The sequence below is a fragment of the Gossypium hirsutum genome, chromosome D03, assembly GCF_007990345.1.
Source record: "Gossypium hirsutum isolate 1008001.06 chromosome D03, Gossypium_hirsutum_v2.1, whole genome shotgun sequence".
In the NCBI taxonomy this organism is placed as follows: domain Eukaryota; kingdom Viridiplantae; phylum Streptophyta; class Magnoliopsida; order Malvales; family Malvaceae; genus Gossypium; species Gossypium hirsutum.
The window spans coordinates 53,227,847-53,372,025 of record NC_053439.1 but is presented as its reverse complement, the minus strand read 5'-3'; the positions used below and the strand labels follow the sequence as shown (position 1 = coordinate 53,372,025).

Genomic DNA, 144,179 nt, shown 5'->3' with positions numbered 1-144,179 from the left:
ATTGTGCAAATAGTGGATGAACTGTTAATACTCCAACCCCAAATTTTCATTTATGGTTCGTGTCTATATTTATAAATCTCAGTAATTGCTTGTGCTTCTCTAAGAAAAAGAGAAGGCAGACTGAAGCTGGCCAAGAAACCACGGCTTGACTAATTGCTACTTGTTATTGCGGTCAAGTAAGTCGAAATGTATTTGACGTTGGAATAGAATCTTTTAATGGTTTATTGGGATGCTTTTGTGTTTGAATCAGGAGTTTTTACAACTTGGAAGAATGGTTTGGCTTTGCTGACTTCAATTCAGAACGTGCATGGGGAAGCGAATCGGCTAGCTGATGCTTTGTCTTTCTTCGAACCAGAATGATGGCATGCAAATTTTTAGTGAGCCGCCAGCAGGACCTGCTCAAGTGCTACAAGAGGATATTCAAGGATTGGCTTTGCCAAGAATGGTTTACATGGACTTTGTGTGTATTTCATATACGAACAAACTCCAATTCAATTCTAAATTTATTATTGTAGAATTCGTTGGATAATTTAATCGGTCCCGTTAAAAGCATTCAGTAAGGGTATCGATTGCATTGTTCTAACGGTTGGTTTTATTAATATTTGAACCGAATTACTTGAAATATAAAAAGTTTTAACCATGATCTGAATTGAAGTTTTTTCAAATACATTAATTAAATTGAAATATTTTGGTTAATTTGGTCGGTTAATTGAAATTTATATATATATTTTTATCTTTTGATTAAAATAAGTATAAAACATAATAAGAATATTGCTAATGTTCCTTTCTTTTAATAGTTCAAAAACTTTTAAATGGAGTTGAAAGTAATAAATAAAACTATAGAAATATTACATAAATCTTAAAAGTTAATAATTGTATATAATATATATTATTTATTTCGATTAATTATTCGATTTTGAATCGAATTAATTGATAACTGAAGTTTTAAAAAATTATTAATCGACTTTCGATCGAATTAAATTCGACCACTAGCTGATTAATCGAATTAGACTATTTAAAATGATTAATTCAGTTTTAACTGAACTATGAACATCCCTAGCTACTACAACATTAACCTTGCATAAAAAAACCCGTAAAAGATAAATATACTTTAGTGAATATTTTATATTTAGAAAATAAATATTTTTTTTGAAAATTTAAATAATTTTTTGATAATTTGTTTAGAATTATCGTTAAAAAAGGTTGAGAAAGGATGAAATCGAATACTTTAACTAGAGTTCATGGTCAAATTAGATAATATCTTTTGGGTTAATGTACCAAGTCACTATAACTCAAAATTAGGAAGTTAGGAAACTCTCCTTTGCGAAACGTGTCACTCTTACCCAATTAGTTGTCATTCTTGCCCAATCAGTTCTCTTAGCCATTTCAAACTACTTTATGCAGTCCTTGTTAATCCCGAAAGGTGTGTGTGATGAGATAGAGAGGATAGCAAGACAGTTCATTTGGGGTGGTTTTGCTGGGCATCCAAAAACAACTTTAGTAGATTGGGAATCCATTTGTTAGCCTAGATCTTGAGGGGGCCTTGGGTTTCGGCACCTCGAAGACCAAAATAATTCCTTCCTTATGAAGATTGTGTTCAATCTAGTCTCTAGAAAGGGCATTTTATGAGTTTGTGTCTTTTGTTCGAAATATGGGTGAAAGAATCAGCTTCCAAATTCCATCAACAAAAATCAATGCTCTCATCTTTGGCGTTCCCTTTCTAATTTGTGACCCCTTTTTTTGTGAGAATCTTATGTGGTCTGTAGGTGATGGCTCTATAATTTGTTGTTGGAAAGATTCTTGGATACTGAAAGTTGGTCCTCTTTTTTCTTATGTCCCAACTCATGCAAGCCTAGGTTTGGAGAGCACTTTGAGGGATTGGGTTCTTCTTGATGGTTTTTGGAAAGTTGATTTGCTTTGTATTTGGCTACCTGATGACGTGATAAAGCATATAGTAAGTATCCCCCTTTCTCACTCTATTGGTGGAGAGGATGGGATCATTTGTCCTCAATCTGGTTGAGGATCTTTTTTTGTTCGTAATGCTTACTAGGCTTTAAAAGAAGATTCTTGAAGTCCTAAAGATATAGTTGAAAGTCTATTTGGAAATATCAAAACCCACAGAGAGTTCGTCTTTTTCTTTGGTTTGTGGTCAAGCAGAGGCTTCGTACTAATTCAGAGCGCGTTAAGAAAGGAATTGGACAAAACATTGCGTGCTCTTTATGTGGTCATGATATTGAGGACATTATGCATGTACTCTAAGACTGTTTGACGGCTAAGGAAGGATGGAAGCTTGTAGTCCTTCCTAAGATATCCAGGTTTTTTTCTAATTCCCTTCAAAATTGGTTTTCGACTAACCTTTGTTGCCATTTTAAGATGTAGGATAAGGAAATTACTTAGTCAAGCTTATTTGGATTAATTGCTTGGAGAATTTGGAAGAACATGAGTTTTTTCATTTTCCAAAACATTAACTGGATGACTTATGAAATTGTAAAAGTTTCTCTCAATTGGGCCCAACAATTTGAACCTTTTCTAATTGAGGCCAAGCCTAATTCACCAAATTCAGAAATTCATTCCCATTATAAAGGCAATTGGGTCTATTTATTTTTTGATGGGGCAGTGGCTAGAGCTTCCGAAAATGCATTTGTGGGTCGGGTGGTTCGTGATTAGGCTGACAATTGGATTTTGGGCTTTAATCATTATTTAGGCAGATGTTCGCCTTTGGAGGCAAAACTTTAGGGTCTTCTTGATAGAATTCTCATTTTATTAAATAAGGGCTACAGAAAGTCAGGATTTAGGCAGATAACCTTGAGGTGGTTAGTGCCTTGTCTATAGAGGAGTCAGTGGACTTTGGTATTACCTTGCTCAGAAGAGTTAAACGTATTTTGCGTTCTGAAGGTCAATGGAAAATTAAGTATGTTCCTAGGTAGTGTAATTTAATTGCAAATCAATTGGCAAAGATTAGTCTCTCTTGGCAGACCTCCCTTCAGATATTTGAAGTATCTCTTGATTTGGTGGTTACAGCTATCCAACGAGACAAAAACCTTTAGAGTCTTTCAATAGTTGATACTTGTATTTCTATTTATTATTTTTTCACTAAAAAAAATATTAGTGATTAAAATATAATTTTTTATAGTTTAGTGGAAATTTTTTTTCATTGAAAGTTGAGGCTATTGTGGACCAAACAGAGGAATTAATATCAGAGGCTAAGGCCTTTAGCATAGTGGAAAAAATAGTAAACAAAGTTTTGGCTTCTTTCTTAGTAATGCTACAAGATATTAAGAACCAAAAGCTAACAAATCCCGTTAGTAATCAAGATCTTGTGCAAATGAAAGATGAACAGTTAATGTTCCATTTTCCTCTAACCCCTGATTGTACCAGAGGTGCTAAGATTCACATCAATCTACAGGTAAACATTTTGAGTAGAAGCACCCAATTTGTCATTAGTATTTTAATCAATGGAGCTTTAGATTTTACTTTTATCATGAAAATTATTGTAGAAAACATGACTCTGTAACTTATAGTAGTGGCATGACTTTTCTTTCTTGGTAATTTGTTCTTGCATTATTAAATTTTTAGGCTTGATGTGGTAAGTTTATTTAGAAACAGTCTCTTATGCGCCTTGGCGTAGGATCTAGTCGCAGGTCTAGATGAGAAATAATTCTTGCCTCGACCAATGGTTACTCAAAAGGTAGATTCGTCCTTGACTGAACCCCCTCTAAAAAATAACGTTTTTTTATAGAATAATTGCTTATCTCTTTATTTCAATTGGCAACCTTTTATAGACTGTTAATAACAAAGGAAAGAGTCCTACTAGAATTCCTAAATTAGAGTGTATGAAGAAAATAAAAACTTAATATAATAGAGAAAATAAGTAAAACTAAAACTCTTAGTAAAACCTGATATAATAAATAAATAAAACTAAAACTCCTATTGTAATAAAAGCGTCCATATTATTACTCCCCTCCTTGGAGTTGAGCTTGTCCTCAAGCTCAAATTCAGAATAAACTTCAGAACTTATCCAAAATCTTCTACCTCATCATCATCTTGCTTGCCTTCAACGTTTGGTACTTCTATCCAAAATAACCTTTTACATTTGTGTCCCATGGAATAGTACTCCTCACAATTATGACACAACCCCTTAGTCATTCTTTCCTCCATTTCTGTCCGTGTCAGTCTCTTAATAAATGGTGCAGAAGAACCTATTTTGCCATTGTTCCCAGTTGGTTTTGTTGTTTATCCCCCTCCCTTTGCAATGCTCTTAGTTGTTGGAATGATTGAATTGCTGCTAGTGTTTTGGGAAGTTAGCCAGTTCAGGATAGGTCGAGATGATAGTTTAGAAAAAGACATTTTGTTTATGTTCCAATGTTCAAGCCATATTCATTACAATTCCAAGGTTTTCCGGTTGTTGCATCTCAATATCAATTCTAAGTTTCTCTACCAATCTGACAGTAAAAAGGTTTACTTGTTGTCGAGATTTAAGATCAGCAGTCCTAGCCAATGGTGATTGAAATTGGCGTTGATATTCCTCTATAGTCCCAGTTTGTCTCAAGCAGGCAAGTTCCCCCAAGGGGTTATTACTCATAGGTGACCGAAACCTTACATGACAACACTCTTTGAAGCGCCCTCAATCAAGATATGCCTTTTCTTCCATTTGATCAAACCACAATTGTGCCTCTCTTAAGAGATGGAATGAAGCTAAGCCTACTTTGTCTTCTTCGTTAGTTTGTTGATTGCCAAAAATAATTTCGCATCTTTTCAGCCACCCTAAAAGATTTCCAACACCATAATAAGTGGGAAATTCCATCTTAGAGTATCGTGGCACCATGCACCCACCGTGTTGCGAGTCTGAATTCCTTTTCCCGCCTCTGTTGCTGCCCTGTTCTTCATTATTTTTCTCTGAATCCCCTTTCGTTATCTTTTGGACCGAAAGAGATAATATTGCCAGCTGCTCCTCTAATGCTTGTTGCCTTGTAGCAATTTGTTCCATGAAAGCCTCCATCTTGGTTGTTAAAGTCTTTTCGTCACCCATGACAGCTGGCTCTGATACCAAGTTGCTATGCCCGACGAGAAAAAATTCTTACTTCGACCTATGATTACTCAAAAGACAAATTCATCCTTAACTGAACCCCCTCTCATAATATCGTTTCTTTTTGATAGAATAATTGCTTATCTCTTTATTTCATATTGGCAGCATTTTTTAGTCTGTTAATAACAAAGGAAAGAGTCTTAGTAGAATTCTTAACTTGGAAATAAAAACCTAATATAATAGAGAAAATAAGTAAAATTAGAACTCTTAATAAAACCTGATATAATAAATAAATAAAACTAAAACTCCTATTACAATGAAAGCGTCTATATCAGTCTAACCTGATATAATAAATAAATAAAACTAAAACTCCTATTACAATGAAAGCGTCTATATCAGTCTTCTGGAGGTGTACACAGAATAACTTGTCTTTTGGCTCTCAGGTTCTGTTTTGTTCTTTTTTTTTCTTTTTTTCACTTAGAGCCGAATTTTGATTTTTGTTGAGCAAATTATGACTTGAATAGGCAATCATATATTGTCGACTAGTTTTCTATTCAATCCTTTCAATAAATGATGCAAAAATCAAGTTTAATCCTCTGTTGTAATAATAGATTCTCTTTTAACCAATGAAAATTTTAACCTTTCTCAGCTATTCCTACTGTCATATAAGTACAACTTGTCATCCCTTTAATTTCTTTGACGGGCAGTTTATTTCATCTTTTGCAAAGTATAAAGTGATACAACCAAAAATATCAGTTCTTTTTATTAATTCTCTGGGTTACATATATATATATATTGGCCAGAAATGTTTGTTACTTTATTTGTAAGCAATTGTTGAACTCAGATTATTCTACCTGAATATTAGTAAGCAGACAGAAATATTTGTAGTTTAAATATTTGGATTTTTATGTCTTATGATCCTTTTATGTCCTTTTTCTTATGAGTCTTAGATTGTACGTTCATTCAAGGAATACATGGATGATTTCAATGAATTGGAATCAAATACAGATAAACGCGATCATAGAAATATTAGTCAAACACACACAAAAGTCCTGAGTAGGAAAAGGGGCTTAATGTTGTGTACTTCTCTCCTTATTTGCAGGGTTATCATGAAGTAGACTCACTAAAAAAGGGGCTTAATGTTGATCCAGTAAGTTTTGGCCTGTATATATTTTTTAAATTCAAATAGCTTATTTTTGGATCAGATCTGATTCTCTTTTTCTACAGGAGCTTCTGTCACTGCCATTGTTTGATATGGAAAATTTTCTTCTGTCAGGTAATTGCTGCAAGTCGATGTTGAAAAAAAAGGCTGCTGCTAAAAAAAACAGAACAAAGAACTGCAATGGAAGCAATGGGAATTTAGAGAAATTGATAACAGTGATGCCAAAACACTTTATTCCATGAAGAGTTTAAATACTGAAATAGCTAACAACTTAGAGATATATTAGGACTCTAATAGAATCTTGATACATCTCCTAAATAAAAGGAACACTACTGGAATTAAAAACAGGCTTACAACAGACTTTGACTGACTCAACGTATAAATTATTCAATCAGTAAATAATTTCTACATTACCCATTAACACTCCCCCTTAAGGTAGAAACTCTCCAACACCCAACAATTCTCTCAAATAAATGAACTTCTTCGGTGGAAGTGGCTTTGTGAACAAATCAGCAACTTGTTCTTCAGTGCAACAGTGCTCCAACTTGATATCTCCCTTTGCAACCAGCTCTCTTATGAAATGATGACGTGTTTCAATGTGTCTTGTTCTACTGTGATAAACAGGGTTTTTTGTCATTGCAATTGTTGACTGATTATCACAATAGATGGTAGTTGCCTCCACTTGTGTTTGCTTTAAATCACCAAGAATTCTTCGTATCCAGACAGCTTGACACGCAGCAGCAGTAACAGCCATATATTCAGCCTCCGACGATGATAACGCAGTTGCTGGTTGCTTCTTTGAGCTCCATGAAATAGCTCCGCTACCCATAGTAAAAACGTAACCAGTTGTACTCTTGCGATCTTCAATGCAACCACCCAAATCACTATCTGAAAAACCATACAGTCTTTGATTGTTAGAGAATTTATACCATATTCCAAATGAGCTTGTCCCCTTCAAATAGCGCAAGATTCGCTTGGCAGCTCCAAAGTGATGCTTGCTTGGACTCTGCATATATCTAGACAAGAGACTTGTTGCTTGCAAAATATCAGGTCTACTATTTGTTAGATACAACAGACTCCCAATCAAACTTCGAAACAATTGACAATCAATTTTCTCTCCCCCATCATCTAAGCAAAATTTTTGATTGGTGCACATTGGAGTACTCACGAGATTGCAGTCCTTCAAGTTGAACTTTTCAAGGAGATCATTCACATATTTTTCTTGAGACATAAAAATACCCTCTGCACATTGTTTAATTTCAAGCCCCAGAAAGAAACTCATCAACCCCAAATCAGTCATTTCAAATTCGTCTGGCATCAGCTTTTTAAACTCATTCAACAAAGCACTACTATTGCTAGTATAAATCAAATCATCAACATAAAGGCAAATAATGAGAATCTCAGAAGTACCTCTACTTTTCACATATAGATTTGGCTCACTGGGACTTATTTGAAAACCATTATTGCTAAAATGTCCATAAATTCTTCCATACCAGGCTCGCGGCGCTTGCTTTAAGCCATATAGAGCCTTTTTCAACCTATACACTTTCTCTTCTTGATTTGTAACCTCGTAACCTTTTAGTTGCTGCACATATACTTCTTCTTCTAAGATCCCATTTAAAAAGGCCGACTTGACATCGAACTGATAAATTTCCCAACTTAATTGAGTTGCAATTGACAAAATAACACGTATGGTGTCAAATCTTGCTACCGGAGAGAAAGTTTCTTGGAAATCTAACCCTTCACGCTGCATGTACCCTCGTGCTACCAGTCTTGCTTTATGCTTTTGAATGGAACCATCAGCCAGGAATTTAGTTTTGAAAATCCATTTTAACCCAACAGCTTCTTTTCCATTTGGAAGATCTACCAATTCCCACGTCTTGTTCCTTTCCAAGGCTTTCATTTCATCATCCATTGCATCTCGCCATTCCTTGGATTTGATTGCTTGTTCAAAGACAATTGGATCTTCAATTTGGGCGAATTGGCATTGTTCAGTGCTTGCATAAATTTCTGCCAATGATCTCCATTTTCTAGGTGGTGATTCTGATAAAGAAGAGCTTGATGAAGTGGTATTTGGAATTACTGAAGGACTGTTTGGTGCTGATGAGCAAGAACTTCCATCTTCATTTTCTTGACTCGGATGAGTGTCGAGACATTCACCAACTTCAAGTAATGCTTCTGAACCTGCTTGTAATTCCTTCCAATTCCAAGAGCTTTTCTCATCAAAAACAACATCACGACTAATTAATAGCTTCTTAGATAAAGGATTATACAATCGATATCCTTTAGTTTCAGAACTATACCCAACAAAGATACATTTAGTGCTATTATCATCTAACTTTCCTCTCTTTAGAGATGGAATATGCCCAAATGCAATGCAACCAAAAATTCTCATATGAGTTACCTCAGGTTTCCACCCATGCCAAGCTTCAAATGGTGTTTTTTGTTCTAGAGCTGCTGTTGGAGATCGGTTGAGGATGTACACTGCTGTGTGAATTGCTTCTGCCCAGAAACTTTTTGGAAGATTTTTAGCTTTAAGTAAGCATTTTCCCATCTCAACAAGACTTCGATTCTTCCTCTCAGCGACTTCATTTTGTTGAGGAGTGTAGCTTGCTGTTAGCTGGCGTTGAATGCCAGATTCTTCACAGAATTTGTTGAATTCAGTAGAGAGAAATTCTCCACCACGATCTGTCCGCAAGGTCTTTATAGGCTGGCAACTTTGTTTCTCAATACTTACTTTAAACTTCTTGAAAACTGAAAGAGCCTCTGATTTTTCTTTGACAAAGTACACCCATGTCATTCTACTATAGTCATCAACAAAGACTAAAAAGTACCTGTTGTTATTGAGAGAAAGTGTTCTCATCGGCCCTCAAAGATCAGCATGAATAAGTTCAGCAAGTTGGGAAGCTCTCCTTGCCTTACCCTTTGGAAATGAATCTCGATGTTGTTTCCCAAATATAAAGCTCTCACACACATCACCAACATTTTTTATTAGAGGTAAACCATCAACCTCCATTCTGATTGCTTGCCATCATAAGTTTAAACACAGGCCTCGAGTAGCTCGGATACCAATTTTTCAAGGCAGCAACTATGGAGTTTGGAGCACTAAGATGAAGACTTTGTTTTTGTCCCAAGACCTATGGGACTTGGTGGAAAATGGATACGATGAAGAGGAGGCAGTAGTTGAGACTCTCAAAGATATAAGAAAGAGGGATGCTAAAGCTTTGTTTTTTATCCAACAAGCTGTAGATGAATCAATTTTTCCTCGCATTGAAGCGGTGACGCGTTCGAAAGAAGCATGGGACATGCTGCGAACGGCATATCAAGGTACTGCAAAGGTGATGACTGTCAAACTTCAAACTCTGCGTAGGAAGTTTGATAATTTTATTATGGAAGATGATGATGTTCTGGATGATTATGTGTCAAAAATAATTGATGTTGTGAATCAAATTCGAAAATATGGTGAGGATTTAAGTGAGTAAAGGGTAGTTGAGAAGATTCTTAGGAGTTTACCGAGGAAATATGATCATGTAGTTGCAGCTATAGAAGAATCAAAAGATTTGAGTGTGTTAACAATTGATGAGTTGCAAGGCTCTCTTTATTCTCATGATGATAGGATGAAAAGGTATGATAATGTGTCTGTTGAGAATGCCTTTTATAGTAGGTCGTAATACTCTCGTGGTGGAAAGGGCACCAACGAAACAAACTTCAATGACTGGCGTGGAGGAAATTCATCTCGTGGGAGAAGAAGAGGTAGGGCTAGTGGACGATTCAATGGACAGAACCAACGGTATAGAGATGACGATAAAGGAGAAAATAGTAGTCCAAAACAATGCTACTATTGCAAAAGGTTCGGGCACATTGAGAGGTTTTGCAAGCTTAAAGAGAAGCAGGCTAACTTGGCTCATGAAGATAGTGAAGAAGATGAGACAGAGAGCCTGTTCGTTGCATGCTTTAGTGCTAAGAAGTGTTCTCCTGAGGTTTGGTACATAGATAGTGGTTGTAGCAATCATATGACGAGTGGATTAAGTCTCTTCAGCAACTTAGATAAGTCAGTAACTAGCTGAATAACGCTTGGTGATGGAACTGTTCGTGTAGCAAAGGGAAAAGGTACGGTACAGATGAATTCCCTAGGTCTTAATTGCGTTCATAATGTTTTGTATGTTCCAGACTTAGATTCTAATTTGCTAAGTGTTGGGCAATTTATGGTGGATGGGTATTCACTTGTCTTTGAGGAATTCAATTGCTGCATTTTTAAGGATAAATCGAAAAAGCACCTGTTAGCGAGTGTTCCAATGGCAAAAAATAAGATTTTTCCTTATAATCTCGCAATTGATGAAAAGCTTGCTTTGAAGGCAGAATCATTTGATGAAAATTGGTTGTGGCATCACAGATATGGGCACTTAAATTTTGGTAGTTTAAAACTCATGTCTGAAAAGAATTTAGTTGATGGTTTACCTCTAATAAAAAATGTTGGTGATATGTGTGAGATCTGTATATTTGGGAAACAACATCGAGATTCATTTCCAAAGGGCAAGGCAAGGAGAGCTTCTCAACTTGCTGAACTTATTCATGCTGATCTTTGCGGGCCGATGAGAACACTTTCTCTCAATAACAATAGGTACTTTTTAGTCTTTGTTGATGACTATAGTAGAATGACATGGGTGTACTTTGTCAAAGAAAAATCAGAGGCTCTTTCAGTTTTCAAGAAGTTTAAAGTAAGTATTGAGAAACAAAGTGGCCAGCCTATAAAGACCTTGCAGACAGATCGTGGTGGAGAATTTCTCTCTACTGAATTCAACAAATTCTGTGAAGAATTTGGCATTCAACGCCAGCTAACAGCAAGCTACACTCCTCAACAAAATGGAGTCGCTGAGAGGAAGAATCGAAGTCTTGTTGAGATGGGAAAATGCTTACTTAAAGTTAAAAATCTTCCAAAAAGTTTCTGGGCAGAAGCAATTCACACAGCAGTGTACATCCTCAACCGATCTCCAATAGCAGCTCTAGAACAAAAAACACCATTTGAAGCTTGGCATGGGTGGAAACCTGAGGTAACTCATATGAGAATTTTTGGTTGCATTGCATTTGGGCATATTCCATCTCAAAAGAGAGGAAAGTTAGATGATAATAGCACTAAATGTATTTTTGTTGGGTATAGTTCTGAAACTAAAGGATATCGATTGTATAATCCTTTATCTAAGAAGCTATTAATTAGTCGTGATGTTGTTTTTGATGAGAAAAGCTCTTGGAATTGAAAGGAATTACAAGCAGGTTCAGAAGCATTACTTGAAGTTGGTGAATGTCTCGACACTCATCCGAGTCAAGAAAATGAAGATGGAAGTTCTTGCTCATCAGCACCAAACAGTCCTTCAGTAATTCCAAATACCACTTCATCAAGCTCTTCTTTATCAGAACCACCACCTAGAAAATGGAGATCATTGGCAAAAATTTATGCAAGCACTGAACAATGCCAATTCGCCCAAATTGAAGATCCAATTGTCTTTGAACAAGCAATCAAATCCAAGGAATGGCGAGATGCAATGGATGATGAAATGAAAGCCTTGGAAAGGAACAAGACGTGGGAATTGGTAGATCTTCCAAATGGAAAAGAAGCTGTTGGGTTAAAATGGATTTTCAAAACTAAATTCCTGGCTGATGGTTCCATTCAAAAGCATAAAGCAAGACTGGTAGCACGAGGGTACATGCAGCGTGAAGGTTTAGATTTCCAAGAAACTTTCTCTCCGGTAGCAAGATTTGACACCATACGTGTTATTTTGTCAATTGCAGCTCAATTAAGTTGGGAAATTTATCAGTTCGATGTCAAGTCGGCCTTTTTAAATGGGATCTTAGAAGAAGAAGTATATGTGCAGCAACCAAAAGGTTACGAGGTTACAAATCAAGAAGAGAAAGTGTATAGGTTGAAAAAGGCTCTATATGGCTTAAAGCAAGCGCCGCGAGCCTGGTATGGAAGAATTGATGGACATTTCAGCAATAATGGTTTTCAAAGAAGTCCCAGTGAGCCAAATCTATATGTGAAAAGTAGAGGTACTTCTGAGATTCTCATTATTTTCCTTTATGTTGATGATTTGATTTATACTAGCAATAGTAGTGCTTTGTTGAATGAGTTTAAAAAGCTGATGACAGACGAATTTGAAATGACTGATTTGGGGTTGATGAGTTTCTTTCTGGGGCTTGAAATTAAACAATGTGCAGAGGGTATTTTTATGTCTCAAGAAAAATATGTGAATGATCTCCTTGAAAAGTTCAACTTGAAGGACTGCAATCTCGTGAGTACTCCAATGTGCACCAATCAAAAATTTTACTTAGATGATGGGGGAGAGAAAATTGATTGTCAATTGTTTCGAAGTTTGATTGGGAGTCTGTTGTATCTAACAAATAGTAGACCTGATATTTTGCAAGCAACAAGTCTCTTGTCTAGATATATGCAGAGTCCAAGCAAGCATCACTTTGGAGCTGCCAAGCGAATCTTGCGCTATTTGAAGGGGACAAGCTCATTTGGAATATGGTATAAATTCTCTAACAATCAAAGACTGTATGGTTTTTCAGATAGTGATTTGGGTGGTTGCATTGAAGATCGCAAGAGTACAACTGGTTACGTTTTTACTATGGGTAGCGGAGCTGTTTCGTGGAGCTCAAAGAAGCAACCAGCAACTGCGTTATCATCGTCGGAGGCTGAATATATGGCTGTTACTGCTGCTGCGTGTCAAGCTGTCTGGATACGAAGAATTCTTGGTGATTTAAAGCAAACACAAGTGGAGGCAACTACCATCTATTGTGATAATCAGTCAACAATTGCAATGACAAAAAACCCTGTTTATCACAGTAGAACAAGACACATTGAAACACGTCATCATTTCATAAGAGAGCTGGTTGCAAAGGGAGATATCAAGTTGGAGCACTGTTGCACTGAAGAACAAGTTGCTGATTTGTTCACAAAGCCACTTCCACCGAAGAAGTTCATTTATTTGAGAGAATTGTTGGGTGTTGGAGAGTTTCTACCTTAAGGGGGAGTGTTAATGGGTAATGTAGAAGTTATTTACTGATTGAAAAATTTAGACGTTGAGTCAGTCAAAGTCTGTTGTAAGTCTGTTTTTAATTCCAGTAGTGTTCCTTTTATTTAGGAGATGTATCAAGATTCTATTAGAGTCCTAATATATCTCTAAGTTGTTAGCTATTTCAGTATTTAAACTCTTCATGGAATAAAGTGTTTTGGCATCACTGTTATCAATTTCTCTAAATTCCCATTGCTTCCGTTGCAGTTCTTTGTTCTGTTTTTTTAGCAGCAGCCTTTTTTTTCAACAGAAAGCTAATATTAGAAAAGACAGACTGAAGCTGGAGAAGGATGAAGCTGACTTAAAAGAGAAGAAACTGAAGCTGGATCAGGACGAAGCTGATTTAAAAGAGAAGAAACTGAAGCTGGATCAGGACGAAGCTGAGTTAACAGAAAACCAACTTAAGCTAGCCAGATTGCCGAAAAAGCCACGGGTTGAGTAATTTGCTTCTTTGAAATACAATCTCAATGGTTTATTGGGATGTTTATGAACTGAAGAAACTGCCAGTATGCATCAATGGTTGTGTTTGAATGTCAATGGTTTATTGGGATGTTTATGAACTGAAGATACAGACAATATGTGTTTGTGTGATGGTTTTGTATTTAAATCCCAATGGTTTATTGGATGTTTATGAACTGAAGATACAGACTGTGTTTGTGTTTGAATTTTCTGGTTATTGTAAAGAGTCTAAAACTTCAAAGAATATTATGAACTGCATGTTCATGGTATGCATTTCTATATCGTTATTTTCAGTGGAACTTATTATTCTAATTATAAGGGTTCAATAGTTCCCATGATCTCTGACAAGGTGAGGGTTCCCACTTCTTGTCATCTATAGTTTCTACTCAATGTTTCACTAACAGAGCTTATGCTTGCTGACATTGCATGGTTTAGAGGATTTTTTTTTATTTTTTATGCTCTTGGTTTAGAGTAAGTTTGGTGAGACCGAGAAGGTTCCGATTTATTTTAATATCAGTTGTAACTTCAACAGCTTGAAATTCATATAATCAAGGTTGTCTGGACCATCGATTGTTCAAACTGGTTGAATTGGAAATTGATTAAAGAATCGATTTAGAGAGAGTATTAAACTTACAGAATATCTAAAAATTAATCATATTTCGCTAATATCGTTTGAAGTTTAATTATTTTCTCCTATGCATCGAGTTGAGTTTGGGTTAGAATTAAGCATGATGTTAACGCATATTCTGGTTGTCAAGAAACCAAATCTAGTCTGAAATATGTACCTAAAGTTTGTTTAAGCCCATCCATACTCGTAAATAGTTAGCCCAAATCCATTTTAAATCCACCCTTATTATTATTTTTTTAAATTATTTATATTATTTTTAATACTATTTAATAATTTAATAATTTTATTTATTAAACTTTTATTTATATATTCATCTTAATGTTTTTTTAATGTTTATGATATTATATATTACTACAGATTTAATTTTTGTATTATATATTACATAATATATAAAAATAATATAATATAAAAATTACAAATTTTAAAAATGGGCCGGACCTAGTTCATACTTGAATGTTCATATATGAGTTCAACTTATATTTTAAAAAAGCTTTATTTTTTTGTCCAGTCCTATTTTTAGAGTTTAATATTTTTACCAAAACTCCTTCAAAATTTTAACAATTTTTTAAATTTGGATCAATAATTCAACCCATTAATAAGTCTAAATATCATATATAAAATTGAAGTAAATAAAGGAGAAAGAAAACTTAAAGGATTGAATCTTGAAGGTTATTTATTCAATATTATTATTAATCAATATAGTAATTTGGACATGTACACTGCTTGATGAAGACTTGGTGTTGTACTTTGAATTTCATCTTATTTTCAGATGATTTTTACTATCATTTTTTTAATGAAGATACAAAAATATGATTACCAGCTCATTCATTCTACCCAACCAAATTATCATATTTATTCCATTCAATTACAATTCTATTTCACTCTAACAAACTAAACATACCATAATTATAAGTAAATTATGTATTACCATTTTATTGAACTTTATTTTTTACATATTACCTTTTAAAAAGCAGTCGCAATGAAAAGATTAGTCACTACTGTAAAATCAGATACCTTAATTCTTCTGTAAAATGTTTTTATAAAAACTATCTTTTATACTCTGCCCAAAGATTGTTGCTCATATATAGGAAAAGGCTAACAACCATCTTTTATATATTTTTTAGAGGCGGTTTGATAAAATTAAAAAAATGGGTTTAAAAAAAAGAATAATCTCATTTAAACTATCAATTAAGCTTTGACTTAAACATTTAAAATTTAGGCTTAATTTACTTCAATCTATTTTTTAAGAATATTTTAAATTATATAATATATGGTATAACTCCAAAAAGAACTTGTACCAAGAATAAATCACAAATGGACACCAGCAAACGGTTATAGCATAATTTGAAAATTTTGAGTTTATAAGATACCCAAAACTATTGTTAGACGACAATTTCATAACTCAAATTGATTAAATATTTTTATACTAACATATTATTGTAGAAATATGTATATATTTGACATAGTTATTTAAATCTGATTAAATATGATTAGTCGATCAATTAAATCAAGAGTTGACCAATATATTGATCCGTAGTGACCAATATATGCCACCATAACAATCGATTTAAAAGAAGCAATATTCTAACACGATAATCAATTTAAACATATAAATAATCTATTCGAAAAAAGCAGTACTCACAAGTTATTTTTGTGCAAGTATTGATAAGGGACAAATGTTGTGCAAGTATTGATAAAGTACCAAATGAATATCACCAGTAAATTTATGTTGGAGTTTGAATCGATTCAAACAATAATGAATCGATTCAAAGTGTTCAACACCATTACTTTACAACTGGATTCGTATGAAAATCATGCAGATAATGAGGTGGAAGACCCTTCCTAATGAATTGATTTTATCTTTTTACTTGTGATATGGTCGTTGATGTGGTTTGATTGTTGATATATTATATTATTGGGATTGATATTATTAACAACTTATATTTCTTAAAAGTGAAAAAATATCAATTATGCTTTCATGGTGTTTTGTTAAGTTCGGTTTCTTCCGAACAGATGAATATATAGGAATAGATGGAGAATGGCGACGAGGCCCTTTTTAGTTTCACTACGTAAGAATATATGATTCAAGTTTGGATCCTAAATCAACATATCAATGATTGTGTGGATGAGCAGTTTTTAGTATATCATTTAAATTAAAAAAAATGTTTTATTAATAAACATAACACATAGTATAGGAAAATACTATATAATGATTTCTCGATTTAATCTAAACATTTGGTATCAATGAGTTATCGATACTTATATACACCGGTGTAAATTAGTTCTTTTCCCTTAAACTTTCTATTGAACGTGTCAAAAGTAAAGGGAGATTCCCTTAATATTCGGGTGAGGGCAAATATGTAAATACACTGTATAAAGTATGAGGAATCATTTCTCTTCTAGAGTAAGAACAACCGTAAATATACCTTTGCTTGCTTCACACGTACAACAGGAGGTTTGAGGGAAAAATAACTTACATACACCTGTGTAAGTCAATATTGAAAGGGACCAAATGAATATCAGCAGTGAATTTATGTAGGAGTTTGAATCAATTCAAACAATAATGAATTAATTCAAAACAACAAACAATCAATTGAAATAAGCAAAGAATCGATTCAAACTCCAACATAAATTCATTTGGTCCCTTATCATTTTAGGAAAAGAAGCGATTTAAAACAACCAACAATCAAAGAAGTAGAGAATAAAAGGAAATGCTACGCAACAGTCAAAGAAGCAAAGAACAAATTAATTAGATGTGTTATGTAACAATCGATTTAAACATATAAATCATCGATTCAAAAGAAGTAGTATTCCAACATAACAATCGATTTAATCATATACACAATCAATTAAAAAGAAGCAGTATTCCAACATAACAATCAATTTAATCATATACACAATCGATTCAAAAGAAGTAGTGTTCCAACTTGACAATCGATTTAAACATATAAAGAATTGACTCAAAAGAAGCACTATTCCAACATGATAATCGATCCAAAAGAAGCAGTATTTTTGAAAAATTGCCAAAATCTTAAACCTTGGGGGGCTACTTATATGTTTGGGAGGGCCATAGTATATATACAAAGGGCTAAATTGCAAAAATTTTAATCCTTGGGGGTGCCATGGCCCCCTGGGCCTCTATTAGGTTTTGCCATTGTCGATTTGAATAGAGATGTTAAATTAATTGACCCACAAATTGTTTTTGTGCCTGATTGAATTGAAATTTTTCCCAAATTTCTTAACATTTTATATAGACATCTTAATATTTTTTAATGTTTACATTATAGTATCATATGTATTACTATAGATTTATTTTTTGAAATAAATTATATAATTTATAAAAATAACATAATATAATATATTAGAAAATTAGTAAATGGCTCGGGCCTTGAATTTTTATGCCCGAGCCCGAATCGTATTTTAATCGGACTAATTTTTTGTCCAAGTCCATTTTTCGAGCTTGATAATTTTGTCTAAATCCTCCCAAATCTCGAGTGGGGATTGGATGAGTAGCTCGACCCAGAAGTTAAAAGGTTAAAATATGCCATAAGTTCTTGTACTTTTAAAAATTTTGGAGTTTAGAACACGTACTTTCATTTCCAGAAATTTAGTCTCTTTACTTTCCGATGGTTAACATTTTAATTTTTTTTGGTAAATGTGTTAGGGTGGCATTTTAAAATAAAAAAATTATTTGGTAACCACGTAATTACAAAAATAATGTTGTAATTAACTCGAATTTAACAAAAAAAATTAATAGTGTTAACAATTGGATTTGAGTTTTGAAATCTCAAAAAATAGAGGGACTAAAATCTTTAAAAATAAAAATATGGCTACCAACTCACATCAGTTTAGATTTGACATAAATCTTCAAGAAGGCATAATGAGGTAAGAACATATTCTCTTAAAAACTAAATATTTAAATCAGAACACCTAACTGATATTTATTCGATATTTTAGGAGAATTTTCATGAATATGTCCGTGTAATAAAATGAATTAGTGTTCCACCATAAAAGAGACATGATCCTATTCGAATTACACTCTTGAATGAAGGGATCAGCTAAATTTTAGTTATGGAGTCACAACAACAAAATTGATAATTAGTAGCACTAGGTTGTAGAGTTCTATATAACAAACGTCGGAGAAAGAATTAATTTGTTTCACTATGTTTTGGATAATAGTGTTACTCCATCTAGACTTTAGACCATGAGCTTGTTAGTACTTACCAAACCATTTGGTGCTCAACCTTTTTGTTAACATTATTATTTGAATAATTAGTAAGTGTTAGACATAATGATAAGATATATTATACTTTTTAAAAAATATAAATCTAAATTTTAAAAATGATATTATTAAGAAAAATAATTAAAAAATATTATTTGAATCGAGTTCTTCCTAAAATATTGTGAACCAAAAAATTTGAAGGCTGTAACGAGGGATTCCACTTTGCATTACCAACAATGTAAACCTTAGCCTTATCCCATCCTCTTCACTACTTTTATTGCACTGGAATTGGTTAGTCCACGAATTTATTGTGTTAGGTGAAACAATTGGGGCCATAATTTTGTTGAGGCCCCTCTTTAATTGCTACTGGTCTAAAGTCTTGGAACGTAAGCACGACTCCAAAATGAAAAGTATATGAAGATCCTTAATGAGTATTGGAAAATAGATATGGTAAGAATATTCGTTGAATTTTCTTTTTCTTCACTTGGTGCTTCAATTAGGAAAGAAATCAATGCCATACCACAAAAAGGATATGAAGATCCTTAATGAGTATTGGAAAATATTTAAACAATTTTGTGCTAGTTGCCCTCAGCATGAAATTTTGGATCAATTACTCAACCTTACCCTTATCCCATCCTCTTTAATTGCTAATTTAAGGTCTGATAATATATTTCTTCCTTATTACTACCTCTGTTGAAAAACTCAATTCAAATAATATTTTTAATAAAAATGTTGAGCACCAAATGGACCGTAAGCATGACTCCGAAATGAAACGCGTTTTCTAGTGCCACTATTTTCCACACCAAATACTTCGGAATTATTCTCCTTCTCTTATGTCCCTCTCAATTCTCATTTTCAATTTACTTTAACGTGCAATATACGTGAATTTTTATTATTTTTTAATTTTTAAAAATTTATTTACTTTAGATAGCACGAACAAATCAAGTTAATCAATAGCTTGTATTTGTCAAGCAAAATTAATAATATAGAATACGTAACCCAAGTTGGTAGATTTGGAAAAAAACAACATGGACGACATGAATTTCTTCGGGCAGTTGTATGAACTGGTGGAAGGATTGGCCCACCATGGATTGGGAACTGCCACTTGACTGCTAATAATATCTGCTTTGCCATTCATATATATATATATGCTGGAACCTTGTTATTACATAAAAAAAAATACAGGACGACTTCATTTTCTTCTTCAATGGCAATGTCAGAAATCTCGCGATGTACTTATCATGTATTCTTGAGTTTTAGAGGTGAAGATACGCGCAAAAGTTTCACGGATCATCTTTACACAGCTTTGGTGCACTTAGGAATTCAAACATTTAGAGATGATGAGGAAATCGAGAGAGGGAATAACATAAAAGATGAAATTGAAAAAGCAATACTACACCACTCCAAAATTTCGATCGTTGTTTTCTCAAAGAATTATGCTGCATCCACATGGTGTCTTAACGAACTTGTAATGATATTGGAGCACAAGAAATCCGCTAAACATATAGTTTTGCCAGTTTTCTATGATGTGGATCCGAGTCAAGTCAAGAACCAGACGGGAAGTTATGCAGAAGCATTTACCCAACATGAACAAAACTTCGAGTCCATGGTACAAAGATGGAGGAATGCTTTAAAAGAAGTTGCGGATATAGGAGGCATGGTTCTACAAGACAGGTACGTTATACACATAATCAAGTTCCATATGGTTACTTCAATCCTTTTCATTAAGACTTGATAGATAGAGTAGAAAGAAAATTAATAGAAAATATTGTTAGGTAGCGTTTGGAAATTAAAATGGTTACTTCAATCCATTTTAAAGGGTTAATTATAACTCAGAAACATTAACATGTTTTAATTGAGTCATTAAAATATTAGTATTTGTTAAGAAATGGCTTAAAATTGGTAGTGGATTGTTGTTGTTGGTAGTGGGTTGTTGGTGGTAGTGGATTAGTGGATGGTTGTTGGTGTCCATTTTCAACCACAAATCTTTGCCAAAGTTTTGGACAATTATGTCCTTGAACTCTCTTATAAATAGAGAGGTTCATTAGCCATATTCATCATCCCAAACCAAGAGAGAGCAAAGCTTGTTCTTTGAAAGCTAGGATTTTAGCTTTCGGGTTTTCTATAGGGGTTGAGAGTTGTGAGGTTCTCGGGTTGTGTCTTGAGTGTAAAACACTTGTAATCTTCATCTTGTTATAGTGAAATTTCTTTTCGCCTCTGCCCGTGGACGTAGGCATTAAGCCGAACCACGTAAATCCTTGTGTTCACTTTATTTTTTCGTTCCGGTCAATTTACTTGTAGTCATATCGGAGTTCACGAATCGATCCTTTCCGCAACAAATTGGTACCAGAGCGTAGTTGAAGGAGTGATAATATTTTCTGAATTGCCCTGTGACTGCAGCTTTGTCTGATCTTTCACATCAGGAAGAAAATATTATCATTCATTCAAAGGTTCCAAATTATGGCTACAAGTGTTTCATCGACTAAGTATGATGTCGAGAAATTTACCGGGAAAAATAGTTTCAGTTTATGGCGCATCAAGATGCGGGCAGTGCTGGTTCAACAAGGATTGCTAAAAGCATTGTCTGGTAAAGATAAATTACCAAGCACGCTTTCGGAAGAGCAAAAGGATGACATGCTAGAAAGAGCACATAGTGCTATTCTGCTATGTCTAGGAGATGAAGTGCTACGAGAAGTAGCGGATGAGAAAACCGCGTCCGGTTTGTGGCTCCGGTTAGAGAGCAAGTACATGACGAAGTCATTGACGAACCGGCTCTACCTCAAGCAAAGACTCTATGCCCTGAAGATGGAGGAAGGTACACCTGTTTCCCAGCACCTGGATAAATTCAATTCCATTATCATGGATTTGAATAATATCGATAACAAAATCGATGATGAGGACCAAGCAATAATTGTTTTGTGTTCTTTGCCTCCCTCGTATGAGAATTTTGTTGATACAATGATGTACGGTCGTGATGACCTGACTCTAGAGGAGGTGAAAAATGCCTTAAGTTCCAGTGAGTTGAGGAAGAAAATCACTGGTAAGGTGGTCGAAAACAATGAAGGCGAAGGCTTGGTTGCTCGAGGAAGATCCAAGGCAAAGGGTGGAAGTTCAAGTAAAAGCCATCCTAGATCGCAGTCCAAGAAGAGAATACAGTGCTACTACTGTAAGAAGTACGGGCACATGAAGGTAGATTGTCCGAAAAGGAAGGAGAAATCAGAATCACAGGAGCAACAAAATGATCGTGCGAATGTAGCTGATGCAGATTCTTCAAGTGATGCCGAGATCGTTCTTGCAGTATCCGACTCTTACGCTGGTGGGAGATGGATTCTTGATACGGGAGCTACATTTCATATAAGTACTTCGAAAGATGCATTCTCAACATACGAGAAGCATTCTGGTTCAGTACTAATGGGAAATGACCACGCATGTCAAGTCATGGGGATTGGCACAGTTCGTATAAAGATGTTTGACGGTATTGTTAGAACTCTAACTGATGTTCGGCACATTCCAGAAATGAAGAAAAATTTGATCTCTTTGAGTACGTTGGACAAGAAAGGCTTTCGGTACTCTGCTGAAGGTGGAGTTCTCAAGGTATTCTCGGGTGCTTTGACTGTGATACGTGGTAATTTGGAGCGGGGCCTTTACTTCCTCGATGGTTCCTCGGTTACAGGTGTTGCGGGAGTGTCATCATCAGATGATCTAGATTCTGACACCACGAAGTTATGGCATATGCGGCTCGGGCATATGAGCGAGAGAGGCTTATCGGTGCTAAGCAAACGAGGATTATTGTCTGGGCAGTGTACAGGAAAGTTGAATTTCTGTGAGCACTGCGTCTTCGGTAAGCAGACTCGGGTAAAGTTCAGCACTGGGATTCACAAGACAAAAGGCACAGTGGATTACTTCCATTCTGACCTTTGGGGGCCTTCTCCGACAATTTCTAAAGGTGGTTACAGATATCTGCTTACCTTTATCGATGATTACTCGAGAAAGGTTTGGGTGTATTTTCTGAAGAGCAAGTATGAGGTTCTCATCAACTTCAAGCAATTTAAAGCTTTGATCGAAAATCAAACAGGAAAGAAGATCAAGCGATTCCGGACGGATAATGGCTTGGAGTTTTGCTCAGGTGAATTCAATGAGTTCTGCAAAAATGAAGGAATAGTGAGACACCGCACTGTTCGTCGAACACCACAACAAAATGGAGTTGCAGAACGCATGAATAGAACTCTCTTGGAGCGAGCTCGTTGCATGCGATCAAATGCTGGGCTCGGTGAAGAATTTTGGGCTGAAGCTGTTAATACTGCTTGTTATTTGGTTAACAGATCTCCGTCAACAGCTATTGAGCTGAAGACTCCTGAGGAAGTATGGTCTGGTTCTCCTGCTGATTACTCTGGTTTAAGAGTGTTTGGCTGCCCTGCGTATGCTCATGTAAATGAGGGAAAACTCAAACCGAGGGCGAAGAAATGCATATTTCTTGGATACGGCCAAGGGGTGAAAGGATACAGGTTGTGGTGTCCTGATCCGGTTTCGTCCAAGTTCATCATCAGCAGAGATGTACTTTTGATGAGTCATCCATGCTTCGATCCACCACAAATTCCCGGGAAAAGGAGGAGTCAGATAGAATGGGAGATCACGGTGTTGAGAAGCAGGTGGAGTGTCAGGTGGACGCTCCAATTCCTACGGAAGGTACTTCAGTCCAGGATGATCAAGTTGAGGTGCAAGATTCCGATGAAGATGAGTCACCTCAAGAAAAACCATATAGCATTGCCACTGGAAGAACGAAGAGACAAATCAAACCAAATCCGCGTTACGCTAATCTGGTGTCTTTCGCGCTCAGTGTGGCGGAGTCCATTGGTATAGAACCTTCCAGTTATAATGAGGCTGTCACGTGTGATGAGTCGGCACAGTGGGCAATTGCTATGAGTGAGGAGATAGAATCTCTTCACAAGAACCATACTTGGGAGTTGGTTAAGCCGCCAAGTAACCAGAAGATAGTTGGTTGCAAATGGGTCTTCAAGAAAAAGGAAGGCATCCTAGGGGTTGAAGCAACTAGATTCAAGGCACGATTGGTTGCTAAAGGCTTCACTCAGAAAGAGGGGATTGACTACAATGAAGTTTTCTCCCCAGTCGTAAAGCATTCTTCCATTCGTGTATTACTTGCCATGGTGGCCAAGTCTGATCTAGAACTTGAGCAGCTTGACGTAAAAACGGCGTTCTTGCATGGTGAGCTCGAGGAAACAATCTACATGCGTCAACCAGAGGGTTTTACAGTTCCTGGTAAAGAAGACCATGTCTGTCTATTAAAGAAGTCTTTATATGGATTGAAACAATCCCCAAGGCAGTGGTACAAGCGGTTTGATAGCTTCATGATTCAGCATGGTTACACAAGATGTGACTATGATGCTTGTGTCTATCATCGGAAGCTCTCAGATGGTTCGCACATTTATTTGTTGCTGTATGTTGATGACATGTTAATTGCTTCCAAAAACATGTCGGAAATCAACAAGTTAAAGTCGCAGTTGAGTGGTGAGTTCGAGATGAAGGATCTGGGTGCTGCCAAGAAAATTTTGGGCATGGATATTCACAGAGATCGCAAGGCGGGCAAGCTTCGTGTGTCGCAGAAGAACTACATTGAAAAGGTTCTTCAACGCTTCGGCATGGATAAAGCGAAAACTGTGAGTACTCCGTTGGCACCACATTTCAAACTCTCTGCAGAGTTGTCACCACAATCTGATGAAGAAAAGCAGCAAATGTCTCACATTCCATACTCGAGTGCAGTTGGAAGCGTGATGTATGCAATGGTTTGCACTCGTCCAGACATTTCACATGCAGTTAGTGTGGTCAGCAGATACATGAGTTGTCCTGGCAAGGAACACTGGCAGGCCGTGAAATGGATTCTCAGGTACTTGAGAGGTTCTGCAGATTTATGCTTGGTATATGATCAGAGTGACTGCACTAGCAGTGTCACGGGCTATGTGGACTCTGATTATGCTGGAGATCTGGACAAAAGAAGATCTCTGACGGGTTATGTTTTCACTTATTCTGGAGGAGCCATTAGTTGGAAAGCTGTGTTACAGTCTACCGTAGCCTTATCTACGACTGAGGCGGAATATATGGCGTTAGCAGAAGCAGTGAAAGAAGCATTGTGGATGAAAGGTCTAGTAAGCAGTTTGGGTTTACAACAGGATTTCACTGTTGTATTTTGCGATAGCCAGAGTGCCATACATCTGACTAAAAATCAGATGTTTCATGAACGGACCAAACACATTGATGTCAGATATCATTTTGTTCGGGAACATGTTACGCAAGGTGACATTGTTATCAGCAAGGTTGCTACCGAGAAGAATCCTGCAGATATGTTAACTAAGGTGATCCCTGCATATAAGTTCAAGCATTGCTTGGACTTGATAGGTATTCGGGATTGATTAGCGCCAGAGAGGCGTTTGGAAGAGGTGATCCAGTTCGAGGAATTCACTATGATGTTCAGCTTGGTAAATTTCAAGCCAAGGTGGAGATTTGTTAAGAAATGGCTTAAAATTGGTAGTGGATTGTTGTTGTTGGTAGTGGGTTGTTGGTGGTAGTGGATTAGTGGATGGTTGTTGGTGTCCATTTTCAACCACAAATCTTTGCCAAAGTTTTGGACAATTATGTCCTTGAACTCTCTTATAAATAGAGAGGTTCATTAGCCATATTCATCATCCCAAACCAAGAGAGAGCAAAGCTTGTTCTTTGAAAGCTAGGATTTTAGCTTTCGGGTTTTCTATAGGGGTTGAGAGTTGTGAGGTTCTCGGGTTGTGTCTTGAGTGTAAAACACTTGTAATCTTCATCTTGTTATAGTGAAATTTCTTTTCGCCTCTGCCCGTGGACGTAGGCATTAAAGCCGAACCACGTAAATCCTTGTGTTCACTTTATTTTTTCGTTCCGGTCAATTTACTTGTAGTCATATCGGAGTTCACGAATCGATCCTTTCCGCAACAGTATTGTATCAATAAGGTCTTTCTATCAAACAAGTCATCAGCTTAAGCATTAAATGTTAGCTCGAATCTGATGTGGGATGTTTTTAAAACACATAGATCAAATTTTAAATATGTTTGCACCTATCACATGAACAACTTGGATTTGACGAGTTGAAAACAAAAAGAAATAGCCTCTTGAATTTAATAACACTATTTGTGGTTTTCTAAGATGTCATTGTTGGTAATGCAAAAGAATATTTTGAATTGCGGAAACTCCTCTGACTATTGCAAAAAATATTTTTAGAATATTTTCAATTAGAAAAATTATTTGCTATTTTTGGAAACTAAAACTATTATTTTACCATTTTGTCCATCAAAAAATAGTATAAATAGGAGGTCATTCTCCCACCTAACACAACAAGAGAAAAAGAACTTCTCTATGTTCTCTAAATTCTAGTGATCTACAAAATTACACGAGAGGGAAATTCTGTCTAAGAGATTAGGTTTTAAGCGGGACTCTTTGTGACCCTTTTAATCTTTCTTGGGAGTTGAACCTTTTTTTTCCGGGAAGAGTAATGTCAATTGTGTTCCACCTTCTTTATTCGGGTGTACGAATATTGGAGTATTGTGTTGGGGGGTAACGTCCACTACACGATTATACTGATTAGGGCAAATTTGCCTCTAATGCACTGGTTCTTCCACGACACAGTAATTCTTATTTTATTTAAATTCAGTTTGGTCTCTTGTAACAATTCTATTTTGCAGTAGTATATTTGCAACAATTATATCCAAATTATTCGTGTAATAGGTCTACACATATTCAAAATACTACAATGAGTAAAAAATAAATATATAAATTCATGTAAATAACATGAATTTATTAAACTTTCACAAAGAGAAAGTTGAAATTTTGAGTATAGGTTGTTTCTTGAATGAATTTCATTAATTTTTTGTTGTTTTATTTGATTTGATTTGATTTTGAATGTAATAATTCTATCATATATGTTGAAATGTTGCATTAGTTTCTTTTTTTTACTTGAACATATAATCTCATAAAAACAATCAAAATATATTCAAGAAAAGAGAAAATACATTAGTAACCTTTACTTAATTTCCAAGATTTTACCATTGAGTTGTATTTTTTAAATTTGCAGGCATGAATCACAATTCATTCAAGATATTGTTAAAGAAGTTCAAAATAAACTTCATCTTATTTCTTTGTATGTCCCTCCTTATTTAGTTGGAATAGATTCTCTCGTGACACAAATTAATCAATGGTTAGAACAAGATGGAGTAAATAAAGTTGGCATTGCAACTATTTGTGGCATTGGAGGCATTGGGAAGACAACCATTGCCAAAGTTGTTTACAATCAAAACATCCCGAGGTTTGAAAGTTTTAGTTTCCTTGCTCATGTTAGAGAAACAAGTCAAGATTGCAATGGCTTAGTTCGTTTGCAAAGACAACTTATTTCAGATATCCTTAAAGGAAAATCACATAAAATATACAATATAGATAATGGAATTAACAAGATCAAAGAAATTGTATGTTGTAGAAGAGTTCTTCTTGTTCTTGATGATGTTGATGAATTGGAAAAAATAAGAAAATTAATGGGAACTCAAATTCCTTTTCATCCGGGAAGTAAAATCATCATAACTAGTAGAAACCGATGCCTATTGAATGCACATTTTATAAGCCAAATGTTTGAGTTGGAAGCATCAACTAATTGTGGAGGCTTAAGCAAGCTATTTGAAGTAAAAGAATTAGCTTCAAGTGAATCGCTGCAACTTTTTAATTGGTATGCTTTTGGTCATAACTCTGTGCCTGAAAGTTCAATGGCATATGCAAGAAGTTTAGTGAAACACTGTGGTGGGCTTCCGTTAGCTCTTCAAGTTTTGGGCTCTTCATTATCTAGCAAAAGTGTGAGTTCTTGGAAAAGTGCATTGGAGAAATTGGAAGAAATCCCTGACAGAAAAATTCAGGAGATTCTAAGAATAAGCTATGATTCTTTGGAAGACGATCATGACAAAAATTTATTCCTCGACATAGTTTGTTTATTCATTGAGAAGGATAGAGATTACACGACTACAATTCTAGATGGTTGTGATTACTATACAACAATTGGAATTGAAAATCTAGTAGGTAGGTCTCTCTTAATCATTAATGAAAAAAACAAGCTAATGATGCACCAAATGATTAGAGATATGGGACGAGAAATTATTCGTCAAGAATCTTCTGATATTGGGAAACGAAGCAGATTGTGGCATAAGAACGCGTTTGATGTAATAAGAGAAAAAATTGTAAGAAACATCATTTACTCAACTTTTTTCTTGTGTGCATGTAAACTACTTTTTTTTATCAAATTTCTTTTTATTTTTTAAAAAAGTTTTTCTGATGCAGGGTTCCAGAACAGTTAAGTGCCTCACACTTGACCTAAAAGGATTGCTAGAAGACATGGCTAAAAGGACAAATACAACTCTACATTTTCCAAAGCATTCCAAAAGTCAGTTTCTCATGTCAAATGATGTTGATATGGAAACTCAAGCATTTGCAAAGATGAAGAGACTTAAACTGCTTCAACTGGATTATGTAAGACTTAAAGGAGACTTCAAAGACTTTCCCAAAAGATTAAGATGGTTACGTTGGCATGGGTTTTGTATGCAATCTTTTCCGGTGGATTTTGATATCAATGAACTAGTTGTTCTCGACATGCGCAACAGTAAACTTAAACAAGTTCGGAAGGATACAGAGGTATGGTATACACTAATTTTCCTTCTTTTTGTGTGTGTGTGAAACAATAATATATAAACGAAGGGTTTTCTTTTTTTGCAGTGCCTCCCAAATTTAAAGATCCTTAATCTCAACCATTCACATAGCCTTCTTAAAACCCCAAGCTTTTCAGGACTCCCTAGCCTTGAGAAGTTGATGCTCAAAGATTGCATAAATTTGGTGGAAGTTGATCAATCCATTGGTGAGCTAAATATGCTTACTTTCTTGAACCTTAAAGATTGCATAAGTCTTAGGAAACTTCCAAGGACAATTGGTTCATTAATATCACTTGAAGAGCTTATCTTATCTGGTTGTTCAAGACTTGATGATGTTCCTAGGGAGTTGCATAATATGGAATCATTGAAGGTGCTTAATTTAGATGAAACTGCCATATATCAATCAAGATTGGGGTTGCAGTGGCTCTTACAGAAAAGAAGCAAAGGATTGGGTTTCTCTTGGGCATCTCTACCGGGCTTTTTGGTAAAGTTAAGCCTTGAAAGATGCAAATTATCTAATGATGTCATGCCCAATGATCTTTGTAACTTGGCTTCCTTGAAATCCTTAAATTTAAGTAGAAACCCAATTCATTACCTACCCGAAAGCTTAAAAAACCTTACAAAACTTGATGAACTTCTATTGACTTCTTGCACTGAACTCGAAATGATTCCAAAGCTTCCGGTCTTGCTCAATGGTTTCCAGTGCAAGTTTATTTTTGAAGACAATCCTCCATTTCAAGGACCTGGGATAATTCTTCCATTCTTCTTTTTTTGCACACGATGTGATATTTTTGGATGTGAAAAATTGACTGAGGTTGAAGATCTATTCAAGTTGGAACCAATTGAAAACTTTGAAGCAGAAGAGATTAGAAGATTATTCAACGTAGATTCCATTAACAGAAATCGACTGCAACTTTATAGCTACCTAACAGACAGCATAATGCTAGCTACCCCACAGGTCCAATAGTTCTCCAACTTAAATTTTAAATCTATTTTTTCTCTTATACTACTTAATCATCTAACTTGTTTTTTTTTGGATCAGGTCTTGCAAGAATGTGGTCTAACAAGCACATTTGTTGTAGGAAGTGAAGTTCCGATTGGGTTTAAGCATCGCACTCACGAGCATCGAATCTCTTTTTTTTTGCCAACACCATCTCATCCAGATGAAAAGATCCATCGGTTCAGCTTATGCGTTGTTTTCTCTTTAGCTAGTGACCAAATGTTGGACCTTCTACCGAGTGCCCACATTTTCAATGAGACCAAAATGATCATGCAGAGATATCGCTCAAGTTTCATTGGAATTCCTGAGACTAACGATAACACAATGTTGTGGTTGATTCATTGGCCAGTAACGGACTGTCAGTTTGAAGGTGGTGACCTTGTGAGTTGCATGGTAGTGCCTATTCGTCTCAGCATAAGAAAATTTGGCGTTACTTATGAAACAGAACACAACATTAGATATGAATATGGCCTTTCGCACTTTTCTACAGGTATGAGTAGACTTCAAATAATTATATTTTAGTAAATACATCCTATTATATTTATTTTATTGTTTCATTTTATATGTGAATAACAAATGTTCAAGAAATGATGAATGTTTCTCTAAAAGACTTTCTAATACAATAAAACTATTATCAAGAAATGTGACAATTTAGCTTAATAATAAAATGATAATTATAAAGTTATGCTGCAATTGGGGTCTAATGAAAATAAGTTAATTGTTTGATAAATGATTAATCCAATAGTACTAATAGAAGTGGAAACTAAAATAATGGATAAAATTATAACAGTGGTGTTTTGATTAACATATTTAATAGTTTTAAAGTTTATATTTTATATAAAAATAAAAAATAAAGATATAATGTGTATAATTGATTATTTCTTGCAAGTCTTATAATATATTTTACTGTAGTTTGATATCTTTGATATTTTTTTTGATACAATATTGAATATAAGGATGGGGCACGATTTGAATTCGTATTAAATGGGTGTCTGATAAAAGTTTTAATTATCACTCCATTTAAGTCAATATTATTACTTTCTAATAAGTATATTATGTTAATAATCACTAAAATTGATAAATAACACATTATTGTACATATTTTAGGAGATGAAGTTTCCACAAGAAATATCAAGATGGACCTAACTAAACGCTTGCGCAGTTTGGAATCTTTTGGAAATGCTAAAGTGCAACTTTGCAGTTATATAGAAGAAGCAAAAGTGGTTGCTTCCCCACAGGTTCCCTTTACAAGTTCCAAGTTTTTAAAATTATTTATATGCTATATACTTTTTAATAACTCATTCTCTAACCCAATGCTACAGGTATTATATGATTACGGTATAATTACAACATTTGATCCATTGCCATTTGATTACGATGGTCATTACTTTGGCCATCAAGCTGGCAAGACTGAGGTTTCAATATCAGTGCCCCCAAACTCTAGTCGAAAGATAAGTTACTTCTTAAATTCGATTATCATTTTTTCTGCCAAGAATGATAAAACATATGGATTTTTACCATGCCTTGAAATTGTGAACGAGACCAAAGGTACAAAGTGGACCTACTCCAAACATTTCATGGGAATTCCTGAAACTAAGAATACCTTATACTGGACGACTTGTTGGAACTTTAGGGGTGATGAATTAGAAGCTGGTGATCATATTACTCTTCGGGTTCTTTCAGATTTATCTGTGCTAGAATTTGGTATTGACCTTGTATATGATTATGAGCTAGACGACAATCCAGATTTTTTCAGCCAGTTGCCATGGATGAGTAAATGTTTTAAGTGTCTTCTTGGGGTTTTTGTTTATATTTTGTCGAAATCCCACAAAAACTTGTATAGGTTGCAAAGTTTAGTCAAATGTTGATCATTGTATATGATTATCAATTGCATAGTCACTTTATATATTTAATAGACAAAAGTTTCTAGCTGTATCTTATCAGGGTTGTTGCTATATAATTAAAGATACTCAATTCATGTGAAGAAAAAAAATTGAACACGATTAGTATTGGAAAAACAGTGTTACAGATATTACGAGAGAAATAATTATTTGTGAAGATCAATAAATATTATTATTTCTAGAAATAAGTTTTCTAAACCTTTTATTAACAGCAGAAGATATTTGAGTTATTTCAAATGAACTCCTGATAAATGTGAATTAGGGAATCTTTGGGAAATAATATAGAAGTGTGTTGTTTTCTAGGATTTATTGTATATATACTACAGATGATTTGTTCAGGCTTGTCGATGATAGCTCTACCATGACGAAGTTGCTACAGAAAATGTTAGTTATGTGCAATTGAATAATGCCATCAGAGTTTCAAACAGTTGAAAGCTATGATAACAGAAGTTCCAAAATTGAATTTGGAATAGTATTGAAGAACATTATTCTTGGTAATTCACTTAACTTGTGCTTTTAATCAGATCCGTGGAGTTACTGTTAACTATTACTAGGCTAAATCCTTGGAGAAAATGGTGATTTCAGTTTATGTTTCTAATCATCCTTCTTGTTTTCATTGGAAGGGACCATGGAAAATCTCTGAGTTCCATGGCAAAGTGGTTGACGCGTTTATTCCTAAGAAGAGGCGTCGAAAAGGTCTACGTTTTGGTTTAGTAAGATTTGCATGCATTGTGGATGATAAGAGGGCAATTAGTAAACTTAATGGGTTCTGTATATATGGAAGTAAAGTAAATGTGAACTTAGCTCGCTTTAAGGGAAGAAAGTTGAAAACGGTAAGCTAGGAGGTGATGATCGTAGAGATGAATTAGGAGGAGAAAACGAGAAAAAACATTCTTGGGGGAACACCAATGGGTGAAGAGATCAAATAGTCAATGAGGATTCTAGAGAAGCTAGGGATGTAACGTATCAATTAGAGGGAAGCGAATCCATACAGATGTAGTTATTTTTTTAATAATTTTATTATACAAATATTTAGAAAATAGAAATCATATATAGTCAAATTGAAATTAGAATTCCTTTTCCATCAAGGAAAAGGATTGAGTCACTGCCGACTCTAATAATATTATATAAACCCAACAAGTCTCCTCACTATAAATTCATATCATTAGCTATTTTAATTTATTTATTTGTTTGGATTACAAGAAATCATGTCACACTATCAAAGAAGATATCATAATCGCCCAGAAAGGTACTACAGTCCGAAATCTTTTCGTCCCAAACTAAATGATAACGGTAATTCATGGGAACCATTACCTGCATGGGAAAAAAAATCTGCATAAAAGTGGGTGCAATACCATGGAAATGATTTGTTGAATCAAAGAATAATTTGTTCAAAACAGATAAAGTATTCGAATGGTATGATTCAGCTGGTTTAAAAGCTTTCCAAGAAGCCAAACAGAGATTCTGGGAATATTATCACCGTTTTCCTTGCACAAATAAAGTTGCCAAGTAATGCAACAGATATCTATATCGATGATATTGATTGGAACTCCAAAATCAACCCAAAACTTTTTTTTGGAAATAAAGTCGATTTTCGATGATGAAGAGGAAGAAGAAGAAGTTAAAAGGATTGATTCATTTTCGATTCTCTTAGAGCAAATTAAAGCCACTAGTGTCATGGGTTGCGCATGGGATCTCGCAACCATGATGGATTCGTGCGATCCATCGCATTCGAGGGAGGTCATTTGGCCCAACTAGACTGGTCCATTGCCTGGAGGAATTAAAAGCCCATCTCCGGAGCTTGGCAAATAAGGAAAGTGATCTTTTGAAGATATGCTTGGCAAATATGGAAGGTGATCTTTTGAGATATGTGATCCTAGATATTAAATGAAATCTTTAGAAGATACGATTATGTAATCTTAGAGATTTGATATTGTAATAGCTTTTAATTGTAGCCATTGATGTATTTTGATTTAGACCGTTGATTTTGGAGAGCCTCAACTATAAATAGAGGACTCTCTGCTCATTGTAAAGCATTCAGTTGTTAATAAGAATTTTGAGAGTATTCACTCAAACTTTTCTCTCAAGTGTTCTTGTTTTTGTTCATATTTCAAGGCTCGTTCTTACTTCGTTCTTCTGCTGTTCTTCGTGGAAACCTTAAGGGAATTCTGTTGAATCCTTTATTGTTGCGAGTTAAGCTGACTTAGGCGTTTTTACTATTGAATCCTTTATTACTGCAAGTTAGGGTGACTTAGGCATTTTTTAGCAAAGAAACTGCCTAAGGCCGCACGGATCCGTGAGAAAACTCTAAGTCCGTAACAGTTGGTATCAGAGCCAGGTTTATAAGTACCACTGAAAGATGTCCAAAGAAGCTGCTGAGAATGTTGAGGGAATGGAGACCCGTGGGAGGGCTAGGAAAGCTAGTCGATCGAGAGACATACTGTCAGCTTTGGAGGATCGAGTCATCGCTTTCGAGGATTCCATGGGAGACATCAAGGAGAGGATGAATGATGTCGATGATAGGCTCCATGGTGGGTTGCAGTCCATGCAGGAGCAACTCAAAGAGTATGTGTTGGATAATGTTGAAAAACTGAATGGCAGAGATGATGCCATTGAGGCTATGGTAACAGCCTTGAAAGAGGAGATTGCGGAGCTCAAGGGTGAACTCACAATCTACAAGGTTGCTTTGGGCAATGGAGGGTTAGCTGCTGTAGCACCCAAGCCCAGTGTTGATGTTCCCAAGCCAAAGGAGTTCAAGGGAACAAGGTCTGCTAGAGATGTGGACAACTTCCTTTGGGGAATCGAGCAATACTTTCGTGCCAAAGGCATTACGGAGGATGCCACTAAGGTAACTACTGCTGCTATGTATCTCACTGACGTTGCTTTGTTGTGGTGGCGTCGTAGGTCCACCGATGTGAGTCATGGTGGGACTGAAATTGGAACTTGGGAGGAGTTTCGACGTGAGTTTAAAGCACAGTTTTACCCAGAGTATGCCGAGGATGAGGCTCGGGCAAAGTTGCACCGGCTTACGCAACAAGGCACTGTGAGAGAGTATGTGCAGGAATTTAGCGAACTTATGCTTCAAATCTCAGATATGGGTGAGAAAGAAGCCTTCTTTTCCTTCATGGATGGGTTGAAACCGTGGGCAAAGCAAGAGTTGCAACGCCAAGGAGCCCAAGAGCTTACCAAGGCGATGTCTTTGGCAGAATCGCTTGCTGAATTTGGTGGGAAGAAAGACAATGCGAATTCTTCTAAGCCCAGATTCAATCAAAAGAGTAATAGTGGGGGAGATAAAGAAAGGCTCGCTAGGAATGGCAATGGTAAGAAACCTTGGGACAAGAGAAAGAGTGGGCCTATAAGTTGCTTTCACTGTGATGGTCTACATATGATCAGGGACTGCCCAAAGAAGGCCGCTCTCACGGCTATGGAAACAAAGGGGGAGTCAGATGTGGAGGACAACAATCTCGGTTCGAACTAGGGGGTGTCGAAGATAGAATGAGTCATGGATTGATGTTTGTGGACATTATTGTGGCCGGCAGAAAATTGAGTGCGCTGGTCGACACTGGGGCGTCTGATTTGTTCATGTCCGAAGAGGTAGTTCAGAAACTTGGGCTCAAGATAGAGAATGAGCTGGGTCGGGTCAAAATAGTGAACTCAGAAAGTGTCCCAATCAAGGGTGTTGCCAAGGGAGTGGACCTTCAACTGGGTGATTGGGCCGGCAAGGTATCCATTAAGGTAATACCACTCGATGACTATGATTGTGTGGTTGGACTAAGTTTTCTTGATCAGGTTAAGGCAATTATTGCCCCTTCGAGTGATTACATGGTGATTGCGGGTTCGAACCATCCATGCATGGTAAGAATGACAAGGAAGAGAAGCTTAGAGGGAAAGACACTGTCAGCAATTCAATTTGCTAAAGGAGTACGTAGGGATGAAGTCTCTTATATGGCTACCTTGAAGATCGAGGATACCGTTAAGTCCATTAGTGAAATCCCGAAAGAAGTGAGCCAATTATTGCAGTGCTTTCAGGATGTAATGTCTGCTCAGTTGCCAAAAAGTTTGCCACCAAAGAGGGAGGTGGACCACAAAATTGAGTTAGTGTCCAACGTGGTGCCGCCAGCAAGGGCCCCCTATCGTATGGCTCCGCCAGAGTTAGAAGAATTGCGAAAACAGTTGAAGGAGCTATTGGATGCAGGATTTATTAGACCATCTAAATCCCCATACGGTGCGCCAGTGCTGTTTCAAAAGAAACATGATGGATCCTTGAGAATGTGCATTGATTATCGGGCTCTAAACAAGGTCACGGTAAAGAACAAGTACCCTATTCCTCTTATTGCAGATTTGTTTGACCAACTTGGTAGTGCAAGATGGTTTACCAAGTTGGATTTGAGATTGAGGTACCATCAAGTTCGGATAGCCGAGGGGGATGAACCAAAGACAGCTTGTGTGACACGATATGGTTCGTACGAGTTCCTTGTGATGCCTTTCGGACTCACGAATGCCCCAGCTACCTTCTGCACCCTAATAAATAAGGTACTTCAACCTTTCCTTGATCGTTTTGTGGTTGTTTATCTCGATGATATTGTGGTGTATAGCAAGTCTCTCGAGGAGCACGTGGAACACTTGAGGGAGGTGTTCCAAACTTTGAAGGAAAATGAGTTGTTTGTTAAGGAGGAGAAGTGCTCATTCGCCCAACAAGAGGTGTCATTCTTAGGCCACATTGTGGGAGGGGGTAAGATCCGAATGGATAAGAGCAAGGTTCAAGCCATTTCCGAGTGGGAGCTCACAACCAAGGTGACAGAGTTGAGATCTTTTCTTGGGTTGGCAAATTACTATCGACGCTTTATTAAAGGCTACTCGAGAATTACCACACCCTTGACGGACATGTTAAAAAAAGGGAAGGTATGGGATTGGAATCTGAAATGTGAGAGGGCCTTTAATCAATTGAAGCAAAAGATGACGAAGGAACCTGTGCTTGCCTTGCCAGATTTTTCGAGGCCATATGAGGTACACACAGATGCATCAGATTATGCTATCGAGGAAGTCCTAACGCAAAATGGACATCCTATTGCTTTCGAGAGTCGAAAGCTTAATGAGACGGAGCGAAGATATACGGTCCAATAGAAGGAGATGACTGCGGTGGTGCATTGTTTGGGCACTTGGAGGCATTATTTATTGGGTTCTAGGTTCGTTGTCCTTACTGACAATGTTGCCAACAGTTATTTTCTAACCCAGAAAAAGTTATCTCCCAAACAGGCTCGTTGGCAGGTCTTTTTAGCTGAATTTGACTTTACCATGGAGTATAAGCCAGGGAGTGCCAACATTGTGGCCGATGCACTGAGTCGAAAGATGGAATTTGCGGCAATTAGCCAACCTGATGGTTCCTTGTTGGAACGTATTCGAGAAGGATTGTCCCATGATCCCACAACCAAAAATCTGACGGAGTTGGCCAAGGAGGGAAAAACGAGAAGATTTTGGCTTGATGGAGAGCTGCTATACACCCAAGGGTGTCGCCTCTATGTGCCTCATTATGGGAAGCTACGTAAGGAAGTCATGAAAGAGTGCCATGACTCGAGATGGGCGGGCCACCCAGGGATGCACCGTACTTTGGCCCTTTTAGAGGAACGTTATTATTGGCCTCACATGGGTGATGATGTGGAAACTTATGTGAAGACGTGTCTGGTTTGCCAACAAGACAAGGTTGAGTTAAAGACCCCAGCCGGTTTGCTTCAACCCTTGCCCATTCCGGAAAGACCATGGGAGAGTTTATCCATGGATTTTATTGTTGGTTTACCTAAGTCTGACGGGTTTGCGAGTATTCTTGTTGTGGTGGACAGGTTCTCGAAATATGCGACGTTCATTCCGGCCACCAAGGAATGTCCTGCTGAGGAGGCAGCTCGTTTATTCCTTAGAGATGTGGTAAAATATTGGGGCGTGCCACAGTCGATTGTCAGTGATCGAGATGGGCGATTCACTGGTCGGTTCTGGACCAAGTTGTTCAAGTCAATGGGCTCAGACTTGAACTTTTCCACGAGTATGCATCCACAAACCGATGGGCAAACTGAGAGAGTAAACGCATTGTTAGAAACATATCTGTGACACTATGTGAGTGCCACACAAAGGGATTGGCCAAAGTTATTAGATGTGGCTCAATTCTCATATAACTTACAGCGAAGTGGGGCAACGAACCAAAGTCCATTTGAGATAATGACGGGCCAACAGCCACTCACACCCAATGCTGTGGTAACTCGTTATACAGGACCAAATCCGGCAGCTTATCGTTTTGCGAAGGATTGGCAAGAGAAGAATGACTTGGCTAGGGCTTGTTTACACAAGGCAAGCAAGCGCAATAAGAAGTGGGCCGATCAAAACCGAAGAGACGTGCAATTTCAAGTTGGTGACTCAGTCCTTGCCAAACTACACTTGATGTTGCGATATACGGGCTTGCACAAAGGGCTCGTGCAAAGGTATGAGGGGCCGTTTAAAGTTGTTAAGAGAGTGGGCAAAGTGGCATACAAGCTTGAGTTGCCTCCAAAACTAAAAATCCACCCAGTGTTCCATGTAAGTAGGCTTAAGCCATTTCATTAGGATCAAGAAGATCTGAATCAGGGCAAGTTTGAACGAGCACCAATGGGGGTAAAGGTCTCTTACGACCGCGACGTGGAAACCATTGAGGCAGACCGTGTGATTAGACAAAAGTATCATTGACCGCGTCATGAATACTTAGTTCGATGGAAGGGACTTCCTGATAGCGAAGCAAGTTGGGAACCTGCCGAGGCATTGTGGCAGTTCCAAGGAAAAATAGACCAGTTCCATGAGGAGGACGCGACGAGGGCGTCGCTAGAACAAGTGGGTGAGAATGTCATGGGTTGCGCATGGGATCTCGCAACCATGATGGATTCGTGCGATCCATCGCATTCGAGGGAGGTCATTTGGCCCAACTAGACTGGTCCATTGCCTGGAGGAATTAAAAGCCCATCTCCGGAGCTTGGCAAATAAGGAAAGTGATCTTTTGAAGATATGCTTGGCAAATATGGAAGGTGATCTTTTGAGATATGTGATCCTAGATATTAAATGAAATCTTTAGAAGATACGATTATGTAATCTTAGAGATTTGATATTGTAATAGCTTTTAATTGTAGCCATTGATGTATTTTGATTTAGACCGTTGATTTTGGAGAGCCTCAACTATAAATAGAGGACTCTCTGCTCATTGTAAAGCATTCAGTTGTTAATAAGAATTTTGAGAGTATTCACTCAAACTTTTCTCTCAAGTGTTCTTGTTTTTGTTCATATTTCAAGGCTCGTTCTTACTTCGTTCTTCTGCTGTTCTTCGTGGAAACCTTAAGGGAATTCTGTTGAATCCTTTATTGTTGCGAGTTAAGCTGACTTAGGCGTTTTTACTGTTGAATCCTTTATTACTGTAAGTTAGGCTGACTTAGGCGTTTTTTAGCAAAGAAACCGCCTAAGGCCGCACGGATCCGTGAGAAAACTCTAAGTCCGTGACACTAGATGGGAGTAAGATGAGCCTACATCATGCTTACCTACCATAGTTGGATCATAGAACAAGCAAATACAATGAAATTGTCTTAAACACTTTCTTTTTTTCATTATTATTAATAAGATTATGTATGGTAGTCATTTAATTCAATATATATTAATTTTTACAATTTTGAATTTCGATAGTTATGACTAATTATAATGTCTAATTCAATTAATATATACTTATTATTAATATTGAATATCCAATCTAATATTTATTTGACACGTATTAAATGACATTAAAATGCCGGTTTATTACCATTTTACCTATATTCATTGTTGAAAATATAACAAAATTTAATATTTATTTAATCACGTCAAATTTCATCATTCATATATGTAAATTGTGTTTCATTGATTGTTTTAAAATTTTAAAACCAAATATTTTTGTTAATTATCATGAGAAAGTAAACATAAAGATAATAGTTTAAGATTTAAGTTTTGTATTTTGAAAAAAAAAAGAAAAAAGAGCAAACTAATCCATGTCAATCCGACTCCCACTACAACGTAACATGTCAATCCTGCAATTTCTGACTTTTTACTACAAGTACCAGATTATCGTGCTTTTGTTTTTACTCAAGAATATTGGGCTAAAAAATTGAGGGTGCAAGTTCATTTATGTTTCTAAATGCTTTTAGTAACTTTTTTGAATGTAGAGGAAATGGGAAGAAAAGAAAGAGATAGTAGTGGAAGGGATGAATCGGCTTCGTGACCCTCAACTCTTACTGTAATGATTGAAAAATTTGATGCAGCCCAGGACTGTCGATAATGCCAGTTCCAGTCTTAGCATCGAAAATGCATTTCAAGAGCTTGATTCATTTTTGAACCAATCAACAAATCCAGTCCGGAACATAGAGTGTGCTGATGAGATTTGCAAAGACCTTCCTCACTTAATCTCACTCATAGGTACGATTTTTATGTTTATTAATGCCATTCGTTGTTGATGTTCTAGAGACTGCTTAAGGAATACCAGAGACAGACATCCTAGGCATGTTTTAGTAACTCTTTTTACATATATAAATATATTAATCTTGATTTGTCTTAATCATTTAAATTAAAATTTGTTATCTGCTTTCTTTATATTTCAGTAAAAGCATTGCAGGGAGAGGCTATTGTGGACCAAACAGAGGAATTAATCTCAGAGGCTAAGGTCTTTAGTATAGTGGAAAAAATAGTAAACAAAGTTTTGGCTTCTTTTTTAGTAATGCTACAAGATATTAAGAACCAAAAGCTTAGAAATCGTGTTAGTATTCAAGATCTTGTGCAAATGGAAGATGAACAGTTAATATTCCATTTTCCTCTAACCCCTGATTGTACCAGAGGTGCTAAGATTCACATCAATCTACAGGTAAACATTTTGAGTAGAAGCACCCAATTTGTCATTAGTATTTTAATCAATGGAGCTTTAGATTTTAGTTTTATCATGAAAATTATTGTAGAAAACATGACTCTGTAACTTAGTAGTAGCGGCATGACTTTTCGTTCTTGGTAATTTGTTCTTGCATTATTAAATTTTTAGATTTGATGTGGTAAGTTTCTTTAGAAACAGTCTGTTTAGCATAGGATCTAGTCATACGTCTAGATGAGAAAGAATTCTTGCCTCGACCTATGGTTACTCAAAAGGCAGATTCGTCCTTGATTGAACCCCCTCTTAGAATACTGTTTCTTTTTTATAGAATAATTGCTTATCTCTTTATTTCAATTGACAGCCTTTTATAGACTGTTAATAACAAATGAAAGAGTCCTAATAGAATTCCTAACTTAGAGTGTATGAAGAAAATAAAAAACTAATATAATAGAGAAAATAAGTAAAACTAAAACTCTTAGTAAAACTTGATATGATAAATAAATAAAACTAAAACTCCTATTGTAATAAAAGCGTCCATATCATTGCTCCCCTCCTTGGAGTTGAGCTTGTCCTCAAGCTCAAATTCAGAATAAACTTTAGAACTTATCCAAAATCATCTACCTTCAACATCTGTTACTTCTATCCAAAATAACCTTTTACATTTGTGTCCCATGGAATAGGACTCGTCACAATTATAACACAACCCCTTAGCCATTCTTTCTGCCATTTCTGTCTGTGTCAATCTCTTAATAAATGGTGCAGAAGAACCTATTTTGCCGTTGTTCCCTGTTGGTTTTGTTGTTTGTCCCCCTCCCTTTGCAATGCTCTTAGTTGTTGGAATGATTGAATTGCTGCCAGTGTTTTGGGAAGTTAGCCAATTCAGGATAGCTCGAGATGACAGTTTAGAAAAAGACATTTTGTTTACGTTCCAATGTTCGAGCCATATTCATTGCAACTCTAAGGTATTTTGGTTGTTGCATCTTAATATCAATTCTTAGTTCGTCTACCAACCCGACAGTAAAAAGGTTTACTTGTTGTCGAGGTTTAAGATCAATAGTCCTAGCCAATGGTGATTGAAATTGGCATTGATATTCCTCTACAGTCCCAGTTTGTCTCAAGTTGGCAAGTTCCCCCAAGCGGTTATTACCCATAGGTGACCCAAACCTTACATGACAACACTCTTTGAAGCGCCCCCAATCAAGATTTGCCTTTTCATCCATTTGATTGTGCCTCTCCTAAGAGATGGAATGAAGCTAAGTCTACTTTGTATTCTTCGTTAGTTTGTTGATTGCCAAAAATAATTTTGTATCTTTTCAACCACCCTAAAAGATCTCCAACACCATCATAAGTGGGAGATTCTATCTTAGAGTATCGTGGCACCATACGCCCACCGTGTTGCGAGTCTGAATTCCTTTTCCCGCCTCTGCTGCTGCCCTGTTCTTCATTATTTTTCTCTGAATCCCCTTTCGTTATCTTTTGGACCAAAAGAGATAATATCGTCACCTGCTCCTCTAATGCTTGTTGCCTTGTAGCAATTTGTTCCATGAAAGCCTCCATCTTGGTTGTCAAAGTCTTTTCGTCACCCATGACAGCTGGCTCTCATACCAAGTTGTTATACGCCTTGGCGTAGAATCTAGTCACAGGTCTAGACGAGAAAGAATTCTTACTTCGACCTAGGATTACTCAAAAGACAGATTCATCCTTAACTGAACCCCTCTCGTAATATCATTTCTTTTTGTTAGAATAATTGCTTATCTCTTTATTTTATAAAGAAAATAAGTAAAATTAAAACTCTTAATAAAACCTGATATAATAAATAAATAAAACTAAAACTCCTATTGCAATAAAAGCTTCCATATCACAGTCTTCTGGAGGTGTACACATAATAACTTGTCTTTTGGCTCTCATGTTCTGTTCAGTTCTTCTTTTTCACTTAGAACCGAATTTTGATTTTTGTTGAGCAAATTATGACTTGAATAGGCAATCATGTATTGTCGACTAGTTTTCTATTCAATCCTTTCAATAAATGATGCAAAAATCAAGTTTAATCCTCTGTTGCAATAATAGATTCTCTTTTAACCAATGAAAATTTTAACCTTTCTCAGCTATTCCTGCTGTCATATAAGTACAACTTGTCATCCCTTTAATTTCTTTGACGGGCAGTTTATTTCATCTTTTGCAAACTATAAAGTGATACAACCAAAAATATCAGTTCTTTTTATTAATTCTCTGGGTTACATATATATATTGGCCAGAAATGTTTGTTACTTTCTTTGTAAGCAATTGTTGAACTCAGATTATTCTACCTGAACATTAGTAAGCTGACAAAAATATTTGTAGTTTAAATATTCAGATTTTTATATCTTATGATCCTTTTATGTCCTTTTTCTTATGGTTCTTAGATTGTACGTTCATTCAAGGAATACATGGATGATTTCAATGAATTGGAATCAAATACAGATAAACGCAATCTGTTGGATGAATGGCAGCAGCAAAACTCAACAAATGAAAATTTGCTGAACATAAACACACAAAACAGCAAGCAAAACAAAGAAAACAAAATTGAAAGTCTAAGAGCAGCAAGTAACCGATGAAGCCAAAATCAAATTTTTCATTAAATCTTTGAAATATATGTTGTTACAAAAGTAGTATGACAGTTACCTAACATTTGTAACTGCTCCCATCAGTTTTAGTAACTTGCAATACAAAAAAATAATACAAATTCAAAAGTTGATTGATTCAGCTATACATCTATCAAATTCAAATCTTACCAACTATGAAATCAAGTTACATATCAATTTGTTCCATTTAAAAATAGATTACAAAATGAACTAAACAAAAAAAATGCATCTGGTCCTGCTCGAATGCTGATCTGCTATGTTGGTCAGCATCATGGTCGACTGTTGCATTGCAGTCCTTGCTCAACACTCCTCCTTGGACTGTAGGCAACAAAAACCAATCGATTCCCTCAAAAGTTCAAACCTCATAGTACCAAGAGGCTTTGTCAAAATGTCAGCCAATTGGTCTTGTGAGTTACAATGTACAAGACTTACATCCTTTGCTTGCACTGCCTCTCGAATAAAATAGAATTTAAGTTTAAAATGTTTTGTTTTGCCATGAAAAACAGCATTCTTGGAGATATCTATTGCTGATTGATTATCAACCATAATCTCAGTGGGCTCAAATTGCTCCTCATTCAAATCAGACAACAATTTTCTAAGCCAAATAGCCTGGCTTACTGCTCTAGCTGCTATGTACTCTGCTTCAGCAGTTGATTGAGCAACTGTTTGTTGCTTTTTAGAACTCCAACAGAAAACTCCCGAACCAAGTGAGAAAAGATAGCCTGAGGTACTCCTCATATCATCAATCGAACCTCCCCAGTCACTGTCCGAGTAACCTGTTAACTTTAGCTTACTCCCCGACTTGAACATCACTCCAAACTTCAATATCCCTTTCACATACTTGAGGATTCTTTTTGCTGCCTTTAAATGTGATGTGTTGCAGCTATGCATGAAACAAGATAGCAAACTGACCGAATGCATAAGATCAGGTCTAGTTGTTGTCAAGTATAGCAAACATCCTATTAAACTTCTATACTCCCTTTCATCCACCTTTTCTTCATTTCCATAGCTGCTCAACTTTTGTCCCATGACCAGAGGTGTACTCACTGACTTACAATTTTCCATATGGAATTTAGTGAGTATCTTCAGGCTAAATGCATGTTGACTGATAAAAATTCCTCGATCAATCTGACTCACTTCCATACAAGGAAATAACCCATAATTCCCAAGTCTGACATATCAAACATGACTTGTATTTTCTCCTTGAACTCTTGAATCAATTCAATTTTGCTTCCAGTTACCAGCAAATCGTCCACATATATTGACACAATCAACAATGTTTCATCATTGGACTTCTTCACAAACAAGGTTGGTTCACTCAAGCTTTTCTCAAAGTTGAGTTTAGATAGATACTTATCAATTCTGTCATACCAGGCTCGAGGAGCCTGTTTCAAGCCATAAAGTGCCTTCTTCAGCCTATAAACCTTGTCCTCCATTCCTTGGACTTTAAAACCATCAGGCTGTTTCACATAAATTTCCTCTTTAAGAAAGCCATTTAAGAAGGCAAACTTAACATCAAGCTGGTGAACCTTCTAATGTTTTTGTGCAGCCAAGGCAAACAGCAATTTGATAGTATCCAGCCTAGCTACTGGAGCAAAAGTTTCCTCAAAATCAATGCGAAAATGTTGGTTGTATCCTTTCACCACAAGCCTTGCCTTGTGCTTGTTTAGGAAGCCATCTGCATTGAACTTTGCCTTGTAAACCCACTTGACACCAATGACCTTCTTCTGTTCAAGTCTGTCCGCAAGATCCCAAGTATTATTCTTGTGGATCATATCGATTTCAGCCTCCATAGCTTTCCTCCAACTCTTGCTTCTAGCAGCCTCTTCATAGTTTGAGGGTTCAATAATAGCCATATTGCATCTCTGATAGATGTCAGTAATGGACCTGGTCCCTCTCACAGGATCATCATCAACATTGGCATTACTGAATTCATTTTCTGCCAATTCCAGGTTGCTATCATCTTTTTCTTCTTCAAATTGACTTGTGTCTGATCCATCAAAGTTCCAAAACCTTGTTTCATCAAATTTAACATCCCTACTTACCAAAATCTTCTTGGTTGAGGGATCAAATATCCTGTAACCCTTCTTACAGCTACTGTAACCAACAAATATGCCAGCAATTGACCTTTTCTCAAGTTTGGTCCTTCTTTCTGCTGGTACAAGCACATAACATATGTAGCCAAACAATTTTAAATGTGAAACAACAGGTTTGAGACCATACCATGCTTCAAAAGAGGTTTTATCCTTCACAGCATGTGTTGCCAGCCTATTGAGCAAATGTACTGAAGTGTTGACACCTTCAGCCCAAAAACTGCCTGGAAGCCTGCTTTGGAACAGCAAACACCTGGTCATGTTCATCACTGTCCTGTTCTTTCTCTCACTCACTCCATTTTGTTGAGGAGTGTACACTGTGGTCAGCTGATGATGGATTCCAGCTTGCTCACATAGCTTCTGGAATCTTTTAGACAAGTACTCTGTACCATTGTCTATCCTCAAGGCCTTGATCTTGTAGCCTGCTTGATTTTCTGCCCAAGCCTTGAACTTTACAAACATTTCAAACACCTCTGACTTCTGCTTTATAAAATACACCTAGCAAAATCTGGTCAGATCATCAATAAACAAAACAAAGTACTTACTGCCATTCAGTGAATGTGTCTTTATTGGTCCACAGACATCTGAGTGTACCAACTCAAGTCTGTCTCGAGCCCTTCATGCCTGGTTAGCTGAAAAGGGCAACCTGGCCTGTTTACCAAGTTGACACACCTCACAAACTGATTCATTTGCATTAACCTTCACCATGTCCTCTGTCATGTTCATTTTGTGCAACAAATCGAGTGACTTAAGGTTAACATGGCCAAACCTCTTGTGCCAAAGATCAGTATCATCCACTGAGCTTGTGTAGGCTCTTTTCTCAAGCTGACTCACATCCAACATGAAGCATTTGTCTGCCATAGGTGCTGAGACTATCTCCCTACCATAGGCATCACTTATAACACAAGAATCATTCTTGAAAACTAGAGAATAGCCTTTCTTGACTAACTGGCCCACACTAAGCAGGTTCTAATCAATTTCAGGCACATAAAGCACATCATAGATAATTTTCTTACCTGATTCAGTGTTGATCACAACATTACCTCTGCCCTTTGCTTCAATCAAGTTGCCATTGCCAATCCTGACCCTCGAGACATAGCTCCTATCAATATCCTTCAATCAAGTTCCCTTTCTAAGGTGTGACCCCTTTTTTTGTGAAAATCTTATGTGGTCTGTAGGTGATGGCTCTATAATTCGGTGTTGGAAAGATTCTTGAATACTGGAAGTTGGTCCTTTTTTTTCTTATGTCCCAACTCATGCAAGCCTAGGTTTGGAGAGCACTTTGAGGGATTAGCTTCTTCTTGATGGTTCTTGGAAAGTTGATTTACTTCGTATTTGGCTACCTGATGACGTGATAAAGCGTATAGTAAGTATCCCCCTTCTCACTCTATTGATGGAGAGGATGGGATCATTTGGGCTCGATCTGGTTGAGAGTCTTTTTCTATTCGTAATGCTTACTGGGCTTTAAAAGAAGATTCTTGGAGTCTTAAAGATGATAGTTGAAAGTCTATTTGGAAATATCAAAGCCCACAGAGAGTTCATCTTTTTCTTTGGTTTGTGGTCAAACAAAGGCTTCTTGCTAATTCAGAACGCGTTAAGAGAGGAATTGGGAAAAACACTGTGTGCTCTTTATGTGGTCATAATACTGAGGACATTATGCATGTACTCCGAAACTGTTTGACGGCTAAGGAAGCATGGAAGCTTGTAGTCCTTCCTAAGATGCAATCCAGGTTTTTTTTCTGATTCCCTTCAAAATTGGTTTTCTACTAACCTTTGTTGCCATTTTAAGATGCAGGATAAGGAAATTACTTGGTCAAGCTTATTTGGATTAATTGCTTGGAGAATTTGGAAGAATATGAATCTTTTCATCTTCCAAAACATTAACTGGACGACTTATGAAATTGTAAAAGTCTCTCCCAATTGGGCCCAACAATTTGAACATTTTCTAAATGAGGCCAAGCCTAATTCACCAAATTCAGAAATTCATTCCCATTATAAAGGCAATTGGGTTTTTATTTATTTTTTTATGGAGCAGTGGCTAGAGCTTTCGAAAATGCATCTGTGGGTGGGTGGTTCGTGATTAGGCTGACAATTGAATTTTGGGCTTTAATAATTATTTGGGTAGATGTTCGCCTTGAAGGCAGAACTTTGAGGTATTCTTGATAGAATTCTCATTTTATTAAATAAAGGCTACAAGAAAGTCAGGATTTAGATAGATAACCTTGAGGTGGTTAGTGCCTTGTCCATGGAGGAGTCAGTGGACTCCGGTATTACCTTGCTCAGAAGAGTTAAACGCATTTTGCGTTTTGAAAGTCAATGGAAAATTAAGTATGTTCTTAGGGAGTGTAATTTAATTGCAAATCAATTGGCAAAGATTAGTCCCTCTTGGCAGACCTCCCTTCAGATATTTGAAGTACCTTTTGGTGGTTACGGCTATCCAACGAGACAAAAACCTTTAGAGTCTTTCAATAGTTGATACTTATATTTCTATTTATTATTTTTCACTAAAAATATGTTAGTGATTAAAATATAATTTTTTATAGTTTAGTGGAAGTTTTTTTTATAGAAAGTTGAGTAATTTAATTTTTTTCTTTGAACTGACATTTGCTAACGCACCCTTGGCAATACCGCTGCAAACTAATCAACTTAATTTTTCTCAAACAGGATAAACGAGAATTATTGATAACTTCAATAGTAAATGTAGGCTGTGTTTGATAGGGGAAAACCAATTCCAGAATTGGTTTTACACGTTTTCCAGTGTTTGATAGCAGGAAAATATTTTCCTTTTGTAAAACCAATTCCGCAACACGGGAAAACCTATTACAAATTTGGGGAAAATGTTTTACGCTTTTGAACTCAGTAAGACATTTTCCGGAATGACGCATTCTTCTCCCATTTCCCCTTTCCCTTCCCCTTCCCTTTTCCCTTCCCCTTGGGTTGCAAATCAGTTTGGTCAAGGACCTCTTCCGGTTCCTCCTTAATCCAGGTAAGGCTCCTTCTTCTTCTTCCGTTCTTCATTCCTTTTTCTTCTTCTGTTCTTCATCTTCTCTTCTCAGCATATTCTGTTTTGTTTCCTCTCTTCCTCTCTCATTCTTTGATTTCTAACATTTTTATTTTAATGAATTATGCTGATTGTCATCAAATTGAGAGAAAGTATAGTAGCCGATGAAGATTACAGATTATCTATTGGGCTATTTGCCTCCTATTTGGGCGACTTTTCTTGCTGGATGATATTTTGGTTATATACAGATGGTTGATTATGTCATTTAAGCATATATTCTTCATAAATCTCCCCTTGAAAAAAAAAAGAAAAAAGAACTTTCTTCAGTTCAATGGTGTTATTCAATAACTACCTTTTTTACTATGCAGGGTGCTGTATATGCCATAGATATGATTATGGAGCCATCATCCTACTAGGTAATCATTTTGGATTTGGTTTTAGCTATTACACAAGCTTCTGAATATAAAATGCTAACATCACACAACTTACTTTTTTTTTGATAAATCACACAACTTACTATCAAATGAATATACAAGGGAACATCTTTGTGGCCAATGTCTAATCCCTTGCTCAAATTACCAGTGATGCCATGGACTTGTGATGGTTCACTATTTGTCTGCTAGGTGAGCAGATATAGAAGAGAGCAAAGCTCTTCCCCAAAACGTAGATGGATAGGATAAGAAGTGGACTAGGGTAATCTTTTATATGAAACAGAGTATTCATTGATGGTTTATTGCATTGCCTCTAGTGAGATTCATAGGCATCTTCACTAAATGTATATCATATGATAACTAGTTGGGTTTGGGTTAAGTCTAGAACTGTTTTTTACTTTTGCTTTGTGCATTTTTTGGCTAGGATGAGTTGTACAGGGCAAGTAAAACAAATCTTTAACTTCTGAGAATTCCCTATTTCTTTTTCTAAAGAATTTTGTCAGCTCTACTTGATTGTACCAAAGCATCAAACTTGTATAAATATGTGAAGCAATGCCCTTAGAAATGTGCAGATGTTACTATTAGCTAGTAGCTGGACTTCCTTAGAGTCTTCTATTAATGTTTTCGTACCAAAGTTCAGCAGTATAACAGTCTGACGCCATATATTTATTTAACTAAAATATGGCTTATGATATTTTGCTGCATTTGATGTAATGTTCTTAATAACATTAAGAAAATGATAGTAATTATCCCCTTTCGTTTTAATGCATATTTAAATGGAAATGGTTTTTTGTGATCAAGATGAAAAGAATAGAGCACATATTTCGAAGTGGCTAAGGTTATCCATTAGAATGTATGGAAGTTTTGAGAAGTCATTGGACGAGCTGAGATCCTTTTTCAGAGAAGTCAAGGTCCGTTTTGAGTTCCTTTATTAATTTTTCCTTTCTTTTTAGACTGTTTGGTTTTCTTGTGCATGGACTATGGTCTAATGGTGTTACATAAGGTCTTTTCTCTGGCTTCACTTGTTTGCAGGACTTGGTTTTCAAGAACAAGGTTTGTAATATGAACCCTATATTCTTTTAGGGAAATATAGTCATTTTTCTCATGTTGTACTAGCTGAACTGTATTGTTCTTTTATATATGTGCTGCTATAATTTTACCGGGTTGTTAGACATTATCTTAACTCACACGACTTGTACCTGACGCAAATGTCTATATATACATGACAAACACATTCTAAACATGAAAATATGAGTTGCATTTTACTAATATCTCTTGCGACTGGTGCCTGATGTGATGTCCATATATCCAAACATGAAAATGTTGCGGTTCCAATTTACATATCATGAAGATGGTAGTTATATAATTTTACATTCATGTGTTTTGGTGTGATTGCAGATCAAGGATGGTTTTGCTGAGGGGAAAGACCTGGTTGTGTCTGTTATGTCTGCAATGGGGGAAGAGCAGATCTGTGCTCTCAAAGACAATGGTCCTAAGTAGTTTCAAATTCATTTATTGCAAATCTTAGATGGAACCATAAAAAACTTTGGCAGTACTAAATGCGGTTTTGATGTTTTGTTTTGGGTTTGGATAGAAAAAAGAGAACAACAATATAACTAGTTTCTTGTTGTGCTATGGATTACTGTTTTGCTTTTCTTTTTCAATAATTTTTATTATCTCGTCTTTATTTTTTGTGTTGGTAACATTTAAATTCTAGCTTTTAATTGCATATTACATTTGCATTAGTTACCCAATATATATTAATGTAGCAATTTAAGTTTGACATATCATTTAGTACGAGTTAATACAATATACTAGTTTTTTTTAAAAAATGAAATTTTCTAATAATTACAGTATTTTTTATTTTAATTTAAATCCCATGTTAAATATATGTATCACAAGAATCAGATTGGATAAAAGTAGAATCAAATTAATATAAAATTTAAATACAAATAAATGTTTTAATAATGAAGAAGTAAAATCAAATCGGTATAATCTACAAATAGATGAACCTTTCGAATTTAATTAGATAAAACTTTTATTAATAAAAAAATAATTTATAAATAAATCATTGCAATATGTGTAAAAATAATTTAAAATATAAAAATTTATTAATATGTATATAAATTTATTAATATATGTAAAAACAACTTTTTCGGAAAATATTTTTAGGAAATCTGTCAAACAGCAGAAAATATTTTACACAGATTCAATCAAACACCAAAAAATATTTTCCAGTAAATTATTTTACAAAAAAATAAAACATTTTTCAGAAATCATTTTACGGAAAACATTTTACTGCCAATTAAACATACGGTAGATTATTGTGAACACACAAATGTAAAATAGACTACTTTTTCAAAATTTGGGATTGAATCAATTCAGAAAAGCCAAATTCGCACGATCGTGCGAATGCATCAGAAATAAAAGTTTTGAGAAAAAAATGATAAAAGATTTCCGCGACCGCATAACAAGTCTCTCCTCTGCTATCGTAAGCAATATTAAGCTCCATTTCTCTTCTCTCTTTGCTGGAATATAATCCGGTTTCGTTTATATTTTTCTCTGGTCTACTGGATAGAATCGAGTTTGACTTTGCTTTTTTTAGAAATATATTTTGCTTTTAAAGCAAAATTTGAACTTATAGAATATTCTAAGATATTTTTATATCATTTTGCTTGATTCTCAGATTGTACTTCGTTCAAGGAATATATGGGGAATTTCATTGAATTGGAATCAGGTAAAGATAAGCGCAGTCGTAAAAGAATCAAGGTACCTATTCATTTTCGTTCCTTTCTTGCAATTAAGTTATTTTCTTTATCGTTTAGGGTTTGTTTAATAATAGTTACTCTCCATATATATGCAGGACTGTAACGAGCTGGTGGGAGAATTGATGCGTATGCTATTGGATGATGATGACAGATATCGAGCTGCTGTGAGACTTTTCCTCTCTTTTTATAATTTGTATTTTGAAAAAAAAAAAGAAAAAAGAGCAAACAAATCCATGTCAATCCGACTCCCACTACAACGTAACATGTCAATCCTGTAATTTCTGACTCTTTTTTTTTTCCAAATACCAGAAGTGTGTCCAACTTTTTACTACAAGTATCAGATTATTGTGGTTTTGTTTTTACTCAAGAATATTGAGCTAAAAAACTGAGGGTGCAAGTTCATTTATGTTTCTAATTGCTTTTAGTAACTTTTTTGAATGTAGAGGAAATGGGAAGACAAGAAAGAGATAGTAGTGGAAGGGATGAATCGGCTTCATGACCCTCAACTCTTACTGCAACGATTGAGAAATTTGATGCAGCCCAGGATTGTCTATAATGCCAGTTCCAGTCTTAGCATCGAAAATGCATTTCAAGAGCTTGATTCATTTTTGAACCAGTCAACAAATCCAGTCCGGAACATAGAGTGTGCTGATGAGATTTGCAAGGACCTTCCTCACTTAATCTCACTCGTAGGTACGATTTTTATGTTGATTAATGCCATTTGTTGTTGATGTTCTGGAGACTGCTTAAGGAATGCCAGAGATAGACATCCTAGGCATGTTTTAATAACTCTTTTTACATATATAAATATATTAATCTTGATTTGATTTAATCATTTAAATTAAAATTTGTTATCTGCTTTCTTTATATTTCAGTAAAAGCATTGCAGGGAGAGGCTATTGTGGACCAAACAGAGGAATTAATCTCAGAGGCTAAGGTCTTTAGCATAGTGGCAAAAATAGTAAACAAAGTTTTGGCTTCTTTTTTAGTAATGCTACAAGATATTAAGAACCAAAAGCTTAAAAATCCTGTTAGTATTCAGGATCTTGTGCAAATGGAAGATGAACACTTAATATTCCATTTTCCTCTAACCCCTGATTGTACCAGAGGTGCTAAGATTCACATCAATCTACAGGTAAACATTTTGAGTAGAAGCACCCAATTTGTCATTAGTATTTTAATCAATGGAGCTTTAGATTTTAGTTTTATCATGAAAATTATTGTAGAAAACATGACTCTGTAACTTAGTAGTAGCGGCATGACTTTTCTTTCTTGGTAATTTGCTCTTGCATTATTAAATTTTTAGAGTTGATGTGGTAAGTTTATTTAGAAACAGTCTGTTATGCGCCTTAGCATAGGATCTAGTCATAGGTCTAGATGAAAAAGAATTCTTGCCTCGACCTATGGTTACTCAAAAGGCAGATTCGTCCTTGATTGAACCCCCTCTCAGAATAAGGTTTCTTTTTTGATAGAATAATTGCTTATCTCTTTATTTCAATTGACAACCTTTTATAGGCCGTTAATAACAAAGGAAAGAGTCCTAATAGAATTCTTAACTTAGAGTGTATGAAGAAAATAAAAACCTAATATAATAGAGAAAATAAGTAAAGCTGAAACTCTTAGTAAAACTTAATATAATAAATAAATAAATAAAACTAAACTCCTATTGTAATAAAAACGTCCATATCATTACTCCCCTCCTTGGAGTTGAGCTTGTCCTCAAGCTCATCATCTACCTCATCATCATCTTGCTTGCCTTCAACATCTAGTATTTCTATCCAAAATAACCATTTACATTTGTATCCCATGGAATAGGCCTCGTCACAATTATAACACAACCCCTTAGCCATTCTTTCCACCATTTCTGTCTGTGTCAATCTCTTAATAAATGCTGCAGAAGAACCTATTTTGCCGTTGTTCCCTGTTGGTTTTGTTGTTTGTCCCTTTCTCTTTGCAATGCTCTTAGTTGTTGGAATGATTGAATTGCTGCCAATGTTTTGGGAAGTTAGCCAGTTCAGGATAGCTCGAGATGACAGTTTAGAAAAAGACATTTTGTTTACGTTCCAATGTTCGAGCTATATTCATTGCAAGTCCAAGTTTTTTCGGTTGTTGCATCTCAATATCAATTCTAAGTTCCTCTACCAACCCGACAGTAAAGAGGTTTACTTGTTCTCGAGGTTTAAGATCAGCAGTCCTAGCCAATGGTGATTGAAATTGGCGTTGATATTCCTCTACAGTCCCAGTTTGTCTCAAGTTGACCCCAAGGGGTTATTACCCATAGGTGACCCAAACCTTACATGACAACACTCTTTGAAGTGTCCCCAATCAATATTTGCCTTTTCTTCCATTTGATCAAACCACAATTGTGCCTCTCCTAAGAGATGGAATGAAGCTAAGCCTACTTTGTCTTCTTCGTTAGTTTGTTGATTGTCAAAAATAATTTTGCATCTTTTCAGCCACCCTAAAAGATCTCCAACACTATCATAAGTGGGAAATTCCATCTTAGAGTATCGTGGCACCATGCACCCACCGCGTTGCGAGTCTGAATTCCTTTTCCCACCTTTGCTGCTGTCCTGTTCTTCATTATTTTTTTCTGAATCCCCTTTCGTTATCTTTTGGATCGAAAGTGCTAATATCGCCGCCTACTCCTCTAATGCTTGTTGCCTTGTAACAATTTGTTCCATCAAAGCCTCCACCTTGGTTGTCAAAGTCTTTTCATCACCCATGACAGCTGGCTCTGATACTAAGTTATGCGCCTTGGCGTAGAATCTAGTCACAGGTCTAGACGAGAAAGAATTCTTACATCGACCTATGGTTATTCAAAAGACAGATTCATCCTTAACTGAACCCCTTCTCATAATATCGTTTCTTTTTGATAGAATAATTGCTTATCTCTTTATTTCATATTGGCAACATTTTATAGTCTGTTAATAACGAAGGAAAGAATCCTAGTAGAATTCTTAACTTAGAAATAAAAACCTAATATAATAGAAAAAATAAGTAAAATTAAAACTCTTAATAAAACCTGATATAATAAATAAATAAAACTAAAACTCCTATTTCAATAAAAGCGTCCATATCACAGTCCATATCACATTCTCTTTTAACCAATGAAAATTTTAACCCTTCTCAGCTATTCCTACTGTCATATAAGTGCAACTTGTCATCCCTTTAATTTCTTTGACGGGCAGTTTATTTCATCTTTTGCAAACTATAAAGTGATACAACCAAAAATATCACTTCTTTTTATTAATTCTCTGGGTTACATATATATATATATATTGGCCAGAAATGTTTGTTACTTTCTTTGTAAGCAATTGTTGAACTCAGATTATTCTACCTGAACATTAGTAAGCTGACAGAAATATTTGTAGTTTAAATATTTCATCTTTTATTTATTTTTTAGAGGCGGTTTGATAAAATTAAAAAAATGAGTTTAAAAAAAAGAATAATCTCATTTAAACTATCAATTAAGCTTTGACTTAAACATTTAAATTTTAGGCTTAATTTACTTCAATCTATTTTTTAAGAATATTTTAAATTATATAATATATGGTATAACTCCAAAAAGAACTTGTACCAAAAATAAAGCACAAATGGACACCAGCATAATTTGAAATTTTTGAGTTTATAAGATACCCAAAACTATTGTTAGACCACAATTTCATAACTCAAATTGATTAAATATTTTTATACTAACATATTATTTTAGAAATATGTATATATTTGACATAGTTATTTAAACCGGATTAAATAAGATTAGTCGATCAATTGAATCAAGAATTGACCAATATATTGATCTGTATTAGCGGAGTCAGGATGTTAATTTTGGGGGCCAAGCTAAAATTAGATGTGCTACTTAACAATTGATCTAAACATATAAACAATCGATTCAAAAGAAGTAATATTCCAACATAACAACCAATTTGAACATATAAACAATTGATTCAAAAGCAACAATTAATATTCCAACACAACAATCGATTTAAACATATAAATAATTGATTCAAAAGAAGAAGAAGTAGTATTCCACCATAACAATCGATTTAAAAGAAGCAATATTCCAATATGACAATCAATTTAAACATATAAACAATCTATTCGAAAAAAGCAGTATTCACAAGTTATTTTTGTGCAAGTATTGATGAAGGACCAAATGAATATCAACAGTAAATTTATGTTGGAGTTTGAATCGATTCAAACAATAATGAATCGATTCAAAGTGTTCAACACCATTACTTTACAACTGGATTCGTATGAAAATCATGCAGATAATGAGGTGGAAGACCCTTCCTAATGAATTGATTTTATCTTTTTGCTTGTGGTATGGTTGTTGATTTGATTTGATTGTTGATATATTGTACTATTGGGTTTGATATTATTAACAACTTATATTTCTTAAAAGTGAAAAAATATCGATTATGCTTTCATGGTGTTTTGTTATGTTCAGTTTCTTCCGAACAGATGAATATATAGGAATAGATGGAGAATGGCGACGAGGCCCTTTTTAGTTTCACTAAGTAAGAATATATGATTCAAGTTTGGATCCTAAATCAACATATCAATGATTGTGTGGATGAGCAGTTTTTAGTATATCATTTAAATTAAAAACATGTTTTATTAATAAACATAACACACAGTATAGGAAAATACTATATAATGATTTCTCGATTTAATCTAAACATTTGGTATCAATGAGTTATCAATACTTCTATAGTACACCGGTGTAAATTAGTTCTTTTCCTTAAACTTTCTATTGAACGTGTCAAAAGTAAAGGGAGATTCCCTCAATATTCGGTTGAGGGCAAATATGTAAATACACTGTATAAAGTATGAAGAATCATTTCTCTTCTAGAGTAAGAACAACCGTAAATATACCTTTGCTTGCTTCACACGTACAACAGGAGGTTTGAGGGAAAAAGAACTTCCATACACCTGTGTAAGTCAATATTAATAAGGGACCAAATGAATATCAACAGTGAATTTATGTAGGAGTTTGAATAAATTCAAACAATAATGAATTAATTCAAAACAACAAACAATCAATTGAAATAAGCAAAGAATCGATTCAAACTCCAACATAATTTTTTTGCGCTGATATTCATTTGGTCCCTTATCATTTTAGGAAAAGAAGCGATTTAAAACAACCAACAATCAAAGAAGCAAAGAACAAATTAATTAGATGTGTTATGTAACAATCGATTCAAAAGAAGTAGTATTCCAACATAACAATCGATTTAATCATATACACAATCGATTAAAAAGAAGCAGTATTCCAACATAACAATCAATTTAATCATATACATAATCGATTCAAAAGAAGTAGTATTCCAACTTGACAATCGATTTAAACATATAAAGAATCGACTCAAAAGAAGCACTATTCCAACATGATAATCGATCCAAAAGAAGCAATATTTTTGGAAAATTACAAAAATCTTAAACCTTGGGGGGCTACTTATATGTTTGGGAGGGCCATAGTATATCTACAAAAGGCTAAATTGTAAAAATTTTAATCCTTGGGGGTGCCATGGCCCCCTGGGCCTCTATTAGGTTTCGCCATTATCGATTTGATAGAGATGTTAAATTAATTGACCCACAAATTGTTTTGAGCCTGATTGAATTGAAATTTTTCCCAAATTTCTTAACATTTTATATAGACATCTTAACATTTTTTAATGTTTACATTATAGTATCATTTGTATTACTATAGATTTATTTTTTAAAATAAAATATATAATTTATAAAAATAACATAATATAATATATTAGAAAATTAGTAAATGGCTCGGGCCTTGAATTTTTATGCCCGAGCCCAACTCGTATTTTAAACCGGACTAACTTTTTGTCCAAGTCCATTTTTCGAGCTTGATAATTTTGTCTAAATCCTCCCAAATCTCAAGCGGGGATTGGATGAGTAGCTCGACCCAGAAGTTAAAAGGTTAAAATATGCCATAAGTTCTTGTACTTTTAAAAATTTTGGAGTTTAGAACACGTACTTTTATTTCCAGAAATTTAGTCTCTTTACTTTCCGATGGTTAACATTTTAAATTTTTTTGTTAAATGTGTTAGGGTGACATTTTGAAATAAAAAAAAACTTATTTGGTAACCACGTAATTACAAAAATGATGTTGTAATTAACTTGAATTTAACAAAAAAATTAATAGTGTTAACAATTGAATTTGAGTTTTAAAATCTCAAAAAATAGAGGGACTAAAATCCTTAAAAATAAAAATATATGGCTACCAACTCACATCAGTTTGGATTTGACATAAATCTTCGAGAAGGCATAATGAGGTAAGAATATACTCTTAAAAACTAAATATTTAAATCAGAACACCCAACTGATATTTGTTTGATATTTTAAGAGAATTTTTATGAACAAATCCATGTAATAAAATGAATTAGTGTTCCAGCATAAAGAGATATGATCCTATTCGAATAATTACACTCTTGAATGAAGGGGTCAGCTAAATTTTAGTTATGGAGTCACAACAATAAAATTGATAATTAGTAGCACTAGGTTGTAGAGTTCTCTATAACAAACGTCGGAGAAAGAATTAATTTGTTTCACTATGTTTTGGATAATAGTGCTACTCGATCTAGACTTTAGACCATGAGCTTGTTAGTACTTATCAACCATTTGGTGCTCAACCTTTTTGTTAATATTATTATTTGAATAATTAGTAAGTGTTAAATATAATGGTAAAACATATTATACTTTTAAGAAAAATATAGATCTAAATTTTAAAGATAATATTATTGAGAAAAATAATTACGAAAAATATTATTTGAATCGAGTTCTTCCTAAAATATTGTGAACCAAAAAATTTGAAGGCTGTAACGAGGGATTCCACTTTGCATTACCAACAATTTAAACCTTAACCTTATCCCATCCTCTTCACTGCTTTTATTGCACTGAAATTGGTTAGCCCACGAATTTATTATGTTAGGTGAAACAGTTGGGGCCAGAATTTTGTTGAAGCCCCTCTTTAATTGCTAATGGTCTCAAGTCTTGGAAACTCCAAAATGAAAAGTAATTGAAACGCGTTTTCTAGTACCACTATTTTCCACACCAAGTACTTGGGAATTATTCTCCTCCTCTCATGTCCTCTATATTAAATGTGACAAAATTTAATATTTATTTAAGCACGTTAAATTTTTTTTGAATTACAATAATAAGTAAAGCTCGAATAACAAATGCAAGTAGCGCGATTCAAATCTAGGCCACATTTAGGGTGATGAACAACCTTAATCATCAAGTTATCACATGAGATTCTCTAAGCACGTCAAATTTAATGATTCATATATGTGAATTATTTTTCATTAATTATATTAAAATTTTAAAATAGATATAGTAAGAATATTCGTTGAATTTTCTTTTTCTTCACTTGGTGCTTCAATTAGGAAAGAAATCTATGGCATACCACAAAAAGGATATGAAGATCCTTAATGAGTATTGGAAAATATTTAAACAATTTTGTGCTAGTTGCCCTCAGCATGAAATTTTGGATCAATTACTCAACCTTACCCTTATCCCATCCTCTTTAATTGCTAATTTAAGGCCGACAAATCATTGTTTAAGGTCTGATAATATATATTTTTTATAGTGTACAACTTTTACCTCTGTTGAAAAACTCTATTCAAATAATATTTTTAATAAAAATGTTGAGCACCAAATGGACCGTAAGCATGACTCCGAAATGAAAAGCGATTGGAACATGGTCGACATGAATTTCTTCGGTGGAAGGATTGACCCACCATGAACTGCCACTTGACAGCTACTAATATCTGCTTTTCCATCCGTATATGTATATATATATATATATGCTGGAACCTTGTTATTACATAAAAATACAGGACAACTTCATCATCTTCTTCAATGACAGTGTCAGAAATCTCGCGATGTAGTTATCATGTATTCTTGAGTTTTAGAGGTGAAGATACGCGCAAAAGTTTCACGGATCATCTTTACACAGCTTTGGTGCACTTAGGAATTCAAATATTTAGAGATGATGAGGAAATCGAGAGAGGGAATAACATAAAAGATGAAATTGAAAAAGCAATACTACACCACTCCAAAATTTCTATCGTTGTTTTCTCAAAGAATTATGCTGCATCCACATGGTGTCTTAACGAACTTGTAATGATATTGGAGCACAAGAAATCCTCTAAACATAGTGTGTTGCCAGTTTTCTATGATGTGGATCCCAGTCAAGTCAAGAACCAGACGGGAAGTTATGCAGAAGCATTTACCCAACATGAACAAAACTTCAAGTCCGAAACCAACATGGTACAAAGATGGAGGAATGCTTTAAAAGAAGTTGCGGATATAGGAGGCATGGTTCTACACGACAGGTACGTTATACACATAATCAAGTTCCATATGGTTACTTCAATCTTTTTCATTAAGACTTGATAGATAGAGTAGAAAGAAAATTAATAGAAAATATTGTTAGGTAGCGTTTGGAAATTAAAATGGTTACTTTAATCCATTTTAAAGGGTTAATTATAATTCAGATTTTAAATTATTTCTCAAACATTAACATGTTTTAATTGAGTCATTAAAATATTAGTTTTGTATCAATAAGGTCTTTCTATCAAACAAGTCATCAGCTTAAGCATGCTCGAATCTGATGTGGAATGTTTTTAAAACACATAGATCAAATTTTAAATACGTTTGCTCCTATCACATGAACAACTTGGATTTGACGAGTTAAAAATAAAAAGAAATAGCCTCTTTAATTTAATGACACTATTTGTGGTTTTCTAAGATGTCATTGTTGGTAATGCAAAAGAATATTTTGAATTGCAGAAAATCCTCTGACTGTTGCAGAAAATATTTTTAGAATATTTTCAGTTAGAAAAATCCTTTGGTATTTTTGGAAACTAAATCTGTTATTTTACCATTTTGCTCATAAAAAAATAGTATAAATAGGAGGTCATTCTCCCACCTAACACAACAAGAGAAAAACAACTTCTCTATGTTCTCTAAATTCTAGTGTTCTACAAAATTACACGAGAGAGAAATTCTGTCTAAGAGATTAGGTTTTAAGCAGGACTGTTTGGAGTATTGTCAATCGTGTTCCATCTTCTTTATTGGGTTTACGAATATTGGAGTATTGTGTTGGGGGTAACATCCACTATACGATTACACTGATCAGGGCGAATTTGCCTCTAATATTGCAGTGGTTCTTCCACGACACAATGATTCTTATTTTATTTACATTCAGTTTGGTCTCCTTAACAATTCTATTTTGCGGTAGTATATTTGCAACAATTATATCCAAGTTATTCGTGTAATAGGTCTACACATATTCAAAATATTACAATAAATAAAAATAAATATATAAATTCATGTAAATAACATTAATTTATTAAACTTTCACAAAGAGAAAGTTGAAATTTTGAGTATAGGTTGTTTCTTGAATGAATTTCATTAATTTTTATGTTGCTTTATTTGATTTGATTTGATTTTGAATGTAATAATTCTATCATATATGTTGAAATGTTGCATTAGTTTCTTATTTTTACTTGAACATATAATCTCATAAAAACAATCAAAATATATGCAAGAAAAGAGAAAATACATTAGTAACTTTTACTTAATTTCCAAGATTTTACTATTGAGTTGTATTTTTTAAATTTGCAGGCATGAATCACAATTCATCCAAGATATTGTTAAAGAAGTTCAAAATAAACTTCATCTTATTTCTTTGTATGTCCCTCCTTATTTAGTTGGAATAGATTCTCTCGTGACACAAATTAATCAATGGTTAGAACAAGATGGGGCAAATAAAGTTGGCAGTGTAACTATTTGTGGCATTGGAGGCATTGGGAAGACAACCATTGCCAAAGTTGTTTACAATCAAAACATCCTGAGGTTTGAAGGTTATAGTTTCCTTGCTGATGTTAGAGAAACAAGTCAAGATTGCAATGGTTTAGTCCGTTTGCAAAGGCAACTTATTTCAGATATTCTTAAAGGAAAATCACATAAAATATACAATATAGATAATGGAATTAACAAGATCAAAGAAGTTGTATGTTGTAGAAGAGTTCTTCTCGTTCTTGATGATGTTGATGAATTGGAAAAAATAAGAAAATTAATGGGAACTCAAATTCCTTTTCATCCGGGAAGTAAAATCATTATAACTAGTAGAAACCGATGCCTATTGAATGCATATTTTATAAGCCAAATGTTTGATTCGGAAGCATCAACTAGTTGTGGAGGCTTAAGCAAACTATTTGAAGTAAAAGAATTAGCTTCAAGTGAATCGCTACAACTTTTTAATTGGTATGCTTTTGGTCATAACTCTGTGCCTGAAAGTTCAGTGGCATATGAAAGAAGTTTAGTGAAACACTGTGGTGGGCTTCCGTTAGCTCTTCAAGTTTTGGGCTCTTCATTATCTAGCAAAAGTGTGAGTTCTTGGAAAAGTGCATTGGAGAAATTGGAAGAAATCCCTGACAGCAAAATTCAAAAGATTCTAAGAATAAGCTATGATTCTTTGGAAGACGATCATGACAAAAATTTATTCCTTGACATAGTTTGTTTATTCATTGGAAAGGATAGAGATTACACGACTACAATTCTAGATGGTTGTGATTACTATACAATAATTGGAATTGAAAATCTAGTAGGCAAGTCTCTCTTAATCATTAATGAAAGAAACAAGCTAATGATGCACCAAATGATTAGAGATATGGGACGAGAAATTATTCGTCAAGAATCTTCTGATATTGGGAAACGAAGCAGATTGTGGCATAAGAACGCGTTTGATGTAATAAGAGAAAAAATTGTAAGAAACATCATTTTACTCAACTTTTTTCTTGTGTGCATGTAAACTACTTTTTTTTATTATCAAATTTCTTTTTATTTTTTAAAAAAGTTTTTCTGATGCAGGGTTCCAGAACAGTTAAGTGCCTCACAATTAACCTAAAAGGATTGCTAGAAGACAAGGCTAAAAGGACAAATACAACTCTACATTTTCCAAAGCATTCCAAAAGTCAGTTTCTCATGGCAAATGATGTTGATATGGAAACTCAAGCATTTGCAAAGATGAAGAGACTTAAACTGCTTCAACTGGATTATGTAAGACTTAAAGGAGACTTCAAAGACTTTCCCAAAAGATTAAGATGGTTACGTTGGCATGGGTTTTGGATGCAATCTTTTCCGGTGGATTTTGATATCAATGAACTAGTTGTTCTCGACATGCGCAACAGTAAACTTAAACAAGTTTGGAAGGATACAGAGGTATGATATATACTAATTTTCCTTCTTTTTGTGTGTGTGAAACAATAAAATATAAATGAAGGGTTTTCTTTCTTTCTTTCTTTCTTTTTTGCAGTGCCTCCCAAATTTAAAGATCCTTAATCTCAACCATTCACATAGCCTTCTTAAAACCCCAAGCTTTTCAGGACTCCCTAGCCTTGAGAAGTTGATGCTCAAAGATTGCATAAATTTGGTGGAAGTTGATCAATCCATTGGTGAGCTAAAGATGCTTACTTTCTTGAACCTTAAAGATTGCACAAGTCTTAGGAAACTTCCAAGGACAATTGGTTCATTAATATCACTTGAAGAGCTTATCTTATCTGGTTGTTCAAGACTTGATGATGTTCCTAGGGAGTTGCATAATATGGAATCATTGAAGGTGCTTAATTTAGATGAAACTGCCATATATCAATCAAGATTGGGGTTGCAGTGGCTCTTACTGAAAAGAAGCAAAGGATTGGGTTTCTCTTGGGCATCTCTACCGGGCTCTTTGGTAAAGTTAAGCCTTGAAAGTTGCAAACTATCTGATGATGTCATTCCCAATGATCTTTGTAACTTGGCTTCCTTGAAATCCTTAAATTTAAGTAGAAACCCAATTCATTACTTAGCCGAAAGCTTAAAAGAACTTACAAAACTTGATGAACTTGTACTGACTTCTTGCACTGAACTCCAAATGATTCCAAAGCTTCCATTCTTGCCCAATGTTTCTGGGTTCTCGACAGTATCTGCAGTAAAAAGCTTTAGGTCAATTCTTCCATGCTTCTTTTCTTCCAAACGATGTGTTATTTTTGGATGTGAAAAATTGACCGAGGTTCAAGATATATTCAAGTTGGAGCCAATTGAAAACTTTGATGCGGAAGAGATTAGAAGATTATTCAACGTGAATTCCGTCAACAAAAATCGAGTGCAACTTTATAATTGCCTAACGGACAACATAATGCTTGCTACCCCACAGGTCCAATAGTTCTCCAACTTAAATTTTAAATCTTTTTCTTTTTGTCTTATATTACTTAATCAACACATTCGTAATCATCTAACAGTTTTCTTTTCTATCAGGTCTTGCAGGAATGTGGTATAACAAGCACATTTATTTTAGGAAGTGAAGTTCCGATTGGGTATAAGCATCGCACTAACGAGCATCGAATCTCTTTTCTTTTGCCAACACCATCTCATCCAGATGAAAAGATTCGTTGGTTCAGCTTATGCATTGTTTTTTCTTTAGATAGTGATCAAATATTGGACCTTCCACCAAGTGTCTACATTTTCAATGAGACCAAAAGGACCACGGGGAGATATTGCTCCAGTTTCATTGGAATTCCTAAGACTAACGATAACACAATGTTGTGGTTGATCCATTGGCCAGTAACGGATTGTCAGTTTGAAGGTGGTGACCTTGTGAGTTGCATGATAGTGCCTATTCATCTCCGCATAAGAAAATTTGGCGTTACTTATGAATCCGAACACAACATTAGATATGAATATGGTTTTTCATATTTATCTCCAGGTATGAGTAGATTTCAAATAATTATGTTTATGGCATATTACCCAATGCACTATTAACATTAATGAGTAAAACACATGGCTAAAAAGATAAATCCTTATTGAAACAATGAATTATATGAATATCTAATTGTGTTTTCAATGGTAAGATTGTATTTTAGTTAATACATCCTATTATATTTATTTTAATGCCCCCTTTAGATTGTTTGAACATATGTTTCCTTTTAGATGTCAATAAAAAAATTCAAAAATTGATATATGTTTCTCTAAAAGACTTTCCAATACAATAAAAATATTACTTAAGAAATCTGATCATTTAATAGATTCTGAGAAAAATTTAGCTTAATAATAAAATAATAATTATAAAATTATGTTGCAATTGAGGTCTAATCAAAATAATTAATTGTTTGATAGATGATTAATCTATCACCTAAGTGGAAACTAAAATAATGGATGAAGTTAAAAGTGGTATTTTTAATGTTGATATTTTATATAAAAATAAAAGATACAGATATAATTGATTTTTTTTCAAAAAAGTGTATAATTGGTTATTTCTAACAAGTCTTATAACATATTTTAGTCATAATGCATAAAATTAGTTGTTTGATATTTTTTTTCATGTCAAAACTAATACTTTGGTATTATAATAGGCATATTATGTTGATGATCATTAAAATTGATAAATAACACATTATTGTACACATTTTAGGAGATGAGGTTGCCCCAAGAAATATCAAGATGGACCTAACTAAAAACTTACTCAGTTTGGAATCTTATGGAAATGTTAAAGTGCAACTTTGCAGTTATATAGAAGAATCAAAAGTGGTTTCTTCCCCAAAGGTTCCTTACGAGTTCCAAGTTTCAAAATTTATTTATATACTATATATTTTTAATAACTAATTCCTTAATCCAATGCTACAGGTACTATACGATTATGGCATAATTACAGCATTTGATCCAATGCCATTTGATTACTATGGCCACTACTTTGGCAATCAAGCTGGCAAGACTGAGGTTTCATTATCAGTGCCCCCAAACTTTAGTCGAAAGATTAGTTGCTTCTTAAATTCGATTATCATTTTTTCTGCCAAGAATGATAATACAAATGAATTTTTACCATTCCTTGAAATTGTGAACGAGACCAAAGGTACAAAGTGGACCTACTCCAAACATTTCACAGGAATTCTTGGAACCAAGAATACCTTATACTGGTTTACTTGTTGGGACTTTAGGGGTGGTGAACTAGAAGCAGGTGATCGTATTACTCTTCGGGTTCTTTCAGATTTATCTGTGCTAGAATTCGGTATTGACCTTGTATTTGATTATGACCTAGATGACAACCCCAATTCTTTCAGTCAGTTGCCATGGATGAGTGAATGTTTTAAGTATCTTCTTGGGGCTTTTATTTATATTTTGTCAAAATCCCAAAAAAGACTTGTATAGGTTGCAAAGTTTAGTCAAATCTTGACTATTGTAGGATTGAAATGAGGTAAATGAATATTTTGGCTTAGACATTGCCAGCTTGGCTTGGTTGATTTCATCTTATATTTAATCTCTATTCTTTTATGTAAGTTATTGATATTGATTATTGGTAATCCAATTAACTTGTGCTTTCAATCAGATGTTGTGGAGTTATTGTGTTTTTAATCAGATGATGTAGGTTAGTTGATTTCCTTCCTGAGCGGAGGGCAACTTGGCTTGAAGTTCATGGGTTACCTCTGCACTTATGGAATAGCATGACTTAGAAAAGGTATTGGATTTTAAAGTTTTAATAGGCTATAATTTTGTAAGAATAACGAGTTTTAATGGGAATTTGGATTTAATGTTGTACTTTGGGTTTGGGTTTGTAAATAGCTTATGGTCTAATCGGTTTAATAATTAAAATCTTAATTGATTTATTCGTTTTAAAAATTTTGCATGAAAGTGGGTGCAATGTCATGGAAAATATTTATTGATGCGAAGAATACTTTGTATAAAGCTTATAAAGTATTCGAATGAGATGATTCGACTAATTTAAAAGCTTTTTAGGAACCTAAACAGAGGTTCTGGGAAAATTATCATGATTTTCCTTACAAGGATAAGTTGCCAAGTTATGTAGTTGATATGTATATTGATGATATCGATTGGAATCCAAAAATTGATCCAAAACTTTTCTGAAAAATTAAATTGATTTCATGATGGAGAAGAGGAGGAAAAAGAAGTAGACGTACTGAAGTGCTAATCGAGCATAAATGCATCGACCTCACCAACCACACCAGAATATGCTTGTACCTTAGGGTATCTAAGCTGGTGATACGATCTTGACCCTTAAGGTATTAAAGAATTATCAAATATAATACATACATAGTGTAACACCTCTTACCCAAGACCGTTACCGGAGTCGAGCACGAGGCATTACCTAACTTAACTTACTAGTTCAGAGCATAAAAATTTGCTTTTAAAAATTAATTCACTCACGTTCATTCAATATGTCCCTAAAAAAGAATCTCGAGACCCTAAATCATGCAATAGAAACAGTTCAAGTCCAAACCGGGAACATTAATAACTTTTCAAATACTAAAACAAATTCACAATAAAACTATCCACCTGCGCAACAGTCACTAATTAATTATAACTCAAGTTACGAAACTCAAAATTTAGATCCGTAAATTTTCCCTGAAACTAGACTCATATATCTTCTTACCATAAAATTTTCAGAATTTTTGGTTTAGCCAATTAGTACAGTTTATTCTTTAAACTCTCCTCTGTTTCACTATTCGACAGCTCTGACCCCTATTCACTAAAAATTAATTATCTCATTGTACAGAATTCGGATAACATTCTCGTTTGTTTCTATTGAAAATAGACTCAATTTCTTTTATAATTTCTTTATAATTTTTACTCTTTTATAATTTCTTTGCTTTAACTATCATTTAAGCATACACAATACCAAAACACATTCTTATATAGTCAATTCAATAGTTAATCATTATCGAATATTTACTTGCTACTTCTTAGCCATATCATAAAAATACACACAAACTGACCAACTCCCAATACATGCCATATAAATCAAAAAGTTGTTTAACAAAATCTACCGGAGTAAATCGGGATAGTGTGATCGTTGATGTAGATCCGATCCTTCGAACATATATATATATATCAATCTACAAGAAACAATAAACACACACAAGTAAGCTTACATAAAGCTTAGTAAGTTCATAGGCTCATAATAAAATCTTACCAAAATTTCACTAACAACATTAATAAACAAATAAAAATTCAACATTTCCTGCCAACCACAATCTCAAACAATGAATCTATCCAATCGAGCTCAATATCAGATGTCAACTTCTATTTCGACATGTAGCTTCAATTGCACTTACAAATACCTGTCAAATTAAGGATCGTCTTACAGAATTGAGTACATCGTTTGCCCTGATGGGTGTCAAATCCACCAATATAAACCTACACCTAATTTTGCAAATTTAAGCAGTACAGGGAGTAGGGTCAATCCCTCAGAGACTGGGTTTACTGCAAATTGTTGCTCTCTTGACCAGATTTATGTCGGGGCAGTTGTCGTGCCCAAGAAGTTAGGGGGAGGATAAAATCGAAAACCTGGAACCTGAAATAAATAAACAAAATGCGTAAAAAGTAAAAGCTGAAAATAAAATAAATTAAATTAAATAAATCTGAAGAAAAAATAATTAAAATAAGCTCAGCTTTAGGCACGAATTTTTCCTCGTTTTTGAACCGATCCTCGAAATTAGATGAACTCCTTTTTCCAATAAGCTAGTTATAGCTACCAGGGACGCCTCAGACACTAACTCTTCCTTTTGTAAATTAGTTATGGAACGTCCAATAACTAACCCTTATCGATCGAATAACCAACGAAACGTTAGTGATTTAGAACTCCGGCAGCTTTGCGTTCTAGAAGAGCCTAGCTCGAACCAATACCCTCAACCCATGGGATATTTAAATCCAGTTACCACTTCCTTTGACGGAACCAAACAACAATCTCTACTTGGCACGCCAATATGTTCACGGAAAACCGATTAGACAATCGATCATTTCGAAATTCCAACTATACGTCTAACCACACAAAATCAAACGACGTCTTTTTTGACTTAATGTTGATCTGACTTTGTGAGTTGACAAAATCATACTCTTAATCCGGAGAAATAATAAGTACTGAAATTTAGGAGTTAAATAGCTCGGGTTCGTAACTCATGAGTTTTGACGAGGCTAATTCCAACCTAAAGCTGAAAATGAATTTAGTTAACTAAGGTTTGGGGCATGTTGGTATTGGATAAATTATATAAGGTAAAATTGGGTGAAAAGGATGGGTGGCGTGATTAAGTATGGGGGCTGGAAATTTAGTAATTTATTAAAGTGGGGTGGTTGACTACTGGAAATGAAAAGGGAATTTGAAAAAGGAATTGCAAATGGCTTAAGTTGGTGGTTACTAGGAATTAATAAATTGAAGGAAAAGAAACTAAAGGCAGCAAATAAATTCGTGAATAGGAAGGAGAGAAAGTATTGAAAGATGAAAGCTTGATATTTCAATTGATGATTAAAATGAACAAAATAGACCACTATTCATACTAGTCGCTTTGCTAAATTAAGAGCAAACTAGTATAGAAAATCAAGGAAAAATATTCCATGATATAATAAAAATCTCAAAATAATCTCCACCTAAGTCAATAAAAATTTCAGCTAATTATTCTTGGAAAAATTCTGCTTTGGCCCCTCATTCTTTGCTTCTTTCTTCAATCTAGCCCAATTGTTTTCTTTTTCTTCTATTTAGCCCTAAATTGCACCCCTGCACAAAATTCAATAAAAACATGGAAAAATTAGTGGTGCACTCTCATAAATTAACCAATTTAATTACATAAAATATGTAACTTTAGCATTTAATCAAATCCCCTCTACTTAGCTTATGCTACTCCTCGAGCATTATGCATGTATCTGCAAAAGGGAAAAAAATTCCTCCAAAATAGGACTTGGCCCTCATGGTTTGTACAATTCAACAATTTAATCCTAGCACATTAACATCTCAAATAACCTAGCCTAAGAAGTATGTAAATATATATTGGAATTTATTAGAGCTTGATAGACTTACCCTTTATTTTATTATTTTGTACTTAGGACATTTTTGAATTTTTTGACACGAGACATGATGACAACCCAAGCACCATGTTCCGGTTACTCAATTCAGACGTCTCTAAGCGGGTTATTTCACCCTACTCGTGATACCTCGTTAGCGGAGTGAGTGCAAAGAAATTAGACAGCCACACGAACCTTTTTACGCGACATATGATGACAACCCAAGCACCATGTTCCGGTTACTCAGCCCGATGTAAAACCCCAATTTTTCACTCTTAACATTCATATCAGAGGAGTATTATTATTTTTTTGTTTTTTTATTTGAAAGACGATATAAGGTAGGCAGTCAAGCAAACTCATAATTCCTAAAAATTTCTTACCCACTAAGTCTAAGTTATTAAAAAGTTTATGTGTAAAGAACTAAAATAGCTAAATAGGTCAAACCATAAGTGTACCATCCCAACTTATCAAAAGAAAAATTTACCTTTTACCGAAAACATGCAAAAATAGTGATGATAGATAAGTAAATTTAGAACCAATTTATGTTGGAGTTTGAATCGATTCAAACAATAATGAATCGATTCAAAGTGTTAAACACCATTACTTTACAACTGGATTCGTATGAAAATCGTGCAGATAATGAGGTGGAAGACCCTTCCTAATGAATTGATTTTATCTTTTTGCTTGTGGTATGGTTGTTGATTTGATTTGATTGTTGATATATTGTATTATTGGGTTTGATATTATTAACAACTTATATTTCTTAAAAGTGAAAAAAATATCGATTATGCTTTCATGGTGTTTTGTTAAGTTCAGTTCCTTTCGAACAGATGAATATATAGGAATAGATGGAGAATGGCGATGAGGCCCTTTTTAGTTTCACTACGTAAGAATATATGATTCAAGTTTGGATCCTAAATCAACATATCAATGATTGTGTGGATGAGCAGTTTTTAGTATATCATTTAAATTAAAAAATGTTTTATTAATAAACATAACACATAGTATAGGAAAATACTATATAATGATTTCTCGATTTAATCTAAACATTTGGTATCAATGAGTTATCAATACTTATATACACCGGTGTAAATTAGTTCTTTTCCCTTAAACTTTCTATTGACCGTGTCAAAAGTAAAGGGAGATTCCCTCAATATTCGGTTGAGGGCAAATATGTAAATACAATGTATAAAGTATGAGGAATCATTTCTCTTTTAGAGTAAGAACAACCGTAAATATACCTTTGCTTGCATCACAAGTACAGCAGGAGGTTTGAGGGAAAAAGAACTTACATACACCTGTGTAAGTCAATATTGATAAGGGACCAAATGAATATCAGCAGTGAATTTATGTAGGAGTTTGAATGAATTCAAACAACAATGAATTAATTCAAAACAACAAACAATCAATTGAAATAAGCGAAGAATCGATTCAAACTCCAACATAAATTCTTTGTTGATATTCATTTGGCCCCTTATCATTTTAGGAAAAGAAGCGATTTAAAACAACCAACAATCAAAGAAGTAGAGAATAAAAGGAAATGCTACGCAACAATCAAAGAAGCAAAGAACAAATTAATTAGATGTGTTATGTAACAATCGATTTAAACATATAAGCAATCGATTCAAAAGAAGTAATATTCCAACATAATAATCGATTTAATCATATACACAATCAATTAAAAAGAAGCAGTATTCCAACATAACAATCAATTTAATCATATACACAATTGATTCAAAAGAAGTAGTGTTCCAACTTGACAATCGATTTAAACATATAAAGAATTGACTCAAAAGAAGCACTATTCCAACGTGATAATCGATCCAAAAGAAGCAATATTTTTGGAAAATTACAAAAATCTTAAACCTTGGGGTGCTACTTATATGTTTGGGAGGGCCATAGTATATCTACAAAGGGCTAAATTGCAAAAATTTTAATCCTTGGGGGTGCCATGGCCCCCTGAGCCTCTATTAGGTTTCGCCATTGTCGATTTGAATAGAGATGTTAAATTAATTGACCCACAAATTGTTTTGAGCCTAATTGAATTGAATTTTTTCCCAAATTTCTTAACATTTTATATAGACATCTTAACATTTTTTAATGTTTACATTATAGTATCATATTTATTACTATAGATTTATTTTTTGAAATAAATTATATAATTTTAAAAATAACATAATATAATATATTAGAAAATTAGTAAATGACTCGGGCCTTGAATTTTTATGCCCGAGCCCAACTCGTATTTTAAATCGGACTAACTTTTTGTCCAAGTCCATTTTTTGAGCTTGATAATTTTGTCTAAATCCTCCCAAATCTCGAGCGGGGATTGGATGGGTAGCTCGACCCAGAAGTTAAAAGGTTAAAATATGTCATAAGTTCTTGTACTTTTACAAATTTTGGAGTTTGGAACACGTACTTTCATTTCCAAAAAATTAGTCTCTTTACTTTCTTATGGTTAACATTTTCAATTTTTTTGTTAAATGTGTTAGGGTGGCATTTTAAAATTAAAAAAAAACTTATTTAGTAACCACGTAATTACAAAAATGATGTTGTAATTAACTTGAATTTAACAAAAAAAAATTAGCAGTGTTAACAATTGAATTTGAGTTTTGAAATCTCAAAAAAATAGAGGGACTAAAATCCTTAAAAATAAAAATATATGGCTACCAACTCACATCAGTTTGGATTTGACATAAATCTTCGAGAAGTCATAATGAGGTAAGAATATATTCTCTTAAAAACTAAATATTTAAATCAAAATACCTAACTGATATTTGTTCGATATTTTAAGAGAATTTTTATGAACAAATCCATGTAATAAAATGAATTAGTGTTCCACCATAAAAGAGACATAATCCTATTCGAATAATTATACTCTTGAATGAAGGGATCGGGTAAATTTTAGTTGTGGAGTCACAACAATAAAATTGATAATTAGTAGACTAGGTTGTAGAGTTCCCTATAACAAACGTCGGAGAAAGAATTGATTTGTTGCACTATGTTTTGGATAATAGTGCTACTCGATCTAGACTTTAGACCATGAGCTTGTTGGTACTTATCAAACCATTTGGTGCTCAACCTTTTTGTTAACATTATTATTTGAATAATTAGTAAGTGTTAGACATAATGGTAAGACATATTATACTTTTTAAAAAATATAGATCTAAATTTTAAAGATAATATTATTGAAAAAAACAATCACCAAAAAATATTATTTGAATCGAGTTCTTCCTAAAATATTGTGAACCAAAAAATTTGAAGGCTGCAACGAGGGATTCTACTTTGCATTACCAACAATGTAAACCTTAACCTTAACCCATCCTCTTCACTACTTTTATTGCACTGAAATTGGTTAGCCAACGAATTTTTTATGTTAGGTGAAACAGTTGGGGCCATAATTTTGTTGAGGCCCCTCTTTAATTGCTAATGGCTAAAGTCTTGGAACGTAAGCATGACTCCAAAATGAAAAGTAATTGAAACGCATTTTCTAGTACCACTAATTTCCACACCAAGTACTTGGGAATTATTCTCCTCTTATGTCCTCTATATTAAATGTGACAAAATTCAATATTTATTTAAGTGTGTTAATTTTTTTGAATTACAATAACAAGTAAAGTTTGAATAACCAACGCAAGTAGCGCGATTCAAATTTAGGCCACATTTAGGGTGATGAACAATCTTAATCATCAGGCTATCACATGATGTTTTCTAAGCACGTCAAATTTGATGATTCATATATGTGAATTGTTTTTCATTAATTATATTAAAATTTTAAAATAGATTTGGTAAGAATATTCGTTGAATTTGCTTTTTCTTCACTTGGTGCTTCAATTAGGAAAGAAATCTATGCCATACCACAAAAAGGATATAAAGATCTTTAATAGAGGTGATCATGGGCCCAGAAAAAATTTTCAGCTCGCTTCCTAGGCCCAGGCCTAGCCCGGCCCGAAATATGTGCCTTAAATTTTGTCCAGGCTCGGCCCGGGGAAAAATACTAAGCCCGAGCCCGACCCGTTTTTAAAATATTAAATTAACATTTTTTATCATTTGAGGGGCAAAGTGTAATTTTACCATTACTATTTTAAAATTTTATAAATTATAAAGAGTTAAAAAAAAGAATTTTTATTTTTATTTTAGAGTAGAACCCTTGCCCATGAAATATCATAACAACAAATTTAACAATACTAATAATTAAATTTAAAATTTAAAATTTGAAATATAAAAATTAAAAATTTTAAAATAAAAATAAAAAATAAATTTCAAAATATATGGGCTTAAGAAAATGGGAAATGGGAAATGGGGAGGGGAAATGAGAATTTTTTTTTAAAAATTTATTTATTATATTCGGGCTGGGCTAAGTCGGGCCCGGACCAAAATTTTTTTGCCCAAGGCCCGAAAACGGGCCTCATTTTTTTCCCAAATATATATTTTGGGCCTATATTTTTACCCAAACTCTCTCATATTTTGGGCGGGCCGTCGGGCCGGGCCGGACTGCCCGACCCATTATCACCTCTAATCCTTAATGAGTATTGGAAAATATTTAAACAATTTTGTGCTAGTTGCCCTCAGCATGAAATTTTGGATCAATTACTCAACCTTACCCTTATCCCATCCTCTTTAATTGCTAATTTAAGGCCGATAATTCATTGTTTAAGGTCTGATAATATTTATTTTTTTTATAGTGAACAACTTTAACGTTTTCCTTCCTTTCTACTAGCTCCGTTGAAAAACTCTATTCAAATAATATTTTTAATAAAAATGTTGAGCACCAAATGGACCGTAAGCATGACTCCAAAATGGAAAGCGATTGAAACGCGTTTCTAGTACCGCTATTTTCCACACCAAATGGACCGTAAGCATGACTCCGAAATGAAAAGCGATTGAAACGCGTTTTCTACTACCACTATTTTCCACACCAGATACTTACGGAATTATTCTCCTTCTCTTATGTCCCTCTCAATTCTCATTTTCAATTTACTTTAACGTGCAATATACGTGAATTTTATTTTTTTATTTTTAAAAATTTATTTACTTTAGATAACACAAACAAATTAAAAAAAATTGACGATCTGATCAATTTAATGACCAATTCTTTTTCAAAAACAATTAATTCTTCATTAATGCATAGATACTAAAATTGTTTCTTTACTATACCGAACTTGAATATTTAATGTGATGTCTATGTGATATATTGTGGTTGTGGTTTAATTATTGAGTGTATCTACCAAGGTATTAGGTGGTAAAAGTTATCATAGAGATCATTCTATTGAGAGTTAAATTGTATTTAAAAACAAGTAAATTAGTCCATATACATTAAATAAAAGAATAAATTTATTATTTTTATTAAAAATTTCCTTCTTTTTTGTTGTTAAAAACTAAAGTGAATGACGAAATAACTAGATAATCGCATGTGGCTTGTCACATGTACCTTATGTTGATTACATGGACCAATTTTTAATAATAACAATAGATAATTTTTTTAACAAAAGAACTAATTTACTTTCTAATATAATATACAATGACTAAATTACTATTTTTTAAATAGAAGAAACAAAATATAATATAACTTAAAATACAAAGAACCTTCATAATATTTTTACTAATATTGGCCTGAAGATGATGTCTATATTACGTGTTGTGTTAGCTATAACCATCAAGTTAATCAATACATTGTATTTGTCAAGCAAAATTAATAATATAGAATACGTAACCCAAGCTGGTAGATTTGGAAAAAACAACATGGCCGGCATGAATTTCTTCGGACAGTTGTATGAACTGGTGGAAGGATTGACCCACCATGGATTGGGAACTGCCACTTGACTGCTAATAATATCTGCTTTGCCATTCACACACACATATATATATATATATCTGGAACCTTGTTATTACATAAAAAAATACAGGACGACTTCATTTTCTTCTTCAATGGCAATGTCAGAAATCTCGCGATGTAGTTATCATGTATTCTTGAGTTTTAGAGGTGAAGATACGCGCAAAAGTTTTACGGATCATCTTTACACAGCTTTGGTGCACTTAGGAATTCAAACATTTAGAGATGATAAGGAAATCGAGAGAGGGAATAACATAAAAGATGAAATTGAAAAAGCAATACTACACCACTCCAAAATTTCTATCGTTGTTTTCTCAAAGAATTATGCTGCATCCACATGGTGTCTTAACGAACTTATAATGATATTGGAGCACAAGAAATCCTCTAAACACATTGTGTTGCCAGTTTTCTATGATGTGGATCCGAGTCAAGTCAAGAACCAGACGGGTTGTTATGCAGAAGCATTTACCCAACACGAACAAAACTTGGAGTCCGAAACCAACATGGTACAAAGATGGAGGAATGCTTTAAAAGAAGTTGCGGATATAGGAGGCATGGTTCTACAAGACAGGTACGTTATACACATAATCAAGTTCCATATGGTTACTTCAATCCTTTTCATTAAGACTTGATAGAGTAGAAAGAAAATTAATAGAAAATATTGTTAGGTAGCGTTTGGAAATTAAAATGGTTACTTCAATCCATTTTAAAGGGTTAATTGTAACTCAGAAACATTAATATGTTTTAATTGAGTCATTAAAATATTAGTATTGTATCAATAAGGTCTTTCAATCAAACAAGTCATCAGCTTAAGCATTAAATGTTAGCTCGAATCTAATGTGGGATGTTTTTAAAACACAGATCAAATTTCAAATACGTTTGCACTTATCACATGAACAATTTGGACTTGACGAGTTGAAAACAAAAAGAAATAGCCTCTTGAATTTAATGACACTATTAGTGGTTTTCAAAGATGTCATTGTTGGTAATGCAAAAGAATATTTTGAATTCTGGAAAATCCTTTGACTGTTATAAAAAATATTTTTAGACTATTTTTAGTTAGGAAAATTCTTTGCTTTTTTGGAAGCTAAAATTGTTTTTTTACCATTTTGCCTATAAAAAATAGTATAAATAGGAGGTGATTCTCCCACCTAACACAACAAGAGAAAAATAACTTCTCTCTGTTATCTAAATTCTAGTGTTCTGCAAAATTACACGAGAGGAAAATTCTGTCTAAGAGATTAGGTTTTAAGCGAGACTATTTTTGACCCCTTTAATCTTTATTGGGAATTGAACTTTTTTTCGAGAAGAGTAATGTCAATCGTGTTCCACCTTCTTTATTCAGGTGTACGAATATTAAAGTATTGTGTTGGGGGATAACGTCCACTACACGATTACACTGATCATGGCGAATTTGCCTCTAATGCAGTGGTTCTTCCACGACACAGAGATTCTTATTTTATTTACATTCAATTTGATCTCCTGTAACAATTCTATTTTGCAGTGGTATATTTCCAACAATCATATCCAAGTTATTCATGTAATAGGTCTACACATATTCAAAATATTACAATAAATAAAAATTAATATATATATATTCATGTAAATAACATGAATTTATTAAACTTTCACAAAGAGAAGGTTGAAATTTTGAGTATAGGTTGTTCCACGAATGAATTTCATTAATTTTTATGTTGCTTTTTTTGATTTGATTTAATTTGATTTTGAAAGTAATAATTCTATAATTTGATTTTGAATGTAATAATTCTATCATATATGTTGAAATGTTGCATTAGTTTCTTACTTTTACTTGAACATATAATCTGTTGAAAAGTCAAAAATGGTGGGAGGTGCAATTGGCACCGAAAGAAGAAAGTAAAAAGTGGTTGGCAAGTTGAGTTTAAAGTTGAATGGTATAATTGCAATTTTGGTCCCTAATTTTTTAGGCCATTTGCAAGTTAGTCCCTGAACCTCAACTATAAATAGGCCTAACCATTTCTCATTTCAACCATCCCAACCAATCTTTCTCTCTTAGTTTTCTCTCTTCTCCCATTTGAGAATTCTTAAGGAATTCTATTTGTTTGTAATATTTTGGAGATAGTAAAGTTATCATCTGGTGTTAGTGCCCGAGGACGTAGGTATAATTTACCGAACCTCGTTAAATCTCTTGTGTTCTTTCTTGTCCTATTTTTCTTTCAATATTTGAGGGTATAATAGTAGTATTTAATTGTGCTATTAAATTACTATAGAAAGGATATTCTGTCTAAGGAAAGACTTGGTATTTAAGAGATCCATGTGATCCACCTCTCTTCCCTGGGAATTGAACTTTGTGTGATTTTTAGTACAATAATTTACACGCTTCCGACCCTATTGGACAACAAGTGGTATCAGAGCCGAAGGTTAATCGTAGTATGCTCTGTGGTTGCAGTTTAAACTGATCTTCCACGTCAGAAAAGATTTCCTTAGGTATATTGAAAGATTATGGAGAAAACGGTCGGTGTAGGAGCTTCAACATCGTCCATGTGGACAAGACCGACAATTGCAAATGCAAGATTGGCCGTGGAGATCTTTGATGGCACGGGCCATTTTGGTATGTGGCAAAGTGAGGTTCTAGATGCCCTTTTTCAGCAGGGTCTAGACATTGCCATTGATGAAGAGAAACCAGATGATGTACAGGAGAAAGATTGGAAGGCGATCAATCGGTTGGCATGTGGCACAATTCGATCATGCCTTTCTCGAGAGCAGAGGTATGCTTTTTCAAAGGAGACTTCTGCAAATAAGTTGTGGGTGACACTTGAAGAAAATTTTTTGAAGAAAAACAGTCAAAATAAGCTCCACTTGAAGAAAAGACTGTTTCGCTTCACATACGTCCCAAGTACCACAATGAATGATCACATCACCAAATTTAATCAGTTAGTCACTGATTTGCTGAATATGGATGAGACATTCAAAGATGAAGATTTGGCTTTGATGCTGTTGGGGTCACTTCCTGAGGAGTTTGAGTTCCTAGAAACTACTCTACTTCATGGCAGGAGTGATATATCTCTGAGCGAAGTCTGTGCGGCCTTATACAGTTATGAACAGAGAAAGAAGGACAAACAGAAAAACTCAATCAGAGATACAGAAGCTTTAGTAGTCCGAGGTCGTTCATACACTCGGAAGAAAACTCAAAAGGGGAGATCAAAGTCAAAGTCCAGACTCGGGAAAGATGAATGTGCTTTTTGTCATGAGAAAGGCCACTGGAAGAAAAATTGTCCAAAGCTGAAGAATAAGGGAAAAGCTGCTGTAGATGCTTGTGTTGCTAAGCATGATACTAGTGACTCTGAACTATCACTGGTTGCATCATCATCGTCGTTCCATTCAGATGAGTGGATATTGGATTCGGGTTGTACCTATCATATGTCCTCTAACCGGGAGTGGTTCTCTGATTTAGTAGAACTAAATGGAGGAGTTGTTTATATGGGCAATGACAATGCCTGTAAAACTGTTGGGATAGGTTCAATCCAATTAAAGAATCAAGATGGATCAACCAGAGTTCTGACTGATGTTCGGTACGTGCCCAGTTTGAAGAAAAATCTCATCTCATTGGGAGCCTTGGAATCCAATGGTTCAGTTGTTACTATGAGAGATGGGATTTTGAAAGTGACATCTGGCGCACTTGTGATATTGAAGGGCATCAGGAAAAATAACTTGTATTACTACCAAGGTAGTACAGTTATTGGAGCAGTCGCTGCAGCTTCCGGTAACAAAGACTTGGACTCAATGCAGTTGTGGCATATGAAGTTGGGACATGCCAGCGAAAAATCCTTGCAAATTCTGGCAAAGCAAGGATTGTTGAAAGGTGCAAAGGCTTGCAAATTAAAATTTTGTGAGCACAGTGTTCTGGGAAAGCAAAAGAGAGTGAAATCGGCACTGCTATCCATAATACAAAAGGTATTTTGGAATATATTCACTCAGATGTGTGGGGGCCTTCCAAAACACCTTCGTTGGGAGGAAAACACTACTTTGTTACTTTTGTTGATGACTTTTCCAGAAGAGTTTGGGTGTATACCATGAAAACTAAAGATGAAGTGCTTGGAGTTTTTCTTAAATGGAAAACTATGATCGAAAACCAGACTGGCAAGAAAATCAAGCGGCTTAGGACGGACAATGGAAGGGAATATAAAAGTGATCCGTTCTTCGATGTGTGCCAAGAGTATGGTATTGTTCGACACTTCACAGTTAGGGATACACCACAGCAGAATGGATTGGCAGAGCGTATGAATCGAACATTGTTGGAGAAAGTTCGATGTATGTTGTCCAATGCTGGGTTGGGCAAGCAATTTTGGGCTGAGGCTGTGACATACGCTGGCCATCTTGTTAATCGTTTGCCATCATCTGCATTAGAAGAAAAACTCCTATGGAGGTATGGTCTGGAAAACCGGCTACAGATTATGATTCCTTACATGTGTTTGGATCCACTGCATATTACCATGTGAAGGAGTCAAAGTTAGATCCGAGGGCAAAGAAAGCTCTCTTTATGGGAATCACTTCTGGAGTGAAGGGATTTCGTCTTTGGTGCTTAAGCACAAAGAAAATGATCTGTAGCAGAGATGTTATCTTTGATGAATCTGCCACATTGAAAAAGGTAGCAGATAAAGATATTCAGACGAGCAATACTCCACAGCAGGTGGAGTGTACTCCAAAACAGGTGGAGTTTGAGCAGATGGGGATTTGCCCAGTTAATAAGTCTAATTCTCCAGCCACAATGGAGGAATTAGAGGTTGAAGAGGTTCTGACCCAAGAACCACTAAGTACACCAGAACCAGTTGCAGTTGCAAGGCCACGGAGAGAAATTCGTAAACCTGCTCGATTTACTGATATGGTGGCCTACGCCCTTCCTGTTGTTGATGATATTCCTATCACTTATCAAGAAGCAATGCAAAGCTTAGAAAGTGATAAATGGAAAAGTGCCTTGGATGAAGAAATGCAGTCTTTCCGAAAAAACAATACTTGGGAGTTGGCGTAATTACCAAAAGATAAAAGGGCAATCGGATGCAAGTGGGTATTCGCAAAGAAAGATGGATCTCCTAGCAAGAAGGATATTCGCTACAAGGCAAGATCGGTAGCTAAAGGCTACGCTCAGAAGGAGGGAGTTGACTACAATGATGTATTTTCCCCTGTTGTGAAGCATTCCTCCATTAGAATTTTGTTGGCCTTGGTAGCATAGTTGAATTTGGAGCTAGCTTAACTTGATGTTAAGACGGCTTTCTTGCATGGTGAGTTAGAAGAGGAGATCTATATGACTCAGCCCGAAGGATACACAGATGCTGGTGGTAGAAATTGGGTTTGTAAGCTGAACAAATCGCTATATGGATTGAAGCAATCCCCGAGGCAGTGGTACAAGCGATTTGATAGCTTTATGAGAAGGCAGAAGTACACAAGAAGCAAATATGACAATTGTGTATATTTGCAGAAGCTGCATGACGGATCTTTCATTTATCTACTCTTGTATGTTGATGATATGTTAATCGCTTCGAAGAGCCAAAATGAGATAGATAAGCTGAAGGCTCAGTTGAATCAAGAGTTCGAGATGAAAGATCTAGGTGAGGCCAAGAAGATTCTCGGCATGGAGATAAGTAGAGATAGACCGAGAGGCAAGCTCTGTTTAAATCAGAAGCAATATCTGAAAAAGGTATTACAATGTTTTAGTGTAAATGAAAACACAAAACATGTAAGTACCCCACTTGCTTCTCATTTGAAACTTAGTGCTCAATTCTCTCCGAAGACTGAAGATGAAAGAGAATATATGGCGAAAGTCCCATATGCTAATGCAGTTGGGAGTTTGATGTATGCGATGGTGTGTACGAGGCCTGACATTTCACAAGCTGTTGGAGTTGTGAGCAGGTATATGCATGATCCTGGAAAAGGACATTGGCAAGCTGTGAAATGGATTCTACGGTATCTTCGAAAAACCGTAGATGTTGGTTTAATTTTTGAATAGGATGAAGCACTTGGTCAGTTTGTAGTTGGATATGTTGATTCCGACTTTGCTGGTGATTTAGATAAACGTCGTTCAACTACGGGGTATCTGTTTACTCTTGCGAAAGCCTCAGTGAGTTGGAAGTCTACCTTACAGTCTACAGTAGCTGTGTCTACTACAGAGGCAGAATATATGGCAGTTACAGAAGCTGTTAAGGAGGCTATTTGGCTTAATGGATTATTGAAAGACTTGGGAGTTGTTCAAAGTCACATTAGTCTATATTGTGACAGTCAGAGTGCTATTCATTTAGCGAAAAATCAAGTCTATCATTCAAGAACCAAGCATATCGACGTAAGATATCAATTTGTGCGGGAAGTCTTTGAAAAAGGAAAAATTCTACTTCAGAAGATTCCGACAGCAGATAATCCCACAGATATGATGACCAAGGTGATAACAACAATCAAGTTTAATCATTGTTTGAACTTGATTAACATCCTGAGAATTTGAGCACCTTTAGGTGTATGGCGCTCGAGAGCGCATTTGGAGGCACTACAAAAGATAGCTTTATCAAATTTGGGGAGTTGAAGGAAGTGTGTGAAGATGTGATTATCCTAATCAAATCTTCAAGGTGGAGATTGTTGAAAAGTCAAAAATGGTGGGAGGTGCAATTGGCACCGAAAGAAGAAAGTAAAAAGTGGTTGGCAAGTTGAGTTTAAAGTTGAATGGTATAATTGCAATTTTGGTCCCTAATTTTTTAGGCCATTTGCAAGTTAGTCCCTGAACCTCAACTATAAATAGGCCTAACCATTTCTCATTTCAACCATCCCAACCAATCTTTCTCTCTTAGTTTTCTCTCTTCTCCCATTTGAGAATTCTTAAGGAATTCTATTTGTTTGTAATATTTTGGAGGTAGTAAAGTTATCATCTGGTGTTAGTGCCCGAGGACGTAGGTATAATTTACCGAACCTCGTTAAATCTCTTGTGTTCTTTCTTGTCCTATTTTTCTTTCAATATTTGAGGGTATAATAGTAGTATTTAATTGTGCTATTAAATTACTATAGAAGGGATATTCTGTCTAAGGAAAGACTTGGTATTTAAGAGATCCATGTGATCCACCTCTCTTCCCTGGGAATTGAACTTTGTGTGATTTTTTAGTACAATAATTTACACGCTTCCGACCCTATTGGAACAACATAATCTCTTAAAAGCAATCAAAATATATGCAAGAAAAGAGAAAATACATTAGTAACTTTTACTTAATTTCCAAGATTTTACCATTGAGTTGTATTTTTTTAATTTGCAGGCATGAATCACAATTCATCCAAGATATTGTTAAAGAAGTTCAAAATAAACTTCATCTTCTTTGTATGTCCCTCCTTATTTAGTTGGAATAGATTCTCTCGTGACACAAATTAATCAATGGTTAGAACAAGATGGAGCAAATAAAGTTGGCATTGCAACTATTTGTGGCATTGGAGGCATTGGGAAGACAACCATTGCCAAAGTTATTTACAATCAAAACATCCCGAGGTTTGAAGGTTATAGTTTCCTTGCTGATGTTAGAGAAACAAATCAAGATTGCAATGGTTTAGTCCATTTGCAAAGGCAACTTATTTCAGATATCCTTAAAGGAAAATCACATAAAATATACAATATAGACAATGGAATTAACAAGATCAAAGAAATTGTATGTTGTAGAAGAGTTCTTCTTGTTCTTGATGATGTTGATGAATTGGAAAAAATAAAAAAATTAATGGGAACTCAAATTCCTTTTCATCCCGGAAGTAAAATCATCATAACAAGTAGAAATCGATGCCTATTGAATGCACATTTTATAAGCCAAATGTTTGATTTGGAAGCATCAACCAGTTGTGGAGGCTTAAGCAAGCTATTTGAAGTAAAAGAATTAGCTTCAAGTGAATCGCTACAACTTTTTAATTGGTATGCTTTTGGTCATAACTCAGTGCCTGAAAGTTCAATGGCATATGCAAGAAGTTTAGTGAAACACTGTGGTGGGCTTCCATTAGCTCTTCAAATTTTGGGCTCTTCATTATCTACCAAAAGTGTGAGTTCTTGGAAAAGTGCATTGGAGAAATTGGAAGAAATCCCTGACAGCAAAATTCAAGAGATTCTAAGAATAAGCTATGATTCTTTGGAAGACGATCATGACAAAAATTTATTCCTTGACATAGTTTGTTTATTCATTGGGAAGGATAGAGATTACACGACTACAATTCTAGATGGTTGTGATTTCTATACAACAATTGGAATTGAAAATCTAGTAGGTAGGTCTCTCTTAATCATTAATGAAAAAAACAAGCTAATGATTCACCAAATGATTAGAGACATGGGACAAGAAATTATTCGTCAAGAATCTTCTGATATTGGGAAACGAAGCAGATTGTGGCATAAGAACGCGTTTGATGTAATAAGAGAAAAAATTGTAAGAAACATCATTTTACTCAACTTTTTTTTTATCAAATTTCTTTTTATTTTTTAAGAAAGTTTTTCTCATGCAGGGTTCCAGAACAGTTAAGTGCCTCACAATTGACCTAAAAGGATTGCTAGAAGACAAGGCTGAAAGGACAAATACAACTCTACATTTTCCAAAGCATTCCAAAAGTCAGTTTCTCATGGCAAATGATGTTGATATGGAAACTCAAGCATTTGCAAAGATGAAGAGACTTAAACTGCTTCAACTGGATTATGTAAGACTTAAAGGAGACTTCAAAGACTTTCCCAAAATATTAAGATGGTTACGTTGGCATGGGTTTTGTATGCAATCTTTTCCGGTGGATTTTGATATCAATGAACTAGTTGTTCTCGACATGCGCAACAGTAAACTTAAACAAGTTTGGAAGGATACAGAGGTATATGATATATACTAATTTTCCTTCTTTTTGTGTGTGTGTGAAACAATAATATAAATGAAGGGTTTTCTTTCTTTCTTTCTTTCTTTTTTTGCAGTGCCTCCCAAATTTAAAGATCCTTAATCTCAACCATTCACATAGCCTTCTTAAAACCCCAAGCTTTTCAGGACTCCCTAGCCTTGAGAAGTTGATGCTCAAAGATTGCATAAATTTGGTGGAAGTTGATCAATCCATTGGTGAGCTAAAGATACTTACTTTCTTGAACCTTAAAGATTGCACAAGTCTTAGGAAACTTCCAAGGACAATAGGTTCATTAATATCACTTGAAGAGCTTATCTTATCTGGTTGTTCAAGACTTGATGATGTTCCTAGGGAGTTGCATAATATGGAATCCTTGAAGGTGCTTAATTTAGATGAAACTGCCATATATCAATCAAGATTGCGGTTGCATTGGCTCTTACTGAAAAGAAGCAAAGGATTGGGTTTCTCTTGGGCATCTCTACCGGGCTCTTTGGTAAAGTTAAGCCTTGAAAGTTGCAAATTATCTAATGATGTCATGCTCAATGATCTTTGTAACTTGGCTTCCTTGAAATCCTTAAATTTAAGTAGAAACCCAATTCATTACCTACCCGAAAGCTTAAGAAACCTTACAAAACTTGATGAACTTCTATTGTTGCGGAAAGGATCGATTCGAGAACTCCGATATGACTACAAGTAAATTGACCGGAACGAAAAATAAAGTGAACACAAGGATTTACGTGGTTCGGCTTTAATGCCTACGTCCACGGGCAGAGGCGAAAAGAAATTTCACTATAACAAGATGAAGATTAGTGGTGTTTTACACTCAAGACACAACCCGAGAACCTCACAACTCTCAACTCCTATAGAAAACCCGAAAGCTAAAATCCTAGCTTTCAAAGAACAAGCTTTGCTCTCTCTTGGTTTGGGATGATGAATATGGCTAATGAACCTCTCTATTTATAAGAGAGTTCAAGGACATAATTGTCCAAAACTTTGGCAAAGATTTGTGGTTGAAAATGGACACCAACAACCATCCACTAATCCACTACCACCAACAACCCACTACCAACAACAACAATCCACTACCAATTTTAAGCCATTTCTTAACAAATCTCCACCTTGGCTTGAAATTTACCAAGCTGAACATCATAGTGAATTCCTCGAACTGGATCACCTCTTCCAAACGCCTCTCTGGCGCTAATCAATCCCGAATACCTATCAAGTCCAAGCAATGCTTGAACTTATATGCAGGGATCACCTTAGTTAACATATCTGCAGGATTCTTCTCGGTAGCAACCTTGCTGATAACAATGTCACCTTGCGTAACATGTTCCCGAACAAAATGATATCTGACATCAATGTGTTTGGTCCGTTCATGAAACATCTGATTTTTAGTCAGATGTATGGCACTCTGGCTATCGCAAAATACAACAGTGAAATCCTGTTGTAAACCCAAACTGCTTACTAGACCTTTCATCCACAATGCTTCTTTCACTGCTTCTGCTAACGCCATATATTCCGCCTCAGTCGTAGATAAGGCTACGGTAGACTGTAACACAGCTTTCCAACTAATGGCTCCTCCAGAATAAGTGAAAACATAACCCGTCAGAGATCTTCTTTTGTCCAGATCTCCAGCATAATCAGAGTCCACATAGCCCGTGACACTGCTAGTGCAGTCACTCTGATCATATACCAAGCATAAATCTGCAGAACCTCTCAAGTACCTGAGAATCCATTTCACGGCCTGCCAGTGTTCCTTGCCAGGACAACTCATGTATCTGCTGACCACACTAACTGCATGTGAAATGTCTGGACGAGTGCAAACCATTGCATACATCACGCTTCCAACTGCACTCGAGTATGGAATGTGAGACATTTGCTGCTTTTCTTCATCAGATTGTGGTGACAACTCTGCAGAGAGTTTGAAATGTGGTGCCAACGGAGTACTCACAGTTTTCGCTTTATCCATGCCGAAGCGTTGAAGAACCTTTTCAATGTAGTTCTTCTGCGACACACGAAGCTTGCCCGCCTTGCGATCTCTGTGAATATCCATGCCCAAAATTTTCTTGGCAGCACCCAGATCCTTCATCTCGAACTCACCACTCAACTGCGACTTTAACTTGTTGATTTCCGACATGTTTTTGGAAGCAATTAACATGTCATCAACATACAGCAACAAATAAATGTGCGAACCATCTGAGAGCTTCCGATGATAGACACAAGCATCATAGTCACATCTTGTGTAACCATGCTGAATCATGAAGCTATCAAACCGCTTGTACCACTGCCTTGGGGATTGTTTCAATCCATATAAAGACTTCTTTAATAGACAGACATGGTCTTCTTTACCAGGAACTGTAAAACCCTCTGGTTGACGCATGTAGATTGTTTCCTCGAGCTCACCATGCAAGAACGCCGTTTTTACGTCAAGCTGCTCAAGTTCTAGATCAGACTTGGCCACCATGGCAAGTAATACACGAATGGAAGAATGCTTTACGACTGGGGAGAAAACTTCATTGTAGTCAATCCCCTCTTTCTGAGTGAAGCCTTTAGCAACCAATCGTGCCTTGAATCTAGTTGCTTCAACCCCTAGGATGCCTTCCTTTTTCTTGAAGACCCATTTGCAACCAACTATCTTCTGGTTACTTGGCGGCTTAACCAACTCCCAAGTATGGTTCTTGTGAAGAGATTCTATCTCCTCACTCATAGCAATTGCCCACTGTGCCGACTCATCACACGTGACAGCCTCATTATAACTGGAAGGTTCTATACCAATGGACTCCGCCACACTGAGCGCGAAAGACACCAGATTAGCGTAACGCGGATTTGGTTTGATTTGTCTCTTCGTTCTTCCAGTGGCAATGCTATATGGTTTTTCTTGAGGTGACTCATCTTCATCGGAATCTTGCACCTCAACTTGATCATCCTGGACTGAAGTACCTTCCGTAGGAATTGGAGCGTCCACCTGACACTCCACCTGCTTCTCAACACCGTGATCTCCCATTCTATCTGACTCCTCCTTTTCCCGGGAATTTGTGGTGGATCGAAGCATGGATGACTCATCAAAAGTCACATCTCTGCTGATGATGAACTTGGACGAAACCGGATCAGGACACCACAACCTGTATCCTTTCACCCCTTGGCCGTATCCAAGAAATATGCATTTCTTCGCCCTCGGTTTGAGTTTTCCCTCATTTACATGAGCATACGCAGGGCAGCCAAACACTCTTAAACCAGAGTAATCAGCAGGAGAACCAGACCATACTTCCTCAGGAGTCTTCAGCTCAATAGCTGTTGACGGAGATCTGTTAACCAAATAACAAGCAGTATTAACAGCTTCAGCCCAAAATTCTTCACCGAGCCCAGCATTTGATCGCATGCAACGAGCTCGCTCCAAGAGAGTTCTATTCATGCGTTCTGCAACTCCATTTTGTTGTGGTGTTCGACGAACAGTGCGGTGTCTCACTATTCCTTCATTTTTGCAGAACTCATTGAATTCACCTGAGCAAAACTCCAAGCCATTATCCGTCCGGAATCGCTTGATCTTCTTTCCTGTTTGATTTTCGATCAAAGCTTTAAATTGCTTGAAGTTGATGAGAACCTCATACTTGCTCTTCAGAAAATACACCCAAACCTTTCTCGAGTAATCATCGATAAAGGTAAGCAGATATCTGTAACCACCTTTAGAAATTGTCGGAGAAGGCCCCCAAAGGTCAGAATGGAAGTAATCCACTGTGCCTTTTGTCTTGTGAATCCCAGTGCTGAACTTTACCCGAGTCTGCTTACCGAAGACGCAGTGCTCACAGAAATTCAACTTTCCTGTACACTGCCCAGACAATAATCCTCGTTTGCTTAGCACCGATAAGCCTCTCTCGCTCATATGCCCGAGCCGCATATGCCATAACTTCGTGGTGTCAGAATCTAGATCATCTGATGATGACACTCCCGCAACACCTGTAACCGAGGAACCATCGAGGAAGTAAAGGCCCCGCTCCAAATTACCACGTATCACAGTCAAAGCACCCGAGAATACCTTGAGAACTCCACCTTCAGCAGAGTACCGAAAGCCTTTCTTGTCCAACGTACTCAAAGAGATCAAATTTTTCTTCATTTCTGGAATGTGCCGAACATCAGTTAGAGTTCTAACAATACCGTCAAACATCTTTATACGAACTGTGCCAATCCCCATGACTTGACATGCGTGGTCATTTCCCATTAGTACTGAACCAGAATGCTTCTCGTATGTTGAGAATGCATCTTTCGAAGTACTTATATGAAATGTAGCTCCCGTATCAAGAATCCATCTCCCACCAGCGTAAGAGTCGGATACTGCAAGAACGATCTCGGCATCACTTGAAGAATCTGCATCAGCTACATTCGCACGATCATTTTGTTGCTCCTGTGATTCTGATTTCTCCTTCCTTTTCGGACAATCTACCTTCATGTGCCCGTACTTCTTACAGTAGTAGCACTGTATTCTCTTCTTGGACTGCGATCTAGGATGGCTTTTACTTGAACTTCCACCCTTTGCCTTGGATCTTCCTCGAGCAACCAAGCCTTCGCCTTCATTGTTTTCGACCACCTTACCAGTGATTTTCTTCCTCAACTCACTGGAACTTAAGGCATTTTTCACCTCCTCTAGAGTCAGGTCATCACGACCGTACATCATTGTATCAACAAAATTCTCATACGAGGGAGGCAAAGAACACAAAACAATTATTGCTTGGTCCTCATCATCGATTTTGTTATCGATATTATTCAAATCCATGATAATGGAATTGAATTTATCCAGGTGCTGGGAAACAGGTGTACCTTCCTCCATCTTCAGGGCATAGAGTCTTTGCTTGAGGTAGAGCCGGTTCGTCAATGACTTCGTCATGTACTTGCTCTCTAACCGGAGCCACAAACCGGACGCGGTTTTCTCATCCGCTACTTCTCGTAGCACTTCATCTCCTAGACATAGCAGAATAGCACTATGTGCTCTTTCTAGCATGTCATCCTTTTGCTCTTCCGAAAGCGTGCTTGGTAATTTATCTTTACCAGACAATGCTTTTAGCAATCCTTGTTGAACCAGCACTGCCCGCATCTTGATGCGCCATAAACTGAAACTATTTTTCCCGGTAAATTTCTCGACATCATACTTAGTCGATGAAACACTTGTAGCCATAATTTGGAACCTTTGAATGAATGATAATATTTTCTTCCTGATGTGAAAGATCAGACAAAGCTGCAGTCACAGGGCAATTCAGAAAATATTATCACTCCTTCAACTACGCTCTGGTACCAATTTGTTGCGGAAAGGATCGATTCGAGAACTCCGATATGACTACAAGTAAATTGACCGGAACGAAAAATAAAGTGAACACAAGGATTTACGTGGTTCGGCTTTAATGCCTACGTCCACGGGCAGAGGCGAAAAGAAATTTCACTATAACAAGATGAAGATTAGTGGTGTTTTACACTCAAGACACAACCCGAGAACCTCACAACTCTCAACTCCTATAGAAAACCCGAAAGCTAAAATCCTAGCTTTCAAAGAACAAGCTTTGCTCTCTCTTGGTTTGGGATGATGAATATGGCTAATGAACCTCTCTATTTATAAGAGAGTTCAAGGACATAATTGTCCAAAACTTTGGCAAAGATTTGTGGTTGAAAATGGACACCAACAACCATCCACTAATCCACTACCACCAACAACCCACTACCAACAACAACAATCCACTACCAATTTTAAGCCATTTCTTAACATCTATTGACTTCTTGCACTGAACTCCAAATGATTCCAAAGCTTCCGGTCTTGCTCAATGTTTTTAAGTGCAACTTTATTTTTGGAGACAAGTCTTCATTCCGAATAATTCTTCCATGCTTCTTTTCTTCCACACGATGTGTTATTTTTGGATGTGAAAAATTGACTGAGGTTGAAGATCTATTCAAGTTGGAACCAATTGAAAACTTTGAAGCAGAAGAGATTAGAAGATTATTCAACGTGGATTCCATTAACAGAAATCGACTGCAACTTTATAGCTACCTAACAGACAGCATAATGCTAGCTACCCCACAGGTCCAATAGTTCTCCAAGTTAAATTTTAAATCTATTTTTTCTCTTATGCTACTAAATCATCTAACTTGTTCTTTTTGGATCAGGTCTTGCAGGAATGTGGTGTAACAAGCACATTTGTTATAGGAAGTGAAGTTCCGATTGTGTTTAAGCATCGCACTAACGAGCACCGAATCTCTTTTTCTTTTCCAACACCATCTCATCCTGATGAAAAGATCCATCGGTTCAGCTTATGCATTGTTTTCTCTTTAGCTAGTGATCAAATGTTGGAGATTCTTCCAAGTGTCCACATTTTCAATGAGACCAAAATGATCATGCAGAGATATCGCTCAACTTTCATTGGAATTCCTCAGACTAACGATAACACAATGTTGTGGTTGATTCATTGGCCAGTAACGGACTGTCAGTTTGAAGGTGGTGACGTTGTGAGTTGCATGGTAGTGCCTATTCATCTCAGCATAAGAAAATTTGGCGTTACTTATGAATCAGAACACAACATTAGATATGAATATGGCTTTTCGCACTTATCTACAGGTATGAGTAGACTTCAAATAATTTTATTTTAGTAAAGGGTAAACTACAAAAATAGTTACTTTTGTTTACCTCAGGTTACATTTTAGTCACTTATGTTATTATTTTGTTACGAAGTGATCACTCTTCTGTTAAGTTCCGTTATCTCCCTAACGGTAATCCTACGTGGCAGTCCAACTAGATTTTAAGTGCCAACTTGAATTTCCTAATGGAATGAGAATAGATTTATAATTAATTAAATTTAATTAATTAAAAATTTTAAACCCTAAATCTTAGTTTAAAAACCGTTCATCTTCCCCTTTTTCTAGTTTTCTTTTTCAGTTGACTAAGAAAGCTATTATCATCAGAATTTTTATCGGTAAAGAAGACATACCTGGACCCTCCATTGAATCCTCTTTTGTTGATAATAGCTTTCTTAGTCAACTAAAAAAGAAAACTAAAAAAAGGGGGAGATAGAACGGTTTTTTAACTAAGATTTAGGGTTTAAAATTTTTAATTAATTATATTTTAGTAAATACATCCTATTATATTTATTTTATTGTTTCATTTTATATGTGAATATAAAGTTTTCAAGAAATGATGAATGTTTCTCTAAAAGACTTTCTAATACAATAAAAATATTATCAAGAAATATGACAATTTAATAGATTATGAGAGAAATTTAGCTTAATAATAAAGTGATAATTATAAAGTTATGCTGCGATTGGCGTCTAATGAAAATAAGTTAATTGTTTGATAAATGATTAATCCAATAGTACTAATAGAAGTGGAAACTAAAATAATGGATAAAATTATAACAATGGTGTTTTGACTAACATATTTAATAGTTTTAAAGTTTATACTTTATATAAAAATAAAAAATAAAGATATAATGTGTATAATTGATTATTTTTTACAAGTCTTATAATACATTTTAGTGATAATAACATTACTACTTTCATATCTTTTTTTTATATAATATTGAGTATAGGGGATGGGTCACGATTTGAATTCGTGTCAAATGGGTGTCTGATAAAAGCTTTAATTATCACTTCATTCAAGTCAATACTATTACTTTCTAATAAGCATATTATGTTGATGATCACTAAAATTGATAAATAACACATTATTTTACATATTTTAGGAGATGAAGTTTCCGCAAGAAATATCAAGATGGACCTAACTAAACACTTGCCCAGTTTGGAATCTTATGGAGATGTTAAAGTGCAACTTTGCAGTTATATAGAAGGATCAAAAGTGGTTGCTTCCCCACAGGTTCCCTTTACAAGTTCCAAGTTTTTAAAACTATTTATATACTATATACTTTTTAATAACTCATTCTCTAACCCAATGCTACAGGTATTATATGATTACGGTATAATTACAACACTTGATCCAATGCCATTTGATTACAGTGGTCATTACTATGGCCATCAAGCTGGCAAGACTGAGGTTTCAATATCAGTGCCCCCAAACTCTAGTCGAAAGATAAGTTGCTTCTTAAATTCAATTATCATTTTTTCTGCCAAGAATGATAAAACATATGGATTTTTACCATGCCTTGAAATTGTGAATGAGACCAAAGGTACAAAGTGGACCTACTCCAAACATTTCATGGGAATTCCTGAAACTAAGAATACCTTATACTGGACGACTTGTTGGAACTTTAGGGGTGATGAATTAGAAGCTGGTGATCATATTACTCTTCGGGTTCTTTCAGATTTATCTGTGCTAGAATTTGGTATTGACCTTGTATATGATTATGAGCTAGACGACAACCCAAATTTTTTCAGTCAGTTGCCATTGATGAGTACTAAATGTTCTAAGTTTCTTCTCGAGGTTTTTGTTTATATTTTTTCGAAATCCCACAAAAACTTGTATAGGTTGCAAAGTTTAGTCAAATGTTGATTATTGTATATGGTTATCAATTGCATAGTCACTTTATATCTTATCAGAGTTGTTGCTATATAATTAAAGATACTCAATTCATGTGAAGAAAAAAAATTGAACACGATTAGTATTGGAAAAACAGTGTTACAGGTATTACAAGAGAAATAATTATTTGTGAACATCAACAAATGTGAATTTTAATTTCAAGAAATAAGTTTTCTAAACATTTTATTAACAGCAAAAGATATTTGAGTTATTTCAAATGATCTCCTGATAAATGTGAATTAGGGAATCTCTGGGAAATAATATAGAAATAGGTAGTTCTCTAGGATTTATTGTATACTACAGACAATTTGTTCAGGCTTGTCGATGATAGCTCTACCATGACGAAGTTGCTACAGAAAATGTTAGTTATGTACGATTGAATAATGCCATCAGAGTTTCAAACAGTTGAAAGCTATGATAACAGAAGTTCCAAAATTGAATTTGGAATAGTATTGAAGAACATTGTTCTTGGTAATTCACTTAACTTGTGCTTTTAATCAGATCCGTGGAGTTACTGTTAACGATTACTAGGCTAAATCCTTAGAGAAAATGGTGATTTCAGTTTATGTTTCTAACCTTCCTTCTTGTTTTCATTGGAAGGGACCATGGAAAATCTCTGAGTTCCATGGCAAAGTGTTGGACGCGTTTATTCCTAACAAAAGGCATCGAAAAGGTCTACATACGTTTTGTTTTAGTAAGATTTGCAAGCATTGTGGATGATAAGTGGCCAATTAGTAAACTTAATGGATTCTGTATATATGGAAGTAAAGTAAATGTGAACTTAGCTCGCTTTAAGGGAAAAGTGGTGTACTGGAAGAAAGTTGAAAACGGTAAGCTAGGAGGTGATGATCGTGGAGATGAATTAGGAGGAGAAAACGAGAAAAAAACATTCTTGGGGGAACACCAATAGGTGAAGAGATCAGATAGTCAATGAGAATTCTAGAGAAGCTAGGGATGTAACGTATCAATCAGAGGGAAACGAATCAATACAGATATAGTTAATTTTTAATAACTTTATCATACAAATATTTAGAAAATAGAAATCATAGTCAAACTAAAATTAGAATTCATTTTCCAACAAGGAAAAGGATTGAGTCACCACCGACTCTAATAATATTATATAAACCCAACAAGTCTCCTCACTATGAATTCATATCATTAGTGATTTCAATTCATTTATTTGTTTGGATTACAAGAAATCTTGTCATACTATCGAAGAAGATATCATAATCGCCCAGAAAGGTACTATAGTCCGAAATTTACTCGTTCCAAACTGAATGATAGCGATAAGTCTTGGGAACCATTACCTGCATGGGAGAAAAAATTCTGCATAAAAGTGGGTGCAATGCCATAAAAAAGATTTGTTGAATCAAAGAATAATTTGTTCAAAACAGATAAAGTATTCGAATGGGATGATTCAGCTGATTTAAAAGCTTTCCAAGAAGCCAAACAGAGATTCTGAGAATATTATCATCGTTTTCCTTGCACAAATAAGTTACCAAGTAATGCAGCAGATATGTATATCGATGATATTGATTGGAACTCCAAAATCAACGCAAAACTTTTTTTGGAAAGAAATTCGATTTCCGATGATGAAGAGGAAGAAGAAGAAGTTAAAATGATTGATTCATTTTCGATTCTATTAGAGCAAATTAAAGCCACTGGATGGGAGTACGATGAGCCTACATCACGCTTACCTACCAGAGTTGAATCATAGAATAAACAAATACAACGAAATTGTCTTAAACACTCTTTTTTTTTTCATTATTATTATTTGAATAAAATTATGTATGGTAGTTATTTAATTCAATATATATTAATTTTTACAATTTTGAATTTCGACAGTCACGACTAATTATAATGTCTAATTCAATTAATATATATTGATTATTAATATTGAATATCTAATCTAATAATTATTTGACACGTTTTAAATGACATTAAAATGCCGGTTTATTACTATTTTACCTATATTCATTATTAAAAATATAACAAATTTTAATATTTATTTAATCAAGTCAAATTTCATCATTCATATATGTGAATTGAGTTTCATTGATTGTATTAAAATTTTAAAACTAAATATATATTTTTGTTAATTATCATCAGAAAGTAAACATAAAAATAATAGTTTAAGATTTAAGTTTACAAGTTAAAATACGATTATTTTTTTAAATAATTAACAATAAGAAAACAATAACTTAAAAATCAAAGTTAAAGTCAAAATGGAATTCCTTTTCCAACAAGGAAAAGGAAATTGAATTACCGCCTATATAATATTATATAAACCCAAGTCCTTTAAAATCATGGTTCAATTTCAAGTCATTGATTATCTTTCTTGAATCAAAAGATAAGCATGTAATATCATCAAAATAGATATCATGTTCATCAAGAAAGTTATTACTGGTTGAAATTTACTCATCTTACACTAAAAGATGACAGTAATTCATGGAGACAATTCCTTGTATGGTAAAAATAATTCTGCATGAAAGTGGGTGCAATGTCCTGAATAATATTTGTTGATGCGAAGAATAATTTGTATAAAATTAATAAAGTATTCGAGTGAAATGATTCAGTTGATTTAAAATATTTCCAAGATTTCAAATAGGGAAAATTATTATGGTTTTCCTTGCAAGAACTAGTTGCCAAGTACATTTTGAATAGATCAAGTAAGAATATTCCTCGGAAAAGATATGCAGGGTAGCTGGGCTGTAGTGGTCAAAATGTGTTGAAGGTTGGTCAGCATGCAGCAACAAAACCAACCAAACATATGTCATGCAGGAGCTGCTGGTTAGTCGAGCAAACAAGGATGTTTTGTTTCTTTTTTGTAATCCTTAGTTGATGTAATGTAATTTAATTAGTTCATTTTGAACTATGTGAGGTTGATATTTGATGTAATATTGACAGTGATTGAGCTGATTAATTCAGCTTTGCTTATGTGTACAAGTTAATTACTTCAAGTTTCAATGTATTAGTGGTAGTAGGTATTGGTTAGGTTGGCATACTGCTTTTTGACAAGCTGTAAGTTTGATTTATGTATTGGCATTATGCCATTGATTATGATGAATAAAAAATTATCAGTTTTTGTTCCAATACTCTTCACTTCTCTTTGCTTTTCTTTTCATTTTCTTTCTCGAGCTCCATTGTTTCTTCAGCAAGCATCGAGCCTTGCTGCTCAAGCCGCAAGCTAAATTTGTCTATTCTTTGTTTCTAACACCAACAAAATGTAACGAATTATATTGGGCGATGAAAGTATTTCAACTACTGTTAAGATTAAAGAGTCTGCTCTTCAATGACAATTCTTTGTCTCGATCATTTATGCTAGTCCTCAAAGCAATAAAAGGCATAGTTTGTGGGAATGTTTAAGTTTGATTGTAGATAATATGACAAAACCATGGATTCTTAGTGGTGCTTTTAACTCTATTCTAAGTATGGATGAATGGAAAGGCGGTAGGGGGTGTTCTCATTTCCAATCGTTTTGCTCTAATAATCATCTATGTGACCTGGGATTCCAAGGACCAAAATTCACCTAGTGTCACGGCAATTTGTACGAGAGACTAGTCAAAACCTTGGCTGCTATTACTTTAAAGGAATAACGAGAAGCAGCAATTACTCTAGCTGTTGTTTCTTCTCTAACCTGGCCAACTTCAGATTGGCTTCTCGGATAGTTTCTTACAATCTCTTTATCTCTGCTTGATCCTCCAATGTTTGATGAGTCTTTGCCAACTTATCCTTTAGCCATGAAAGCTCCAAACCGGGGACCTCCGTGTCTTTCACCCTTACTAACATGATGGGTGTCGAATCCACCAATATAAACCTACGCTTTAGTTTGCAAATTATGCAGTATAGGGAGTAGGGTCGATCCCTCAGAGACTGGTTTACTGTAAATTGTCGCTCTCTTGACCAGATTTATGTCGGGGCAGCTGTCGTGCCCAATACGTTCGGGGGGATAAAATTTGATAACCTGAAATTAACAGAAAAATAACGTCAAAAGTAAAGGTTGAAAACAGAATAATAAAAATCGTGAAATAAATATTAAGAAAAATTAATTAGAATGAGCTCAGCTTTAGACACGAATTTTCCTCGTCTTTAAACCGATCCTCGAAATTGGATGAACTCCTCTTTTCCAATAAGCTAGTTATAGCTACCAAGGACGCCTCGGACACCAACTCTTCCTTGTGTAAATTAGTTATGGAACGTCCAATAACTAACTCTTACCGATCGAACAACCACGAAACGTTCGTGATTTAGAACTCCGGCAGCTTTGCGTTCTAGAAGAGCCTAGCTCGAACCAATGCCCTCAACCGCGTGGGACATTTAAATCCGGTTACTACTTCCCTTGACGGAACCAAACAGCAGCCTCCATTTGGCACGCCAATGTGTTCACAGAAAACCGATTAGAAACGTTCTTTTCGGAATTCCAACTGTACGTCTAATCACACCAAATCAAACGACATCTTTTTTGACTTAGTGTTGATCTGACTTTATGAGCTGACAAAATTATACTCTTAATCCGGAGAAGTAATAAGTACTGGAATTTTAGGAGTTAAATGGCTCGGGTTCGTAACTCACGGGTTTTGACGAGGTTAATTTCGGCCTAAAGCTGAAAATGGGTTTAGTTGGCTAAGGTTTGAGACATGTTGGTATTTGAAAAATTAATTAAGGTAAATGGGTGAAAAGGTGGGTGATATGATTGAGTATGGGAGTTGGAATATATTAAAGTGGGGTGGTTGAAAAGGGAATTTGAAAAAGGAAAAAAAAAAGAATTGTAAATGGCTAAAGTTGGTTGCTGCTAGGAATAAATTGAAGGCAAAGAAACTAAAGAAACAATGCTACGTGAGAAAGGAGAGAATTGAAAGATAAAAGCTAAATATTTTTTGATTGATTCATTGATGAAATGATGAACAATACAAGCACTATTTATACTAGAGGATTTACTAAATTAGGAACCAATTAGTCAATAGGAAATTAAGGAAAAATATCCCATAATAAATTAAATCCCAAAATAATCTCCCACTAACTCAAAAATTTCAGCTAATTAATCTTGGAAAAATTCTTCTTTGGCCCTCCTTTTTCGCTTCTTTCTTCAATTCAGCCCAATTGTTTTATTTTTCTTCTATTTAGCCCCAAATTACATTCCTGCACAAAATTCAATAAATATGGCAAAATTAGTGGTGCATTCTCATAAATATACCAAATTAATTACATAAAATATGTAACTTTAGTATTTAATCAATATCATTGATATCAGTTAGCTCAAGCTTATTCAGATTGCTTTCTAATTTCTGATAAATTTCAGCGACTGCATTCATAATGTTGCTCTGAAACACTCGATTATTCAATTGAATTTGGTCAGCAAAGTGAGCATGGTTTTGAAATATTTTGTTGAGCGCGTCAGCATTGTGTTGATGAATCTCATATCTGTTGACGATGGCTGTTGTGACATCTGACATCAGAGGTAATTAAAGATCCTGTCATTATTTATATACCTATTATTTGCAAGCATGAACATTTACAGGTATGAATTATGAGTCTATTGTACGATTTGAAGTTTACATGCAGGGATTATATATAAGTTTTTTATATAGCAGAAGGAGTGTTAGGATGTCCTGTTTTAATCAATGGAGTATAAGGTTTTACATTTATCATGAAAACCCTTTTGTAGAAAAAAAATGTAATTGTAGCAAACATGATTCTTGCAAAATAGCTTATCATCAAGTTAATTAAGGAGTAGACTTTTTAACATTGTCATAGTATTTCTGTCTTAGTAATTTGTTTGAACAATCTTAAAGAGGTGAGCATTTAGTAACTTGTCTGCCTCTATTGTTCTGTTCTCTGTTTTACTTTGCTACTCATCTTTATATATTTCGAATGAAGATGATTGATCAAGAGAAACTAGCTGAGAAAGTGAATTTTACCCTAATACATGTGGGAGGAAGAGTAGAAAAATTAACATTGAAAATGGAAACAAGCGACCAAAAGATGTAAGGACTGAATTTTGAGTTTCACAGAGCAAATAATGACCTGAAAATGCAAGCATGTATCGTCCACTAACTTCTTTTCTATTATTTTAATGAATGATGCAAAAATGAAGTTCAATATTCAGTTATCACCAATTAAGTTTTTAACTCATCTCACTTACTCCTACTGGCATGTATGTAGAACTTGTCATTCCTTCAATTTCTTTAACGAGCTGTCTATTTTATCTTTTGCAAACTATAAACTGATCGGATCATCACTATTCATTTTTTCTTTAATTTCTTCATTCATTCTCTTGTTTACATGTAGTTGTAGAGAGAATGCTGTCCTGCTATTGTCCATTCAAGTTTATGTACCAGGTTGAAGTTTGAATCCAAAACTTTAATATTATACTGTAAGAGATACGACATGAACACTTAAACTTCAAATAGTTATTTCAGGACTGTCTGATTGATCCCACATTTATGGTAATATACCAAATCAAACAAGAAATATCAACTAGAAACACACAAAAAAAAAAGAGAAATCCTGAGTAGGAAGGCTGTCAGTTTCTAATTCTATGCGTAATGCTGTTTACCCTTCTCCTTATTTATTGTGTTATCATGTTGCAAAGTTTTTAATTTTATCTGCTTATTTTTGGACCAATATCTGATTCTGTTTTGCTTATAGGTTCCTCCAGCACATTTGAATCCTGAATCTTCTAATCATATGGGTGCTTTGGGAGACGTGGAGATTTTGTGGCCCAGAAAAGTTGGTTAGATTATTTGCTCCAAAGTAATGGCTGCAAGCTACTATTTCATGAATTTATTGTTTCTTTGAGTTATATTGAAGATAATTTTTAGCATTTCATTTATTCTCAACCTTTGATGTCACAGCTGTCATCATCAACAGATAGGAGGTTTCTCAACACAATGCTAACGCGCTCAATAAAATATTTCAAAATCATGCTAACTTTGCTGACCAATTTCGATTCAACAATCAAGAGTTTCAAAGCAACATTATGAATGCAGTTGCTGAAATTTACTGAAGATTAGAAACCGATCTGAATAAGCTTGAGCTAACTGATATCGATGATATGTTGGTAAGGGTGAAAGACATGGAGATCCCCTGATTGGAACTTTCATGGCTAAAGGATAACTTGGCAAAGACTCGTCAAACATTGGAGGATCAAGCAGAGATAAAGAAATTGCGAGAAACTATCCGAGAAGCCAATTTGAAGTTGGCTAGGTTAAAGAAGAAACAACGGCTAGAGTAATTGCTGCTTCACGTTATTTTGTTCAAGTGATGCATACATGGTACTTTTTGTGAACATTGATTACCCTAGTAAATTCAGATTAGAGAAAGTGTTTTGATGAGATGAGATTTTTCAGGTAAGAATTATTCAAATAAGAAATTTCCAAATCCAAATTGGATGAGAGTTTTTAAATTTGAAGAGGAACTTTTATGTTGGATGAGGGTTTTTAAGTTGATTCTTCCATTAATAGTAGTTTGGTTATGAATGATACTATACGTGCACTTAGATGACATATAAAAGGCAAAAGTTAAAATCATATGAATAAGAAAAAAGATTAAAAAATTAGGTTTTTTATCCGAGTTGGTTATGTGTATTAATTTAATTTAATTACATTTATTTACTTGAAAAATTAATTTGAATATATTGAAAAAAATAAAATATAAAAAATAATTGTATAAAATAAAAATTCATAATTTTCTTGATATATATTAAGTTATATATTAATTTTATGCAATAAACCATTTTAATTAAATTTTTACTTTTAATATTATTTTAAACATAAAAAGTAAATATTAACTGTAATAGGCCCAATTTGCCCGGCCCATAATAAAAAAAATATAAACCAAGCATAATTAAAGTCCATGTCCAGACTACAGCAAAATTAACAGAGCCTATTAAAAATTAAACCCAAATGGCCCAAATACCCCGGCCCAATTACATTTAAACCCAAAACGAAAATTTTCTGAAACCCCTAGGGTTTCCAGAATTCTCAGCGCCGCAGCCCGCAGGCTCCCCTCCACGCAGCGCCATTCTCCCTAGCAACGTGCGCCTCCGCACGGCCACCTCCGTGCCGCCACGTCAGCCCCCGTACGATCGTACCTGCGCGCAAACAAACAAAGCACAGCAGAGAACAGAAACGAATTGTATTTTTTTATTTTCATTTTTATCTATTATTCTGTTTTTTCGAAGGAGGCTATAAGAACAGAAAACCTTTGTATTTCCTTTTTTTACGGAGATTGAATACAAAAAAAAATATTCAAAGAAAAAGCAAAAAAATTTCGTAAGGTGATTTTTAGATCTTTCTTCGTTTTCCCTTATTTTTCTTTGGTTCTTTTGTTCGTTTTTTAGCGAAAAAATAAAGGAGAAAGTAAGTTTAGAGTGAGGAGCGTACCTGGTGGCCGGCCTCGTGCTCGCTCCGTCGCAATCGGAGTCGTGCATGGGATTCGGAAAGCCTCTGTTATATGATATAGCAGAACGGCGCATAGAGAGAATAGGTAAGTTTTTTTTTAGGTTTGATTTTGAATTGAAACGACTGCAAATTGATTAGCGTTTTTAGTCTATAGACTGACAAGGAACAACGTGGTTTGATGCCGTTTCAATGGCTACAAAAACGACACTGTATTGATTATAACCGCCGACCCGACCCAATACCTTAGGGATCCGCGTGTTTTTACGGTGAAAGGTATATTTATGCACTTGGTCCCTCGCGTTTTATAGCGCATAAAAATTGAGTTTTTTTTATTCTTTTAGATTCTGCTGGATATTTTGATATTGTCTCAATCCGGCCCGCGTCACTGCGCTGCGTTTTGGGGGATGGATTAATTTCCCTTATGACCCCTCTTGGTTATCCGCGTGTTGAGTGGGGTCCGCGCCCTTGTTTTATTTTCGAATTGGCTCTTAAATTTCAGTCTTGATTGCGAATCAGTCCTTCTATTATTTTATCCTTAAAATTAGTTATTTCTTTTATCTTTATTATCATTTTTAAGGTTTTTTATCATTATTATTATTGCTATTATTATTATTCCTATTATTTCATGTTGTTTATACCATTATTTTTTATCATTACCTCTCACGATTTTAAGTCTTATATTATTATTGTATGTTAATGTTTTATTTATGTTTTAGTTATTATTTATAAATTCATGGTATTATCATTTTTGACTCATTATTATACATATGTTTTAAAATTTTCGTATTTTTGCTAAAGTTTTATTTTATTATGATATGTGAATATTTAATTGAATTATGCATTCTTAGGATACAATATTATTTTATTATAACTTATTGCGTATAATCTATCAATAATTTTTAAATATATTTTTGTAGCAATTTATATGTATGGATGTTTTATTAAAATATTTTGATATATGGTATTTATTTCAATGTATATTATGGATTTTTAATTCATTAGGTTTTAAGTGTTAATATTTACATGCAACCATTGCTCTTAAGCATACGGTATTGTTTGTTTGTATCAATTGATTATTTGTGTTCATTAGTGTATACTTTGGCCTGCGAATTATCACTTCACATTGTCATTCCATCGCGCTTTATTCGCCTTAAAAGAATTACGTTTAATATCATTTAAGTATCAAAACCAATCTATCCAAAAACTTTCAAAATAACGTGATACTCGAAATTTGGAATCCTCGAGAGAATGGAGCCCTAACGTATTGGGTTCCAATTTTCCTCGTTGAATCTAAATAATCGAAAATTGTCTTTAATTAAAACACATGGATAAAAACTCATTCTCGGGAACTCGATACGTTGTGTCCTAACGTATTGGATGTGACATGTCGTTTTCTCGAAATGAAGATTTTAGAAAAATAATAAGGGCTATATCCAATGCTAGGAATTTTAAGAAATTGTGCCCTAACGTATTGGGTTTCGACTTTTCATCTGACTTAAATCTATTGGATATCCTTTTTAAACTTCACGGCACGAGTTTTGAAAGTCAAAAGACAAGTTATTCTCGAGGACTAAAATGTCGTGTCCTAACGTATTGGGTGCGACATTTTATTACTCTAAGACAAGAAGGTCTTTAGCATTCGCCTAGATTTATACAAGCATCTTTTATAAAATTAACATTAATAAAAAAGGAAGGATCGCATTTTAAAATCTTTTCAAATTCTCGACACTAAGACATTAAACAATTAATTCGGTACCAATTTTGGGCGTTACGAGGGTGCTAACCCTTCCTCGTGCGTAACGACTCCCAAACCTATTTTCTCAAATTTCACAGACCAAAATCATTTTCAATGTGAGCCGATCACACCTTAACAAAGGGTCGGTGGCGACTCCCATTTTCGTTTCGTTTTCAAGTCGACAACTAAATTTTTTAAAAAAAAAAGTGGTTTCGACATTAAGTATGAATAAGAAAGATGGTAAATAAGAAAGATGGTAAAGTAGAATAAAACAAATTTTGAGTTTATAAGACACCCAAAAATATTGTAGTAACACGTGTTCTGTTACGTGTTTTATGTTAAATTATTCAATATAGAGAAAATATAAGGAAAGGCACTTACAACATTTAGTAAAACTAATGTTCAAAATGGCGTGGGTTGTACGTGAATATATGTATTTATATTCTTATTATTTTTAGAAGACATAAAGAGGTATGTATGTACAATATTTATTTTTACACAATCATAAAAAATATATATATGTCCAATGTTTAAAAGATGGAAATGTTGTATATCTATACTTATCTTTTAAGAGATATTTTTTTGGGAAGATTCTCAAAATATAAAATAAAAAATAGGATATTATCTAAAAAATTAGATATTTTAGATAAATATTCTAATTATTAGATATTTATAGAATAAATGGTAAGGATGTTTACATGTGTTAATAATCTAACAACCCCTAAACTTTATAAATAAGGATGGGAGTTTTAATTCTTGCTATGATGTAAAAAGAGAGTCATAAGCAAGAGGTGTGAGAGGTAATTGTAAAGAAGAAAAATGTAGTAAGGTAAATGTGTGTCATATTGTAAATGTATTGTGTATTACTAAAATGGTTCTCTTCTCTTGTACTTGTAATTGTAATATTTATACCGTAAGACATGAACACTTTAAACTTTAAATAGTTATAATCGTATATAAACCCAAGTCGTTCAATTTCTAGTCATCAATTGTCTTTCTTGAGTCAAAAGAAATCATATCATGTCATCAAAATAGATATCGTGTTCATCAAGAAAGTTATTACTGATCGAAATTTATTCATCTTAAACTAAAAGATGACAGTAATTCATGGAGACTATTCCTTGCATGGGAGAAATAATTTTGCATGAAAGTGGGTGCAATATCATGAACAATATTTATTGATGTGAAGAATAATTTGTATAAATCTGATAAAGTATTCGAGTGAGATGATTCGATTAATTTAAAAGATTTCCAAGATTTCAAACAGGGAAAATTATTATGGTTTTCCTTACAAGAACAAGTTGCCAAGTACATTTTGAATAGATCAAGGGAAAACATCCTGCTTCTCGTGGTTCCTCTATTAGGAAAAAAAATCTATTCCATTCAATAAAAATACATAAAAATTCTTCATATATATTGGCAATCTACAATCTTTGACTTTTCAAAGATATTTGTGTCAGAGATTTGGCACCGAAAATCTAAGCATTTAAGGCATAGATTTTTGGGTTGAAATTTGGCTTGGGATAATTGCAAATTTGGTCCCTAATTGTATAGAGACTTTGCAAGTTAATCCTTGAGCTTCAACTATAAATAGGCCTTGCTATTTCTCATTTTCACCATCCCACAAATGCCATTCTCTACTTAAGGCATTATTCTCTCTCCTTATTTGTAAAATTTCACTTGTATTTTGGAGTGAAATATATTTGGTAGTGCCCGAGGACGTAGGCAAAATTTGCTGAACCTCGTTAAAATTCTAGTGTTCTTTATTGTTTATTTTGCATATTTTGCGAGTGTGATTGTAGTGATTTATTGTTCTATTAAATTACGATAGAGGGATATTCTAGCTAGGAAAGATCTGGTACTTAAGCGATCCTCGTGATCCACCTCTCTTTCCTGGGAATTGAACTTAGTGTGATTTTTTAGTACAATAATTTTACTCTTTTACACGCTTCCGCGCAACAATTGGTATCAGAGCTAGATTCGTACTTGGGGAATACAACCGTTTGCGATACTATTTATGTATACGGTATTGCTCATCCACGGCACTATTCACGTAGACGGTACTGTTCACATTTACAATAGTTAGGATCGAGGAGAAGAATGGCAGAGGCATCGTCATCAACAAAGACTACCGTGACCAATGCAAAATTTGAAGTAGAGAAATTTGATGGTACCAATAATTTTGGCATGTGGCAATGTAAGATCCTGGATGTCTTATGTCAGCAAGAGTTGGATATAGCTATTGAAGAAAAACCTGACAAGATGGATGACAAGGAGTGGGCCAAGATCAATAGACAGGCGTGTGGTACAATCCGCCTATGTTTGGCCAAAGAGCAGAAGTACTCTGTCATAAGGGAGACATCAGCGAAGAAGTTGTGGGATACACTAGAAGAAAAGTTTCTAACGAAAAGTCTTGAAAATAGGCTTTATATGAAAAAGAAACTTTTTCGATTCACATATGCACCCGGTATGTCGATGAATGACCATGTGAACTCATTCAATAAAATTTTAGCAGACTTGCTAAATTTGGATGAGAAGTTTGAAGATGAAGACAATGCATTATTATTGTTGAATTCTCTTCCCGATGAATATGATCATCTTACCACCATATTGCTTCATGGGAAGGATACGATCACATTTGATGCAGTCTGCAGTGCGTTGTATAGATCTGAGACTCGAAAAAAAGATAAAAGAGATCACAGAGATGCAACTGAAGAAGCCTTAGCAGTAAGAGGTCGTTCACACAGCAACAAACCTGGTAGAAGGGGCAAGTCCAAAGGGAGACCCACCAAAGATGAATGTGCTTTTTGTCGTGAGAAAAGGCATTGGAAAAAGAATTGTCCTAAGTTACAAAAGGGCAAGGCTATTTCTAATGCATGTGTAGCGAAGCATGATGAGGAGTCAGACTTTAGCTTGGTTGGCATGGCAATGACATATCATACAGATGAGTGGATATTGGATTCGGGATGTACTTACCATATGTGTCCTAATAAGGACTGGTTTTCTAGTCTTGAAGAACTAGAAGGTGGAGTTGTTTTTATGGGCAATGACAGTGCCTGTAAGACAATGGGAGTAGGTACAATCAAATTAAAGAATCACGACGACTCAATCCAAGTCTTGACAGATGTTCGCTATGTACCTAGCTTGAAGAAAAATCTCATCTCATTAGGGGTCCTAGAATCTAAAGGGCTTACAGTCACTTTGAGAGATGGATTACTAAAGGTAGTAGCTGGGGTATTGACGGTGATGAAAGGCACTAGAAGAAATAACTTGTACTATTTAAATGGAAGTACAGTTATTGGATCAACATCAACAGCTTCTAGGAAAGATGCAGATTCAGAGGCTACCAGTTTATGGCATAGGCGATTGGGACATGCTGGTGAAAAAGCTTTGTAGACTTTGGCGAAGCAAGGCTTGTTGAAAGGTGAAAATTCTTGCAAATTGGAATTCTGTGAACATTGTGTTCTGGGCAAGCAGACGAGGGTAAAATTTGGTTCAGCAATTCACAGTACGGAAGGAATTCTGGACTACGTTCACAGTGACGTGTGGGGACCTACCAAAGTGGCTTCTTTGGGAGGTATGCACTATTTTGTTACTTTTGTTGATGATTATTCAAGAAAAGTATGGGTGTATCTAATGAAAAGAAAAAGTGAAGTTTTGGATGCATTTCTGAAGTGGAAGAAGATGGTGGAGACTCAGACTGGTCGAAAGGCCAAACGACTTCGATCAGATAATGGTACTGAGTACAAAAATGATCCATTTCTACAAGTATGTCAAGATGAGGGCATTGTGCGACACTTCACTGTTCGGGATACACCACAGCAGAATGGGGTGGCAGAACGTATGAATCGGACTATACTGGAGAAAGTTCGATGTATGTTGTCCAATGCTGGATTGGGCAAGGAATTTTGGGCTGAGGCAGTTACATATGCGTGCCATCTAATCAACCGGTTGCCATCAGCTGCAATAAATGGAAAAACTCCTATAGAGGTGTGGACTGGTAAACCTGCTACTGATTATGATTCTTTACATGTTTTTGGTTCCACTGCATATTATCATGTAAAAGAATCTAAGTTAGACCCAAGATCAAAGAAAGCATTATTCATGGGTATAACGGGTGGAGTAAAAGGATACCGTCTCTGGTGTCCTGATACAAGGAAGATTGTTTTCAGTAGAGATGTGACTTTTGATGAATCAACCATGATGAAGAACAAAGATTCACAAAAGGATGACAAAATCAGTGGCACTTTGTAGCAGGTGGAGCTTGAAAAGGTTAATGATGATCCAGCTAATACTGAAGGAACAAATGATGAAGAAGTTTTGACCCAAGAACTTCCACAGCAACAAGATTCAATTGCATATAGGAGGCCAAGAAGAGAGATTCGTAAGCCTGCTCGCTTTGATGATATAGTGGCCTATGCACTTCCAATTGCAGATGATGATGTTCCTTCTACTTACACAGAAGCAATAAGTAACCCTGATGGTGTAAAGTGGAAGTAAGCTATGAATGAAGAAATGCAGTCTCTTCATAAAAATAGGACTTGGGAGTTGGTGACACTACCCAAGGGAAAGAAGGCAATTGGATGCAAATGGGTATATGCAAAAAAGGAATGATTTCCTGGTAAAAATGAAATTCGATACAAGGCTAGATTGGTAGCAAAGGGTTACGCTCAGAAAGAAGGAATAGACTACAATGAAGTGTTTTCTCCAGTTGTGAAGCATTCGTCTATTCGGATTTTGCTAGCCTTGGTTGCGCAATATGACCTTGAACTAGTTCAGCTTGATGTGAAGACGGCTTTTTTACACGGTGATTTGGAAGAGGAAATCTATATGACTCAGCCTGATGGATTCAAGGTTGCTGATAAAGAAAATTGGGTTTGCAAACTGACGAAGTCGCTTTATGGATTGAAACAATCTCCGAGGCAATGGTACAAGCGATTTGATCAGTTCATGAAAGGGCAAAAGTACACAAGAAGTAAATTTGATCATTGCATGTATTTTCAGAAGCTACAAGTAGGAACTTTCATATACTTGCTCTTATATGTTGATGATATGCTGATAGTATCTAAGAGTAAAGTTGAGATTGAGAAATTGAAGACTCAACTCAATCTTGAATTTGAGATGAAAGATCTAGGTGAAGCTAAGAAGATTCTTGGCATGGAAATATGTAGAGATAGAGCTCAAGGCAGAGTTAGTTTGTCTCAGAAGCAGTATTTGAAGAAAGTACTACAGCAGTTTGGCATGAACGAGCAGACAAAACCTGTAAGTACTCCGTTGGCTTCTCATTTCAAGCTTTCTGCACAACTATCTCCTTCGACGAATACGGAACAAGAATGCATGTTACAAGTTCCGTATTCTAATGCAGTGGGTAGCTTGATGTATGCAATGGTGTGTACAAGACCCGACATTTCACAAGCAGTTAGTATAGTGAGCAGGTATATGCATAATCCTGGAAAAGGACATTGGCAAGCTGTGAAATGGATTCTACGGTATATTTTGAAGACCGTGGATGTTGGATTACTGTTCAAGCAGGATACTACACTTGGTAAAGGTGTTATTGGGTACGTTGATTCTGACTATGCCGGTGATTTGGACAAACGAAGATCAACCACCGGTTATGTGTTTACACTTGCTGGAGGACCAATAAGTTGGAAGTCTACACTACAGTCTACAGTTGCATTGTCAACCACAGAAGCCGAATACATGGCTGTAACAGAGGTTGTAAAGGAAGCTATTTGGTTACAAGGTATGGTTAAAACCTTGGGATTGGTTCAGGAGCATATTGACGTGTATTGTGATAGTCAAAGAGCTATTCATTTAGCAAAGAATCAAGTCTATCATGCACGTACAAAGCATATCGACGTACGATTCCATTTTGCGCGGGAAATTATTGATGAGGGGAAAATTCGTCTTCAGAAGATCAAGACTACAGATAATCCCGCAGATATGATGACCAAGGTGGTAACAACAATCAAGTTCGAACATTGTTTGAACTTGATCAATATCCTGCAAGTTTAACAGTTGAAGAAGGCACTATCAAGTATTGTTGTCAAAGGTAGAAAGAATTGTGTGAAGATAAGATTATCCTAATCAAATCTTCAAGGTGGAGATTATTGGCAATTTACAATCTTTGACTTTTCAAAGATATTTGTGTCAGAGATTTGGCACCGAAAATCTAAGCATTTAAGGCATGGATTTTTGGGTTGAAATTTGGCTTGGGATAATTGCAAATTTGGTCCCTAATTGTATAGAGACTTTGCAAGTTAATCCTTGAGCTTCAACTATAAATAGGCCTTGCTATTTCTCATTTTCACCATCCCACAAATGCCATTCTCTACTTAAGGCATTATTCTCTCTCCTTATTTGTAAAATTTCACTTGTATTTTGGAGTGAAATATATTTGGTAGTGCCCGAGGACGTAGGCAAAATTTGCTGAACCTCATTAAAATTCTAGTGTTATTTATTGTTTATTTTGGATAATTTGCGAGTGTGATTGTAGTGATTTATTGTGCTATTAAATTACAATAGAGGGATATTCTGGCTAGGAAAGATCTGGTACTTAAGCGATCCTCGTGATCCACCTCTCTTTCCTGGGAATTGAACTTAGTGTGATTTTTTAGTACAATAATTTTACTCTTTTACACGCTTCCGCGCAACAATATATGTTTAAAAATATTAAATAGTTCTTTGCTTGTTGCCTTTAGAATGAAATTTTTTATCAATTACTTATCTAATACTTTTACCAAAGGATTTTACTTATGGACAAAACTCCTTGAAATATTAGAGAATTGATTATCATCACGGCTACCAACTCACATCAGTTTGGATTTGACATAAATCTTCGAGAAGGCATGATGAGGTAAGAATATAGTCTCTTAAAAACTAAATATTTAAATCAGAACACCCAATTGATATTTGTTCGATATTTTAAGAGAATTTTTATGAACAAGTCCATATAATAAAATGAATTAGTGTTCCACCATAAAAGAGACATGATCCTATTCGAATAATTACACACTTGATTAAAGGGATCAGCTAAATTTTAGTTATGAAGTCACAACAATAAAATTGATAATTAAACGTTGGAGAAAGAATTAATTTGTTTCACTACGTTTTGGATAATAGTGCTACTCGATCTAGACTTTAGACCATGAGCTTGTTAGTACTTATCAACCATTTGGTGCTCAACCTTTTTGTTAACATTATTATTTGAATAATTAGCAATTGTTAGACATAATGATAAGACATATTATACTTTTAAAAAAATATAGATCTAAATTTTAAAAATGATATTATTGAAAAAAATAATCACGAAAAAATATTATTTGAATCGAGTTCTTCCTAAAATATTGTGAACCAAAAAATTTGAAGGCTGTAACGAGGGATTCCACTTTGCATTACCAACAATGTAAACCTTAACCTTATCCCATCCTCTTTACTACTTTTATTGCACTGAAATTGGTTGGCCCACGCATTTATTATGTAATTTTGTTGAATCCCCTCTTTAATTGCTAATGGTCTAAAGTCTTGGAACGTAAGCATGACTCCAAAATGAAACGTAATTGAAACGCGTTTTCTAGTACCACTATTTTCCGCACCAATTACTTGGGAATTATCCTCCTCTTCTTATGTCCTCTATATTAAATGTGAAAAAATTCAATATTTATTTAATTATATTAATTTTTTTAATTACAATAACAAGTAAAGCTCGAATAACTAACGCAAGTAGCGCGATTCAAATCTAGGCCATATTTGGGTTTATGAATAACCTTAATCATCAAGTCATTACATGAGGTTCTCTAAGCACGTCAAATTTGATAATTCATATATGTGAATTGTTTTTCTTTAATTATATTAAAATTTTAAAATAGTGTTGCGGAAAGGATCGATTCGAGAACTCCGATATGACTACAAGTAAATTGACCGGAACGAAAAATAAAGTGAACACAAGGATTTACGTGGTTCGGCTTTAATGCCTACGTCCACGGGCAGAGGCGAAAAGAAATTTCACTATAACAAGATGAAGATTACAAGTGTTTTACACTCAAGACACAACCCGAGAACCTCACAACTCTCAACCCCTATAGAAAACCCGAAAGCTAAAATCCTAGCTTTCAAAGAACAAGCTTTGCTCTCTCTTGGTTTGGGATGATCAATATGGCTAATGAACCTCTCTATTTATAAGAGAGTTCAAGGACATAATTGTCCAAAACTTTGGCAAAGATTTGTGGTTGAAAATGGACACCAACAACCATCCACTAATCCACTACCACCAACAACCCACTACCAACAACAACAATCCACTACCAATTTTAAGCCATTTCTTAACAAATCTCCACCTTGGCTTGAAATTTACCAAGCTGAACATCATAGTGAATTCCTCGAACTGGATCACCTCTTCCAAACGCCTCTCTGGCGCTAATCAATCCCGAATACCTATCAAGTCCAAGCAATGCTTGAACTTATATGCAGGGATCACCTTAGTTAACATATCTGCAGGATTCTTCTCGGTAGCAACCTTGCTGATAACAATGTCACCTTGCGTAACATGTTCCCGAACAAAATGATATCTGACATCAATGTGTTTGGTCCGTTCATGAAACATCTGATTTTTAGTCAGATGTATGGCACTCTGGCTATCGCAAAATACAACAGTGAAATCCTGTTGTAAACCCAAACTGCTTACTAGACCTTTCATCCACAATGCTTCTTTCACTGCTTCTGCTAACGCCATATATTCCGCCTCAGTCGTAGATAAGGCTACGGTAGACTGTAACACAGCTTTCCAACTAATGGCTCCTCCAGAATAAGTGAAAACATAACCCGTCAGAGATCTTCTTTTGTCCAGATCTCCAGCATAATCAGAGTCCACATAGCCCGTGACACTGCTAGTGCAGTCACTCTGATCATATACCAAGCATAAATCTGCAGAACCTCTCAAGTACCTGAGAATCCATTTCACGGCCTGCCAGTGTTCCTTGCCAGGACAACTCATGTATCTGCTGACCACACTAACTGCATGTGAAATGTCTGGACGAGTGCAAACCATTGCATACATCACGCTTCCAACTGCACTCGAGTATGGAATGTGAGACATTTGCTGCTTTTCTTCATCAGATTGTGGTGACAACTCTGCAGAGAGTTTGAAATGTGGTGCCAACGGAGTACTCACAGTTTTCGCTTTATCCATGCCGAAGCGTTGAAGAACCTTTTCAATGTAGTTCTTCTGCGACACACGAAGCTTGCCCGCCTTGCGATCTCTGTGAATATCCATGCCCAAAATTTTCTTGGCAGCACCCAGATCCTTCATCTCGAACTCACCACTCAACTGCGACTTTAACTTGTTGATTTCCGACATGTTTTTGGAAGCAATTAACATGTCATCAACATACAGCAACAAATAAATGTGCGAACCATCTGAGAGCTTCCGATGATAGACACAAGCATCATAGTCACATCTTGTGTAACCATGCTGAATCATGAAGCTATCAAACCGCTTGTACCACTGCCTTGGGGATTGTTTCAATCCATATAAAGACTTCTTTAATAGACAGACATGGTCTTCTTTACCAGGAACTGTAAAACCCTCTGGTTGACGCATGTAGATTGTTTCCTCGAGCTCACCATGCAAGAACGCCGTTTTTACGTCAAGCTGCTCAAGTTCTAGATCAGACTTGGCCACCATGGCAAGTAATACACGAATGGAAGAATGCTTTACGACTGGGGAGAAAACTTCATTGTAGTCAATCCCCTCTTTCTGAGTGAAGCCTTTAGCAACCAATCGTGCCTTGAATCTAGTTGCTTCAACCCCTAGGATGCCTTCCTTTTTCTTGAAGACCCATTTGCAACCAACTATCTTCTGGTTACTTGGCGGCTTAACCAACTCCCAAGTATGGTTCTTGTGAAGAGATTCTATCTCCTCACTCATAGCAATTGCCCACTGTGCCGACTCATCACACGTGACAGCCTCATTATAACTGGAAGGTTCTATACCAATGGACTCCGCCACACTGAGCGCGAAAGACACCAGATTAGCGTAACGCGGATTTGGTTTGATTTGTCTCTTCGTTCTTCCAGTGGCAATGCTATATGGTTTTTCTTGAGGTGACTCATCTTCATCGGAATCTTGCACCTCAACTTGATCATCCTGGACTGAAGTACCTTCCGTAGGAATTGGAGCGTCCACCTGACACTCCACCTGCTTCTCAACACCGTGATCTCCCATTCTATCTGACTCCTCCTTTTCCCGGGAATTTGTGGTGGATCGAAGCATGGATGACTCATCAAAAGTCACATCTCTGCTGATGATGAACTTGGACGAAACCGGATCAGGACACCACAACCTGTATCCTTTCACCCCTTGGCCGTATCCAAGAAATATGCATTTCTTCGCCCTCGGTTTGAGTTTTCCCTCATTTACATGAGCATACGCAGGGCAGCCAAACACTCTTAAACCAGAGTAATCAGCAGGAGAACCAGACCATACTTCCTCAGGAGTCTTCAGCTCAATAGCTGTTGACGGAGATCTGTTAACCAAATAACAAGCAGTATTAACAGCTTCAGCCCAAAATTCTTCACCGAGCCCAGCATTTGATCGCATGCAACGAGCTCGCTCCAAGAGAGTTCTATTCATGCGTTCTGCAACTCCATTTTGTTGTGGTGTTCGACGAACAGTGCGGTGTCTCACTATTCCTTCATTTTTGCAGAACTCATTGAATTCACCTGAGCAAAACTCCAAGCCATTATCCGTCCGGAATCGCTTGATCTTCTTTCCTGTTTGATTTTCGATCAAAGCTTTAAATTGCTTGAAGTTGATGAGAACCTCATACTTGCTCTTCAGAAAATACACCCAAACCTTTCTCGAGTAATCATCGATAAAGGTAAGCAGATATCTGTAACCACCTTTAGAAATTGTCGGAGAAGGCCCCCAAAGGTCAGAATGGAAGTAATCCACTGTGCCTTTTGTCTTGTGAATCCCAGTGCTGAACTTTACCCGAGTCTGCTTACCGAAGACGCAGTGCTCACAGAAATTCAACTTTCCTGTACACTGCCCAGACAATAATCCTCGTTTGCTTAGCACCGATAAGCCTCTCTCGCTCATATGCCCGAGCCGCATATGCCATAACTTCGTGGTGTCAGAATCTAGATCATCTGATGATGACACTCCCGCAACACCTGTAACCGAGGAACCATCGAGGAAGTAAAGGCCCCGCTCCAAATTACCACGTATCACAGTCAAAGCACCCGAGAATACCTTGAGAACTCCACCTTCAGCAGAGTACCGAAAGCCTTTCTTGTCCAACGTACTCAAAGAGATCAAATTTTTCTTCATTTCTGGAATGTGCCGAACATCAGTTAGAGTTCTAACAATACCGTCAAACATCTTTATACGAACTGTTCCAATCCCCATGACTTGACATGCGTGGTCATTTCCCATTAGTACTGAACCAGAATGCTTCTCGTATGTTGAGAATGCATCTTTCGAAGTACTTATATGAAATGTAGCTCCCGTATCAAGAATCCATCTCCCACCAGCGTAAGAGTCGGATACTGCAAGAACGATCTCGGCATCACTTGAAGAATCTGCATCAGCTACATTCGCACGATCATTTTGTTGCTCCTGTGATTCTGATTTCTCCTTCCTTTTCGGACAATCTACCTTCATGTGCCCGTACTTCTTACAGTAGTAGCACTGTATTCTCTTCTTGGACTGCGATCTAGGATGGCTTTTACTTGAACTTCCACCCTTTGCCTTGGATCTTCCTCGAGCAACCAAGCCTTCGCCTTCATTGTTTTCGACCACCTTACCAGTGATTTTCTTCCTCAACTCACTGGAACTTAAGGCATTTTCACCTCCTCTAGAGTCAGGTCATCACGACCGTACATCATTGTATCAACAAAATTCTCATACGAGGGAGGCAAAGAACACAAAACAATTATTGCTTGGTCCTCATCATCGATTTTGTTATCGATATTATTCAAATCCATGATAATGGAATTGAATTTATCCAGGTGCTGGGAAACAGGTGTACCTTCCTCCATCTTCAGGGCATAGAGTCTTTGCTTGAGGTAGAGCCGGTTCGTCAATGACTTCGTCATGTACTTGCTCTCTAACCGGAGCCACAAACCGGACGCGGTTTTCTCATCCGCTACTTCTCGTAGCACTTCATCTCCTAGACATAGCAGAATAGCACTATGTGCTCTTTCTAGCATGTCATCCTTTTGCTCTTCCGAAAGCGTGCTTGGTAATTTATCTTTACCAGACAATGCTTTTAGCAATCCTTGTTGAACCAGCACTGCCCGCATCTTGATGCGCCATAAACTGAAACTATTTTTCCCGGTAAATTTCTCGACATCATACTTAGTCGATGAAACACTTGTAGCCATAATTTGGAACCTTTGAATGAATGATAATATTTTCTTCCTGATGTGAAAGATCAGACAAAGCTGCAGTCACAGGGCAATTCAGAAAATATTATCACTCCTTCAACTACGCTCTGATACCAATTTGTTGCGGAAAGGATCGATTCGAGAACTCCGATATGACTACAAGTAAATTGACCGGAACGAAAAATAAAGTGAACACAAGGATTTACGTGGTTCGGCTTTAATGCCTACGTCCACGGGCAGAGGCGAAAAGAAATTTCACTATAACAAGATGAAGATTACAAGTGTTTTACACTCAAGACACAACCCGAGAACCTCACAACTCTCAACCCCTATAGAAAACCCGAAAGCTAAAATCCTAGCTTTCAAAGAACAAGCTTTGCTCTCTCTTGGTTTGGGATGATCAATATGGCTAATGAACCTCTCTATTTATAAGAGAGTTCAAGGACATAATTGTCCAAAACTTTGGCAAAGATTTGTGGTTGAAAATGGACACCAACAACCATCCACTAATCCACTACCACCAACAACCCACTACCAACAACAACAATCCACTACCAATTTTAAGCCATTTCTTAACAAATAGATATGGTAAGAATATTCGTTGCATTTTCCACACCAAATGGACCAAATGTTGAGCACCAAATGGACCGTAAGCATGAGTCCGAGATGAAAAGCGATTGAAACGCGTTTTCTAGTACCAATATTTTCCACACCAAATACTTCGGAATTATTCTTCTTCTCTTATGTCCCTCTCAATTCACATTTTCAATTTACTTTAATGTGCAATATAAGTGAATTTTTATTTTTATTATTTTTTAGTCTTTAAAAATTTATTTATTTTAGATAACACGAACAAATCAAATAAAAAATTGATGATCTGATCAATTTAATCACCAATTCTTTTCCAAAAACAATTAATTCTTCATTCATGCATAGATACTAAAATTGTCTCTTTACTATACCGAGCTTGAATGTTTAATGTGATGTCTATGTGATATATGTGGTTGTGGTTTAATTATTGAGTGTATCCACCAAGGTATTAGCCGGTAAAAGTATCATGGAGATCATTCTATTGAGAGTCAAATTGTATTTAACCCATTTTATTTAAAAACAAGCAAATTAGTCCATATACATTAGATAAAAGAACAAATTTATCATTTCTATTAAAAATGTCATTCATTTTTGTTGTTAAAAACTAACGTGAATGACGAAATAACCAGATAGTTGCATGTGGCTTGTCTTATATACTTCATGTTGATTACATGGATCAATTTTTAACAATAACAATAGATAATTTTTTTAACAAATGAATAATTTTTTTAACAAATGAACTAATTTACTTTTTAATCTAATATACAAAAACTAATTTACTATTTTTTAAGTAGAGGAAGCAAAATATAATATGACTTAAAATACAGAACCTTCATAATATTTTTACTAATATTAGCCTGAAGATGATGTCTATATATGTGTTGTGTTAGCTATAACCATCAAGTTAATCAATACATTGTATTTGTCAAGCAAAATTAATAATATAGAATACGTAACCCAAGTTGGTAGATTTGGAAAAACACAACATGGCCGACATGAATTTCTTCGGGCAGTTGTATGAACTGGTGGAAGGATTGACCCGCCATGGATTGGGAACTGCCACTTGACTGCTAATAATATCTGCTTTGCCATTCATATATATATATATATGCTGGAACCTTGTTATTACATAAAAAATACAGGACGACTTCATTTTCTTCTTCAATGGCAATGTCAGAAATCTCGCGATGTAGTTATCATGTATTCTTGAGTTTTAAAGGTGAAGATACGCGCAAAAGTTTCACGGATCATCTTTACACAGCTTTGGTGCACTTGGGAATTCAAACATTTAGAGATGATGAGGAAATCGAGAGAGGGAATAACATAAAAGATGAAATTGAAAAAGCAATACTACACCACTCCAAAATTTCTATCGTTGTTTTCTCAAAGAATTATGCTGCATCCACATGGTGTCTTAACGAACTTGTAATGATATTGAAGCACAAGAAATCCTCTAAACATATTGTGTTGCCAGTTTTCTATTATGTGGATCCGAGTCAAGTCAAGAACCAGACGGGAAGTTATGCAGAAGCATTTACCCAACATGAACAAAACTTCGAGTCCGAAACCAACATGTTACGAAGATGGAGGAATGCTTTAAAAGAAGTTGCGGCTATAGGAGGCATGGTTCTACAAGACAGGTACGTTATACACTTAACCAAGTTCCATATGATTACTTCAATCCTTTTCATTAAGACTTGCTAGAGTAGAAAGAAAATTAATAGAAAATATTGTTAGGTAGCGTTTGGAAATTAAAATGGTTACTTCAATCCATTTTAGAGGGTTAATTATAACTCAGATTTTAAATTATTTCTCAAACATTAACATGTTTTAATTAAGTCATTAAAATATTAGTATTGTATCAATGATGTCTTTCTATCAAATAAGTCATCAGCTTAAGCATTAAATGTTAGCTCGAATCTGATATGGGATGTTTTTAAAACACATAGATCAAATTTTAAATACGTTTGCACCTATCACATGAACAACTTGGATTTGACGAGTTAAAAATAAAAAGAAATAGCCTCTTTAATTTAATGACACTATTTGTGGTTTTCTAAGATGTCATTGTTGGTAATGCAAAAGAATATTTTGAATTGCGGAAAATCTTCTGACTGTTGCAGAAAATATTTTTAGAATATTTTCAGTTAGAAAAATCCTTTGTTATTTTTATAAACTAAAACTTTTATTTTACCATTTTGCTCATCAAAAAATAGTATAAATAGGAGGTCATTCTCCTACCTAACATAACAAGAGAAAAACAACTTCTCTATGTTCTCTAAATTATAGTGTTCTGCAAAATTACACGAGAGGGAAATTCTGTATAAGAGACTAGGTTTTAAGTAGGATTGTTTCGAGTATTGTCAATCGTGTTCCATCTTCTTTATTGGGTTTACGAATATTGGAGTATTGTGTTGGGGGGTAATATCCATTACACGATTACACCGATCAGGGCGAATTTGCCTCTAATATTACAGTGGTTCTTCCACAACACAATGATTCTTATTTTATTTACATTCAGTTTGGTCTCCTTAACAATTCTATTTTGCGGTAAAATATTTGCAACAATTATATCCAAGTTATTCGTATAATAGGTCTACACATATTCAAAATATTACAATAAATAAAAAATAAATATATAAATTCTTGTAAATAACATGAATTTATTAAACTTTCACAAAGAGAAAGTTGAAATTTTGAGTATAGGTTGTTTCTCTAATGAATTTCATTAATTTTTATGTTGCTTAATTTATTTGATTTGATTTTGAATGTATCATATATGTTGAAATGTTGCATTAGTTTCTTATTTTTACTTGAACATATAATCTCATAAAAACAATCAAAATATATGCAAGAAAAGAGAAAATACATTAGTAACTTTTACTTAATTTCCAAGATTTTACTATTGAGTTGTATTTTTTAAATTTGCAGGCATGAATCACAATTCATCCAAGATATTGTTAAAGAAGTTCAAAATAAACTTCATCTTATTTCGTTGTATGTCCCTCCTTATTTAGTTGGAATAGATTCTCTCGTGACACAAATTAATCAATGGTTAGAACAAGATGGAGCAAATAAAGTTGGCATTGCAACTATTTGTAGCATTGGAGGCATTGGGAAGACAACCATTGCCAAAGCTGTTTACAATCAAAACATCCCGAGGTTTGAAGGTTATAGTTTCCTTGCTGATGTTAGAGAAACAAGTCAAGATTGCAATGGTTTAGTCCGTTTGCAAAGGCAACTTATTTCAAATATCCTTAAAGGAAAATCACATAAATTATACAATATAGATAATGGAATTAACAAGATCAAAGAAATTGTATGTTGTAGAAGAGTTCTTCTTGTTCTTGATGATGTTGATGAATTGGAAAAAATAAGAAAATTAATGGGAACTCAAATTCCTTTTCATCCGGGAAGTAAAATCATCATAACTAGTAGAAACCGATGCCTATTGAACGCACATTTTATAAGCCAAATGTTTGATTTGGAAGCATCAACTAGTACTTGTGGAGGCTTAAGGAAGCTATTTGAAGTAAAAGAATTAGCTTCAAGTGAACCGCTACAACTTTTTAATTGGTATGCTTTTGGTCATAACTCTGTGCCTGAAAGTTCAATGGCATATGCAAGAAGTTTAGTGAAACACTGTGGTGGACTTCCGTTAGCTCTTCAAGTTTTGGGCTCTTCATTATCTAGTAAAAGTGTGAGTTCTTGGAAAAGTGCATTGGAGAAATTGGAAGAAATCCCTGACAGCAAAATTCAAAAGATTCTAAGAATAAGTTATGATTCTTTGGGAGACGATCATGACAAAAATTTATTCCTTGACATAGTTTGTTTATTCATTGGGAAGGATAGATATTACACGACTACAATTCTAGATGGTTGTGATTTCTATACAACAATTGGAATTGAAAATCTAGTAGGCAGCTCTCTCTTAATCATTAATGAAAAAAACAAGCTAATGATGCACCAAATGATTTGAGATATGGGACGAGAAATTATTCGTCAAGAATCTTCTGATATTGTGAAACGAAGCAGATTGTGGCATAAGAACGCGTTTGATGTAATAAGAGAAAAAATTGTAAGAAACATCATTTTACTCAACTTTTTTCTTGTGTGCATGTAAACTACTTTGTTTTTTTATTATCAAATTTCTTTTTATTTTTTAAAAAAGTTTTTCTGATGCAGGGTTCCAGAACAGTTAAGTGCCTCACACTTGACCTAAAAGTATTGCTAGAAGACAAGGCTAAAAGGACAAATACAACTCTACATTTTCCAAAGCATTCCAAAAGTCAGTTTCTCATGTCAAATGATGTTGATATGGAAACTCAAGCATTTGCAAAGATGAAGAGACTTAAACTGCTTCAACTGGATTATGTGAGACTTAAAGGAGACTTCAAAGACTTTCCCAAAAGATTAAGATGGTTACGTTGGCATGGGTTTTGTATGCAATCTTTTCCGGTGGATTTTGATATCAATGAAATAGTTGTTCTCGACATGCGCAACAGTAAACTTAAACAAGTTTGGAAGGATACAGAGGTATGATATATACTAATATTCCTTCTTTTTGTGTGTGAGAAACAATGATATATAAATGAAGGGTTTTCCTTTTTTGCAGTGCCTCCCAAATTTAAAGATCCTTAATCTCAGCCATTCACATAGCCTTCTTAAAACCCCAAGCTTTTCAGGACTCCCTAGCCTTGAGAAGTTGATGCTCAAAGACTGCATAAATTTGGTGGAAGTTGATCAATCCATTGGTGAGCTAAAGATGCTTACTTTCTTGAACCTTAAAGATTGCACAAGTCTTAGGAAACTTCCAAGGACAATTGGTTCATTAATATCACTTGAAGAGCTTATCTTATCTGGTTGTTCAAGACTTGATGATGTTCCTAGGGAGTTGCATAATATGGAATCATTGAAGGTGCTTAATTTAGATGAAACTGCCATATATCAATCAAGATTGGGGTTGCAGTGGCTCTTACTGAAAAGAAGCAGAGGATTGGGTTTCTCTTGGGCATCTCTACCGGGCTCTTTGGTAAAGTTAAGCCTTGAAAGTTGCAAATTATCTAATGATGTCATGCCCAATGATCTTTGTAACTTGGCTTCCTTGAAATCCTTAAATTTAAGTAGAAATCCAATTCATTACCTACCCGAAAGCTTAAAAAACCTTACAAAACTTGATGAACTTCTATTGACTTCTTGCACTGAACTCCAAATGATTCCAAAGCTTCCGGTCTTGATCGATGTTTTTGAGTGCAACTTTATTTTTGGAGTCAATTCTGAACTTCTTCCATGCTTCTTGTCTTCCACACGATGTGTTAATATTTTTGGATGTGAAAAATTGACTGAGGTTGAAGATCTATTCAAGGTGGAACCAATTGAAAACTTTGAAGCAGAAGAGATTAGAAGATTATTCAACGTGGATTCCATTAACAGAAATCGACTGCAACTTTATAGCTGCCTAACAGACAGCATAATGCTAGCTACCCCACAGGTCCAATAGTTCTCCAACTTAAATTTTAAATCTAATTTTTCTCTTATACTACTTAATCATCTAACTTGTTCTTTTGGATCAGGTCTTGCAAGAATGTGGTATAACAAGCACATTTGTTGTAGGAAGTGAAGTTCCGATTGGGTTTAAGCATCGCACTAACGAGCATCGAATCTCTTTTTTTTTGCCAACACCATCTCATCCAGATGAAAAGATCCATCGGTTCAGCTTATGCATTGTTTTCTCTTTAGCCAGTGATCAAATGTTGGAGCTTCTACCAAGTGTCCACATTTTCAATGAGACCAAAAGGATCATGCAGAGATATCGCTCAAGTTTCATTGGAATTCCTCAGACTAACGATAACACAATGTTGTGGTTGATTCATTGGCCAGTAACGGACTGTCAGTTTGAAGGTGGTGACCTTGTGAGTTGCATGGTAGTGCCTATTCATCTCAGCATAAGAAAATTTGGCGTTACTTATGAATCAGAACACAACATTAGATATGAATATGGCCTTTCGCACTTTTCTAAAGGTATGAGTAGACTTCAAATAATTATATTTTAGTAAATACATCCTATTATATTTATTTTATTGTTTCATTTTATATGTGAATAATAAATGTTCAAGAAATGATGAATGTTTCTCTAAAAGACATTCTAATACAATAAAAATATTATCAAGAAATGTGACAATTTAATAGATTATGAGAGAAATTTAGCTTAATAATAAAATGATAATTATAAAGTTATGCTGCAATTGGGGTCTAATTAAAATAAGTTAATTGCTTGATAAATGATTAATCCAATAGTACTAATAGAAGTGGAAACTAAAATAATGGATAAAATTATAACAGTGGAGTTTTGATTAACATATTTAATAGTTTTAAAGTTTATATTTTATATAAAAATAAAAAATAAAAAATAAAGATATAATGTGTATAATTGATTATTTCTTACAAGTCTTATAATACATTTTAGTGATAATAACATTAATACTTTGATATCTTTTTTTCATACAATATTGAGTATAGGGGATGGGTCACGATTTGAATTCGTGTCAAATGAGTGTCTGATAAAAGTTTTAATTATCACTCCATTCAAGTCAATACTATTACTTTCTAATAAGCATATTATGTTGATGATCACTAAAATTGATAAATAACACATTATTGTACATATTTTAGGAGATGAAGTTTCCACAAGAAATATCAAGATGGACGTAACTAAATACTTGCTCAGTTTGGAATCTTATGGAAATGTTAAAGTGCAACTTTGCAGTTATATAGAAGAATCAAAAGTGGTTGCTTCCCCACAGGTTCCCTTTACAAGTTCCAAGTTTTTAAAATTATTTATATACTATATACTTTTTAATAACTCATTCTCTAATCCAATGCTACAGGTATTATATGATTACAGTATAATTACAATATTTGATTCATTGCCATTTGATCACAGTGGTCATTACTATGGTCATCAAGCTGGCAAGACTGAGGTTTCAATATCAGTGCCCCCAAACTCTAGTCGAAAGATAAGTTGTTTCTTAAATTCGATTATCATTTTTTCTGCCAAGAATGATAAAACATATGGATTTTTACCATGCCTTGAAATTGTGAACGAGACCAAAGGTACAAAGTGGACCTACTCAAAACATTTCATGGCAATTCCTGAAACTAAGAATACCTTATACTGGACGACTTGTTGGAACTTTAGGGGTGATGAATTAGAAGCTGGTGATCATATTACTCTTCGGGTTCTTTCAGATTTATCTGTGCTAGAATTTGGTATTGACCTTGTATATGATTATGAGCTAGACGACGACAACCCAAATATTTTCAGTCAGTTGCCATGGATGAGTAAATGTTTTAAGTATCTTCTCGGGATTTTTGTTTATATTTCGTCGAAATCCCAAAAAGACTTGTATAGGTTGCAAAGTTTAGACAAATGTTGATTATTGTATATGATTATCAATTGCATAGTCACTTTATATATTTAATAGACAAAAGTTTCTAGCTGTATCTTATCAGAGTTGTTGCTATATAATTAAAGATACTCAATTCATGTGAAGAAAAAAATTGAACACGGTTAGTATTGGAAAAACAGTGTTACAGATATTAAGAGAGAAATAATTATTTGTGAAAATCAATAAATGTGAATTTTAATTTCAAGAAATAAGTTTTCTAAACCTTTTATTAACAGCAGAAGATATTTGAGTTATTTCGAATGAACTCCTGATAAATGTGAATTAGGGAATCTCTGAAAAATAATATAGAAGTGTGTAGTTCTCTAAGATTTATTGTATACTACAGGTGATTTGTTCAGGCTTGTTGATGATAGCTCTACCATGAAGAAGTTGCTACAGAAAATGTTAGTTATGTGTGATTGACTAATGCTAACAGAGTTTCAAACAGTTGAAAGCTATGATAACAGAAGTTCCAAAATTGAATTTGGAATAGTATTGAAGAACATTGTTCTTGGTAATTCAATTAACTTGTGCTTTTAATCAGATGTCGTGGAGTTATTGTTAACTATTACTAGGCTAAATCCTTAGAGAAAATGGTGATTTCAGTTTATGTTTCTAATCTTCCTTCTTGTTTTCATTGGAGGGGACCATGGAAAATCTCTAAGTTCCATGGCAAAGTCTTGGACGCGTTTATTCCTAACAAAAGGCATCGAAAAGGTCTACGTTTTGGTTTAGTAAGATTTGCAAGCATTGTGAATGATAAGAGGGCAATTAGTAAACTTAATGGATACTGTATATATGGAAGTAAAGTAAATGTGAACTTAGCTCGCTTTAAGGGAAAAGTGGTGTACTGGAAGAAAGTTGAAAACGGTAAGCTAGGAGGTGATGATCGTGGAGATGAATTAGGAGGGGAAAACGAGAAAAAACATTCTTGGGGGAACACCAATGGGTGAAGAGATCAGATAGTCAACGAGGATTCTAGAGAAGCTAGGGATGTAACGTATCAATCAGAGGGAAACGAATCAATACAAATATAGTTATTTTTTAATAATTTTTGTCGAAACCATTTTTTGATAAAACAAAAATTTAGTTGTCGACTTTAAAAATAAAAATTGGAGTCGCCACCGATCCTTGATTAAGGTGTGATCAGCTCACCTTAAAAACGATTTTGGTCTACGAAATTTAAAAAAACAGGTTCAGGAGTCAGTTATGCACGAGGAAGGGTTAGCATCCTCGTAACGCCCAAAATCGGTACCAAATTGATTGTTTAATGTCTTGGTGTCGAAAATTTAAAAAAGATTTTAAAATAAAACTTTTTTAACTTGAATAAATTAAAATAATAAAACATTCTTATTTCAAAGAATCAAAACATCACACCCAGTGAGTTAGGGTATAACGTTTTTAATCTTCAAAATTAACTTTGTCTTTTGATTTTTAAAACTCATGCATTTAAACCTAAGAAGGATATTCGGTTATTTAGGTTAAATGAAGAAAATCGAAACCCAATAAGTTAGGGCACAATTTCTCAAAATTTTAAATATCGAATATTACCTTTATTTATTAGAAAGTTTTATTTCGAGATGACAAAACGTCACGTCCAATAAGTTAGGACCCAACATTCTTGGATTCCCGAGAACAAATTTTTATTTAAAATGTGATATTATTGCAAAACAAATACTTGGCTCGCTAAATTCATCGAAAGAATTTAAGCCTAGTAAGTTAGGACACAATCCTTCTCGAAAAATGTGAATGCCAAATATTTTAAAATTATAAGAAAACGATTCCAATATTTTAATGAAAATGCAATTTTTAAACGAACAAAATATGATGGGATAATAACGTACAATGGGAGGTGAGAATTCGTGCACTAAAATATGCGCTAATAATGACAAAGCATCGATAAATACGAGCAAACAATACAATACTCATAATAATAATCCCACATCATATATTGTGTGAATACTAAAACCAACACTCAAAAACTAATGAATTAAAATCAATTTTGAAAGAAAAGCTAAACAAATGATCATAAATCTAATATAACGAGCTTAAAAAACATTTCATGAGAGAGAGGAAATTTAAAATCATCAACATATTCACAATATAAAATATTTAGAACAAATGACAAGTAGGAAAATTTGAAATGAAGTAAAGATGGAGAAAATTAAGAATAAATGATAGAAAATAGTATATTATTTAAATAAATAGCATATATAAAATGGAGAATTTAATATTTATAATAGTATAATAATATATACATAGACTTGCAATGAATATAATGAAATAGAGTCTAAAATAAGATATGAAAAATTATTTAAATAGGTATAAAAAATAAATATTATACGGAAATGAGCTTAAAATAACTAATATAAATTGATTTAAAGTAAATAGTATAGAATGATTTTAAAATAATTATTATATAAAACAACTTGAAAGAAAACTATATACAAAGTAATTTATACATATATTTGAAAAATAAATGAAAATATAAATAAATATAATAATAATAATCTATAATACTAAAAATAACAGTAATATATAATACAATAACAATAATAACAGTAGCTTAATATTAAACTTAATTAGTAAAACAAATACGAACGATTAAATTATAATCAAAACATAATTGAAAATAAATAAATAAAACAAAGGGCGAATTTGCAAAATGCGTGTAACATGGAGAGCCAATTCGGAAATATTCCAAACCCTCCAAACGTAGCGCTCCGAGCATGGACAAAATTGAAATAAACGATGAAAAATGCAGCCGCATTTAAGAAGCATGAAAGAATCAATTAAGCATGTACAAAAGCAGAGTACCAATCGTGGAAATAAGCCATTGAACCTTGGGATAAAGTCCAAACGGTGCTGTTTCTTTCACGTTAAAACAAAACCAATGCTAACCCTAATATCAGTCACCATTCTAATTTCTCCAACAGACTAAACCTATGCCCACAACGCCACTCTCAACTCAGCCATTACCCACCCTATTTTGATTCGAAGCCGAAAGTATGGAGGTTCCGACAATGCAACATACGGGTAAGGTTTTGTAAAAATTTCTCTTCGTATTTGACTTAAATATACGGGAAATTATCAAAAGAAGAAGAAAAACTTTTCACCTTTAATAAACTCTAATTTTCTTCTTTCTTTCGTATTTTCCCCTTTTTCTCTTTACACCGCTTTTTGTTTTTTTACACTGATCTCCCCCCTTCTTTTTTGATTCGATCTGCAAAAAAAAAACCTACAGATTTGGAATCGGCCTTATATATAGCCGAATCGAAAAAACGGAAAAACAAATAAATAAAATAATATCTATTTTTTCTCTCTGCCCTTCATTATTCGATATCTTTGCCGTTATTCCATCGTGCCTCTAGTGTGCTTCTTTCTTGCTGTTTATGGTCCTATTTTGCAGGTAGAACCGTCGTACGGAAGAAGCCGTTCGTGGGGTGACATGGAAGGGGCTGGAGGCGCGCATGTGGGAGAGCAGCGGTTGAAGGTTCTAGGGTTTTTTGTTTTTTAGTTTTGGGCTGATTTGGTTATTGGGTATTGCATTGGGTCAGATTTGGGTTTGCTATTTGTTTTGTTTTTTTATTTATTTATGGACTTTTATTGTTTTTTATTTTCAGTTTTTGGTTTATTATTTCTGTATGTTGGCCCAGGCAATAATTGGGTATTACAATTTTATTATACAAATATTTAGAAAATAGAAATCATAGTCAAACTGAAATTAGAATTCCTTTTCCAACAAGGAAAAGGATTGAGTCACCACCGACTCTAATAATATTATATAAACCCAACAAATCTCTTCACTATGAATTCATATCATTAGTGATTTCAATTCATTTATTTGTTTGGATTACAAGAAATCATGTCATACTATCGAAGAAGATATCATAATCGCCCAGAAAGGTACTACAGTCTGAAATTTATTCGTCCCAAACTGAATGATAACGGTAATTCATGGGAACCATTACCTCCATGGGAGAAAAAATTCCGCATAAAAGTGGGTGCAATGTAATGGAAAAGATTTGTTGAATCAAAGAATAATTTGTTCAAAACAGATAAAGTATTCAACTGGGATGATTCAGCTGGTTTAAAAGCTTTCCAGGAAGCCAAACAAAGATTCTGGGAATATTATTATCGTTTTCCTTGCACAAATAGGTTACCAAGTAATGCAGTAGATAGGTATATCGATGATATTGATTGGAACTCCAAAATCGACCCAAAACTTTTTTTGGAAATAAAGATTATTTCCAATGATGAAGAGGAGGAAGAAGAAGAAGTTAAAAGGATTGATTCATTTTTGATTCCATTAGAGCAAATTAAAGCTACTGGATGGGAGTATGATGAGCCTACATCACGCTTACCTACCATAGTTGGATCATAGAACAAACAAATACAACGAAATTGTCTTAAACACACTCTTTTTTTCATTATTATGGTTTGAATAAGATTATGTATGGTAGTCATTTAATTCAATATATATTAATTTTTACAATGTTAAATTTCGACAGTCATGACTAATTATAATGTCTAATTCAATTAATATATATTGATTCTTAATATTGAATATCTAATCTAATATTTATTTGACACGTTTTAAATGACATTAAAATGCCGGTTTATTACCATTTTACCTATATTCATTATTAAAAATATAACAAAATTTAATATTTATTTAATCACGTCAAGCTTCATCATTATTCATATATGTGAATTGTGTTTCATATTTGATTGTTTTAAAATTTTAAAACCAAATATTTTTGTTTAATTATCATCAGAAAGTAAACATAAAGATAATAGTTTAAGATTTAAGTTTGCAAGTTAAAATGCGATTATTTTTTTAAATAATTAACAATAAGAAAACAACAACTTAAAAATCACAGTTAAAGTCAAAATAGAATTCCTTTTCCAACAAGGAAAAGGGAATTGAATTACCGCCTATATAATCTTATATAAACCCAAGTCCTTTAAAATCATGGTTCAATTTCAAGTCATTGAAAGTCTTTCTTGAATCAAAAGAAAGCATGTTGTATCATCAAAATAGATATTATGTTCATCAACAAAGTTATTACTTATCGAAATTTACTCATCTTAAACTAAAACATGACAGTAATTCATGGAGATAATTCCTTGCATGGTAAAAATAATTCTATAGGAAAGTGGGTGCAATGTCATGAATAATATTAGTTGATGCGAAGAATAATTTGTATAAAATTAATAAAGTATTTGAGTGAGATGATTTAGTTGATTTAAAAGATTTCCAGGATTTCAAGGAAAATTATTATGGTTTTCCTTGAAAGAACTAATTGCCAAGTACATTTTGAATAGATCAAGTAAGAATATTCCTTGTAAAACATTCTGCTTCTCGTGGTTCCACTATTAAGGGAGAAAAATCTATTACATTAAAAGAAAAGTACATAAAAACCCTTCATGAATGTTGAAAAATATTAAACAGCTCTTTGCTAGTTGCCTTTAGAATTAAATTTTTTACCAATTACTTATCTAATATTTTTACGGAAGACTTTTACTTACGAGCAAAACTCCTTGAAATGCCAGAGAATCGATTTCTATCATGACTATCAACTCACATCAGTTTGGATTTGACATAAATCTTCAAGAGGGTAGAGTGAGATAAGAATATATTCTCTTGAAAATTAAATATTTAAACCAGAACATCCAACTGATATTTGTTTGATATTCTAAGAGAACTCTTATGAACAAGCCATGTAATAAGAAGAATTAGTATTCCACTATAAAAGAGATATGATCCCTATTCGAATAATTACACTCAAGAGCGAGTAGTATCGGATTCTGGTGGAATTAAAGAGGTGGTTGAAATGTAACGTAAGAAATGTTTATAATATATTATGACTTTTCATAGTCTACTGCTCTTACTTGCTTTTTCACATCCCATATCAACCTTAGCCTTATCCCATCGTCTTCACTACTTTAAATGCCGTGAAATCGATTAACCCATGAATTTATTATGTTGAGTGAAACAGTTCGAGTGAAAATGAAAAATTTTTAATTTAATATTTTAAAAATTATAAAGATATAAACTAGTAAAATAGTGAAATTTTACTTTTATTGTTATAAAAATATATAACTTTATTACGGCCTCCCTTCAAAAAATTTTCTAGCTCCACCCTATTAAACTGTTACAGAATTAATTTCCATCATGGCTACCAACTCACAACAGTTTGAATTTAACATAAATCTTCAAAAGGGTAGAATGAAGTAAGAATATATTCTCCCAAGAATGCTTTTTCTCGTTTTCTACTCCTAATTCATCTCTACGATCATCACCTCCTAGCTTACCATTTTCAACTTTCTTTTAGTACACCACTCTTTCCTGAAAGCGAGCTAAGTTCACATTCACTTTACTTCCGTATATACAAAATCAATTAAGTCTACTAATCGCCCTCTTAGCGTCCATAATTCTTGCAAATCTTACAAAACCAAAAGATAGACCTTTTCAATTCCTATTGTTAGGAATAAACACGTCCAACATTTTGCCATGGTACTTAGAGATTTCCAGAGTCCCTTCCAATGAAAACAAGCGTGAATATTAGAAACATAAATAGAAATCACCATTTTCTCTAAAGATTTAGCCTAATAATAGTTAAAAATAACTCCACGACATCTGGTTAAAAGCACAAGTTAATTGAATTACCAAGAACAAGGTGCTTCATTGAAGAACTTGAACAAAAATCAATATCGATAGCATACATAAAAGAATTAGAGATTAAATATAAGATGAAATCAGCCAAGCCAAGGCGGCAATGACTAAACCAAAATATTCATTTGCTCCATTTCAATTCCTACAATAATCAGCATTTGACTAAACTTTGCAACCTATACAAGTTTTTTTGGGATTGTGACGACAGAAAAACAAAAATCCCGAAAAGATACGTAAAACATTTACTCATCCATGGCAACTGACAGAAAAAATTTGGGTTGCCATCTAGCTCATAATCATATACAAGGTCAATCCCTAATTCTAGTACAGATAAATTTGAAAGAACCCGCAGACTAATACGATCACCAGCTTCTAGTTCATCACCCCTAAAGTTCCAACAAGTCGTCCAGTATAAGGTATTCTTGGTTTCAGGAATTCCCATGAAATGTTTGGAGTAGGTCCACTTTATACCTTTGGTCTCGTTCACAATTTCAAGGCATGGTAAAAATCCATATGTTTTATCATTCTTGGCAGAAAAAATGATAATCGAATTTAAGAAGCAACTTATCTTTGGACTAGAGTTTGGGGGCACTGATATTGAAACCTTAGTCTTGCCAACTTGATGGCCAAAATAGTGGCCATTGTAATCAAATGGCAATGGATCAAATGTTGTAATTATGCCGTAATCGTATAATACCTGTAGCATTGGGTTATAGAATAAGATTTAAAAAATAGTATATAAATATTTTTTAAAAGTTGAAACTTGTAAAGGGAACCTGTGGGGAAGCAACCACTTTTGATTCTTCTATATAACTGCAAAGTTGCACTTTAACATTTCCATAAGATCCCAAACTGGGTAAGTCTTTAGTTAGGTCCATCATCATATTTCTTGTGGCAACTTCATCTCCTAAAATATGTACAATAATGTGTTATTTATCAATTCTAGTGATCATTAACATGATATGCCTATTAGAATATTAAAATAGTAGTTTTGACTTGAATAGGTTGCTGGTTCAAGCTTTTGTCCAATACCTATTTGATACAAATTTAAACCGTGTGACCCCATCCCTTTCTCTTAATATTATATGAAAAAAATCAAAATACTAATATTACATCACTAAAATGTATTATAAAACTTGTAAACAAATAATAGGATTAATCATTTATCAAACAATTAAATTATTTTAATTAAATCCCAATTGCAACATTTATCATTTCTTAATCATTTGTTATTGACATCTAAAAGGAAACATTAAAAAAATAATAGGATGTATTCACTAATATATAGTCTTGTAATTGAAAACAAATTAAATATTCATATAATTTATTGTTTTCTTTGTCAAAAAAATTTATTATTTCAATAAGGATATATCTTTAGTTTAGATAAGTGTTAATAGTGCATGGGGTAATATTCCATAAACATAATCACTTGAAGTCATAGTCATACCTGTAGATAAGTGTGAAAAGCCATATTTATTTCTAACGTTGTGTTGTGATTCATAAGTAACGCCAAATTTTCTTATGCTGAGATGAATAGGCACTACCATGCAACTCACAAGGTCACCACCTTCAAACTCACAATCCGTTACTGGCCAATGGATCGACCACAACATTGTGTTATCGTTAGTCTCAGGAATTCCGATGAAACTTGAGCGATATCTCTGCATGATCCTTTTGGACTCATTGAAAATGTGGACACTTGGTAGAAACTCCAATATTTGATCACGAGCGAAAGAGAAAACAATGCATAAGCTGAACCGATGGATCTTTTCATCTGGATGAGATGGTGTTGGCAAAGAAAAAGAGATTCGGTGCTCGTTAGTGCAATGCTTAAACACAATCGGAACTTCACTTCCTATAACAAATGTGCTTGTTATACCACATTCCTGCAAGACCTGATCCAAAAAAAAACATGTTAGATGATTAAAAATGTGTTCATTAAGTAATATAAGAGAAAAAAAATAAAAATAAAACCAAGGAGGAGTGATGAAGTTGGTTCAGCATGCAGCAAACTCAACAGCATGCAGGCCATGAAGACCAAGTCGTGCAGGAGCTGCTAGAACAAGCTGAACTATTCCTATTTTGTTCATCTAGTAATCTTAAGTTAATGTAATGTACTTTAGTTCATTTAGAACTATGTTAGGTTTATGATTGATGTAATTTTGATGACAATTGAACTGTTAAGTCAGCTTTGTTTAAGTGTGTAAGCTTAGTTTTTCAAGTTTCAATGTATTAGTGGTAGTAGGTGATGATTAGGTATCATTATGCAGATTTTGACAAGCAAATTGCTTGGTTTTTGTATTGGCATTATGCCATTGTTCAACATATGAATGAAATCAACTTTGTTCATCAATATTCTCAAAAATTTCCTCAGCTTATTTTCTTCTTTCTTCAACTCGAAATTGTTTGTTTGCTCAGCAAGATTCGAGGCTTGCTCGACAAGATACTTGCTGAGTCTATTTGATTCTGCTGTTGCACCAACATTTGGTATCTAGAGCTTATTTCTTAAGGGACCTGTTATACAAATCTATGGCTTCATCAAGCTTTTCACCAGCTGCACCTCAAGTCTTCAATGGAGAAGGCTATCACATATGGGTGGTCAAAATGAAGACCTACCTGCAGGCTTTCGATCTGTGGGAGGTGGTCAACTCTGATGTTGAACCAGAGCCACTTAGAGCTAATCCAACAGTGGCTCAGATCAGGCAGCATGCTGATGAAAGGACCAAGAGGCACAAGGCTATGTCTTGCATCCAAAACTCAGTGTCTGATGTGATTTTCACAAGGATTATGGCCTGTGAATCACCAAAACAGGCCTGGGACAAGTTGCAGGAAGAGTTTCAAGGGACTGAGAGGACAAGGCAACAACAGTTGTTAAACTTGAGGAGAGATTTCGAGAATTTAAAGATGAAGGAAGAAGAAACTGTCAAGCTATATTCTGACAGGATTATGGCTGTGGTTAACAGCATCAGGCTCCTTGGAGAGCAGTTCAATGAAGCTAGGATAGTGGAAAAGGTTATAGCAACTCTGCCTGAGAGGTATGAGGCAAAAATCTCATCCCTCGAGGACTCAAGGGACCTGTCCACCATCTCCCTGATAGAGTTGATCAATGCTCTATATGCTCAAGAGCAGAGGAGAGCAAGCAGACTGGAGGAGCACCAAGAAGGTGCCTTTCAGGCAAGAACAAATACTGCCTACAAAGGCAAGAAAGCCTGGAGAGACAAGCCAAAGGATGATGCTGCAAGGAGAGAAGGTCAGACTTGCAAGCACTGCAGAAAGGCTGGTCATTCAGAAGAAAAATGCTGGTTTAATCCAGATGCTGTGTGTCAGCATTGTAAGAAAAAGGGTCATGTTGAGAGAGTCTGTAAGAGCAAGGCCAAATCAAGGCGCAATCAGTCTCAACAGATGAAAGCTGAGGCTCGAGTAGCTAAGGAGGACAGTGACCAAGAGGAGCAAGTCTTTACTGTGTCATGCTCAGCTGCTCAGGAAAGGTCCTCATCTGGTTGGCTCCTAGACAGTGGATGCACCAACCACATGACACCTGATGCTGCAATCTTCAAGTCTTTAGACAGAAGCTGCAGAACTAAAGTCAAGATAGGAAATGGTCATTTTATTCAAGCTGAAGGCAAGGGTGATGTTCTGATATGCACCCTTACAGGTACCAAAGTGATTTCGAATGTGCTGTTGGTGCCTGAAATTGACAGAAACCTGCTCAGCATAGCTCAGTTGCTGGAAAAAGGTTACTCAGTTGTGTTTAAAGACCACCAATGCCAAATCAGTGATCCAAGTGGATCCAAACTGATGGTAGTCCCTATGGCTGATAAGAGCTTTGTGGTTGACTGGACAAAAAGTCAGACATTGCCTACACAGCCACTTCAGATGAATCCAAGCTGTGGCATCAAAGACTGGGACATGCTAACTTCAGATCGATGGCCCGAATGATCAGAGAAGACCTGGCTGAAAACTTCATCAACTCAGTAGACCATGATGATGTATGTGAAGTATGTCAGCTAGGAAAGCAGGCCAGACTCCCATTTCCCTCGAATCAAGCCTGGAGAGCCTCTGAAAAACTCCAACTGGTGCATACTGATGTGTGTGGACCTATGAAGTCTGAGTCATTGAGTGGAAACAGGTATTTCATACTGTTCATTGATGATTTCTCGAGATATTGCTGGATTTACTTCTTAAAACAGAAATCAGAGGTGGCCACTGTGTTTTGGAAGTTCAAAACTGCTGTTGAGACTGAAACAGGCTGCAAGGTGAAGACCATAAGGTCTGATAATGGGACTGAGTACACCTCAGCTCAGTTCCAAGCCTTCTGTGATAAGGCAGGCATCAAACATCAACTTACCAACACATATACACCTCAGCAGAATGGGGTAAGTGAAAGGAAGAATAGGAGTTTAATGGATATGGCCAGGTGCTTGATGATTCAGAAGAATCTACCTAAAGCACTATGGGCAGAAGCAGTTAACACTGCAACATACATTCAAAATAGACTTCCAACTAAGGCTTTGGATCAAAAGACCCCATTCGAGGCCTGGTTTAGCTTCAAGCCATCACTGGCTCATCTGAAGGTCTTTGGATGCATCTGTTATGCACATGTACCTGCTGTTAAAAGGGACAAATTGTCTGAAATGGCTCGACCTGGTGTTTTGGTGGACTATAGCACTGTTAAGAAGGGCTATAGGATTTTAGATCCTTCAACAAACAAAGTGTCAGTAAGCAGGGATGTGGTATTTGATGAGAGGTCATGTTGGAACTGGGAAAGACATGAACCTAAAGAAGTTTTGAAGAACTTGCAGCAGACCAAGCTGAGCCAAACCAAGATGTCCCTGAAATGGATATTGATGATGAACCAGTCAGAGGAACAAGGCCATTGGCTGAAATTTATGAAAGGGCTCATGTAGCCATAGCTGAACCAAGCAACTTTGAAGAGGCTGAGGCTCAGCAAGGGTGGAAGCAGGCAATGGCTGAGGAGATCAGCATGATTGAGAAGAACCAGACCTGGAAATTGGTTGAAAGGCCAGTCAAAAGGAAAGTGATTGGGGTGAAATGGGTGTACAAAGCCAAGCAGAATGCTGATGGTACCTTGAACAAGCTGAAAGCAAGGCTAGTTGTCAAGGGGTTCAGTCAGAGGTATGGCTTGGACTACCTGGAGACCTTTGCACCAGTGGCCAGGCTCGACACCATCAGACTGCTGATTGCCTTAGCAGCACAGCTTGAATGGAAGATCCATCAACTTGATGTGAAATCAGCTTTTCTGAATGGTTTCTTAGATGAAGACATCTATGTTGAACAACCACAAGGGTTTGAAATAGCTGGCAGAGAGCATATGGTCTACAAACTGAAGAAGGCCCTATATGGATTAAAGCAGGCTCCAAGGGCCTGGTATAGCAGAATTGATGGCTACTTGACTGATCTAGGATTCGATCGAAGTAAGAGTGAGCCAACACTGTATGTCAAGAAACAAGGGACACAAATACAACTCATTGTGTCCCTGTATGTTGATGATCTTCTGGTGACAGGAGGAGATCGAGTAGTGCTGGCTGATTTTAAGACCAAGATGCAGGAAGTGTTTGAAATGTCTGATCTTGGGGAGATGTCATACTTTCTTGGAATAGAGGTGTCTCAAGTACAGAATGAGATATTTCTAAGCCAGAGAAGCTTTGCCACAAAGATTCTGACCAAGTTCTCCATGCAAAACAGCAAGGCAACTAAAACACCTGTTGCTGTTGGAGAAAAACTATCGAGCCAAGGTGATTTTAAGAAAGTTTGTGAAACAACCTACAGGAGTCTAGTTGGTTGTTTGCTATACTTGACTGCCACTAGACCAGACATTATGTATGCTGTAGGATTGCTCTCAAGATTCTTGCATTGCTGCAATGAGAAACATTTCCAAGCTGCAAAGAGAGTGCTGAGATATGTCAAAGGCACTTTAAACTATGGTTTGAAGTACAACAAAGAAGGAAATCTGAAGCTGGTTGGCTACACTGATAGTGACTGGGCTGGCTCGATAGATGACATGAAAAGCACCTCAGGGTATGCTTTTAACCTTGGTTCAGCCATGTTTTGTTGGAGCTCAAAGAAGCAAAGTCTAGTAGCTCAATCTACTGCTGAAGCAGAGTATGTGGCAACAGCAAGTGCTGTCAACCAAGCCATATTGCTAAGAAAAATATTGGCTGACTTGAATGTGCATCAAGAGGAAGCTACTGAGATCTTCTGTGACAACCAATCTGCAGTAGCAATTGCTAAAAATCCAGTGTTCCATGGAAGAACAAAACATTTCAGCATCAAGTTGCATGTTGTTCGAGAAATGGAGCAAGCTAAGGAAGTAAAGCTGATCCACTGTAATTCAGAAGATCAACTTGCTGACATTTTAACCAAAGCTCTTAGTGTCATAAGGTTTGAATATCTAAGAAAGAAGCTAGGTGTTTGCTCCATGCAAACCAAGGAGGAGTGATGAAGTTGGTTCAGCATGCAGCAAACTCAACAGCATGCAGGCCATGAAGACCAAGTCGTGCAGGACCTGCTAGAACGAGCTGAACTATTCCTATTTTGTTCATCTAGTAATCTTAAGTTAATGTAATGTACTTTAGTTCATTTAGAACTATGTTAGGTTTATGATTGATGTAATTTTGATGACAATTGAGCTGTTAAGTCAGCTTTGTTTAAGTGTGTAAGCTTAGTTTTTCAAGTTTCAATGTATTAGTGGTAGTAGGTGATGATTAGGTATCATTATGCAAATTTTGACAAGCAAATTGCTTGGTTTTTGTATTGGCATTATGCCATTGTTCAACATATGAATGAAATCAACTTTGTTCATCAATATTCTCACAAATTTCCTCAGCTTATTTTCTTCTTTCTTCAACTCGAAATTGTTTGTTTGCTCAGCAAGATTCGAGGCTTGCTCGACAAGATCTTGCTGAGTCTGTTTGATTCTGCTGTTGCACCAACATAAATCATCTAACTTTTTTTTTGGATCAGGTCTTGCAAGAACGTGGTATAACAAGCACATTTGTTGTAGGAAGTGAAATTCCGATTGGGTTTAAGCATGGCGCTAACGAGCATCGAGTCTCTTTTTTTTTGCCAACACCAGCTCATCCAGATGAAAAGATCCATCGGTTCAGCTTATGCATTGTTTTCTCTTTAGCTAGTGATCAAATGTCGGAGTTTCTACCATGTGTCCACATTTTCAATGAGACCAAAACGATCATGCTGAGATATCGCTCAAGTTTCATTGGAATTCCTCAGACTAACGATAACACAATGTTGTGGTTGATTCATTGGCCAGTAACGGACTGTCAGTTTGAAGGTGGTGACCTTGTGAGTTGTATGGTAGTGCCTATTCATCTCAGCATAAGAAAATTTGGCGTTATTTATGAATCAAAACACAACATTAAATATGAATATGGCTTTTCGCACTTATCTACAGGTATGAGTAGACTTCAAATAATTATATTTTAGTAAATACATCCAATTATATTTATTTTATTGTTTCATTTTATATGTGAATAACAAATGTTCAAGAAATGATGAATGTTTCTCTAAAAGACATTCTAATACAATAAAAATATTATCAAGAAATGTGACAATTTAATAGATTATGAGAGAAATTTAGCTTAATAATAAAATGATAATTACAAAGTTATGCTGCAATTGGGGTCTAATGAAAATAAGTTAATTGTTTGATAAATGATTAATCCAATAGTACTAATAGAAGTGGAAACTAAAATAATGGATAAAATTATAAAAGTGGTGTTTTGATTAACATATTTAATAGTTTTAAAGTTTATATTTTATATAAAAATGAAAAATAAAGATATAATTGATTATTTCTTACAAGTCTTATAATACATTTTAGTGATAATAACATTATTAGTTTGATATCTTTTTTTCATACAATATTGAGTATGGGAGATGGGTCACGATTTGAATTCGTGTCAAATGAGTGTCTGATAAAAGCTTTAATTATCACTCCATTCAAGTCAATATTATTACTTTCTAATAAGCATATTATGTTGATGATCACTAAAATTGATAAATAACACATTATTGTACATATTTTAGGAGATGAAGTTTCTACAAGAAATATCAAGATGGACCTAACTAAACACTTATCCAGTTTGGAATCTTATGGAAATGCTAAAGTGCAACTTTGCAGTTATATAGAAGAATCAAAAGTGGTTGCTTCCCCACTGGTTCCTTTACAAGTTCCAAGTTTTTAAAATTATTTATATACTATATACTTTTTAATAACTCATTCTCTGTTGAGAAGTTAATGTAGTTAGTAGTTAGCAAAATTAGGCAGTTACAAGATTAGTTAGTTAGTTAAACAAATAGTCTATAAATGTAAACATACTTTGTGTATTAAACAAGTAAGTGAGAATTTTTTTCAACATGGTATCAGATGCTATGGTAGTCGTTTTTTCTGATAATTCTTTGCTGTTTTTTTCTTAAGCTAGTTATTGGGCTGGTATCTGTTTTTAGATTGCTGGTTATCTTTGTTTTCTTTTTGGGTTCTTTCAGTAACAAAGAAGATGAGTCTCTCTGATTCTGTTCTTGATTTCAACCACCCGTGTTATCTTCATCCATTAGATGCTCCGGGTACATTGCTCGTCGCTCATCAGTTGACAGGTGTTGAGAATTACACTGTTTGGAGTCGGACGATGAGAATTGCGTTATTGGCAAAAAAACAAGTTGGGATTTGTGGATGGCACCTGTTCTAAAACCATGGTACAGGAGGATATGGGTCATTAGTGGGAGCGCTGCAATGCGATTGTCCTTTCTTGGATTCTAAATACTGTTAGTAAAGAACTCTCGGCGGGGATTGTTTTTGCGTCCAGTGCGGCAGCAGTTTGGAACGATCTTAGTGAACGATTTCACAAAATTGACGGTTCAAGAATTTATTTCTTGCATCGTGAAATTACTACCTATTCTCAAGGTACGGTCTCAATCTCTGCCTATTTTACCAGATTGAAGTTACTTTGGGACGAATATGATGCCCTTGTACCACCGGTTTCTTGTGATTGTGGTCAGTCTCGACAGAATGATGTTCATGTTGGACAGCAGCGTTTATTCCAGTTTCTTATGGGATTGAATGAGTCATATAGTGCTGTGCGTAGTCAGATTTTATTGATGAGTCCTTTACCGTCTGTTAATCATGCGTACTCGATGATTATGCAAGAAGAGTCGCAGAGAAAGCATAGTTCTAGTAATGTTGGGGATGACTTGGTTCCTTTTTCTTCAGTTCAGATGGTACAGAAAAAACGATTTAATGGTATTTGTGACCACTGCAAAGTTAAGGGACATAAAAGAGAGACTTGTTATAAACTCATCGGTTATCCTGCAGATTTTAAGTTTACAAAGAGGAAAATGAATGTTTCTTCTTCTTCGGCAGTGAATAATGTTTCTACCCCTGACTCTGCTTGTAGTAGTGAAGTACTGGACTCTAGTGGGTCATGTCCGACAGCACCTATGTTTACACAAGATCAATATAACCAGATCATGCGTTTGTTGAATAAAGACCCTGTTGTCGTTGAAGCTGCTACCAGTATAGCAGGTATGGTGGATCTTGGTAACAAATGGATCATTGACACTGGGGCCACTGACCATATACTGTCGGATCTTCATTTCTTGGAATCTCCTGTTGCATGTCCATTAGGGTCACCAAGTGTTAGGCTTCCAAATGGGTCTTCAGTCACCGTTACTCATACTGGCACTTGCACAATTTTACCTAACCTTTCATTGACAAAAGTTCTTTATGTTCCGAATTTTCGTTACAATTTACTTTCTGTTTCCAAACTTACCACCGATCTTCATTGTATGGTTTCTTTTTATCCTCATTTTTGCCTTATACAGGATCTCTCCAGTGGAAGGATGAGGGGGATTGGTAAAGCACGATGTAGTCTTTATATCCTGGATCCGTCTCAACAGACTATGGTTTTACCTCCTTCTTTTGTTACAATGGCTTCTACAGATTCATCCATGGCTTCTACAGATTCATCCATTCTTTGGCACCATAGACTTGGTCATGCGTCGGTTTCGAGACTGAACAAGGTTCCTATTTTTTCTTGTACAAAATCTGCTGTTGACAGTATTCATAAGTGTCCTGTTTGTCCACTAGCTAAACAAACCAGACTTCCATTTCCTATTCATACGTCTCGTGCTAATACTGTTTTTTCTCTTGTGCACATTGATTTGTGGGGACCTTATCGAGTTTCTACTCATAGTGGTCATAGGTTTTTTTAACGATTGTTGATGATTACACACGAATGACTTGGGTTTATTTGTTGCGCTCTAAGAGTGATGCTCTTATATGTCTCAAACAATTTTTTGTGTTGGTTAAAAATCAATTTTCTACTGTAATCAAAACTGTTCGTAGTGATAATGGGTATGAATTCTTTAAAAATGAATGTACTGAATTTTTTAATATGTCTGGAATTGTTCATCAAAGTTCATGTGTTTATACTCCTCAACAAAATGGAGTTGCTGAATGAAAGCACAGACATTTAATAGAAGTCGCCCGATCCTTAAAATTTCAGTCTCACGTGCCTAGCAAATTTTGGGGTGAGTGCGTTTTAACTGCCTGTTTTTTGATTAATCGTCTTCCTACGCCTATTTTAAGCTGGAAATGTCCTTTTGAGCTATTGTATCTAAGTCACCTGATTTTTCTCGATTAAAGGTCTTTGGTTGTCTAGCTTATGCTACTAATCCTAGCTACCATGATAAATTTTCTCATAAGGCTATTCCATCTGTATTCATGGGTTACTCTCTTGTACAAAAAGGATACTTGCTGTTTAGTCTTGAAACCAAAACCTTTTTTGTTAACCGAGATGTTGTTTTTCATGAAATCATATTTCCTTTTAAGATTCCCACCAAACCGGTTTTGCCTTTTCCTGATGTTGATCCTTCTATTTTTCTACAACTTGAACCTTCCTCTTCCTTGTTCATTCCATCTTCTTCATCCTCTTCATCTTGTGTACCCGAGCCATCTTTTAACCCTTCTATGCCTACTGCTGTTCCTTTACGACGTACTACGAGGTCTGTTAAGCAGCCTCCTTGGATGAAGGACTACGTCTGCTCTAACCAATCGTCCACTTCTTGTACCACAAGTTTGTTTCCTATAGTTGTTGTTTATTCTTCTTCTCATTTGCCTATTCATACTCAATTGTTTGCTGCTCATGTTTCTTCTTTACTTGAACCCCGTACTTATGATGAGGCCCTTTTGGATCCTCGGTGGGTTGATGCCATGCAAAAAGAGATTCAAGCTTTGGAGGCTAATGGTACATGGGAGATTGTTCCTTTACCGCCTGGCATTGTTCCCATTGGCTGCAAGTGGGTTTACAAAATTAAATATGCTTCTGATGGTTCGGTGGAACGCTTTAAAGCACGGCTTGTTGCTAAGGGTTATAATCAAAAGGCTGGTATTGACTTTCATGACACTTTTTCTCCGGTCGTTAAACATGTCACGGTTCGGACGGTGATAAGCATGGCAGCCATTCATAACTGGCCTCTTTTTCAGATGGACGTATACAATGCGTTCCTTCAAGGAGACCTATTCGAAGAAGTTTATATGGAAATTCCAGTTGGTTTTCGCAGCCAGGGGGAGTCTCATGTATGTCGTCTGCGTAAATCGTTGTATGGTCTGAAGCAAGCGTCCAGGCAGTGGAACTCGAAGCTTACAGAGGCTTTAATACAATGAGGATATGTACAAAGTAAATACGACTATTCCTTGTTCACAAAGAGGGATGGAGGTAACATGGTTGTTCTACTCATATATGTGGATGATTTATTAATTACAGGCAGCAGTGCTAGTATGATAGATGAATTGAAGCAGTTTCTGCATTTGAATTTTAAGATGAAAGACTTGGGTGTATTGAAGTTTTTTCTTGGAATTGAAATAATGAGATCAAATAAAGGGATTATATTGAATCAAAGGAAATATGCTTTGGAGTTGATAGCTGATTTGGGATTAGGAGAAGCGAAGTCAGTATGTACACCGCTAGAACAGAATTTGAAACTCACATCAATTGAGTATGATGAGTCGGTACAAACAAAGGTGGATGGAGATGATTTAGTCACGGATGTTACAATGTATCAAAGGTTATTGGGAAGATTGATATATTTGACAAATACACGACCAGACATAACGTTTGCGGTTCAACATTTGAGTCGGTTCATGCACAGACCAAAAAAATCGCATTTAGAAGCTGCTTTTCGGGTGGTACGATACATAAGGAAAAATCCTGGTCAAGGTATTCTATTATCTGCAGCAAGCAAGACACAGTTGATTGCTTTTTGTGACTCTGATTGGGCTTCATGCCCCATGTCTAGGAGATCGGTGACTGGTTTCTGTATAAAAATTGGAGAATCCCTTGTTTCGTGGAAGTCAAAGAAACAGACCACAGTTTCCCGATCATCGGCAAAAGCGGAGTATAGAAGTATGGCAGTGGTTGTAGCAGAGGTTGTATGGTTGAACGGTTTATTGAAAGAAGTTAGTCCCAATCAATTTGATAAATCATTGGTTCTTTCAGACAGTAAAGCAGCGTTGCAAATTGCTGCTAATCCCGTTTTTCATGAGCGGACAAAGCATATAGAGATTGACTGCCATTTTGTAAGAGATAAAATCAAGGATGGAACGATTCAGATGCAGCACATTAGAACAACCGAGCAACTTGCTGATTTGATGACAAAGGCCTTGAGCATCAAACAACATGAGTTTTTAGTATCCAAGTTAGGGGTTAAAGATATATATCAACCCTCAACTTGAGGGGGAGTGTTGAGAAGTTAATGTAGTTAGTAGTTAGCAAAATTAGGCAGTTACAAGATTAGTTACTTAGTTAAACAAATAGTCTATAAATGTAAACATACTCTGTGTATTAAACAAGTAAGTGAGAATTTTTTCAACACAACCCATACTACAGGTATTATATGATTACGGTATAATTACAACATTTGATCCATTGCCATTTGATTACAGTGGTCATTACTATGGCCATCAAGCTAGCAAGACTGAGGTTTCAATATCAGTGCCCCCAAACTCTAGTCAAAAGATAAGTTGCTTCTTAAATTTGATTATCATTTTTTCTGCCAAGAATGATAAAACATATGGATTTTTACCATGCCTTGAAATTGTGAACGAGACAAAAGGTACAAAGTGGACCTACTCCAAACATTTCATGGGAATTCCTGACACTAAGAATACCTTATACTGGACGACTTGTTGGAACTTTAGGGGTGATGAATTAGAAGCTGGTGATCATGTTAGTCTTCGAGTTCTTTCAGATTTATCTGTGCTAGAATTTGGTATTGACCTTGTATACGATTATGAGCTAGACGACAACCCAAATTTTTTCAGTCAATTGCCATGGATTAGTAAATGTTTTAAGTATCTTCTCGGGATTTCTGTTTATATTTCATCGAAATCCCAAAAAGACTTGTATAGGTTGCAAAGTTTAGTCAAATGTTGATTATTGTATATGATTATCAATTGCATAGTCACTTTATATATTTAAGGGCAAACTATATCCATGGTCACTTTTGTTTACTTCAGGTTACATTTTAGTCACTTATGTTTGAAATATTACGTTTTAGTCACTTATGTTTTCATGTTGTGACATTTTAGTCATTGAGCCATTAATTGTTGTTAACAATGTAACGGTAAGCTGACATGGCACGTTAAATAATCATTTCAAACAAAAATTTAGGTTGAATTATACAATTGGTCCCTATATTTTTTTCATCTTGACCAATTTAATTTTTTTCTTTTATGTTCTTTTAACTTTCTTTTTTTTCTTTATTTTCCATTTTCTTCTGCTTCCCCCTCTGTTTTCCTACATTCTCCATTTCTTTTAACATATCAGGAAGTCGAATTGGCAGTGAAAAAAGAATCATGGTACGAGTTGATGGGTTTTGATTATAGGCAATGATCACTTTCGACTTTCTACTTCTTTCTTCACTGCCAATTCGACTTCTTAATATGTTAAAAGACATGGAGAAGGTAGGAAAATAGAAGGAGAAACAGAAGATAATGGAAAATAAAGAGAAAAAGAGAGAGTAAAGTTTAAAGAATATAAAACAAAAAAATTTAAATTGCCCAAAATAAAAAAAAATATGGGGATCGGTTGTATGATTTAACCTAAAATTTTTGTTTGAAATGATGATTTAACGTGCCATGTCAGCTTACCGTTACACCGTTAATGGCAATTAACGGCTCAATGATTAAAATGTTACAACACGATAACGTAAGTGACTAAAACATAATATTTTAAACATAAGTGACCAAAATGTAACCTAAAGTAAACAAAAGTGACCATAGGTGTAGTTTACCCTATATTTAATAGACAAAAGTTTCTAGCTGTATCTTATCAGAGTTGTTGCTATATAATTAAAGATACTCAATTCATGTGAAGAAAAAAATTGAACACGATTAGTATTGAAAAAACAGTGTTATAGATATTTAGAGAGAAATAATTATTTGTGAAAATCAATAAATGTGAATTTTAATTTCAAGAAATAAGTTTTCTAAACCTTTTATTAACGGCGGAAGATATTTGAGTTATTTCGAATGATCTCCTGATAAATGTGAATTATCTGTGCTAGAATTTGGTATTGACCTTGTATATGATTATGAGCTAGACGACAACCCAAATTTTTTCAGTCAGTTGCCATTGATGAGTAAATGTTTTAAGTATCTTCTTGGTTTATGTTTATATTTTGTCGATCGAAATCCCAAAAAAAACTTGTATAGGTTGCAAAGTTTAGTCAAATGTTGATTATTGTATATGATTATCAATTGCATAGTCACTTTATATATTTAATAGACAAAAGTTTCTAGCTGTATCTTATCAGAGTTGTTGCGATATAATTAAAGATACTCAATTCATGTGAAGAAAAAAA

General features: G+C 35.0%; 7 protein-coding genes and 4 long non-coding RNA genes across 15 annotated transcripts in view; 9 read left to right on the top strand and 2 right to left on the bottom strand.

Annotated features, from left to right (window-relative positions):
* LOC107932309 (uncharacterized) overlaps nt 1-560 on the top strand; it is a 9,924-nt gene extending 9,364 nt beyond the window's left edge. For 2 of the 3 annotated variants that reach the window (XR_005911550.1, XR_005911549.1), the window contains one exon: nt 1-560. This exon is cut by the window's left edge. This is a non-coding gene — a long non-coding RNA (uncharacterized lncRNA). The other variant, XR_001693364.2, reaches the window with a different exon arrangement.
* Nucleotides 561-19,748: 19,188 nt separating this feature from the next.
* LOC107932321 (disease resistance protein RPV1) lies at nt 19,749-31,357 on the top strand. The gene is made up of 7 exons (XM_041090573.1): nt 19,749-20,244; nt 26,681-27,824; nt 27,925-28,275; nt 28,357-29,247; nt 29,332-29,779; nt 30,397-30,527; nt 30,612-31,357. Exons 1-7 carry the CDS (start codon nt 19,778-19,780, stop codon nt 31,155-31,157), a joined length of 3,978 nt encoding a protein of 1,325 aa, XP_040946507.1. The 5' UTR covers nt 19,749-19,777; the 3' UTR covers nt 31,158-31,357.
* A 16,678-nt stretch (nt 31,358-48,035) lies between these two features.
* Nucleotides 48,036-49,913, top strand: LOC107932347 (uncharacterized). The gene is made up of 3 exons (XR_005911548.1): nt 48,036-48,211; nt 49,259-49,279; nt 49,625-49,913. It is a non-coding gene; the product is annotated as an uncharacterized lncRNA (long non-coding RNA).
* Nucleotides 49,914-50,617: 704 nt separating this feature from the next.
* LOC107932319 (uncharacterized) lies at nt 50,618-52,273 on the top strand. 2 transcript variants are annotated; one of them, XM_041090572.1, is made up of 5 exons: nt 50,618-50,717; nt 50,913-50,995; nt 51,090-51,158; nt 51,438-51,687; nt 51,870-52,273. In XM_041090572.1, the coding sequence occupies exons 2-5, from the start codon at nt 50,936-50,938 to the stop codon at nt 52,235-52,237; spliced, it is 747 nt and encodes a 248-aa protein (XP_040946506.1). In that variant the 5' UTR covers nt 50,618-50,717; nt 50,913-50,935; the 3' UTR covers nt 52,238-52,273. The 2 variants fall into 2 exon arrangements, with proteins under 2 accessions (XP_040946506.1, XP_016719781.2); XM_016864292.2 differs by lacking the exon at nt 50,618-50,717 and having other exon boundaries at nt 50,729-50,995.
* A 6,562-nt stretch (nt 52,274-58,835) lies between these two features.
* On the top strand, nt 58,836-65,307 carry LOC107932362 (disease resistance protein RPV1). 2 transcript variants are annotated; one of them, XM_016864333.2, is made up of 7 exons: nt 58,836-59,351; nt 60,646-61,789; nt 61,894-62,244; nt 62,339-63,217; nt 63,319-63,766; nt 64,472-64,602; nt 64,684-65,307. In XM_016864333.2, the coding sequence occupies exons 1-7, from the start codon at nt 58,876-58,878 to the stop codon at nt 65,203-65,205; spliced, it is 3,951 nt and encodes a 1,316-aa protein (XP_016719822.2). In that variant the 5' UTR covers nt 58,836-58,875; the 3' UTR covers nt 65,206-65,307. The 2 variants fall into 2 exon arrangements, with proteins under 2 accessions (XP_016719822.2, XP_040946501.1); XM_041090567.1 differs by lacking the exon at nt 64,472-64,602.
* A 9,422-nt stretch (nt 65,308-74,729) lies between these two features.
* On the top strand, nt 74,730-76,384 carry LOC121215617 (TMV resistance protein N-like). Its single transcript, XM_041090570.1, has 2 exons — nt 74,730-75,251; nt 76,026-76,384. The coding sequence occupies exons 1-2, from the start codon at nt 74,776-74,778 to the stop codon at nt 76,081-76,083; spliced, it is 534 nt and encodes a 177-aa protein (XP_040946504.1). The 5' UTR covers nt 74,730-74,775; the 3' UTR covers nt 76,084-76,384.
* On the top strand, nt 76,086-122,657 carry LOC107932318 (disease resistance protein TAO1). The gene is made up of 7 exons (XM_041089914.1): nt 76,086-76,164; nt 82,028-83,085; nt 83,162-83,512; nt 83,610-84,179; nt 89,283-89,594; nt 89,678-90,125; nt 121,827-122,657. Exons 1-7 carry the CDS (start codon nt 76,086-76,088, stop codon nt 122,588-122,590), a joined length of 3,582 nt encoding a protein of 1,193 aa, XP_040945848.1. The 3' UTR covers nt 122,591-122,657.
* On the bottom strand, nt 99,822-100,955 carry LOC107932367 (uncharacterized). The gene is made up of 2 exons (XR_001693371.2): nt 100,421-100,955; nt 99,822-100,128 (listed from the first exon to the last, which is right to left on the bottom strand). It is a non-coding gene; the product is annotated as an uncharacterized lncRNA (long non-coding RNA).
* LOC107932316 (disease resistance protein RRS1B-like) lies at nt 118,897-119,746 on the top strand. The gene is made up of 2 exons (XM_041090571.1): nt 118,897-119,232; nt 119,340-119,746. Exons 1-2 carry the CDS (start codon nt 119,137-119,139, stop codon nt 119,694-119,696), a joined length of 453 nt encoding a protein of 150 aa, XP_040946505.1. The 5' UTR covers nt 118,897-119,136; the 3' UTR covers nt 119,697-119,746.
* Nucleotides 122,658-125,164: 2,507 nt separating the features above from the next.
* On the top strand, nt 125,165-126,303 carry LOC107932366 (uncharacterized). The gene is made up of 2 exons (XR_001693370.2): nt 125,165-125,638; nt 126,012-126,303. It is a non-coding gene; the product is annotated as an uncharacterized lncRNA (long non-coding RNA).
* A 3,029-nt stretch (nt 126,304-129,332) lies between these two features.
* On the bottom strand, nt 129,333-131,114 carry LOC107932315 (uncharacterized). Its single transcript, XM_041090569.1, has 3 exons — nt 130,729-131,114; nt 130,058-130,188; nt 129,333-129,978 (listed from the first exon to the last, which is right to left on the bottom strand). The coding sequence occupies exons 1-3, from the start codon at nt 130,946-130,948 to the stop codon at nt 129,433-129,435; spliced, it is 897 nt and encodes a 298-aa protein (XP_040946503.1). The 5' UTR covers nt 130,949-131,114; the 3' UTR covers nt 129,333-129,432.
* Nucleotides 131,115-144,179: the final 13,065 nt, after the last annotated feature.

Bases quoted from the DNA above. Each gene is read 5' to 3' on its own strand.
- LOC107932321 (XM_041090573.1), top strand. From the start codon at position 19,778: ATGGCAATGTCAGAAATCTCGCGATGTACTTATCATGTATTCTTGAGT. The intron at 20,245-26,680 runs GTACGTTATACA...TTAAATTTGCAG, and splicing joins GGCATGGTTCTACAAGACAG to GCATGAATCACAATTCATTC. The intron at 28,276-28,356 runs GTATGGTATACA...CTTTTTTTGCAG, and splicing joins AAGTTCGGAAGGATACAGAG to TGCCTCCCAAATTTAAAGAT.
- LOC107932319 (XM_041090572.1), top strand. From the start codon at position 50,936: ATGGGGAATTTCATTGAATTGGAATCAGGTAAAGATAAGCGCAGTCGT. The intron at 51,159-51,437 runs GTGAGACTTTTC...TTTTGAATGTAG, and splicing joins ATGACAGATATCGAGCTGCT to AGGAAATGGGAAGACAAGAA. The intron at 51,688-51,869 runs GTACGATTTTTA...TTTATATTTCAG, and splicing joins TCACTTAATCTCACTCGTAG to TAAAAGCATTGCAGGGAGAG.
- LOC107932362 (XM_016864333.2), top strand. From the start codon at position 58,876: ATGACAGTGTCAGAAATCTCGCGATGTAGTTATCATGTATTCTTGAGT. The intron at 59,352-60,645 runs GTACGTTATACA...TTAAATTTGCAG, and splicing joins GGCATGGTTCTACACGACAG to GCATGAATCACAATTCATCC. The intron at 62,245-62,338 runs GTATGATATATA...TCTTTTTTGCAG, and splicing joins AAGTTTGGAAGGATACAGAG to TGCCTCCCAAATTTAAAGAT.
- LOC121215617 (XM_041090570.1), top strand. From the start codon at position 74,776: ATGGCAATGTCAGAAATCTCGCGATGTAGTTATCATGTATTCTTGAGT. The intron at 75,252-76,025 runs GTACGTTATACA...TTCTTTATTCAG, and splicing joins GGCATGGTTCTACAAGACAG to GTGTACGAATATTAAAGTAT.
- LOC107932318 (XM_041089914.1), top strand. From the start codon at position 76,086: ATGGCGAATTTGCCTCTAATGCAGTGGTTCTTCCACGACACAGAGATT. The intron at 83,086-83,161 runs GTAAGAAACATC...TTTCTCATGCAG, and splicing joins ATGTAATAAGAGAAAAAATT to GGTTCCAGAACAGTTAAGTG. The intron at 90,126-121,826 runs GTATGAGTAGAC...TACATATTTTAG, and splicing joins CTTTTCGCACTTATCTACAG to GAGATGAAGTTTCCACAAGA.
- LOC107932316 (XM_041090571.1), top strand. From the start codon at position 119,137: ATGGGACGAGAAATTATTCGTCAAGAATCTTCTGATATTGTGAAACGA. The intron at 119,233-119,339 runs GTAAGAAACATC...TTTCTGATGCAG, and splicing joins ATGTAATAAGAGAAAAAATT to GGTTCCAGAACAGTTAAGTG.
- LOC107932315 (XM_041090569.1), bottom strand. From the start codon at position 130,948: ATGCAGAGATATCGCTCAAGTTTCATCGGAATTCCTGAGACTAACGAT. The intron at 130,189-130,728 runs GTATGACTATGA...TACATATTTTAG, and splicing joins CTTTTCACACTTATCTACAG to GAGATGAAGTTGCCACAAGA. The intron at 129,979-130,057 runs GTTCCCTTTACA...CCAATGCTACAG, and splicing joins AAGTGGTTGCTTCCCCACAG to GTATTATACGATTACGGCAT.